General features: G+C 46.6%; 1 protein-coding gene and 1 long non-coding RNA gene across 2 annotated transcripts; one reads left to right on the forward strand and one right to left on the reverse strand.

The window, feature by feature from the left end:
- The first annotated feature begins 12,779 nt into the window (after window positions 1-12,779).
- Window positions 12,780-56,818, forward strand: LOC146187964 (zinc finger BED domain-containing protein 4-like). The gene is made up of 2 exons (XM_084604963.1): window positions 12,780-14,012; window positions 56,762-56,818. Exons 1-2 carry the CDS (start codon window positions 12,780-12,782, stop codon window positions 56,816-56,818), a joined length of 1,290 nt encoding a protein of 429 aa, XP_084461089.1.
- Window positions 56,819-124,932: 68,114 nt separating this feature from the next.
- Window positions 124,933-129,794, reverse strand: LOC146187965 (uncharacterized). The gene is made up of 3 exons (XR_014707166.1): window positions 129,643-129,794; window positions 127,318-127,430; window positions 124,933-125,017 (listed from the first exon to the last, which is right to left on the reverse strand). It is a non-coding gene; the product is annotated as an uncharacterized LOC146187965 (long non-coding RNA).
- Between the last annotated feature and the right edge of the window lie 14,385 nt (window positions 129,795-144,179).

Below are 144,179 nucleotides of genomic sequence, written 5' to 3' on the forward strand. Positions count from 1 at the left end.
GCCGCCCTGCAGTTCGCAAGCTCCGAGCAGAACAACGCTTGCGTGAGCGCACTCAGCAGGCCGAAGAGTCGTTCACGAGCTACATAGAAGACATCGTTGACCTGTGAAAGTGTGTTGACCCCTTAATGTCCGAAGCGGATAAGATAGAAAACATCATGAAAGCCATCTCTGACGACGCGTGCCAGATGCTATGGGTGAAAAATCCTGCCACGGTCAGTGACGTAATCAAACTTTGCCAGAGCTACGATGTGCTTCGTAAAAAGCGCACTTCTACCCGGCAAGGCGGTGTTAGAGACGGCACCATCTCTGCACTAGCTCTGGGCGGTTCTACTCCATCAGAGAACAGCCCTTCGATTCAACAAATCAAAGCCTTCGTTCGAGAAGAGGTCGCCCGCCAGCTAGCACTGGTCCCTCAGTTACAAGATACTGGCCGCCTTGTTCCTGACATGGCTCCGTCTTCGGCCCCTACCATACGGCGTGCCGTGCAAGACCACATCGCTGATGTCCTTCCACCCAGTTCCGTGCTCCCGCCCAGCCCAGTGCTACCGACCAGCCCCGTGCCAGCGCAAGTAACGGCACCAATAACGTACGCCCAAGTTGCGGCCAGGTCGCTAATGCCATTAGGACCGCTTTCCTACCAAGCCGCTCCGTCTAACCTTCCTTTGCCTTTGGCTGGGTCTACATTCAATGTCCCTATTCCAAGGGTACGCCAACGCCCTATGAACCCTTGGCGTACCGCAGACAACCGGCCAATCTGCTACTCTTGTGGGCTGCCGGGTCATGTCGCACGCCTTTGCCGTCAACGCCTTCCACCTTCTCGCCCTAACCTTTGCAACTACTCTTACGATACCGACCAGCCCTCACCGAGAACTCCGCCCAGTTCCGACTTTGTATCTCGCGACAATCAAACATATACCACTCGCCGATCATCTTCCCCTCGTCGCCGTTCGCCATCTCCGCTACGACGTTCTACCGGCACTGTTGAGGGAAACTAGCAGTGGCAGTTCCCGGGGCAAGAACTGCGCTTGGTTCGAACTCTTCAAGTCCTCCGTGTTCTCCCGCTAACGTAATACGAGTGTTTGTCGACGGCATCGCAATACTCGCTCTTGTCGACACAGGCGCTGCCGTATCCGTCATCAGTGAAGCTCTTTGCCGTCGTCTTCGCAAGGTGACCAGCGCGCTTTCCGACTTTTAGCTTCGCACCGCCTCATCACAGCGCATTCATCCCTCAGCGGCGTGCACGGCCCGTGTTCTCATCGAAGACGTCTCGTACACCATCGAGTTTATTGTACTGTCTCACTGCTCACACATCATCCTGGGCTACGATTTCCTTTCCACTCATCGTGCCGTTATTGACTGTGCCCGGGCGTAAGTTTCCTTTTTACCTCTTTGTGATACCGTCTTGTGTGATGTCCCTGCCCAGTCTGCAAAACTCGTTGTCGCCAATGACACAGACATTCCTCCATTTTCTACTGCCCTCGTTCCACTCTCCTGTGAAAGCGGTACTACTTCGACTGTCTTCTTCACACCTTTCGACGCCGCTACACGCCATCCCTGCCTCCTGCTCCCATTTGCTGTTCTGAAGTTCGAAGATGGCCTTAGTGCAATGTACCGTCTGTTGCAGAAGTTTGCGGCCCGACGCGCCGGGCAGAGGACCAGTATCGCTCCCGAGAGGCGGCGCTGCGCCCGCCGGCGCTGCCTGTTGACGCAGCTATAAAGAGGGAGGAGGCTTGTTCTCTTCCCCTCATCCCGCGGCTGAGAGCACAGATGTGCGATATCAACCGCGGGATGAGGAGAAGAGAACAAGCCTCCTCACTCTTTATAGCTACGTCACCAGGCAGCGCCGGCGGGCGCAGTGCCGCCTCTCGGGAGCGATACTGCTCCTCTGCCCGGCGCGTTGGGCCGCAAACTTCTGCAACAGACGGTACGTCTCAAATCCATTTTAGTGCCCGTCCATCCTGCTACGCGGCGAGTGTCTCGGTCGTATTGAAGAACTTGATCCTGCGCTTGTGAATACTCTTCCTGCCACACGTACTTCATTAGAGGTTAATGTTCTTAGCTCTTGCGATATAGCGACCGCTTCGACACCACCCGATGTTCTTCAACAAGCTATTGACGCAGATCTTCCACCCACACAACGCGATCAACTCGCCGCTCTTCTACAGAACTTCACTTCTGCCTTCGACCTTCCTCACACCGCGCTGGGTCGCACGTCTGTCATTACGCACGCAATCGACACTGGTACAAACGCGCCTTTACGACAGCGTCCTTATCGCGTATCGGCCTCTGAGCGCCAAGACATTGCTGATAACTTGGACGACATGCTTCGCCGGGGCGTCATACAGCCATCTAACAGTCCATGGGCTTCTCCGGTTGTTTTGGTCACCAAGAAAGATGGTTCCATCCTGCTTTGCGTCGATTACCGTAGGCTAAACAAAATCACGCGCAAAGATGTCTATCCTCTGCCGCGAATCGACGACGCCTTGAACTGTTTACAGGGAGCCGACTATTTCTCCTCTTTGCATTTGCGCTCCGGCTACTGGCAGGTACCGATGGCTGATGATGACCGCTCGAAAACTGCCTTTATAACACCGGACAGCTTATACGAGTTCAACGTTATGCCCTTTGGCCTTTGCAATGCCCCAGCTACTTTCGAGCGCTTGATGGACACTGTTCTTCGTGGACTCAAGTGACAGATCTGTCTTTGTTATCTAGATCACGTCGTGGTTTTCTCTACCGACTTTTCTTCTCACCTTCTACGCCTAAAGCATGTCATCACGTGTCTCGCCGACGCTGGGCTTCAGTTGAATTTGAAGAAGTGCTACTTTGCCGCTCGAAAACTCGCCATTTTAGGCCACGTAGTCTCTAAGGACGGCGTTCTTCCCGACCCCACCAAACTTCGCGCATTTGCAGAGTTCCCGAAGCCAACCTCCCTGAAGCAGCGTCGGAGCTTTATTGGCCTCTGCTCCTACTTTCGACGCTTCATCTTGAACTTCGCCTCTATCATTGCTCCTCTGACCCGGCTCCTTGCCGGCAGCTCCGACATTTCCGCCTGGACTCCAGCCTGCGATAAAGCCTTCGACACTTTACGCCGCCTTTTGGTTTCGCCTCCCATTCTACGACACTTTGATCCGACTGCGCCTACGGAGATCCACACTGACGCCAGCGGTGTCGGGCTTGGTGCCGTCCTTACACAACGTAAGCCTGGTTACAGCGAGTATGTTCTGGCATACGCCAGCCGAACATTGACGAAAGCAGAGTCCAATTATTCAGTCACGGAAAGGGAATGTTTGGCCATTAATTGGGCCATCGGAAAATTTCTTCCCTATGTGTATGGCCGACTATTTTATTTTGTGACCGATCACCACGCTTTGTGCTGTCTGGTCTCTGAAAGACCCAACCGATCGCCGTGCTCGCTGGGCTCTCCGCCTCCAGGAGTATGACATCCATGTAATTTATCGATCAGGTCTGAAGCATACGGACGCGGATGCTCTTTCCCGCTCGCCATTGCCTAGTGATACCTGGTCGGACCACGTCTGTGCTTACGATTTGTTGACTCTTGCCACTATCGACATGGCTACCGAGCAGCGGAATGACCCCTGGATCAAAGCACTTTTGTATTTTCTCTCAAGTCCTACTCTCGGTCATTCATCCAAAGCACTCGTCCGGCAAGCCCCTCACTTCTCCATTCGTGACGGTCTTCTCTATCGCCGCAATTATTTGCTTGATAGACGGAAGTGGCTTGTAGTCATACCACGTCATCTCCGTGCCGACATTTGTGCTGCGTACCATGATCACCCACAATGTGCTCACGGTGGCATATTGAAAACCTACACGCGCCTACGTCTGCGATTTTACTGGTGTGGAATGTACCGCTTTGTGCGACATTTCGTGCGCGCTTGCGAATCTTGTCAACGGCGAAAGGCTCCTCAGACGTCCCCTGTTTCGTTGCAGCCGTTATCCTGTCCTGCTCGTCCGTTTGACCGCGTTGGCATAGATCTCTATGGCCCTCTTCCTACTACTCCCGCTCTAAACCGGTGGATTATCGTGGCAGTAGACCATCTTACTCGTTACACTGAAACATCACCGTTACCCTCTGCCACTGCAAGAGACGTTGCTTTGTTCCTTCTCAACAACTTGATTCTTCGCCACGGGACTCCGAAGGAACTGCTCAGTGACCGCGGACGCGTTTTCTTGTCCGACGCTCTTGAGGCCCTACTGAAAGAGTGCCGAATCATTCATCGCACCGCTACTTGTTACCACCCTCAGACGAATGGCCTGACAGAACGCTTCAACCGTACTCTGAGTGACATGGTGGGCATGTACGTCAACGACGCTCATTCCAACTGGGACCAAGTTCTTCCCTTCGTAACCTACGCGTACAACACTGCGATACAGATAACCACTGGATTCTCTCCCTTCTTCGTTCTATACGGGCACGAGCCAACCTGCACAATAGACGCACTTTTTCCCTACCGCCCTGATTTTCCTGAATCGACGCCACTATCGGACGCCGCCCAGTACGCAGAAGAATGCCATCAGCTCGCTCGTTCGCTTACAAAGGAAAACCAGTGGCAACAAGAACACCATCGTGACACTGGCAAGGCACCTCCATATGCACCCAACTCCCTAGTGTGGCTCTGGGTTCCTGCCACAACCGCCGGCCTTTCAAAGAAGCTTCTTGCTCGGTATCACGGTCCATACCGAGTCCTTCAAAAAGCATCTGCTGTCAACTACGTAGTTGAGCCTGTTACGCCCTCTGAGGACTTGCGTCGCCGTGGACGCGAAACAGTTCATGTGAACCGAATCAGGCCCTACTACGATCCGTCTGCTCTTGCGGCTCCATAAGTCGCCAGGATGGCTCCTTCTCTACCCGGGAGGGGGGGGGGGATGTAGTGTGGTAATCTTCGTCTTCATAGCCACTGCCATGCACCGCGTGCTGGCACACTCGAGGACGAAGAAGTTGGTCACTGGCTTGCTGATTTGTCACGCCTGAGGCTCCGCAGCGAGTTCCTCCTGAGCGGCTGGATCCATCTGGGTTTACCGAATAGACACACCCCTACAATTATATATATATATATATATATATATATATATATATATATATATATATATATATATATATTACACAATTATTGCGCATTACAGAAGAGAGCATCAGGAAATCAGTGGCAGGTCGTACACTGCTCCATATTAAAACATTGAACAGGTAATATAGGGGAAGAAGCATGACAAGAACCATTGTGTTCAGGGCCATCGTTGAAAGTGTAAAGCAGTGGCGAAGCCCATATGGGTAGAAGAGGGGACAAACGGGGTCATCGATGGTTGGAAGTGCTTGCGAGTGGCTTTGCCTATATTGGGAAGCTAGTGACAACACGGGTCCATTGTAGGGCCTGATTTGCCAATACTTTGCCATCTCTTTCCCAATATTGGGCATTTCACTTGTGCTGCCTGGGTAGTTTCTCGTTTCTTCACGGTCCTTCAAGCGGTTTCTCGTTGTTAAAAGATAAGCGTCTAAAAATCTCAGAAGAGGATGTTGATCGGCATCTACAAGTTAGGCCTTCAAGACTTGCAATGGCTGCTACGTCAAGCTCCTGCCTGGACTGAGGTAAGATAAGTCGAAAGGCTTCGTAACTGCATTTTTGTTAGGCGGGCAAGCACAAAAGCTTATAAGCTTCTGAATGAGCTCAGGATATGGAACCAATCGAGCATATGAGCCCCGACCTTAATACATGCATTGAAGTGCATTCGCTACAAACATGGTTTTTTGCCGTTGAATCACTAAACCACATGCAAAAAAAAAAAAGATAGTCCGGGGAAGTTAGAAACGCTAACGTTCATTTCTCACTAGACACACAAAAAAAGGGATATGCTGCCCACTCAAATATTTTCCAAAAGAAGCATAATGTTCTTCTCTAAATTGCTTTTAACCTTGCAATATTTATCTACGTTGATGGAGTAGTAGTTATGGTAGTTTGCTGCATTTCATTAGAATTCGATATTAGTACTGTTGACAAAATTGTATTTTTGCTCATTTTTTCTTGTTGCACTAATAAATACCTTAGGATCTTGCAATTAACATCTAACGCCCTTTCCGGCGCTGTAGATCCTTCAATTTTGTGTTTTAAAACTGCAGTCCAGTTCTAATTTGAAATTAAATTACCTTCCTCTACAAGCATTAAAATTGTCATTTTTCGTTTCTTTGTGTATGTGTGTGTGTTTGTGTGCGTGTGTGTATGTGTGTGCAAAGAGGGAGGGGAACCTATTAAGTGTGCGACTTGATTACTTTCAGTATAAGTTTTTGAATAGACTCATGCGCATGTTCAGTCATTTCCTTTCGCAGCGCACATGCCCATTATCCCTGATTCCTCTTTTAGTGAACTCATTAAATAAATCTTCACATCTGATGTTGTTTTTGACGACAAAAGAATATATATATTTTTTTTACATTGCTACATAGGGGACTGCGAGAGTTCCGATCCGGAGCTATGTTTCACGGCGTACATCGAAAGTGAGATATTAAGAAAAGCGCTTCTGGTTAGGTGACGACGGAGACCGCTTATCCCTAATCAGTGTTCACTATTCGCCGCGAGATCGACGTAGAGGTGGCGCCACCGCGATCCGATAGTGGGGATCGGAAGCCGGTGGCGCTCCCAGAAACGCACGCGGCGTATGTCTGCTTCCGATTTTAAGGCGGGTTTCTTGGCGATTAAAACATGCCTTCTGCAATGCATTAGCGATGTAATGCTTAGAGTGTTCCAATATTGCAGAAAAAAGTCCGTAAATTTCGCCAGTGCAGCAAAAAAATGAAAGATGCGCGGAATTTAAGAAAACAAGGCACACAACCACCCGTCTTTTATGTGCGTTGTGCAATATTTAGAGTAACAGGTGCTGCGAAGATTTTTTTCTCAAATATTCGAGCATTTCTCTAAAGCGAGATCTGCTCATTACCGGTGCTACTGATGATGCGCAGAATCCTTCAACAGAAAAAAAGAAATGAAATGCATGTATGGGTTTAATGTGCCAAGCCACATCGGCTATATGGGGAATGATGTAGGGGCGGGCCTGGGTGTCGACAACGTGGGATTGTTTAACGTGCAGTCAAATCCCACAGCCCAGGAGCGCCTTTAGCAACAGCCGGGATTGAACCTCCATTTTCAAAATCAGCAGTCGAGCGCCGTGCCGCTGAGACACCACGACAGAGGTTTCACAGCAAAAGAAAAAAAAAAGTACTTGGACAACACTATCGTGGATACAGAAGGCAGAGAGGGGCTTGTTCAAACTGGATTTTGCTATGGAGCAGTCTGCGGTCGCATGTTTCAGTAGCTGCGGTATTCCAAACAGAAACGGGAATATACGATTTGTGAGCGTTTACATTTAGTTGTATTGACGGTTGCATCCTGCTGTGCTTCAATACGGCGCCAAACGACAGCAGCGCTTCGTTTGAGACACCGCTTGTCAAAGAATTTCAAACGCCGAAGACCGCGACTGATGATGTCCTTTCCAGCGTGACATACGCGATATGGAAAAGTAATTTTTTTTCTTTAATGGAGTGTGGTGTAATAGCCTGTAAATATATCGTTTGCAAGAGGCAGATGGTTGAGCAAAAGCGCACAGGAATTGCGGAAAAAACAAAGATCACTCTTTTACACGCCGCACGCGCGCACGTAATTCACTGCGGGCTGGCACGCGACGCGAACACGCATCCACACTGGGTAGGGTTCGCCGCTATGCCGCTAGGTGGCGACTCTCATTGATCTTGAGGCCAATATCTTTTGACAAGAGGAGCTAGAATTCATGCACTGCATAAAGAGGCTAGCAGATTTTTGCATCTAATGAATGGAGGCAACCTGCGCAGCGCAGTAGTGAACGTGACACCGACTGCGTTAGCTTCTAAGGTTAGAGTGCTCATAAGCACTAAACAATTTACTTATTTGTTTGCGTGACAGGATATATGCCCTGAAAGAACATACTACAAAACAGAGGCCAAGGAGTAAAGCAAGAATCAGTGCTTGTGAGCGAGCCGATGGCGCCACACTTGTTGCACAGCATTATCAAGTGAATTTCCCGTAAAACAAACACGTTTTCTAAGGTAATACTTCGCTTCGAAGCCAAAGCTGTCGTAATGTATAATTATACTGCAGCCATATGCACAGTGAAACGACAGCACGCAAAAGCTACTTGTGTGCTGGCCGCTCCATGATTTTGCGCCACGTGTAGCAGACGACGCACCCGGCAAGGAGCAAGAGTAGGGCGCCTCGATGCGCGCGCCCTTCTCCGCCACTCCGCGATTGTCGAGGGCGCACGCATCGAGGCACTCTAAGCAAGGGTTGACTGCAATGGCGCTTGTTCTCGCGACGGCCACTTGGGACAGATTCCTCCGCTGGGCGGTTGGCGAATTCGAGTGGGATAGCAGGTAAACTGAGAGCACTTTGAAAGTGCCCTCAGACAAGCGGGCGCCCTCCAGTGGGAGAGCAGAAGTAGAATCAATGGTTTCCAATGGTAGAGGAGGAAGGCTTTTCCTCCGCTGACAACACCCGAGTGCATTCTCGGCTGTTCTTTCGTCGAAAGCGAGAGTAGAGGAAGCCATATGGCATAAGGTGTCATATCCACGCCATCTTTTTTTTTCTTTTCTCTTGAGTCGAAGACGCTAAAAATGGCGGCTGCAATGCGTCGCGTCGACGCTTGGCGAGCTCTTCAGAATCAAGCGAATTTGCGTCAGCAGCGGAAAGCATTACTCAGATACGGTATGCATGTTTGACAGTCGCTGCTGGCACCGAAAGGTCCAAAGGAGGCAAATCGCCCCGCTGTGAAAACAATGGCACACAAAAGAAGCGGTTTTCACGGAGCGTTGGCCTCTCCTCGGGTTGCAACTGCCGCCGCTGGCAGCAGGTTGAGAACGCTGGGGAGAGAAGTGCTGTCACGGGGTCGTGGTGCGCTACTCTTGACACGCAGCGAGCGTTCCGGTGGGAGGACAGTTGCACCCTCGCTCGGCGTGCTCCTGTAGTTCTCTGCAATGCTCGGCGCCTCTGCATTCGTCCCCCCAATCGAATGCGCCATGAGACTGTTCCCGTGGTCTGTTTAGTAACTTTGGTCGAGCCTTCTCGAGACGACTCGCATCTCCCGGTCTGATGAGTCACCGTCATCGCCGAAGGATGAGAGGGAGGGTGAAGTAGATGCATAGAAGGCCACGCGCTCTCCTCGTGCAGGGGGGGGGGGGAGGGAAACCCTCGAATGATCACTGCCTTATCAATACCACCATCTGTACTATTTGCAAGATCCAACGCACAAGCTCGGCTCCCCGACTAGAATAAGTTCCGGCAAAGCTATATCAATTCTTCCTCTATCCACGAACAAGGATACCACGCGTGGGCACAAGGATTGGTTCGTTCTGCGTAAACACAAATTCAGCTCTCGGAGGCCGCTCCGGAGGTGGACAACCACCTTCCGCACCTCTGGAAGGCGCGACACAGCCTCGCCCGCAGATGGCGCCGCCAAAAACGTAACAAAAGGTTCAAAATTCGTATTGTAGAGCTCACGCAGCGAGCTGCAGAGTACAGCGGCCCAACTCGCCGACTCCAACTTGGTAAACCGCTGCAACGCGGCGGCTAGACAAATGTCGAGCCAGAGCACGTGGCGCCCTAATTGAGCCGACTCAAACCCCCGAGTCGAGACACAAAAACATTGCCAAAGAGCTATTCATAGCTTTGATGGAAACAGATCAAAAGTAGCATGCAAACTGCGTGACCAGTACCTTTGCACTAAGCAGGACTCCGGAGGGCCCACGTACTCGCATGCAGGTTCCGAGAACGCGGATCTGGATCAACTGTTCCAGTTGCACGACCTGAAGGAAGCCCTGGATAAAATGAAATGAGGAACGGCACTGGGTCGGCACAAGATAACTGTGAAAGTGCTTGCCAATCTTCCCAACCCCGCCTTTGAAACCTTCCCCGCTTTTATCAACTCGACCTTGCTTGGTGAGAGACCGCTATTCAATTATTCGAAGACCGCCCTGGTGACTTTCATTCCGAATACCGCCAAAGCCATAAACATAGACAACCTCCGCCTAATCTCCCTCACGTCTTGTGCGGGAAAGCTGATGGGGACCATGGTGCATGACAGGCTGTCTGGGTTTCGACAGTGTAACACACGAAATCATCCTGCAACATCTCTCCCAGACGAACTGTGGACATAACACATTTCAGTATATCAAGCAATTTCTCTCGGATTGACAATCTTTCATCCCAATACAAGACGAAGAACACGGTTCATATAAACTGCGAACGAGAGGAACCACAAAGGGCGGGGTCCTCTCACCATTACTTTTTAATCTGACCATTATGAAACTTTAAGTACAGCTGGCGAAGGTTGGAAACATTAAGGCCAACCTGCAGCAAGCGACGGAGATCGTGGACGCTTACGCCCACCGCTGCGGCCTTCAATGCTCACCGTCCAAATCCTAATTTGTGCACATGCGCCCGCCGCCTAAGTGCACCACCAAAATGGAACTATGCCTTGCCAGCGGCCTGATACTCGAACACGATGAGATTATAGTACTTGGCATCCTTATCCACAAACATCGACGGGCTGATACAATACTAGCAAAACTGCGCAAGTAGGGAATTACGGGGGGGTACGGTGCACAGACGCTTTGCGGCTGGCGCATGCATTCATGACCAGTCGAGTCCTCTACTCGACTCCTGACCTTCGCCTGCGCAGGTTTGACGAAAAGGCCCTGGAAGTGATTCTCAGAAAGATGCACAAGCGTACCCTCGATCCCTGCTCAAAACATCCAACCAGCGTCTCATGGGCCTGGGGATGGTTAACACATTCGCGGAGCTCCGGGATGTGCACTTGACCAATCAATACACAGGGCTTTCAAAAACGCCGTCGGGACGCAGCCATATAGTTTGACTAAACATCCACCACCCAACACTTACGGAAGAGCGCATAGGGGTGTGCGAATATTCGATAATTTCGAATATTCGATCGAATAGCACAGCATTCGATATTCGCTTCGAATCGAATTCTAGGTATTCGAAATTTCGAAGTATTCGTCTCGCGCGAACTGTGTTTCTGGGACGCTCGCCCGCTTGCTTTGTGTGGTTTCGGTTTCGAGTAATGCCGCATAGATGGCTTTTTACGCGAAAGCGTATACAGGTCGTTCGCCCGAAAATTCGTCGGCCCCCCTCCTTTCTTCTTTTTCAAGAGTTGCGGAAAAGATTATCCGACAGGACAGATGCAAAGATAAACAGGCAGCCCTACCACGCTATCGCTTCATTCAGTCAGGTGACGAATCATGCTTACCGAACATGGGCGACCGTTCTCGGAGTGGCGAAAAATTCAGCGGCAGCCCGGAGACTCGATGTCGCCGTCAATGGGAAGGGCGCCTTTAGCGTGTGATAACGCCAAGGTTATTGCGCACCCGTGGAGCGTTATACTGCCATGAACGCTCGGCATAGGGGAGGCTGCGGACTTAAAACGTGACTGCCGAACTTTAGTAGAACGAAATGATCGCATCCATCTGTGACAGGCGTCTTTTCTTGCGATTTTGACTGCTTGCGCGTTGATGGTAATAGAACGCCGTCGTGATCAGGGCATTGAGCCGTCTTCGGTGGTGTGCCGCACTTCGTCGCCGCAACTCAGGCACTCCGGTGCGCTGAAGGCTCAGAGCAATCTTGGAAGCGCGATGCTAAGTGCTGCTCGGAGGTACTATCGGGGATAATTTTGTCAGTATCGTGATCGGTGCGAAAAACGTTTTGCTTGCGGCGCTAGAGTTTCGTACAGCCATTTCATTTCTTGCTCGAGGGGGTAGTATTCTGGGAATGTAACCGGAACGATGTTACAATGCTTCGGCTTAATAAGGGAAGCAACGCTCAGGCAAACAGCAGCCGCGAGCTGCTAGTGAAATGCAAAAAAATGCATCGTGCGACACGCCTTGTTAGAGTGACGGCATAGGCCGGGAAGAGTGCCAGTTTTCCGCACCCAGGAGACGCACAGCAGAGCCGACGTTTCCATACGAGCACCCCTCGGATAGCGAAATACACGCGCCAACCTCTGGCCGCTAGGTGATGGCGATTCATTTGAGCCACGCGCGGCGCGTCCTGAGCACTTCTGTCCCCGATAGTACGGCCAACGTATCGGTGGTGTTGGAGCCTTGGAGACGTGATGGTGCGGTGCTGCTAGGAGGTCTGGTCAACCTATGTGCCATTTTAACTTCTTTGGACGCAGCAGTCTCATCGACGCAACTGAAAAGAAGACGCAACCCAAGCCCAAGAAGCGAGGATCCTAAACTGTAGAAACGCAAGCAACGTATGTGGCAAGTGATTGTCTAGTTCACTGTTGGACATTCTACCCGTTCGACCACTGGTTCGATCGTTGGCACTATGGCCAGTGCGTCTACGAAAGGTAATCCAATATGGAACTACTTCATGAAAGTTGCCCCCGGAAATGAGGCTCGCTGCTTGAAATGCAAGGCCGTTTTGAAGACGCCAATGGGGATGACGACGACATTACAGACGCACTTGAAAAGACACCCCGATTTCTTTAAGGCCTACCAGGACGACTGTCAGGCACGCAAATACGCTGCCACTTTGAAAAAGGCGAGCCAGCCGAGTGCTCAGCAACCGTCAGTTGCTGAATGTTTCGCGCCAAAAATGAAGGCGACAGCACTGAAAGCGCAACAGATGACAAAGATGGTCGGCCGATTCATTGCACGCGGTATGCACCCGTACTCCATCGTTTAGGAGCCTGGCTTTCGTGATATGATGAAACTCGCCATGGCCGATTACGCAGTGCCGTCACGAACGACTTTCTCGAGGGTCATCATTCCCGACCTTTATGCATCGAAAAAAGAAGAGGTGCGAACGAAGCTTGCAGAGGTCTTCGCAAGCGGAGTGGAGTCCTTCTCTATCACAATGGATGGTTGGACATCGCGAGCGAACTACAGCTATGTAAGTTTCATTTGTCATGTGATGGATAAGGCGCTTGTGCAACATGTACATGCACTGGCCTGTACCGAATTGGCGGGTGCTCACACTGCCGAGAACTTGGCGGAGTTCATCGGAACTGTAATAGAGGAGTGGGAACTTCCATCTGAAGGAACGGTGCCGACCTTTGTGGTCACTGACAACGGGAGAAACTTTGTTTCGGCGGTTGCGCGATCGTCGTGGCAGGGCGTGCTGTGTTTCGGCCACACGCTTCAGTTATGCATCAATGATGTCAAAAAAGATGTGGCGGGGCTTGCGCAGCTTTGTGCAAAAGCAAGGTCGATAGTAGGTCGGTATAAGCGAAGTGGCAAGGCTCGAGCACGCCTTAATGAAATTCAGAAAAGCATGCTTTTGGATTGTCTTCAAGTAGTGCAGGACGTACCGACACGTTGGAACAGCGAGCATGCCATGATGGCCAGACTTCTAAGACTGCGTGCCCCTATTACTGTGGAACTTTCAGAATGTGACGTGGTTGAAAATCTCACCGCACAAGAGTGGAAGCTACTAGCAGCATCAGTAAAGGTCCTGCAGCCGCTTGATCAGGCCACAACTGAAGTCTCTGGGGATAGCTGCCGAACTCTCTCACAAGTTATCCCGCTGCTTGAATGCCCAAGGATCGTTCTTGCACAGCATTTGAATGATTATGATGCAGGATCAATTGCATCCAGCCTACTAAAGAGCATCAAGTCTAGATTTCCTGACATCAAGATGTCTCAGCTTCCAGCATTAGCCATGTTGGCTGACCCTAGGTACAAGGATGCATGCTACACTACCGAAGCTGAAAAGAAATGGGCGCTTGATCTCCTTGTGAAGGCAGCAGAAGAGACGGTGCTAGTGCATCAGCATGCTGAGGTTCCAAGCGGAGTCCGCGCATCTCCAAGACCTTCCACTTCGGGGGACTCTGTGTGGTGCGCCTTTGACAAATTTAGTTCCGATAAGAGCCGCCGACCACACCATACAGTGAAGAATGAAGTCGCCGAGTACTTGAAAAGCCCCCTTCTTCCGCAGTCTGAAGACCCTTTGGCATGGTGGAGAACCAACGGCAGCCATCTGTACCTATCCATAGCACCACTTGCACGCAAATATCTTTCAATCCCAGCAACACAGACTACCAGCGAAAGGCTGTTTTCAGCTGCAGGAAATATTGTGCGCTGTCAGAGAGAGAACCTGCTCACCCGTCATGTAGAACAGCTTGTGTTTCTGCACGATAACATTTAGATTGGAGTATGCTGGGCTGTAAATGGCAGCTGTCACCGGAAGTGCAGAATGTCTTTTTTTTCTTTACTGTTCTTAGTGCTCTTGCTGCAGTGTAGTGCAGTTACTACTATAGTTTCAGTTATTGGTTGTACTACTGGCACCGTTCTGTTATACTCTCTTTTTTTTTTAATTTTATCTCGAATTTCTTATTAGAAAGCGAGCAGTATCTTTATGTGTTATAACTTTTTATTACCAAGACAGCAAAAATTGTTCATCACTCACTTTAGGTGCTTTCTTGAAATTTTGAAGTGTGGTTTTAATTAAAGCCTCAGTGCAGTATGTAATGGCATCGTGTATTGGGAAAATAAATGGTTTTGGAAATGCCTACTGTGATTCAGCCTCTTTTTAGTGCCAGAATTACTATTCGAACTATTCGCTTCGAAATTAATCGAAGAAAATTACTATTCGCTTCGAATTCGCTTCGAATCAAAAAACCACTATTCGCACACCCGCCGCATAGGCATTCCTGAAATCTGGAGATATGCCCTGCACGTACTCCCTCTTCCGGGCAGCATGACAAGTGACGAGCACAGTGGCAGGCGCTTTGCTCGGGCGAAGGCACTGGCCCGTCACTATGGGAACAAATACGGAATCTTCTACGTGAACGCCTCCGGCCCTCACCATGGGGGGTGGAGGGGTACACCGCCGCAGTCGTCCACCAAAAAATCGTGGTAAATGGCCTAACGTTCCGAGCTCAAGACATAACACAGGTGGAAATACTCCAAGCTGGGCTTGTCGGTTCATAGTTACTAAAAAGATTTGCAGCGCTAAAAGAGGACACAGAGAAAAAAAGATGCAAAAAAGAAAGTGTAGCGCCGTCCTGTGCATCTTTTTTCTCTGTGTCGTCTTTTAGCGCTGCAAATCGTTTTAGTAACATGTGGAAAAAGTTGCCATTGCGTTAGACCAGGACTCACGAGTCATCGGCACAGACTCGAGAGGGGCCTGTAGAAATATTAAACAGGGATACATTCCTCTCTTTGTACACCGGATCCTTTAAAACAGCGGCTACCTCGGGGTCCCCGCACCTCGAACAATTCCATTAGCTCCAGCTCACATGTTCATCGAAGGCAATGAAACGGCAGATGCTGCCACCCACGCGCTCACTCTGATCAACGCCTTCAGACCCTTTTGATAGGGATCCCGAACCCAATCCGGCACACACTTTTCCAGAAATTGCTGAATTATTTCAATTTGGCCATGCAATTTATCCCAAGCCTTGTAAGGGCCTTGCAAAAGTGAAGGAACGCTCACTCCTCCTTCTTTACACCAAAACGATGCTGTGTGCAACAGTTTTAAAACACTTTGATCTTGAGGCTAACCAAGAGAGTTCTACTTAAGTTGTGGACAACCAAGAGGGCTATGGAATAAAAAATGGTAAGGGTAACATTAAGAGACAGAAAGCGTGCAGAGTGGGTCAGAGAAATAACTCAAGTTACCGACATTCTAGTGGAAATTAAGAAGAAGAAATGGACATGGGCAGGACATGTAGTGCGAAGAGAGGATAACCGATGGTCGCTGACGGTAACAAACTGGATTCCAAGAGAAGGAAAGCGTAGCAGGGGGCGGCAGAAAGTTAGGTGGGCGGATGAGATTAAGAAGTTCGCAGGGGTCAAGTGGATGCAGCTAGCACAGAACCGGGTTAAGTGGAGAAATATGGGAGAGGCCTTCGCCCTGCAGTGGGTATAATGAGGCTGATGATGATGATGATTTTGCCTATGCAGAAAAATGTCCACGCTGTGCAGAGAAGTCTTCGGACATTTATCACATGGTCTGGGCATGCCAGGCAACCCCGAACCTCGCCCCCAAACCCAACCTCAGACGGGAGGACTGGGAGGCAGCCCTGGTCGGCTGCTCTGGCCTGGCAAGCAAGAAGGCCCTGGTCCACAGAGCCCGAGCCGCGGCTGTCATTACTGGGTTCCTGAAATGAGGATTTCACCTAGTGATTGCGAGGAAGTTGCCCCGGCTACTTCAAGCTTCCTCCCTGCAATAAAGTTTTTCACACGCATACGCACAACTGTGCCGGAGTTGCCGGGTTCTATCCCGACCGTCGCCGGCTGCGTTACGTTAGAGGCGAAACGAAGAGGCTTCCGTGTGCTGTCCTCGAGAGGAGGACACAACAAAATTGCAGTGGCCACGGTGGTCGATTTGTCTCTACGCGAAGCGACCAGCGCCTGTATCCGACGCTGCACTGTAGCAGAGGCCGAGGAAGTATCCATTGCTCTAGCGGTGGCGGAGGGCTATAGAGCCGGGCGGTCGCTAACGATACTCACGGACTCTCAAACAGCCTGTCGAAATTTCATGAATGGTAGGATTGGTCGTCATGCACTCCGTATACTCCTCGAAGCGAGCGACAGAATTAAAAACCACGAAGAAAACAAGACCAGACACAAAATTATGTGGGTACCGCGGCACATGGGGGTGGCAGGGAACCAAGAGGCTGCCAGGATAGCTCGAGCATACACTACTTTGCGAGCATCCGACGGGTCCGCGGAACTTTTGCCAGCACCCAAGGCATACTCGGCCATACTAGAAAACTATAGAGGAAGAAGAATGCGATATCCCCCACCGCACAGTTCTCTCACCAGAGAGGAAGCTGTCATATGGAGACAATTACAGACGGGTTCATACCCAAACCTACACATACTAAACAAAATGCACCCTACCATATACGCTGACAGATGTCCGTGGTGCGATGAAAACCAACACTATATCACATCACATGGACCTGTCAAAACATAGATGTGGTCCCCAAAGTTCGAAACCCGAGTGCGGAGCAATGGGAGACTCTGCTGTCCAGCGACCGCTGCGAAGACCAGCAAGGTCTGGTACAGCGAGCCCAGCGGGCGGCAGTAGCCAGCGGAGCCCTGGACTGAGGGCTACCGACCATTGTGCAAAAGCGGACGAAGTCGACGGAAAAGACTTGTGGATTCAACAAGCAGACATCTCTGAAGACGTCCAAAAACCACCAATTAATATAGGGCTGAATGAAGGTTTTCCTCCTCTTCCTCCTCCGTGTGCTGTGTGATTTCAGTGCAGGCTAAAGATCCCCATGTGGTCGAAATTACTCCGAAGCCCTCCACTACTGGTCCTCTTTCTCTCATTGCACTGTCACTCCCACCCGTCTCCTTTCCCCAGCAGCGCGGGTGAGGTGTTCACAGAACAAGTGTGACATGCATACTGCACCTTTCCTTCTCGGTGAAAAAAAGTATACACAAGAGGACAAGTATCAAGCTGATGGCGAAGAGTGGCTGTTCCTGGCCCTACAGGGCTGGGACAATAGGTCAACGCCGCTCGCGGCGGGGGCTAGCCAGCCACCGAATTTTTATCTGTTGTAGGCTGTCATTGTACCCGCTACCGCTTAGGTGGTTTACGACGGCTGTTGCGGCGCAAGTCTTTCTTTCGCGCTTCTTTTTCTTTGTTTTATACTTTCTCTCTTCTGTCCGCACGAGGCAGCCGAGGTGGCTCAGCCACAGAGCCAGTAGCAGACCCGTGCATTTTCTTTTCCTTCTTCCTTCAGCAGCAACAACAACAGTATCAAGCTAACGCAGTATTGCTGGGACGAAGAGCGTCGGAACGCGAACACTCACCTTTATCGCTTACCGTCTATACGCGCACAGTATTGCTTAACAACCTAACCTATTTATTGGTGTGTAATAGTAACGGTGCACTAATGCACTTGTCACTCATTTCCTTGCCTTCTAATATAATAGGAATCCACAAGCTCCCTTTCCTGCCTGTTTTCTCCTTTCCGGCTACTGAAAAAATTATAGGGGGCACTTTGGACCACTGAAGCGATGAGGCGAAAGCCTCCGAAGCTCTCCATTACGGCACATCTTTCTCATGTTACACTACCACCTTTCTCCTTTTGCTCACGGCTCGCTTAAGGTGTCCGTGGAGATTTGTGACAGATACTGCTCCTTTTCTTTCCTGTAAACCAATTTGAAAAGCCGCTGATGCCTGCTATGCTGCGTCTGCTTCTGTATGCTGCGTTGTGCGGCGTTCGAGGAAGCGCCAATTGAAAGGAGCCGCACGGAAGTTTAGTGCTCTAGAATCTTCTAGAGCACTATAACGGACACCTGGATCGGACACCGCGCGGTTCAGCTTCGTGTATGCATGAATCACATGTAGACCTCATGGCCAGCTGTGACGTCACGAAAGGATGACATAGCAATCAATAATCTCTGTCATTATCATCAATACAGTCACTATCCCTTACTATCACTAAATATCATTACTGTTCACTATTTACAACTAACTAGCGGTGGCGGTCTTCATTCCAACCGCGCTGGAAGACAAGAACGAAGATACATTTCTCACGCACCCGGAGTGGTTGTCGGGATGATTGACAGCTATAGGGACCGGGCGCCCGTTGTATGGCGCCACCGTCGCCTCGGTGGAACAGCGCCGCCCGCGGCGGAGTGTCGAAACAGCGGAATGCCGAGGCAGCTGAGCGGCGCAGTCGTTTCCGTTCTGCGAGGCGTTTATGAGCCTGTCCTTACCCGTCGTTTTGCGGTGTGGCTTTGAGAGCTTTGAACTGCTTTGAGTAATCGCAAGGAGTATTTTTTGACCGGGAAATCTTGAAAAAGAAAAGGGCCGTTCTCGGCAGGGCGTGCGTTTTTTTTTTTTTTACTTGAATCGACTTAGAAAGGTCCGACGAGTTTGCGTAGCTGCCAGCCGGGAGCCAACAACGCACCACGTTTTGCCAGCCTTGTTTGGCCAGACTTCATTTCACTGGACATTTTCACACAACTGGCCCAACTTTCTGTCCTCTTGAGGATATATTCACGCACAGCGTCATCTAAAAATTAGGATTCCGCACAAACCAATGACAAACAGTACGCTCCAATGCGCCGAGAGGCGGCGCCACCCGTTCAGCTGTCCGGTCCCTATAGTGCGCCAGGACACTGGTCACCGTGAGTATGATGCATTAAAAGCTTCTTCCTTGATACTGTCAAGGTGAGGAACACAGTTTTGACATTCTCTGCAGCGACGAGGGAGCGTATTTTGGTCTATTCTTCAGCGATTTGACGTGTTCACGTGCACAGTCATTCACGCTTCTGTCATTTTGGCCCGTATACCATACCGCAACAGAGGGTTTTCTTATATTACATAAATCTCATCACCCACCCTTCGCCCTCTAGCCTTCCAGCATGAATGTGTTGATGGAAAATAATCTCAGTAGTTATTCCACAATGGAATTACGGCACTGTTCGCTGGAAACAAGACCGCCTGCAACAGCTTCACTGATTCTTCCGCCTCCTTGACATTTTAGCACTCCAGGATGCTGGCACAGGTGTATCGCTGCAATCTTCGCTCTGATGCCCTCTGATCCCACTCCAAACGCTATGGTATATTTATTTATTTGCAACACTGTAAATCATTACGGGGTACTATAGACCAACACCGATCTGTGACGTAAGTGCGATGCGGTGGCGCTTCTGTCGATCAGGCTGGGCCAGTTTGGGGTGAAAAAGAGGCTTAGCGCCCATATGAATACATGTACCCAAAAATTTTCAAAGCAAATTTCTAATTTCACGATGCACCTATGATCTCGTTATTCGGTACAGAGCAGCCGTGTACATCCTAGATCACATCACGAAAGTATGAAATCTCATTATCGAGGCGAAACATTTTTAAAATACCGCGAAACGTATGCGGAAACCAGTTGGGAGGGCTACCAATAGAAACACATGCAAACACAACTTACCGCAACGTTTTACTCAGTTCAGCAGCGATGAACCCTTCTCAATTTTTGATGAACGTCTTGTATCACGCCACGACATCTTGTTGCATGGCACACTACGTTCCCTTGCAAGTACTGCAAGTTTGACGACTTGCGGAACCATTCAGAAAGATAAAGTGACCGCGCACAGTTGCAGGCGGCAATGCACCGCCGGCGCTGTCGCTAGCAGACGCTCCGGAGCTGGAGGCGGCCGCGGTGGGTGCGGTGGGAGCGGTGGGTATCACCAGCTGCGCTGTCGTCTGCTGCAATGCTCCACTCTCGTTCGGTCTGTACTGTCGTACGGCGTTTGAATACTGCCTCCTAAATGTAATTCTGTCTAGGATGTATCACTTGAGGGACAGTATTGTCAAACTAATTTACTACATGCGGCAGCATATTAGACTGTAAGCAAAACTACGTGATTCGCTACATGAGCATATTGGGGATGTCCGGATTCACAACATAGATTATTCGGGGAGTTTTAAAAGTAGACCGCCTCCGCAATGACGCAGCATACTTCTTCAAATCGCTGGCCAATGTTTAACGACCGGCCACCACTTCTAGCGCTCTGCGAAACGAGAAAAGTGTTGCGGTAAGTTGCGTTTACTTTTGTTTTTATGGGTCGCCTTGCCAACTTGCTCCCCCATACGTTTCGCGGTGTGTTAAAAATATTTCGCCTCGGTCATGAGATTTCATACTTTCACGATCTATTCTAGGATGCTCACGGTTACTCTGCACCGAATAAGGACATCATAGGTGTCTCGTGAAATGAAAAAAAAAAAAATAAACTGCTTAGAAATATTTCGGTTCCATGTATTCCTATGGGCGCTAGCCCTATTTTACACCCCCAGTCGTCTGCGACACCGCGAGCGCCCGCTTTGTTTGTAAACACGGTGTTGGTCTATAGGGCTTGAAAGTAAAGACAAATGTGGAAGTTAAGCACAATACTGGAAGAAACACAATTCTAGATTTTCTTTTTCTCGAAAACCTCAGCTGGTTTGGTGTTATGAAAAAAGTGCCATTCAGATTATTCCAAAAAACATTGCCGAGTGGCAATGATTTTTGGAAGTTACGATTAGTAAAATATGTAAAATATAAGTGTGTACGCGTAATGGCGAATGGAGCATTAGTAAGGGCAGCTAATGTTCTTGGGAGTCGCATATACAGAGTACATCCGAAGTAAAACGTTTTTTTACGGAGCATATAAAGAAATTTGAGGCACGCTATTTTTTACGTGCGGTTAGGTCAGGTTTCCGGGGCTACCGAGCTACAGTTCCAATAGGTTATTTGAAGTATAGGACGATGGTGAGGATGTCGAAGGAAAAAGAGAATCATTTACTTGCCACCTCAATGACTGATGTTTGGGTTATCTTTCCCTCTTGGAGCTTTTAACCATTCGCCACGAAATCATCCAGGGGGTCGATGATTCAAGGTCGCGTCTGACGGTTTAGGTGGGGTCGCGTGCTCGTATCCTTCGGTTCCTTGGTCTTGTCTCGCGCGGCTCTGGTCACTTCGTGTGTTCAACGTCTCTTCAGATCCGGCCAAAACTGCCCAAAACCCATTCTTTCACTTATAATGTATTTTTTGACAGTGATGGTGCGACTCTCTCCGCGGACCCACAAATCTTGTCCACACTCATGAGCCTATAAAGGCTTTCGCCTAAAGACTGCAAGCGCAATAGAAGATGTGATATTAATGATTTTACTGCGAAATGTGAAAAAAAAGAATCGCCGTTGAGGTGACAGGGCCGCGTTGAATGCCTTGGAGGGAACGGAAATTGCACACAAAGGCGCGTCTTATTTCTGCTTCACAACGTTTTCTATATTAAGCCTTTGTTGCCAGCGGCAGCACAGCATGTCGGCCCCATAGCGCTTGAGAATTTCAACACAAAACGGGGTAGTTCATTATACTGTGCTGAAGGACGGGCATGTATTGTGTTATCGAGGATTAACGGAGAAGCGAGAACTAGGGGTAGATTTTCTTGTAAATAAGTGCATAGTGGTAATATAGGTGAACTTTATAGCATTAATTAGAGGGTGGCAGGATTCGTAATTAGGATTATTAAGCAATATAAACAGAATGTTGTACAGGCCTATGCACCTACACGTGGTCATGATGACCAGGCAGTTGAAAACTTCTATGAAGATGTACAATTGGCAATGCGGAACCTAAAGACGCAGTGTACTGCACTAATGGGTGACTTCAATGCCAAGAAAGGGAAAAAGCAGGCAGGAGACTAGGCAATGGGTGACTATGGCATTGGTCTTAGGGATAGATAGCAGGGAGGAGTTACTAGTTGTGTTTGCAGAGCGCGATAACGTAATAACCATGAATACCTTCTTCAGCAAACGGAAGAACCCGGAAGTGGACATGGAAAAGTTCTAACGGGGAGAATAAAAATGAAATTGACTTCATAATGTGTGCTAAGTCCGCCATTATGCAGGCTGTAAAGGTAATCGGGAAGGTGCGACGCAGTGACCACCGGATGGTAAGGTCTCTAATTAGTGTACATCTCAAAAGAAAACGAAATAGATTAGTAAGAAAGAAGTTCATCAACGATTTAGCAGTGAGTGGGAGGGCGGAAGAGTTCAGAATCTCCCTACAGAATAGATATTCAGCTCTAACCGAGGATTGCGATATTAGCTTAGAAGCAATAAACAATAATTTCAGAAATATCATTAATGAGTAGAAGTAGGCGGTAGGGTAGTTAGGGAGGATACCGGTAAGCTTCTAAGGAGACAAAAGATTTCATTAAGAAACGCCAAAGAATGAAAGCTTCCAATCCAACAGACCAGATAAAATTAGCAGAGCGATCAAAAGTAATCAATAGCGGAAAGTGGCCGATATGAGGAAGTATATTATGGAGAAAATTGAGCATGCTGTAAAGAACGGGGAAAGCCTTAAAGCGGTAAAGAAAAAATTGGGCATAGGCAAACAAAACCAGATGTATGCGCTAAGGGACAAAGCGGGCAACGTCATCCCGAATATGGACAAGATAGTCAAAGAAGCCGAGGAGTTCTATACAGATCTCTACAGTAGCCAAAGTAGTCATGAGCGTAATGAGATTGGCGGTAGGGACAAAAATTTAGACGTTCCACCAGTGACGAAGGACGAGGTCAAGAAAGCATTAGAAACTATGAAAAGGGGGAAATCAGCTGGAGAGGATCAGATAACTACAGATTTGTTGAAGGACGGGGGGGGGGATATCGTGCAAGAAAAACTAGCCACCCAGTATACGCAGTGTCTGATGTCATCGACGGTACCGAAACCATGGAAGAATGCAAACATTATTCTCATTCCTAAGAAAGGGGACGCTAAGGAATTGAAAAATTACAGACGAATCAGCTTACTGTTTGTTACATATAAAGTATTTACCAAGATAATCGCTAATAGAATCAGGACAACGTTAGACTGCAAACAAACAAAAGATCAAGCGGGTTTTCGGAAAGGGTACTCTACTATCGATCATATCCATACCATCAATGAGGTGATAGAAAAATGCTCGAAATATAACCATACATGCATTCACTGATTACAAAAAAAGCATTTGACTCAGTGAAAACCTCAGCGGTCATGCAGGCATTGCGAAATCAGGGGGTAGACGAGCCGTACGTGAAAGTGCTGGAAGATATACTTATATAGGGGCTGCACAGCAACCATAGTTCTGAATAAAGAAAGTAACAAAATTCCCATAGAGAAAGGTGTTGGGCAAGGAGACACGATCTCCCCACTACTATGCTCAGCTTGATTAGAAGAAGTATTCAGAGACTTGAATGGAAGCTGTTAGGGATAAGGGTAGATTGAGAGTAACTCAGTAATCTATGATTTCCTGATTACACTGCCTTGCTAAGTTACTCAGAGGAGGAACTGAAAAGAATGATTGATGACCTAGACAGGAAAAATAGAAAGGTAGGTTTGAATATCAACAAGCAGAAGACTAAGGTAATGATCAACACCCTAGAGAAGGAACAGCAGCTTACGTTAGGTAGCGACGCACTGGAAGGATAGTAGGTAAATATGTCTAGTTTGGACAGGTAGTAACCGCAGATCCGGACCACGAAACGGAAATAACAAGGAGAATAATAAGATTGGGATGGGGCGCATTCGGCAAGCACTCCAAGATTATAACTAGCAGCTTACTGGTATCGCTCAAGAGGAAATTATAAAACAGTTGCATCTTACCTGTACTTACCTGTGGGGCTGAAACGTGGAGGCTAACAAAGAGGGTTCTACTTAGGTTGAGGACAACACAGAGGACTGGGAAACAAAAATGGTAGGGATAACGTTATGAGATAGGAAACGTGCCGAGTGGGACAGAGAAATAACTCAAGTCACTGACTATCCAGTGGAAATCAAGAAGAAATGGGCATGGGCATTACATGTAGCGCGAAGAGAGGATAACGGATCGCCGCTTAGGGTAACAAACTGGATTCCAAGGGAAGGAAAGCGTAGCAGGGGGCGGGAGAAAGCTAGGTGTGCCGATGAGGTTAAGAAGTTCGCAGAGGTCAAGTGGATGCAGCTAGGACAGGACCGGGTCATTTGGAGGAATATGGGGGAGGCCTTCGCCCTGTAATGGGTATGGTGAGGATGATGATGATGATGATGATGATGTTGATTGCACCTCCCCAAGCCAGCCTCTGCGCTGGCCCCAGTGTCGAAATTTACTCTGACGCTGCTCGGTAAGTCATTTCCTTTACAGGGCCATTTCGTTATCTAGTGTACAATGTAAAATCATGGAGGTCATTATTTTCTACAATATTATAAAGCACCTCGAGTGCCATAATTTCATTCACCCATCCCAACACGGATTCTGTGAAGGCCTTTCCTGTGAACCACAGTTAGCTGAATATCTCCATGACTTGCACACGTAAACCTATAGATAAGAACCTAGTAGCCGACGCTGTCTTTCTTGACTTCGAAAAAGCTTTTCACAGAGTTCCTCATAGCCAGCTATGGCACAAGTTATCACTCTTCAATCTCAATCGATTTGTGCTTGCATGGATAGAAAATCCTTAACCATAGAAAACAGTTTGAAGTAATTATTAGCACACCGCCTAAACCTGCCCATGTTCTTTCCGGAGATCCCCAGGGATCGGTGCTCGGACTTCTCATCTTTCTTATTTTTATAAATGATCTTCCTCAGTGCGTAAGCAATAGCATTCGACTGTTTGCAGATGACTGCGTTATTTACACTCAAATATCTAATTCTGACTATAGCCATAGCTTACTTGCAACGTGACGTATTAGCTATATAAAATTGGTGTAAAAAAGGGCAAATGTCCCTAAACACTGCTAAATGCAAAGTGATGCACTTTCACAGGTGCTTAAATTTAAATGCACATTGCTACATTCTGTGCGGATCTCAGCTACAGGATACTAAATAATATATATATGTAAAAATACACCTTTCTTGCGATCTTTAAGGGTCAAAACACGGTAAGCATAATACTTCTTCAGCGAGCCGGTCCCTGGGCTACCTTCAACGTTCTATGAAGCTCGCTCCAGCACATGTAAAATTATTATCCTGCACCACATTAATACGCTCTAAATTAGAATATGCCGCCGCCGTTTGGAAGCTATATAAAAAGTACCTTCTGATAGTATTCAAACTATCCAAAATCGCGGTCAGAGTTGTCTATTCAGATGTTTCATCGCACACTAGTGTGACCGAATTAAAGAATCGTGCCAACTTACCGCTACCTAATCACCGCCGATATTTAGCCTGATTAGCCCTTTTCCATTGATACTACTATTCACATTAGTCCCACATCTACAATAATAAACACTCCCCATTTTCAATTCGTCACAAAAGCAGTCAACAGGTTCCCATGCCCTTATCCAAAACCAAAACGTTTGCACAGTCTTTCTTCGTATGGACAACAAAGGATTGGAACGGCCTTCCCGATATCGCTGTATTCATTGAAGATTTGAATTAATTCAGACACGCTGAAATGTACTTACGCGCCTTAGTTTCGGTTATCTACTTTGTATTGTACATTGCTTTTAGTTTCCAATTTTTTCTTGTTTTCCAACGCATGAGAAGATTTATATCCACTCTTCGTCGCCTGTTCATCTTTTTTTCTGTAAATGTTTTCATAATCACTGTAGCTGTGTTATCATACTGTTATTTCATCCCTCTATGTAAGCATTATGTACACTGTAGACCTCGCTTTGTTGTTGGTTTAGTTGTGAATTCCCACCAATCATGTAATGCCCTTTCGGGGGTTTCTGAGGTTACAAAAATAACAAATAAATAAAAAATAAAACATATTTCTTGCACTACCATTAAATAGATGTTTGGGTCATCTGCACTGGCCGCTATGCGCCTAATCTGGAACGTTCCCGACCACTGGCCACCATTCAGTCAAGCAGAATTGATCGGTCGGACATATTGTGGATCATAAAACTCGTTTATGTCATTTCTCGGCAGTCAATCAATGCCGATTTGCGAACATTCTTTGTTCGATCGAGCTCTCTGCGCCATAACATAGCGGGCTGCAAAATGGGCTGGGAACGCGGCCTATCCCTCACACTTCGAGAACTACGGCACGTCTGTCTACATCCAGATTTCCTTGAGTACTACAGCACACAAATGACAGCAAGAGTGACTTCGGCGCGCAGGTACTTTTGATGACTCTCTAGCTTCTGGGCACTGTGGTTGCCGTTCGCCATTTTTCTTGCGAGTCAAACACATGATACCTGGTTCAGCATGAATACCGGTGTTAAGTCGCCAGTACGAAGAACGCCTCGATGGAATTGTTTACAGGATTATTTCTCAAGAGCGACCGATTTTCGTTACATTTTATCAGACTCATCGTTACAGCCTTCTACTTCTGAGTTTGTGTGAATTTTCGCAATGCAAGCAGCTGTTCAATAAAGCCTAGGAACTGTGCCATGGTTTAGGGAAGACATGTTTGCACGCTCGTTGCTCAGATTGTGTAAGTGGTGCGTCGATTTTGCTGTCTGAGAAAGAGATTGCATATCTTTCATCTTTTACTTGTGCAGCCAGATAATTTTTTCCTGTTTGAGTTTTTTTTTTCTTCGCATGCGCACGGGATCTCAAGTGTATATATATTCTGCTTCTCGCATGAAACAAAAATCAGTTGGAAGTAAGCGCTCGTGTGTCTGTCTCTTGCTGTTGTCCGTGTGTTTTTTATGCGCTTTCCAGGTTTAACATGCCTAACCAACTCGCCCAAACGCTGCCATTATTGCTCAGATTGTTACTTGAAGTGTTATTCTAACCTGCATTCATTGTTTTCCTTGTTGACGTTTGTTTTGAAAAACATTGCTGAGCCTAGCCCCATGTAGCCTAGAAATATGTTCCTGTTTAATAGATAAATTCCTTCACGTTGGCCACTCACAGCCTTTTTTGCTGTTTTATTCGAAAAAAAAAAAACATCGCCGCTTTTTGCCGCGGTTTTTTTTTTTTTTTTGGCAATGACAGATTGTATGTGACGCTTAGAACAAGTTGAAACATGTCATTTATTGTCCTTGGCGGAGGCATGAACTGTATTACTTTTGCAGCTGCGCCGCTACGCTGAAGATGAGAAGCATCACATTCGGCGCAAACAACAGGTGCATTTTGACGAAACTGCATGCCTCTCCCGGAGAAATAAGAATGGTATTTCTAATAGTCTTCTCCCTATTACTGGTGGCAGCAATTCTTCCGCTATCACTGTGTTGTCTTTACAAAGGACAGCACGATGCAGAGGAACAGTACTAAACTGCTAATGGAACAACCCGAAGCAACAGCGTGACGCTCCAAGTAAGCCGTACTCTAGGGGTTTTGAAGTAGCTGGCCTCCAATGTTTCGAAATGTGAAACCACGATACTGCCGGGTTGATGCCGCAAAGCATTATGCAGACATGGAACTGTAATAATTAAGCTTTTGAAACATCGGAATTAGGTGAGGCGTGGTATACTTCTTAGTTTATTACTACTATAAAAAGGCAATTTTGCATTCCTTCTTTTTTTTTTCTTAAACAGCGAAGATTGCTTTTTTACGCTTTTTTTGTATATCTGTTTTTTTAGATACTCTACCGAGCTCTGGCTCGCAGCCTACCAACATTAAAGGCTGGAATGTGTTTATTTACAAGTAGCTGATATGGACGCAAACGTTCTACCAGTATTTGTCTATAGGACCTTTCTGTGACCACAAATGGGCATGCATATTGAGATGGTAGTGGGAGGTTGGGTGTACTTAATGCTAAAACTATATAGAGAAATATCGGTCCTTTCAATAAGGCTTCGGACATTAAGGTAAGAACATAAAGTGCGGTTTTCTAGCAACCCTATATTACCAGTCTTTGAACCATGGCGCACTCTGACGAGCGTCTAATGCACGCAAATGTGCTTCCTCGTAAGCTGCAGCTGATACCAATCTTGTTTCATTCCCTTTGTAAACACAGGAGTCTTTGATTCCAACTAGTTACGTCATCAAGGCTATGCACGTTGCTCTGTAAAGAGCCAATCTACACCTTAACCCTTACAATTATGTAAAATATATGTCAAATGTCCTGACATCCCTCAGCAGCCATATCCTTCGCAGCCGCCATAGTATGTATAACTATCAATGCTGGCTGTGTGTTTCAGTACACTGTTATTTAGACATATTTGCACAATATCTATTTTTTCTATTTTGCAAGTACGGCTTTGAAAAGCTCGGAGAACTGTTATCTTTCATGGAGGCGAAAAGATAGGGTTTGTTTCTTTGTTTCATAAAGGAAAAAAAGATCACAAAATAGTAACGGTTCTTTTTTAAACGCTGAATAGCGCTGATTCTGTCCTCTCTGACTAACATCATCAATATGCCCACTAGGAGCCAAGTTCAATTTTAACATGCCTCCAAGATGCAATCAGGATTACTCTGAGGCTTGCGAATATTATAAAAATTAGAATAGGAAACCAAATTTATCTTCTTGTTTAGTTACTCAAATGAATAAAATAGTGTACTGAACATATGAATTTTTTTTTGAATAATTGGCACAAGGTTTGAATAAGAACCACCGTGGTATTTGTTTCCATTACAATTGTTAGAAAAGCAGAGCCCAAACCAACGCTGCGTACTATCCTATGTAGCTCTCAGTATGCGTGGGAAGAACAGCCAGCCACGCTACGCGCCCCATTCGTGAGTCAGCGTTCATATTCCTTGTGCATGGCCACAAACCTGGATGATACGTTCCACAAACTCTGCCTTGATTCTTTACCTCCGGGTTTAAAGCAGTGATGACAGCTGCGGTGGTGGCTGACATCATCAACGTACCTACGTCAGATATGCACTAAGCACTAATCTACCGTATTTTCCTTACAGTGGGTGTTGCTGAACCACCAGGCTATGTCGCACGCTGCTGAAAGTTCCTCCAATGATGAAAGCAACGACTTCACCTCTGTATCGCCTTGCACCCTCTCTCACCTCCAGATATTCCTAGCATAAAACACTTGGCAGTAGCTTAGCTCAGCTATACCAGGATATACGTAGCGAGAGGTACGTTTCCTGGCTGAGTATGTTGCAGTCACTGTATGATTAGAAATGAGAGGCATTGGGCATACACATCTTTTGTTCGTTTTGCTTGGCAGAGATGAAGACTGCCCGATGATCTGTGAAGTAACATGCGAGGGTCTAAAATTTGTCTATACAGCAGTCTCTACGGCATACAAGATCTATAGTAGTTCCCGATTGTGTAGCCTGGACGTCAGGGTCTGAAGCTCAATTAAAGACAACCTTATCTTTCAACTAAGAAAGCCCTCTTTCCTGTTGAAATCACCCAAAGTTACACAACTCTGATTACGTGCCGTAGGAAGGTATACAATTGGCAACCACATCAATTGCATGCACACCTATTTCATATCAGCCGTTTATACTGTGCGGAAAAATCTTAATTAGAAAAGTCGGCAGGTTGCTTTCTGCTTTCTCCTGGCAGCGGTGACGGCTGTATGGAAAGAACGAACCAATATAAAGCGAAAGAGCTCTTACGTTGACCACCACAGACCAAGTATCTTGTCCGACCTCTCTTATTTGTTCTGTCGCTTTACACTAAAAAAAAAGAGTGGATTTGGTCTGCCTGGTTCGAACAAAAAAGGTACTCGGGTTCAGTAGCTCAAGAAATGAGCCACCGCTGAGATGCCTCAGTTGCTTATGTGAAAAAAAACAACAACACATAACGCATTTTTGTTCATTATAACTATGTGTGAGTAGAAATTAACATCCGCCATTTTTTTCAAGCCGCGATGTATCTTTCTTCTTCATTACAGCTTTATTTTTGCGGCCACGCTGCCTAAAGTGTCGCCTTTTTTATGGGATTGCTCCCTACCAAAATAACGAACTTGCTCAAGGGTGTACGGCAGTATCTAGCGGACATGATTTCCTGTTTGGAATGCAAGCTTCGGAGTGAGCATAGAAATCTTACAGAAAGTCTCGAAATCTTTATGAGAATTTGAAGAAACTAGTGCGTCCTGCTTGCAAATTCAGCACGAAATTCAGACATTGAAAAGAGAAAAACTAACGTTTTACATGTGACTGAGAGCAGATGAAAAACCAAGATTTTAGAATAAAAGAACGAGATATCGATCATGAGAAACGCTCACCCCTCGCAAAACAAATTACAGGAAAATAAAGTCTTCACGCTTTGAGCAAGGACAACCTATTAGTTATCCGGAACGAAATCCGACAGCATTTAGAAAAGCTACTGCTGAGGCTGACAGAGTGTGCGTGTCACAGTGCACGTTGAAAAGGAGCGTCAACACAAATCATCATTTTTAAGATGTGAGTTGTGCAGAAATGCTGCTCGGAATGTCCACCGAAAAGGAGAAAGGTAAGGGCCAGTGTTTTGCATGAGAAGGCACAGTAAGATCTTCGCGCACAAAACCGAGGCGTCATATGCGCTACAGTTAACTGATGTTGCTGACTTCGTAAATATAGAATAACCTCCCGATGAAACAATACAGCCATATAAGCAAACAATCATATGTACATGATACGTTATAACGCCTAAAGGAAAGTTAAACAAAAGAAAAAGAAGGTAAAACCTTAAAGGAAAGGAAACTTAAATCTAAAGGAAATATTTTTTTCTGCACCTGAAGACAAAGTTGCCACGAAATGAAACTGATGGAGCATGCTTACATTTGGCCAGCTTGGACTTTAATTTCGAAATTGCGATCATGACAGAAACCTGATATAAAAGAAACAGTGAAACACCGTATCCGGGTATACTCCGATTTTTAAGCCGCCTTGAGAAAAAATGAAGAGAGGTTCATGCGAGATGTCCATTTCCTTTCTGAGGGTAACCTGGGGCCAAACATACCCAACGTTTATCAAACGTAAGAAGCTGTCCCCAGACATACTCAACCAGTGGGCTAGGCAGCAGCATGCCGGATAGGATTCTCAATCCATTCTGCTTTATCGTGCACGCCTTGGTGATCTCTCTTCAAGTTACGTCATCACTTGGTTGTGCTGAAGAAGGATTCAGTACTGCAGTTCCATATCACTTAGACGTCAAGTGTTCCGAAAGTGGCGATAATTATAACCATCATCGAGTTTGCCGAGTCCTTCTTTGCCGCTTCGCTTTCTGCCATGGCTTCGCTGACGTCAAGCCACGTGGACATAGCAGCGGCTATAAGAAGCACTCCCAGGATTTCTCAACCGGGCTAAGCAGCAGCATGCCGGACAGAATGCCTAATCCATTCTGCTTTATCGTGTAGGTCATTGATTATTCAAGAATGAAGTGCTATCGTAGTGATGACCGTTTTCAATAGCTGAAGTCGTGCCCATTTGGTATAAAAAGTGTTCTTTGTAGTTTTTGTATTTCAGAATAAGCCTTTGATTTGTGGAGATATTGAGTCAAGTCCTGGACCACAGACCGGGAAATGGTGGTAAAACTTCTTATGGGACAGAATACCATTACTGTTTCATTCAATAACGTTTAAGCTAGACAGGGAAAGCTTGAAGATGTCGCAAGTTTGCATGAGCCTATGACTGACTTAGAAGCCCAGTTCACTTCATTTGGTGCATCGAAAACAGGAATAAGTGGCCCAAAATCAACTGTTGTTGAACTACAAAATAATGTTTCAAGCCTTCTAAAAAAGGTCGGTGAACTAGAAAACAGGAGCCGAAGAAATAATTTGGTAATTTGTGGCATTTAAGTAGAAAGCACTCAAATGTTTGATAATCTTGTTAAGAATATAAAAGAGTCTGTATTTCATGAAAAGCTTGGCGTAAACGTTAATGGGATTAAGCGGAGCCATCGGCTGGGAAAGAAAAAAGCAGATGGTCATCGACTGCTAATCGTGAAGCTTTTATATTACCGGGAAACAATGTTTATATTGAAACATCTGTTAAACTCTAGGGCTCTAAGATTTCAGTGTCGGAAGACTTTTCTCTAAACACATGTCAAATAAAGCAAAAGCTATGGGAAAGCTCTGTGGATGACAGGGCGAGCGGTGCCAAAATTAAGCTGCTCTTTGACAAATTAAGCGGGAACGGAACCTATTAGCCTCGGATAAAGCTGAAAACAAACGGTACAGAATTAGAAAGAATAAATGACCGAGCAAAGGGAAATGTGGTTGCTTTCGAAGTTCAAGTGTTAAAAGCCTAAGTGTTGTTAACAAACGTTGTTCAGTTGGGAGCTCTCTTACTTACGCACGACTCCGACGTAGTAGTGCTGCCTCAAACGTGGTTAAGTGGAGATGTATTTGACAGTGAATTTGTCCCAAATAACTTCAAGATATATAGAAAAGATCGTGAACAGAAGAGGTGGGGAAGTGGCTCATAAGCTTACCGGACGTCACTGAAGCCGAAGGCATATTTAGTAAAGTGTACGCTAATAATCTCAAGTATATCCTGAGATCTGTTTATAGACCTCCCACCTCTTCTGTCAATAATTGCACCATTTGAAGAAGTATATTCCGGTTACGTAAAGTCAGATGATAGAATAATTATGGCTGGTGATTTAAATTTCCACAATATTGATGGTGCTCATTTTCTACCCAGTCCTGTAATGCTACGTAAAGCGAAATGCTGAACCTTCTGCTTAACTTAGATTTCTTGCATTTGAACCTACAGGCGTACAGTAGGCTTCAAAGTCCATCCTTGATCTTTTTTGTTTTTCTGTGTATCAATGTTGCGGGAAACGTGTATTGCAGTGTGGCCACTGGTATATCAGATCACCAGAGAGTTTTGTTGTCTCATGGAGGACGTCTTCCTAAAATACAAAAATACTTTTCATTGCTTGCCAAATGTTTCAAAGGCAGACAATGAATCAATTGTTGACATGCTTGCTCTTTGTTATGAAGATTTAAAAGACAATCCTTGTGGTATAAATGACCTGTGGCTCACCTTCAAGAACCTTATTCACAATCGTATTCAGCGCTTTGTGCCAAGGATTTAAAAGAAGGCTTGTAGCCGCAATCCTTGGATTAGTAGAGAGACGTTGCATGTTCAGCGTAGGCTAAACCACATGAAGAAAAGAGGAAATTCAGCCATTCCTTTGATAGCCTCAGTTATTGAAGAAGTTTCACAATAATTAAATCAGCAGATTACACTTGACAAAATGTTTTTGGTACACAGCTCTCATCATTTATTAAAATATCAGCTCAAAATTTTTGGAGATTAATTACTCCAAAATCTTGTTCTACTGACAATTTCTTTTAGATGGAATATGTGTGCGGGATGATAATTCGGCCTACGTTGCGTTTAATAACCACTTTAAAACTGTTCTCATGAAGGATAATGGTTATCTCCCAGTATTCAGTCTCTCTTTGCCACCTATTCCTAATGTTGTCATATGTGAAAATTGAGTGTTAAATTTATTGTTAATCTTGACGTCAAAAACCACCGGCTCGGACGAAATCCCAAATGCTTTTCTGATACATTACACGCAGTGGTGTGCCACGTATTTGTGTGTAATATTTAGAAGATTCCTAGTCGAAGGCGCCTTACCTGGTGGCTGGCGAGTAGCGAGAGTTAAACCTTTACATAAAACCGGTGAAAAGAAATATGTACAAAATTATCGCCCCATTTCCATTACTTCTGCGTTACGTAACCTACTCGAGCACATTATTCACAAACTTTATTTGACTTTTCGAAGAAGATAACCTACTATCAAACACTGTTTTAGAAAAGAATACTCGACATCCACACAGCTAATAAAAGTAAGTCATGACTTTTCAGAAACAATAAACGAAAGCAAACAAACTAATGCAATACTTTTGGATTTTGTGAAGGCTTTCGACAGGGTTTCACGCAACAAGTTAATTCATAAATTAAGTTAAGTAAACAACGAAAAGCTAATTGCCTGTATCAAGGCTTATTCGTCAAACAGGCAACAGTTTGTTAGCTTAAAGGATGCTTTCTCGGATATCATACCAGTTGTGTCTGGGGTTCTACAAGGATTTGTGCTTGGCCCGCTTTTGTTTATCAAATTTCTTAACGACATTGTCTGCGACCTTTCTGTTCATGGTAATTTATATACTGATGATTGTGTCCTCTATGAAAAAATCAAATCAGTTGAATATCTAGTCAGACTAAATAATGAATTTCAGAAAGTAATACGTTGGCGTGAAAACTGGCAAATGGCGATACTTTGGTAAGACAATGTTTATGAGAATAACGCTCAAGAAAAATCCTCTACTCTAAGAATATGGAACGGCCAAGAAGAAGCTTTTTGAGGTAACATGTATTAAAAATCTCGGCCTTTGCATCTCCCATAATCTGTCCTAGAAGAAACATATTGATACTGTGTCAGCAAATGCTCTTCGCAAAATATTTATTTTAGTACGGGCACGACGGCTGGCTACACTTGAAATGCGTCTTCTTGCTTATAACACTGTTGTCAGAAAAATCTTAGAATACGCTGTGATATTCTGGGACCCATACACTAAAAACAATATTAAAACATAAGAAAGAGTGCAAAAAAAAAAAACAGTGAGATTTATCTGTAACTCTTCTGGCCGCACCTCCATTACTGATAGGAATCGTATTTGTGGCTTGAAATTCTTTTTGGGGTGGGTTATTGAAATTATAATATTGACACTCTAGTGAATATGCTACACGCATGCGGCACTTCATTTCCATAAAACCGTTGCTAACGAGAACAAACTACTACAAATATTCCTGCTTTTCTAGAGCCATCACCGAATGGAATGCCCTTCCTGATCATGCAGTAACTCAGAATTCCTTATCCCTATTAGAAGCGCAGCTTACATTTTAGGTATCATCTGAGCACTTATCTACTAAGTGATTTGAACTGGTTTCATGCTCCAATAAAATCATTTGTATGTTTGGACGCGATGAGCATATCTGGTATTCTACTGTAATAATGAAGTAGTGGGTTAGCGTGTGTGGTATTGTAATGTAATAATGACGTTCTATGGTGCTGTAATTTGGTCGTTGTCAATGCCTTGCATGCTGTATCTCTTTCCTTTTTGTCTTTTTTCCATTGATATTGTGCAAATGTGTGAAACAACCGGCAATGGTCCTGTATCGAAGACCGCAGTTTTAATAAAGAACCCCAGGTGGTCTAAATTTCCGGAGTCCTCCACTACGGCGTCTCTCATAGCCTGAGTCTCTTTGGGACGTTAAACCCCACAAACCAACCAACGAAATAAAAATAAATTTAATAAAAGCGAGCCCAAGAATTTTGCTGCCTGAGTTGTGTTGTGCCCAGGGAAGAACGATATTCTTAGAATAAAAGAGTAATGCAAGAAGGACGATGAAAAAGATAACAGACCACAAGAAAGACAGCTCTTCTCTCTTTGTCTCTTATCTTCTTTTTCTTATGTTCTCGTCCTTCTTGCACTACCCTTTTATTCTAAGAATGTGACACCAACTAGCCCAGCAACTAGTTTTACAGACCGATATTAATTAATGTTTCAGTATTTTCCTAATCTTTGAATAATTGAAAACGATAAAATATTATCTTACAGATGCGGTGTATATGAGAGACCAGAAGCAAGCCGCTTTGATTAAGAAGACCACTGATAGATGTTCCACGATATGGATTGTACAGAAACCGCATGATTTTCTTTTTGAACTCTCTCGAGAAATTTTAGCAAATGAAGGATACCACATTATTAGGGCATATTGTGATATGAAACGAATAATGATAATATATGAAAGAGAACGTACACTATGGCCTAAGCTTCGAGCCGGTCGGAGAAAAATAGTTTGCGTAGTGCATTAGCTGCGACGCTATCAGTGTGCTATAAGTCCAGGAGAGGATATCGCAGATCACAAGACCAGTGTACATTTCCGTATAAACTTCGGAGAAAAATTTAAATTTCAACTGCATCGTTAAACAGGAGAGGCTTCTCTTTCTGAGTTATGTTCATGAACACTGTTTATCGTAATTAATGCAGTCGTGCCTCGTAATACGACCCCCGTTAATATGAATGACTCGAAGTATGGACAGTTTTTCTGGGAGCCAAAGGTTTTCTATGCATTTACGTCTCGTCAATATGGAACTCGCTGTCCGCACAATGTACTAGGCGAAAATGCACAGATACCATTCGTTTTCATGTATTTTTGTCGCGTAGCGTTAATATGGACAGTCATGAAAACCAAATCGTTACACTGCTTCAAATTTCGTTAACAAGCCCTACATTAACATAGGGCCAATTTGACTGACTGATTGCCCTTTTTGCTTGTGGTTTCATATTTCGCACTGCGATGTCGCTCAGTTGATGCACGTTACGGTTTTTGTATTCATGAATTCACTTTACCAAACATCTGACAGCAGCTTACGCATTGTAGAAAGTTGGACCCAGCAACTTTCAGCCCACTGAATGCTGAATGCCGCTCCTATCGCATCTCTGCCTTCCCCCAATAACCCATCCACTGCCCATACCTTGTCCGACAACTCAAACCCCTGTTTCCTTCCTGATTCGCTTAAATATTGCTGCTGACATGGAACCCCCTACAAACTCAACTCCGTGCATCCCTACCCCTCCCTGCACCGCAAACTCAATAGACAACCGACCAACGATACTTGAGTCGTTTGCTGCTCGCTCTGAATCAAAATTGCTGAAAGTTATAACTCACATCAACCAGGAATGTGCATCTCTCAAAGATGCGGTAATACGTATAACGCAATGCAATGCTATTCGTAACCAAAGATTAGATACCCTAACTCAAGAATTCTCGGAACGCTACATAGGTATTGAGTCTTGGCTCCATTCTCACTCAACCCGCCTCCCAAAGCGCAAGAAGGCAAAAGCAGCAGGAATACTGGACAAGCTTTTTCCTGCTATAACTCATGAATCCCACCTCTCCGTTACGACAGCCCCTCCTATAGGTTCTCATGCTGGCAGATCGAAACAGGAATCGCGCTGCTTGACAGTGGAATTACTGGAAGTAGTCATGTGATCAACCAACTGCTGTCCTGAAATACGGGACCCGATATCCTTGCCTCACAGGAACACTCCAACACACTCACCCTCCGCAGCTATACACCTATTTTGCCCGCATCTCTTGCTCCCTCTCAAGTAACGTTTTTAGTTAGTCGCTCTCTCACCCCCATCTCATATCCCCTAGCGATTCCGGACATTGACTACCTCCTCTTGAACTTGTGCCGCAACAAGCTCGAGCAAAACGTGTTTTCACCTTAAATCTATACAGTCATCCTAAATGCCACAAATACAACTATGAACGGCTGTTTAGACTTGCGAAGCGCGAGCTATGGAGTGTCTCTTACTCGTTGACGGAGATTTTAATGCCCCACACACAGCCTGAGGTTACCCGCACGAACAGCAAAAGGACGTCGGGTGTGGTTAGCCGCAAAACAAGCTGGTCTCTCCTTCCTCACCGAACCTACCTTTCCTACCCGCATGGGAACCAGTTTCTGTAGAAACACTACACCAGACCTTTCTTTCGCACGTCGTCTCCTTCGGCGTCTTGGTGCAATACACAAGAGAATTTAGAGAGTGGTCATTTAATTATAGAAATTCTTCTAAACATTCAGCTGCCCTCCCTTACAAAAATGGGTTTTGAAACTCCATTGTCGGACTATTGACCGCCTTTTGAATTTATTGAATATCGATAGGCTTTCGGCCCCAGTTGAGTATAGTCTTCACACGGCCAACAAAATTTTTTATTGTGTTCTACCCAATAGACTTTCTGTACTATTGTTTCTATATGCTTTGTGGTCAGTTTTCAAAATTCACGAAGAAAATAGCGCATACTGTAGTGCTGACCCATGTTTTTAAGTGGTTTTAGGCGTCAATGTTGAGAACATGCAGCGATTTCGTTATGCTTCTTTGATCTCACTTGAAATTAACGATTGGCCAAATTCTGCAACGTAATATAAGAGCAGCGCCCAATTGCGTGCACGTTCATGTTTATTAAAGTGCATATGGACAGTTTTTAACATTAACGGTGCACACCTAGCTCATGGTTCGCAACAAAGTAGCGAAAATATGGCCCTGAAAACTTTATGATGGCAAAGGCTCCCCTCACTATTAATGCAAACACACCACTGAATGCTATATACTCAAACCTTGTATGTCACACAAGGTAACTGTAATGCTAGGATATACGTACATATTTTATATCAAAAATAAGTTCAGTGAGTCATCGCACTAACGAACACGATCCTATATTTAACCTACTATGTAGGGCAGGGCAGAGTTTCATCAAACCAGTTGCAAAGTTCAGTATATGCTTCAGTGTCTGACATTCTGCAGAAGCCTAGATGTTTTTGCCCATACCTTATTGCCGCAAAATGAGGTGCAGTCTGCATTGGAATCCTCCACCGCTCTGCGTGTGTTTCGAAAGTTTGTTTTTTTTTTTCTTTCCTTTTTTGAAGTGGCCACCACGCTAAAATTAGGTCACTTTCAGTATTGGGGTGTTCTAATAATCACGGTTTGATCACACGGATACCTACTAGTGAACAAGAATAACAAGAACATTCGCTGTATTAAAAAAAGAAGAATAAAGCGCGTTTTCTTCCGGTGACTCTTTTTCAAACACGCATTCCGCCGCCTGCTTCGGCCGGTCTCTTTCTTACGCACACTCCCCGTGCCCCGTGGACGGGCGCCAGCAAGACGGGAGGGTCGGGGTTGCTTCCTGTTGCTCGGAGGGAGCTCCCCGCGGTGTCTCTGCTTTGCCTTCTCGGCCGTTTCTCCTCACCGAGGCGGCCTTGGCATGGCCGGATTCACGCCGTGGCCGCGGCTTCCCCTTTTCCCCGAAGTGAAACCGTTTTTCTGCGTCCCGTTTCTGCATGTGTTTGCTTTGCACGGCGACGCGGGTATGCGTGAGTGCTGCGGTGGGTCAGTTGGCGCTTTCCCGCCACCGTGGTCGTATGTTGCACTATGAGCGAAGCATCGTGTGGAGGTTCTTTGGTTTCGATTATCGCCAAGTTTGTATTGTTCACATCGGAGCGCGAAGTGAAGTGAGAACCGTACGCACTGAACTCTTTGGAGGAGTCCGTTGTTGTGATAGTGCTTCTGCGCGAAGAGAACGTGTTTAAGAAGTTGAACAGTCGCAGGCGTTTTGGATTCAACGCGAAAAGCGGGGCGGACTGAGCGTCTGCGTTTCGGTGAGTGTTTTGCTTTTCCTTTTCGTGTTGATGCCAGTCTTGTACAGTATGTGCTACAAGATAATGAAGCGCGTATGTACATATTTCCGGCAGGCAAGCCAGCCTCGTCGAAAAGAAAAGCGGGCGGGGTGGAAGGGAGAGAGATAAAGAGAACGAGGTTTGTCACTACCGCGGACGCGACATTTTCTTTCTTTTAAATGGTGACCGTTCTTGACGGGTTGTTCTGCACAGTGTCGTACTATTTCGATACGGTACCTGCGCCGTAGGGTAATGCAGGCGAGTTCTGGAAGCAGCGGCGATGCTAACTAAGCAGTGAAAAAGAGTGCCAACTTATTTTAGACAAGAACTGCAATTTCTTGACCTATGACGTGGGCCAGCCTACAGATCGCCTCGCTTTATTTTTTGGTTAGTATATACCACACCTTAATTATGATTTCCATTGTTTATTTCTATTTACGCATGCGAGGAGTTCCCGGATGTATCAGCATCTTACACAAAGAACTGCCTGGCGTCATATCTTGCGCATGAATTGAAATAAAGCGAATAAACAACCCAGCTGATGGTATGGGTTCAGCAACGATGCAATCCTTATTTCGTTTCTTATTAACGCGCACTGTCGTGACGCTGGGACTAAGTTGACCCGGCCTTCACTTGGTAGCGTGCAGAGACTCGGGGTTGATGAAGGATTGAATCTTCGAAGTTGGTAAAATATATACAAGCAGGTTTAATGGCACTTTGAGAAAACTTATTTACATGATTATTTACATGAAAAAGAAGGGTACATTAGCAAAATGGCAAGCGTTAAGAGTTCATAGCGAGAAGCATCTAGACGAGCCGTTTACCCAGGGCTCAGAGCGGCATTTCGTGCTCTGCAACGTCCTTAAAACCCCCTATGTCCAGCCCCTCTCTGAAGATGCTGACCAACCAAATCCAGGGCACGCCCCTCAGATATCGGCATCCAATCGAACACATCACTGCACTGATGGTCTGAAGCACTGACTGGCCCGGCATTGTTTCGTTGGGCCTGGTCACTTGTTGGCGGGAAAAGCTTGGGAACGGCGAGGAGGTACATTTCTATTCTTCAGCAAAGATCCGGTAGGCTGGTTCCGGTAAGTGGATTTCCTTCTCAGAAACCCAAGTGCACGTGCGCGCCGCTTACTGCTCCCAGCATTGTCCCTTTCCGACAATTGCAAATCTTTCCTGCATTCCCGGGAAATCCTCTAATGGCCGTAATCACCTTGCTCCTTTCTTGTCCTGTACGTCAGCGGACGTGTCACTCTGTCGCCTTCTTTGGACAATAGGCATTCCTTATTTGACCATAGCGCTTCTCGACGAGAAGGGTGAACAATTGAACGAAAGCACTTCCAGCTATTTCCCGCAGGGGGACATTTCTTTGTGTTTTTCTAGACGTTCTCTTGACAGGGTCAATTTGGCATTTGCAGGGTTTCCACAAAGCAAAACAGGCTTACAAAACAGGATTCCTGGAAACAGGCTCACTTAGCGCCCTTGTACCAACAGCACATATCCACAGCACTTATCCATGCCCACAGGCGAACAATAGAGCGCGCAAGTGCGGATGATGCACGGTCGTAACAGCCTCCTCCCCCGCCAGAAGAGTCTCGGAGGGCAGCAGGCGCAGCTGCTGCATGAAGAGACGACTTAATGGGCTGCACATAAACGCTTGAAGCTCGCTGTTGCTTGTCGCGTTGTCTTGATTGTCGTAGGCCAAATTGCTCGAGCTGTCTGAAACTCAACCACATGTCCAAGCAAGCACTCGGCTCCCGTCTGAAGAGACCAGGTTAAAAGAAAACTGCCATTGTTGTTCGAGAAAAGCCCACTCTCAAGATGTTCAGGACCCACGTATTCCTAGAAAACCAAACGTGCTGCTTTACATAGTCACACATATACAAGCGCACGAAAAAAAAAAAACCTGATTATCAATTTGGATACATGGTGAGGAACATCTCGGACCGCTTAGAAAGAGCGGCTAAGCGCGTCCGCATTCCCATTTAACTTCCCCTTTTTGTATCTTATTTCAAAATTGTACTGCTGTAAAATCAAGCTCCACCTAAGAAGGCGACTGTTCTTCGATGTCGCAGGTTGCAGCCAAGCCAGGGGACAATGGTCCGTCTCTACGGTGAATTTGGCCCCTCCAAGATAGCACTGCAATTTTTGAATGGCCCATACAATGCAAGCGCACTCTTTCTCTGACCCGCAATAAGCCCTCTCTCCAGAACTCAGTTTTCTGCTCAGGTAGAGCACAGGGTGCTCATTACCGTCGTCATCTCTCTGGCAGAGAACAGCACCTAGCCCTCGATCACTTGCATCACACTGGACCGTGAATTCTCGGTCATAGTCTGGAGCTCGCAATACCGGACGGCTAATCAGCACAGCCTTCAGGTTTACGAAGGAGGCTTCCTTTTGTTCGTCCCAGACTACATTTGTCGGTTCTGTCTTGCGGAGAGCGTCGGTCAGAGGGCTGGCCAAAGCTGAATAGTTAGGGATGTAGTGATTGTAGTACCCAGTCAGACCCAGGAATGCTCGAATTTCCGTCTTCGTGCTCGGCCGCGGGTAGTCTGCTACCGCAGAAACCTTAATCTCGCTGGGTTTCCTGAAACCTTGACCTACATTGTGACCCAAGTAGTCCACGGTCGCCCTTGCCAGGCAACATTTCTCGGCCTTTACGGTTAGTCCAGCTTGACGCAAAAGGCTCAGTACAGCTCTTAGATGTACCATATGGTCCGCCCATGAGTCGGAAAAAACCGCAATGTCATCTAAATAAGGCACCGCGAATGTTTCACACCCCTTTAAAACCCTATCCATGAGTCGGGAAAAACAAAATGGAGCATTTTTGAGCCCGAAACTCATCATTGTTGGCTGGTAGCTGCCCGTCGGAGTGACGAAAGCCGCGTATCTGCTGGCGCTTTCAGTGAGCGGTACTTGCCAGTATCCTCGAGTAAGGTCCAGCGTAGTCACATATGCCGCTCTACTGACCTGTTCTACTCTCTCCTCAATATTCGGAATAGGATACACTTGATCCCTGGTGAGAGAATTTAGCTTTCGGTAGTCTACCACAGGCCGAGGGTCTTTACCTGGAGCTTCTACTAAGATCATATGCGAAGCATAATCGCTTTACGAGGGTTTTATTACTCCCAATTCCAGCATGCGAGTTGCTTCCCAATCCAGAATATCTCTTTGCCTTGGAGAGAATCGGTAGCACCTTGATCGCACTGGCACGTCTGAAGTCAGCTCAATATCGTGCTCAGTCAAATCAGTCCTGCCTGGCCTGTCCACGAAGCAGGCCTCAAACTCTGTTATTATCTCGCCCAAATTGGACAGCTGGGATTTCTTTAGTTCTCCTCTCTGCTCCGTCTTTTTGAGAAGCTCCTGTATCTTAGGATCATTGGCTTGCTCCATAGCTAAGTCCTCTCGGGTTCCACTTAAAAGTCTCGTGAGATTACTAGACACTGGCGGCAAGAGGTTACTCTCAAGAACGTCCTCATTCCGCGTCTCATCAAGCTCACTTTCAAGTTGACTTATCTGAGATGCCTCGCTCTCAAAGTTTTCTGACCTGCTATCTTCCGCATCGACCACTGTTTTAACTGCTGTTTCCTCCGCTGTGGATTTTTCTGGAATGAGCAGTGTAGCTAGTTCTCGCGCCTTTGAACGTGTTAAGGCTTGCACAACTCTGTCTCCGAAAAGGATGCCCCTCTTTCGCAGTAGCATGTCCGATTTGTTGGAGAACAAATACGGATAGCACTTAGGAAGCTTTCCTGAAACGGCAGCCTCGGTTGTTAACTCGCCGAAAGGGCCCTCGATGACCACGTTCGCGATTGGCAAGCACACACTCTGTTCCTCCACTACCTGGCGGATCCATGCACACTGACCTGTATAGTCGGAAGGCGACACATACGCCGGATGGACAACATCCATCGTTGCGGCCGAATCGCGCAGTACCTTGCAAGGCTTCCCTTTGACTACTAGGTCATGCATGTAAGGTTCCAAAAGCTGCATATTTTCATCGCAGTCACTGACATACGAGAAAGCAATCTTTTCCTTCCGGCAGTTGACGGCAATGTGACCCTGCTCATTACACCAAAAGTGTGAGCGGCTTCCTAGCCTCAAGCTTGTTCTTTGTGTTCTGCGCGTTGGTTACTTCCCCGCTTTTCTCACTGCCGTCCTTTCTAGGGCGTTTGCCTGAAGAAGCCTTCCTTTCTTCGTTTGCACATCTAGCAAAGTGCCTTTTCTGACGGTTAATCACACTCAATTTGGGATTGCGGGGCCTATCCACTGCTGAGTTGCTGAATTGTCGGCGCGAAGCATACTCCTCAATGAGTTCGGCAGCTTCAGTTGCCGACCTAATGTCGCCTCGGTCCTGTAACCAATTTCTTTCTTTTTCTGGGAGGCAGTTATAAAACTGCTCCAAAAGAATTCGCTCGACTACAGCGTCCCTATCACTGTAGGAATCAGTGCTCTTTAGCCACTCGCCCAAATTGACTCTTAAATTATACAGGAATTCAGGGTAACTCTCGTCTCTGGACTTAGTAGCGTTCCGAAAACGTTGTCTGAACGCCTCGGCGCTAAGCCTATACTTTCTCAGAAGGCAAGTTTTGACCTTCTCGTAGTTGTCCGCGTCCTCCTTGCTCAGCCGCGCGACAACCTCCGCTGCCTCGCAGGGCAGAACCGTCAATAATCTTTGAGACCAAGTGTCTCGCTGGAAGGACAGTTTTTCGCAGGTTCGCTCAAAGTTAGCCAGATACAGACCGATCTCCCCTGATATCACATATGGCTGCATGTACTTTGACATCTTAAAATCTGCCTCCTTGTTGAGAAGAGGTACCGCTAGCTGGGGACAATTTCCCGACCTCTTGCTCAACTCTACTTCTAATTTCCGGAGCTCAATTTCTAGGTCCAGCCTTTTCGCTTCTCTTTCAATTTCAATTTCACGCTCACGCCTCTTTTCCTCTTTTTCCCGCTCTTTCTGCTGTCTGAGCTGTTCCTTTTTTTTGACCGATGAGGTTCCATGCTTCACTGAGCTCCTCATCATCGGCTCCCAAATCATTGATTGCCTTTAAAATCAAGGGTTTTCGTGCCAAACCACTTGTATCAATTCCCAATTCCTCACACAATAGCAACAATTCCGGTTTCTGCAGCTTTTGTAGGTCCATGATCGCTCCGAGTGTCGGCTACTTCCAAAAAAACTGTGCAAACTACCAAACCTAAAGGCGTTTCAACACTTTTTACCAGTTCTAAAATCTAACCCTGTTCTAGAACCTGGTCCACATCAGAAGAAAAGCCAAGCACTCACCCACACATGCGATCGATGTTCCGAGCTGCTCTCTTGTTGGCCGATTGTTGCTCCTGCTTGTTGCTTGAGATGCCACCTCCGATCACCAGATGTTGTGGCTTGTAGATTCTGATCCACCTCCAATCACCAGATGTTGTAGCTTGTAGATCCAGATCCCAACGCTGGTCACCAGTCGTCGTGGCTTGTAGATTCAGATCCCACCGCTGCCCCCAGTTGTCGTGACGCTGGGACTAAGTTGACCCGGCCTTCACTTGGTAGCGTGCAGAGACTCGGGGTTGATGAAGGGTTAAATCTTCGAAGTTGGTAAAATATATACAAGCAGGTTTATTGGCACTTTGAGAAAACTTATTTACATGATTATTTACATGAAAAAGAAGGGTACATTAGCAAAATGGCAAGCGTTAAGGGTTCATAGCGAGAAGCATCTAGATGAGCCGTTTACCCAGGGCTCAGAGCGGCATTTCGTGCTCTGCAACGTCCTTAAAACCCCCTATGTCCAGCCCCTCTCTGAAGATGCTGACCAACCAAATCCAGGGCACGCCCCTCAGATATCGGCATCCAATCGAACACATCACTGCACTGATGGTCTGAAGCACTGACTGGCCCGGCATTGTTTCGTTGGGCCTGGTCACTTGTTGGCGGGAAAAGCTTGGGAACGGCGAGGAGGTACATTTCTATTCTTCAGCAAAGATCCGGTAGGCTGGTTCCGGTAAGTGGATTTCCTTCTCAGAAACCCAAGTGCACGTGCGCGCCGCTTACTGCTCCCAGCATTGTCCCTTTCCGACAATTGCAAATCTTTCCTGCATTCCCGGGAAATCCTCTAATGGCCGTAATCACCTTGCTCCTTTCTTGTCCTGTACGTCAGCGGACGTGTCAGTCTGTCGCCGTCTTTGGACAATAGGCATTCCTTATTTGACCATAGCGCTTCTCGACGAGAAGGGTGAACAATTGAACGAAAGCACTTCCAGCTATTTCCCGCAGGGGGACATTTCTTTGTGTTTTTCTAGACGTTCTCTTGACAGGGTCAATTTGGCATTTGCAGGGTTTCCACAAAGCAAAACAGGCTTACAAAACAGGATTCCTGGAAACAGGCTCACTTAGCGCCCTTGTACCAACAGCACATATCCACAGCACTTATCCATGCCCACAGGCGAACAATAGAGCGCGCAAGTGCGGATGATGCACGGTCGTAACAGCCTCCTCCCCCGCCAGAAGAGTCTCGGAGGGCAGCAGTCGCAGCTGCTGCATGAAGAGACGACTTAATGGCCTGCACATAAACGCTTGAAGCTCGCTGTTGCTTGTCGCGTTGTCTTGATTGTCGTAGGCCAAATTGCCCGAGCTGTCTGAAACTCAACCACATGTCCAAGCAAGCACTCGGCTCCCGTCTGAAGAGACCAGGTTAAAAGAAAACTGCCATTGTTGTTCGAGAAAAGCCCACTCTCAAGACGTTCAGGACCCACGTATTCCTAGAAAACCAAACGTGCTGCTTTACATAGTCACACATATACAAGCGCACGAAAAAAAAAAAACCTGATTATCAATTTGGATACATGGTGAGGAACATCTCGGACCGCTTAGAAAGAGCGGCTAAGCGCGTCCGCATTCCCATTTAACTTCCCCTTTTTGTATCTTATTTCAAAATTGTACTGCTGTAAAATCAAGCTCCACCTAAGAAGGCGACTGTTCTTCGATGTCGCAGTTTGCAGCCAAGCCAGGGGACAATGGTCCGTCTCTACGGTGAATTTGGCCCCTCCAAGATAGCACTGCAATTTTTGAATGGCCCATACAATGCAAGCGCACTCTTTCTCTGACGCGCATTAAGCCCTCTCTCTAGAACTCAGTTTTCTGCTCAGGTAGAGCACAGGGTGCTCATTACCGTCGTCATCTCTCTGGCAGAGAACAGCACCTAGCCCTCGATCACTTGCATCACACTGGACCGTGAATTCTCGGTCATAGTCTGGAGCTCGCAATACCGGACGGCTAATCAGCACAGCCTTCAGGTTTACGAAGGAGGCTTCCTTTTGTTCGTTCCAGACTACATTTGTCGGTTCTGTCTTGCGGAGAGCGTCGGTCAGAGGGCTGGCCAAAGCTGAATAGTTAGGGATGTAGTGATTGTAGTACCCAATCAGACCCAGGAATGCTCGAATTTCCGTCTTCGTGCTCGGCCGCGGGTAGTCTGCTACCGCAGAAACCTTAATCTCGCTGGGTTTCCTGAAACCTTGACCTACATTGTGACCCAAGTAGTCCACGGTCGCCCTTGCCAGGCAACATTTCTCGGCCTTTACGGTTAGTCCAGCTTGACGCAAAAGGCTCAGTACAGCTCTTAGATGTACCATATGGTCCGCCCATGAGTCGGAAAAAACCGCAATGTCATCTAAATAAGGCACCGCGAATGTTTCACACCCCTTTAAAACCCTATCCATGATTTGGGAAAAACAAAATGGAGCATTTTTGAGCCCGAAACTCATCATTGTTGGCTGGTAGCTGCCCGTCGGAGTGACGAAAGCCGCGTATCTGCTGGCGCTTTCAGTGAGCGGTACTTACCAGTATCCTCGAGTAAGGTCCAGCGTAGTCACATATGCCGCTCTACTGACCTGTTCCACTCTCTCCTCAATATTCGGAATAGGATACACTTGATCCCTGGTGAGAGAATTTAGCTTTCGGTAGTCTACCACAGGCCGAGGGTCTTTACCTGGAGCTTCTACTAAGATCATATGCGAAGCATAATCGCTTTCCGAGGGTTTTATTACTCCCAATTCTAGCATGCGAGTTGCTTCCCTATCCAGAATTTCTCTTTGCCTTGGAGCGAATCGGTAGCACCTTGATCGCACTGGCACGTCTGAAGTCAGCTCAATATCGTGCTCAGTCAAATCAGTCCTGCCTGGCCTGTCCACGAAGCAGGCCTCAAACTCTGTTATTATCTCGCCCAAATTGGACAGCTGGGATTTCTTTAGTTCTCCTCTCTGCTCCGTCTTTTTGAGAAGCTCCTGTATCTTAGGATCATTGGCTTGCTCCATAGCTAAGTCCTCTCGGGTTCCACTTAAAAGTCTCGTGAGATTACTAGACACTGGCGGCAAGAGGTTACTCTCAAGAACGTCCTCATTCCGCGTCTCATCAAGCTCACTTTCAAGTTGACTTATCTGAGATGCCTCGCTCTCAAAGTTTTCTGACCTGCTATCTTCCGCATCGACCACTGTTTTAACTGCTGTTTCCTCCGCTGTGGATTTTTCTGGAATGAGCAGTATAGCTAGTTCTCGCGCCTTTGAACGTGTTAAGGCTTGCACAACTCTGTCTCCGAAAAGGATGCCCCTCTTTCGCAGTAGCATGTCCGATTTGTTGGAGAACAAATACGGATAGCACTTAGGAAGCTTTCCTGAAACGGCAGCCTCGGTTTTTAACTTGCCGAAAGGGCCCTCGATGACCACGTTCGCGATTGGCAAGCACACACTCTGTTCCTCCACTACCTGGCGGATCCATGCACACTGACCTGTATAGTCGGAAGGCGACACATACGCCGGATGGACAACATCCATCGTTGCGGCCGAATCGCGCAGTACCTTGCAAGGCTTCCCTTTGACTACTAGGTCATGCATGTAAGGTTCCAAAAGCTGCATATTTTCATCGCAGTCACTGACATACGAGAAAGCAATCTTTTCCTTCCGGCAGGTGACGGCAATGTGACCCTGTTCATTACACCTAAAGTGTGAGCGGCTTCCTAGCCTCAAGCTTGTTCTTTGTGTTCTGCGCGTTGGTTACTTCCACGCTTTTCTCACTGCCGTCCTTTCTAGGGCGTTTGCCTGAAGAAGCCTTCCTTTCTTCGTTTGCACATCTAGCAAAGTGCCTTTTCTGACGGTTAATCACACTCAACTTGGGATTGCGGGGCCTATCCACTGCTGGGTTGCTGAATTGTCGGCGCGAAGCATACTCCTCAATGAGTTCGGCAGCTTCAGTTGCCGACCTAATGTCGCCTCGGTCCTGTAACCAATTTCTTTCTTTTTCTGGGAGGCAGTTATAAAACTGCTCCAAAAGAATTCGCTCGACTACAGCGTCCCTATCACTGTAGGAATCAGTGCTCTTTAGCCACTCGCCCAAATTGACTCTTAAATTATACAGGAATTCAGGGTAACTCTCGTCTCTGGACTTAGTAGCGTTCCGAAAACGTTGTCTGAACGCCTCGGCGCTAAGCCTATACTTTCTCAGAAGGCAAGTTTTGACCTTCTCGTAGTTGTCCGCGTCCTCCTTGCTCAGCCGCGCGACAACCTCCGCTGCCTCGCAGGGCAGAACCGTCAATAATCTTTGAGACCAAGTGTCTCGCTGGAAGGACAGTTTTTCGCAGGTTCGCTCAAAGTTAGCCAGATACAGACCGATATCCCCTGATATCACATATGGCTGCATGTACTTTGACATCTTAAAATCTGCCTCCTTGTTGAGAAGAGGTACCGCTAGCTGGGGACAATTTCCCGACCTCTTGCTGAACTCTACTTCTAATTTCCGGAGCTCAATTTCTAGCTCCAGCCTTTTCGCTTCTCTTTCAATTTCAATTTCACGCTCACGCCTCTTTTCCTCTTTTTCCCGCTCTTTCTGCTGTCTGAGCTGTTCCTTTTTTTGACCGATGAGGTTCCATGCTTCACTGAGCTCCTCATCATCGGCTCCCAAATCATTGATTGCCTTTAAAATCAAGGGTTTTCGTGCCAAACCACTTGTATCAATTCCCAATTCCTCACACAATAGCAACAATTCCGGTTTCTGCAGCTTTTGTAGGTCCATGATCGCTCCGAGTGTCGGCTACTTCCAAAACAACTGTGCAAACTACCAAACCTAAAGGCGTTTCAACGCTTTTTACCAGTTATAAAATCTAACCCTGTTCTAGAACCTGGTCCACATCAGAAGAAAAGCCAAGCACTCACCCACACATGCGATCGATGTTCCGAGCTGCTCTCTTGTTGGCCGATTGTTGCTCCTGCTTGTTGCTTGAGAAGCCACCTCCGATCACCAGATGTTGTGGCTTGTAGATTCTGATCCACCTCCAATCACCAGATGTTGTAGCTTGTAGATCCAGATCCCAACGCTGGTCACCAGTCGTCGTGGCTTGTAGATTCAGATCCCACCGCTGCCCCCAGTTGTCGTGACGCTGAGACTAAGTTGACCCGGCCTTCACTTGGTAGCGTGCAGAGACTCGGGGTTGATGAAGGATTGAATCTTCGAAGTTGGTAAAATATATACAAGCAGGTTTTATGGCACTTTGAGAAAACTTATTTACATGATTATTTACATGAAAAAGAAGGGTACATTAGCAAAATGGCAAGCGTTAAGAGTTCATAGCGAGAAGCATCTGGATGAGTCGTTTACCCAGGGCTCAGAGCGGCATTTCGTGCTCTGCAACGTCCTTAAAATCCCCTATGTCCAGCCCCTCTCTGAAGATGCTGACCAACCAAATCCAGGGCACGCCCCTCAGATATCGGCATCCAATCGAACACATCACTGCACTGATGGTCTGAAGCACTGACTGGCCCGGCATTGTTTCGTTGGCCTGGTCACTTGTTGGCGGGAAAAGCTTGGGAACGGCGAGGAGGTACATTTCTATTCTTCAGCAAAGATCCGGTAGGCTGGTTCCGGTAAGTGGATTTCCTTCTCAGAAACCCAAGTGCACGTGCGCGCCGCTTACTGCTCCCAGCATTGTCCCTTTCCGACAGTTGCAAATCTTTCCTGCATTCCCGGGAAATCCTCTAATGGCCGTAATCACCTTGCTCCTTTCTTGTCCTGTACGTCAGCGGACGTGTCACTCTGTCGCCTTCTTTGGACAATAGGCATTCCTTATTTGACCATAGCGCTTCTCGACGAGAAGGGTGAACAATTGAACGAAAGCACTTCCAGCTATTTCCCGCAGGGGGACATTTCTTTGTGTTTTTCTAGACGTTCTCTTGACAGGGTCAATTTGGCATTTGCAGGGTGTCCACAACGCAAAACAGGCTTACAAAACAGGATTCCTGGAAACAGGCTCACTTAGCGCCCTTGTACCAACAGCACATATCCACAGCACTTATCCATGCCCACAGGCGAACAATAGAGCGCGCAAGTGCGGATGATGGACGGTCGTAACAGCACTTTAATTCTGTGTTCCCTTTCCACTGCGGAACGACAGAAAATGATGTATGATCAACGGTTAGCCAGGGGCAGACTCGAGCTGGTTTGAATTAATGCAAAAGTAATACAGCACATATCCTTGCTGCGATCAGTCAACACATTCTATGTTCTGCTCGACCAATCAACAATCTAGCCAGGTCAGAGTATACGTTATTAAGTGAGCATGTATGATCGGGCTTAAAATAACAAGATCATTTTTTTGCTCTTTTAAGCCTCACTATACTTATCATTACCAAGCACTGATCTGACAGGATTGTTGATTGGTCGAGCAGAACATATAATGTGGTGAGTTATCGCAGCTAGGAGATGTACTGTACTACTTTTACATTAATGAAAACCACCTCATGTCTGCTCCTGGCAAACCGATGGTCGTGTACTATTTTCTGTTGTTCAGGAGTGGAAAGGTAGCAGAAAATCAAAAAGCGCCACTTGCAGAGTTTCTGAAGCAGTTGAGCCTGAAATCAACAGAATTTCAGTGGTGCGAATTCGAAAAGCGCTCTTAAGAAACACATGGGCCACTATTCCAAAAGAGCTCAACATGGGGTCAACATGGCACCTTCAAAGATGTCGATGATTATCAATAGAGTTTCAACAGCGTATGTTGACACATTTGATCCGAGTTTCTATAGACACCCAACATGCATTTTTATAAGGGCTGTAGGCTTCCTAGAGGTTAAACTTTCCAGATGTGGAATTCTTTCCGATTGCGTAGAGATGTCCACGCCTACGCCCCCATCAGTGACACCACTGAATGTCCAAACAACTAAAAAGCGAAATCCAGACAGTAACCTGTCCTTTACTAGATGACTGCCCAAGCGACACAGTTGACTCCCGCCTCCTACATTTATGGGAGGCTAAAGGTGGCCTAGATTGACGCTGGAAACGGTAGCGTTAGAACCGTATGCTTAGACGCCACCTCACCCGTCTTAACAAAGAGATAGAGAAAAATGCAGAGACTCTTTCACGACATAACTGGGAATCGCTATGCAACAAGTTACATGGAAATGTGAGTCTATTTCAGACTTGAAACCTTTTTAGACCCGCAATAGACTACAATGATTTAGACTACCCAAAAGGACAACCTCACTACATTAATACATACTTGCGATACATCATCACCGAAACTTCTTCAAGAACTACGAAATCAGTACTTCCCAACATACCCTTCTGTAATAAGCCTCGACTAAACGGGACGCCAAAACGACTTCTTCGACCAACCCATCACAGAATCAAAGGTGCAGGCTAAGCTCCAGAGGCTTAACACATCTTCAGCCCTCAGTCCGGATGGGGTACATACTAAGGCACTCCGGAAACTCGATGCACAATCAATTGTCGTCTTTTCCGAACACCTTAACAAGTGCTGGCAAATGGGCACTGTCCCGTGACGCAATGGAAATAGGCCAAAGTTGTCTGTATACTGCAATCTGAGAAACCTCTGCTCATTTCAAGCCTCAGGCCCATCTCCCTAACCTCTTTGGTCGGCAACCTAATGGAACATGTACTCCAGACCAGACTTTGTGAATATCTAAAAGTAAAAAATCTCATGTTAACCTGCATGCTTATATTTCGTTCCGGCCTAGCTAAAACATCACCCCTCCCTCATCTCGAGTTCCAAACTTATTACACCAAAGCTGTCTTAGGTATGGATCTTACTAGGGCATTCGATAATGCTACACATTCGGTAGTCCTTCAGACCCTTAAAACCGTGGGAGATGACGCCAGGTTGTATAACTACATCCGAGGCTTCCTCAGTCAGCGCACAGCCACAGTTACCTTTGGTGACCACTGCCTTCCACGGATCACGCAAGGAGCACGAGTTAAGCACCAGGGAGCAATCTTCTCCCCTATACTATTCAACATAGCATTTCTTCAGTTCAGTTCAGTTCAGGCGTTCAGTCGTGTCCGACTTTTCGTGACCCTATGGACCATGTCACGCCACGCTTTCCGGTCTCTCACTATCTTCTTAACATCACATAGCTTCATCTGCAATGCCTCGAGAATGCCATCTAACCATCGCGTTCGCTGCCTACCCCTTCTCCGGCGACCCTCAACCTTTCCCAACATCAAATCTTTCTCCAGCGACTCCTCTCTTCTCATCAGATGACCAAAGTAGCTGAGCTTTAACTTTAGAATTTGACCCTCCAATGAGCAGTCAGGGTTTATGGTCGACAATATCGACTGATTTGATCTTCTGGCAGTCCAAGGAACTCTTAAGAGTCTTCGCCAGCACCACAATTCAAACGCGTCAATTCTTCGGCGGTCAGCCTTTTTCACAGTCCAACTCTCGCATCCATACATCACAACTGGAAAGACCATAGCACGGGTTATACGGATCTTGGTTGGCAGACTAATGTCTCTGCTCTTTACTAGGCGGTCAAGGCTAACCATTGCTCTCTTTCCCAGAAGCAGGCGTCTCCTAATTTCATGGCTGCAGTCTCCTTCCGAGGTAATCTTGGCGCCCAAGAACAGAAAATCTGTCACAGCTTCCACTTCTTGTCCATTGATGCTCCAGGACTTGATAGGGCAAGACGCCATGATCTTCGTCTTTTTAATGTTCAGTTTAAGCCCAAACTTCTCACTCTCTTCTTGTACGCGCATCAGAAGTCTCTTGAGTTCCACTTCACTTTCTGCCATTAAAGTGGTATCATCCGCATATCTAAGGTTGTTGATACGTTTTCCAGCAATCTTCACTCCAGCTGAAGACTCGTCCAGACCGGCCTTCCTCATGATGCACTCTGCATATAGGTTAAATAGGCAGGGCGACAGTATGCAGCCTTGCCTCACCCCTTTCTCAATCGGAAACCAATCAGTAAGACCATGCCCAGTTCTGACTGTGGCCTCTTGCCCTTCATACAGGTTCCTGAGGAGACAGATGAGGTGAATTGGAACTCCCATCTCTCGGAGAGCTTGCCACAATCTGCTGTGATCTACGCAGTCAAACGCTTTCGCATAATCAATAAAGCAGAAGTAAATGGGTTTCTGGAACTCTCTTGCTTTTTCCATGATCCAGCGAAGGTTGGAAATAGGCCAAAGTTGTCTGTATACTGCAATCTGAGAAACCTCTGCTCATTTCAAGCCTCAGGCCCATCTCCCTAACCTCTTTGGTCGGCAACCTAATGGAACATGTACTCCAGACCAGACTTTGTGAATATCTAAAAGTAAAAAATCTCATGTCAACCTGCATGCTTATATTTCGTTCCGGCCTAGCTAAAACATCACCCCTCCCCCATCTCGAGTTCCAAACTTATTACACCAAAGCTGTCTTAGGTATGGATCTTACTAGGGCATTCGATAATGCTACACATTCGGTAGTCCTTCAGACCCTTAAAACCGTGGGAGAAGCATTTCTTCACATACCCGAAAAACTAGCTCAAGTCCGCAACATCCATTTCAGCCTCTACGTCGACGACATCACTGTCTGGGCTATCCGCCGCACTGATGCCGAAAAAGAACGACACGTACAATTTGCACTAAAAACATCGACACTTATATACCGGCACATGGCCTAACTTTTTCCCCTCAAAATTGGAACTCTTTTTCTAACGCCCCAAGCAATGCGATTCTGGCAGTCCGCCGATTTTCCTCACGTTAGATACCCGTCCTACCCTCCTAGTATCCAAAATCCGAGTACTGGGTCTAGTTCTTCACTCCCATGGCGCACACGCAGAAGTCATACTCTTTCCATACACAAAGTCAACAGACCACCACACTGATTTCCCGCATAGCAAATCACCGGGCTGGCTTACGTGAGCGAAATACACTTCGCCTCACCCATGCTTGCATTATAAGCCTAGCCACATAAGCCCTCTAATACCTGCCCCTCAAACAAATGCTGAAAGAGCGAGTGAATGCGATCCTGCGAAGTTGCACAAAATGTATATTATAACCTTATAGGGATGTGCTGATGTTGAGACTTGCTTGCTTATTACTTATTTACTTATTTATTTCCTTATTTAGCCTGACCAAATGAAGTGAGATTGCCAAACTAACCACGACGTGAGTGCACTCTGTAACTACTTACCCTATAATTCACCATGTGAAACTGCAGGAATGCCACTAATGTCAATGTTATTTGTTCAAAGTGGCACTAAATGTGTACTTGTCACAGGAAAATTACAATGATCCGAATGTCTCCGAAATTGTTTCCTTCCACTTTCTGTTATGAAGCCTCATTTTATAATAATTTTTCAATGAGAGCAGTGCTAGTCATAGCGTGTGCATTTGAAGAAGCCACAGGCTTGCATTGGTTCATTATTGCAATCTTTTTGTAATTTTCAGGTGTCTAGCTCAATGCCCGTCATCACAACATGTGAGGAGGGTCACTGCTGTACTTGGTTGAGTCAGCCAAGGCAAAAAACTTTCCATGCGGAAATGTTGCAATTGCCGCCGCAATTCTGTTTGCAGGGTGCAGTCCTACTCAGGTCCTCCATTTGATAAACCATGCTGGAGTGGCTTGCTTTAGCAGGCGAACGTATGACCGCATACAGAGCCGCCTCTTATTTCCAGAGTGCAGAAGGTGTGTAGATTTTGTGAGCCGAACCTGTGGTGAACTTTTGCATGCATTGCTAAGAAAATGTGTATTTCTGACCAAACAAAAGTCAGGAACCGAAACTTTTCAATTCTATTGCAAGCATGTCACAAAGCATATGGTGTTGTTTTGTTACCCAAGGTGTGGTAAAAGGAGCGGAGCACTGAAAGTGTCTCACTGAAAGTGAGAGACAATGGGTCAAAACTTGTTGGGGACAGCCGAGCAGACTCACCAGGCTATAGTGCAAAATATGGCACGTACTCCTTACTCGAAACATCTAAAACCATTGATGTCCAGCTTGTGCAGGTGAGAGAAAATTCTGCTAAGCACCTAACCATTAGTCATGCCCTTCATTTTTCTTACATGCTAAGATAACTCGTCACCTTTACTGGCGTGTGTTCAGCCTAGCAGGCACGTAAGCAAATAAATGTAGGGAAGTGGGATACACACTAAGGGAGGCAACAGCCACTCATGCTTTCTGGATAATTTGAAGTAAAGTAATTATAGAAAGAATTGATGAAAGTATGAGAAAAAACAGCCAGCAGTATGATCAAAAACCACAACGTGCATTGCATTTATTATTTTAGAAAATATGGTGGTAAGTATGACATATATGTGCTAGTATCTATGGCCTATGTGTCTAGTAACGTCTGGAATCAGGTTAGTAGTATGGAAGGAAAAGTCAGTGCCAAACAAATATGCAGCATACCGTGCTTCAGGACTAAAAGTTTGTTTTTTCATGGTGGCTTTCAAAGCAGACAATGAAAACTTGTCTGCCACGAATTGTTTTTCGAAAAATTTGTTTTCTGATGGGCTAGCTGCCACAGCAGTATGTTTAGTGGAACAGAAAGCATTTTGTACTAGTCTTCACTACAGGTTTCTTTCCGGAAGCCTAGCTCATTATTTAAATATACAATTTCTTACTGTCTACTGAAGTCACTAGCAGTGGCAACATGGAGTTGGAGGGCCTGAAGAGGGCCTTGGCCTCTTTGGATAGCCAGGACATTGCAATCAATGAAATAGTAACAGATCGTGATCTTCAGGTACGGAAGTACCTTAGGACCAATTGGGCGAAGACGACTCATCTCTTTTAAACGTGGCACGTAAGCAAAGGTCCGTTGCAGAAGAATGCACTTATCACAAAGACAACATGCTTCGTCACTTTCAGTGATACCCATGTTCTCCTTCCAGGGCTGAGGAAAAAGCTTCTCACCGCCTCAAATTCCGCAGATTGTGAATTGATTAGACTTTGGACCAAGTCCATAATCAATCACCTTTATTTTGCAGCTAGTGCTGGTGCTGGCAGAGGAGACCTGGCTGCCCATGTGTGGTAGAGTCTCCTGAACCACGTGCAGAATAAGCACCATGGCCACGGTAGCATGTTTGACTGGTGCCAGCATGGTGCCAGCGAACTGCAACCACGAGAGTGGTTTCATCCAGGTGCTCTTTCTAAATATTAACATCATCACGATTGAATTTAGAACGATATTTAACAGATAACTTGCTTGTTATAAATTAAATAGATGCCTAGTTATGAGTTAGAATGGTTCATGGTTCATGAAAGATTTAATCACTAATCCCTGAATTTGTTAGTTATAGGAGATTCAACATTCAAAAAGTTTAACAAGGCCGAGAGAAAAGAAACCTTGAAATATAGACTAATTTCAAGCATTATACTTGTCATGCTGATGAAGTCTTAATATGCTTTGAGCATTTCTTGTATTTGATCCGATCGAAAGTGTACCCTTTACAGTCATAAATGAACCTATCCAGAGGCACACCACTCATTTATGAAAACACACGCTTAGCTTGGTTTTTGTGGTAATGCAAGCTTCCTTGCAGTTTCTTGTACTCAGATCTGTCTTGTTTTTATTGCGCATATTGATGCCATACAAAAAGGAAATATTGAGTGCGAAACGGTTTTTGGAGCTGGGAGACGGCGGGCGTCTCCGGGCTCATTTTCTTTTTAACGCTTTCAGTTGCATTTCTCATTTTAACAATGACTTCGTCTTTTTCGGAGAAATAAGGAAAGAACCACAAAATGCACTACGTTAGCACTCTTGGGTACATTCACTCTTAATTCCCCTTTTAAAGCACCTGGCCTAATTAAAGGTACCCTCCATTTCACTATTTTTTTGTCAGCGCGTAGTGATGAGACTCGCCATTCCACTGAGCAACAGGCATTCCATGCCTTTCGGCGTTTTGAAAGTGTGAGGCAGTTGTGTGACTGGGCTAAGGATCGAGGGAGGTCAGCCATTGTTGGTGTTTGCACTGTCACTTCGTCATACAAGGATGCTATGGGCATAACATACTTTCGCTTCATATTTCTTGTTGTGTCTCGTTGTTCAATTAATTCTGCCAACATAATCAGCTGTACAAAGTCTTGGAGAATAGGGATAGGGGTACATTTTGGTAAAGCCGAGGTTGTGCGCATTGCATTTCTATTTATTATTTTCAATTCCCCCTACTGCCGCCTCGTGAGTCTTTGTAATTGTGCCTGGTATAGTATCCTCGGCTGTAACACCAATTGTACAAAACGTATTGCCATGTCCGCTCGAGCTCCTCCTCCTCTAGACGAAATGCGTTTTATCAAGTTTAAGGAAGTCGCAGCTACCTTTCACCTTATCATGCCATTGTGTTTCTTTGCCGGTTTTGTGAATTTCTAGGCCAAGAACTCTGAACTCTTCAACCTCTTGCAATGCCTGATTTCTAATCTTTATGATGACTGTTCGCGTTGCCAATTGTTTTCTTCCACTCTTGTTTGCAACATGAATGTAGCTGGACTTTTGAGGTGACAATTCCAGACCTGCATCTTGGACGCACTCATCTATGGTATGTAAAGCCTCTCACAGATACAGCTTCTATGTTGTTTATGAGCAAACCAAATCGTGACATCATCTGCGTATACCATGAACCGCACTTTTGATATTTCAGCTAATTTCCACGCCAATGGGATCAGTGCCATATTAAATAGCAAAGGTGATACCACTGACCATTGTGGCACGCCTCTGTTCGAGATGTAATTGCCAATTTGTTTTTCGTTTATCCAGATAGAAAACGTCCTCTCCTTAAACAGATTATGTACTGCTTTTATGACCTGTAAGGGAATGCCCGTACATTCCATGTTGCTAAGAATCTTGGCATATACCACGTTGTCGTATGCCTTCGCCACGTCGGTAGCCACTACAGTGTGTACAAGGTGGCTATAGGGCGACACGTGTATGACCTCTTCAGCCAGCATAGCCAGTCCATTTTCTGTGCCAAGCATGTTATTTTTGATTACTTTCCAACCGCCATGACATGTGGGTGGCTATCATGTTTTCATAAATCTTCCAAATTGTGAATGTTAGCGAGATAGGCCGCAAAGATTCTATACTTGTGGGAGGTTTCCGAGCCTTTGGTATTGGGACCATTACCGAGTGTTTCCAGCCGAGTGGGACCTCTCCTCCTTGCCATACCTCATTTACCACATCCAACAAATTGTCAACTGCGGTTCCTTCTAAATTCTTGAAGACGTCATTAGGAACATCATCATGTCCAGGCGGAGTTTTACCATTCGCTTCTTCTATAGCAGCCAATCACTCCAATTTGGTAAATGGGGATATTATTCCTATTTTATCAATCGCCTCCGCTATACCTTCTGGTGAGTGTGTTCGGGTTCCAGGTAGTGTTGCGACCCCTGGATCATTTAGCCTTGCAAATTCCATTTCTTTGAAAGCAGTGTGAACTTGATCGCCCCCTTTTTGAATCATAATCATATCCCCGTACAGTGTGCGGAGCGTTAAAATCATCATCGATTAGTGTCGCAATTCCAGAGTATGAATGATGAATATGCTTAACCCAGCCAAAGGTTAAGTACTGCGTTTCTTGGACGAGCATACACAGAGACTAAAGATGTCAATCAAAATGCTACTGGCCTGAGATCTTCTGCTGATAGCTTTTTACGTATTAATGTCTGTATTCGCGAGATAACACACAGCCTATATTTTAAAACCGCCTGAGCATGAGCAAACCAAGCAGCATGCTTGCGGCGGTAGTTAAACCTTTGCTAGGGTGGCTATTTTCGACGCTGTAGCATGCTGTACAATATTGTGCGCCCAACTGGCAAAAAAGTACGTAAGCAGACTTTACTGTCTCCTTGACCTACAACATTCACAGTACGTGCTAAAGGAAAACAAATGTGTCGTACTTGATGGCCGCCTATTTCAAAGAAGTAATCAGTACAACATGCCTTACCAGTTGACATTTCCAACATGCCAACCCTCCAACCTTTCGTCGCTGCTGTTGCTTTCTGCGTCGTCGCTTGAGTGACTGGCGAGAGGGTCAAAGTCAAAATGCCTCCCAATGTCGCCGACATTCGCGTCATCACCCGAAATAACTTCGAAATCGGAGTCTGAAGCGTTGCTTGACGACATTTCGGTTCACGTGCGATCACAAGCAGACGACAAACACTACCCGTGGGCGTCAGAAGAATGTATCCTCACGTCGTATCTTTGACGTCATCCCGCGCTCGTGCTCTGAGAGATTAAAAATGAAACTGGTCTCGATAAACGCCCTGATAATTAACTCAGCTCTGCTGGGGTTTTCTGAGCTACAGTCCGTGTGTTTTGGAGCATGGTGGATCGATTAAAGCAATAATCCCGATACCAAAAATGTACTTGTCTATACTCTTTTAAGAGACCCTGTAATTTTTTTCCTTTACGTTATTCATAACATACCTCATTGTTTATGCCCCTAGCTAGTATATGCTGGCTTCAGAAAGATTGGTTGTTGCATATATAACATTCGAATTAATTCAGTTGCCTGCCTCTCCATTACATGCAATAAAGGCACGAATTTATTTTCATTCATGCTTTAAATGTCATCATTATTATCATCATCAACCTAACTATACTCATTACAGGGCGAAGACCTCTCTCATAATCCTCCAAATAACCCGGTCCTGTGCTAGCTGCATCCACTTGACCCCTGCGAACTCCTTAACCTCATCCGCCCTCCTAACTTTCTGCTGACCCCTGCTACACTTTCCTTCCACTGGAATCCAGTTTGTTACCCTAAGCGCCCATCGGTTATCTTTTCTTCGCACTACATGTCCTGTCCATGCCGATTCTTCTTGATTTACACTAGGATGCCAGTAACTTGAGGTATTTCTGTGACCCACTCTGCACGTTTCCTGTCTCTTAATGTCACCCCTGCCACTTTTAACGCGGTAGCGTTAAGGGCCCGTGTCGCAGAAAAGTCGGTGTCGTCGTCGGCGGCCGCCATCCCGCGTCGTCCGGTGTTGGTAGTGAGCGAAAAATCCCAGAAGCATTAATAAATAAAAACGAGTAGGAAAAATCGCCGACCTGAGGAATCGAATGTGGGCCTCCGGGGTGCGAGACGAGCACGCTAACCACACCGCCACGCCAGCTAGATGAATTGAAATGGACAAAGACGCGGCTATTGATTGCGGTGTTGTCTCAGAAATGTCCCTTATAGGAGTGTATTGTGGCGTATAATAATAAATATGAGCATGTAAATTATAGAGTTACAGGACACGCAGTTAAGCGAGTGGCAAATTACTTTTCCGCTGTACTTCTTCTTCGCTTGGAGTGCACGTAGCGCCATCATGCATGTGGCGGACGGAATAAGATAGACAGGGCATGGCCTCCGAGATCTTCATCGCGCCGGCTAGGATCGGCAACGATGTTGCCGACGAACTACGACTGCAACTTGAGGCCCGCGCGTTTCGGCAAGGTGGCTGGCAGCGCTTCTACGTCCCTGAACCACGTTTCAGAACAAGTAATTACCAAACAGTCATGCTTTGGACAAGTTAACGAGTGTCATATCGTGGGAACTACGTCTTTGTGTCACTCAAAAGCGAGACAAGCAAGTGAGTAGACGGTGCGAACTGGGCGCGATAACGCTATCGAGTTCCATTCTTAAAGGCGAAGCTTAAGCGTCCTTCAATTTTTTTTTTCCGTAGTCCTCTGCGTTTTCCTCAACTTAACTAGAACCCTCTTTGTTAGCCTCCACGTTTCAGCCTCATAGGTAAGTACAGGTAAGATGCAACTGTTGTATACTTTCCTCTTGAGCGATACCGGTAAGCGGCAATTGTACATGTAGCACAATACAAAGTTATAACCCTTGTGTTATATTTTCCCGATAGGACAGTGTTTTTGGCAGCTGGCTGTCCTTCATGATAAATATTTTGTTGCAAAAGCAAAACTAGGACAGCAAAAGCTAGACCTCGGGGGGCCACAGCTACCCCGGGAAGAGGTGTAGCTACAGTCTCCTGAAAAAAGAAAAACATTAGCCTGCCATTACATTTGAATTCACGTTACTCCTATTCCACGGGCAGGAAGGAGCTGCCAACTCGGGTTGCTCCTTTAATATGGCCAGGTAATATTAGAATCAGCCTGCCAGAACCGTGTGCATTCTCGTTACCCCCACGACACGTAGGCACGTCCGCAAGGCTTGGTTGAAGCAGTATTTTATATGTGGGCTGGTAGCTTACGCTCTCGCTTCATACCCTTAATGGATGAGCTTAAGTGTCCTCAATAATGTAGCACCTTACACTGACAGGGCGTGATACGGGAATATTCTAGAAGGCAAAATAAGCTTCCGCTGTTGCTTTCGCAATTCAACTAGGTTTAACCAGAGCTCAACCACAACTAATTTTAAGGATCTTGTTTCCTAAAGGATATATAATGAGGGTGACCTTAAGCCCCATGGAATTTGTGTTTCCCTGCCCATTGAAATGGCCTGTGCCCAGGGTAAGGAATTGGTGTTTGAGAAAACTAGAATGTAAAATATTGTTAGTGAAAGCGATTACTTGCAATATATTCATTTGAATGAGTTCTGTAGCAGCCATACCGAATAATGGAAAGTGTAATATGTTGACTCTCGTGAAAACTTCTCGCAAATAAGGCACATTTGCATTTAAAATTAATGTCTCTCTTTGCAAAGCTTGTTATTAATAAAAATTTCTGCGCAGAATCTGAACTAAAAATGTAATTTTTGTTAACGCTAGAATGAAGTTAAGGTACAATATACGTAATCTATTCACAATCACAAACCATTTTTACTACCATTCAAGGGTTTGAGGCTTGAGAACTCCCTGTCTTTACTTAATTGTATTATTTCGATGAAGACTTTGGCAGCCTACTTTGAACACATGGCACAGAGTACTCAATGGTTCTACTGATTTCAAGCAGTCAAGATAAATTTCTGCTTCCTGACAGATTCCTCAATAGGGCATGGACATACAGATGGAACAGAAAACTTAATGCATGCGCGTAATCATCTTGAGGGCAGAGTATGTGGAAGAGCTCATGGAGAGTTTTATTAAAACAAAAAAGTAATCCTACCTTGTGTTCGCCATTGGCACTGAACGTTTTATCTTGTTACGTACCACACGATGGCCTCATGAGTTGCATTCACGATGTTGTGAGCAGACACAATGCTGTAACTCCCCGAAATGAGCGCGACATCTCTATGACCGGTTTCCTTGAAATGCCTTACATTTATCTGACTGAAGATTCACAGAATACAGCAGTCATTTTGTCATCCAAATGGAAGACATTTATCAGTACGAGATCATGCACTGCCTTTGTCTTCAGTGAACTTCTTGCTGCCATGACAAAACACTTCGGGACTGCTCCAAATAATCACACTCTCATAATTATTTGCCCTTCATGGAGGATTTGTCAGGCCGATTAGACCATGAGAGTGAAACCGTTCTACAGAAAGGGGCTCATATTTTGAATAACCTTTAACAAATACGCTACCACTTCTCGATTCAACGCAATTAAAAATAATGCTTCCATGCACTTCCTAAAGCTGGATCTCTTCGCACATATTCAGGAGTGCTTGGCATTCTAGACGAGGGGCAACAAGTCTATTCTGTCATCATGTTCTACGTGTAGGGCCTGCTCACAAATGTGTTGCAGTTGCACCAGCAATTAGCCCGGCAGCTCTTCCTATTTTTGAGGGCGTCTGTCGCACAAACATTTTGACTGCTAAGCTTATTATTTTGAAACAAGATCAAGCGACACATGTATTAAAGAAACCCCTTGTTAGCTAACTACTCTGTTACCTACAGTGCGATACATCACACCGCGATGACTATTCCGCCAAAAGTTAAAAATAGGACCAGCAGAAACAAAGACAATAGCAAGGTTCGGTGCTTCCCCAATCTTACAAAAAACCTACCTGTACTAAACTGCAGAAAAATTGTAGCAAATCTGTGGAGCACATTGTAAGAAAACAGGAGCGAAAACTTGCTTTGTGCATCTCCCTTCCTGCCTTTTTCCCATATCAACTCCATAAAAGCTTTCTTGCCATTTGTGCGTTACTATCAGCTCGTATGTTACCGAATTTCACGGCACTCGCCGCCCAAAGGCTCTATGAACACAAACACACAACAGAATATTGACCGAGCAACACAGACACGATCCAACCAAAAACGTTCCCAGTGATCAGTGGTCATTTAACATACAGATACAGTAAAATGGAGGCAGGTAGAGAGCACAGCCTTCCACTCAAACCGCAGACGAACTCCAATGACCGCAGACGCCTCGTAAACAGGCGTCAGATGCATGTCATCACACGCACAACTTGTTACACAGCACAGACACCTCTTCGTCACAAGATGCGCGCACATGGAGCACAAGAAGCTACAGTGTACAAAAACATATACTTCGAATGCAAGTACATCACAGCACGCACTTTTCGCGCATTTGTAATTGACACGAGGGATACATGAATCTGACAACCCTATGGGCAGTCATGTTGAATTTGCAGCAGCAGTTACACCTTTTTTTTAACAACAATGTTCTTTTCCCGGACGCGTAAGCTCTTGGCCATCCCCGGAGACGCACTTAAGTCCACGAACGTTTTTTTTCATGCATTCAATTTTTTATTCCACTTAGCGCTCACTGATGGCTGCATCCCTCCGCTGCGAATGGCGGCCTAAGTGATTCGTGCTCTTGCAGTGGGGTGTCGAAGCGTAGAACCAGTGACATATCCGCAGGTGCCGTGGTCAGATATCAGTCGATCAAAAGAAGCACTGAAGAAGAACTGAACGAGCACTGACAGATGAAAAAAAACTACTGAGCGCGCAGACCAAATACCAAAGCATCCGACTGCAACCTTTGTTGCTAACTTCGCCTCGACTCGTGCTCACCAGAGTGGCTTTCCTAAGCGACCTCAGCAACCACTTGGGCATTCTACCTCATCACACACGCTTAAGCCGCAAAAAGCAATGGCACAGATATTACACAACGAAAGACTGAAAGAAGGCTTAGATCTCACAGCGGGAACAGAGCTGGCACGTCCCTATATTCCCTTGATTTCCCTGCCAAGGTACAGCCGTCATAAAGTTTAATAACATAGCAGGAACGTCGACCAAACGGCTAGTCAGCGCCTTATAACGGCTATAAGCGTGCAATACGGCGAGAGTGTGCGCACGCACATAAGTAGAACGTCGTCTGTTACGCTGTTACGATCACCAGGACACACACCCCGCGAAAAAAAAAAGCAGAAAAGGACATAGCCCACTAGAGCACACGGACTTTGCCTGGTGCCTCTTTTATCATGTTCTCATCTCAGTGAGGGCTGCTTAAATCAGAAGGTCCATATTCCAGGCAGCGCTTTCCACGTGCTGCTGTCTTAACTCCGCTTCGCCAGCTCGGCCCACCGTAATGGGAAAAAAGAAGCAAATCACTTCTTTTACATCTTATTCATGGGCATGAGCTCTGGTGTCCGTCGGGTTTTCGCGAACAGATACTGTGACAGGACCTGTGACCTCATTATCGGAAGAGCTTAGCAGAGGATGCCATCTCTTCGTGCTCGTGCTCGAACTCTAGCCGTGTGGCACTCTTATCGCCGTTATAATGCGCTGACTTGGTCGGCACCCACGCTAAATTATATGGCTGAACCTAGCGCCCTTTTGTTTTAATTAGGACAGCGCTAAAGTTGTAATCGTGCAAGTGCCTCATTCAAGTCAAGACTGAAGCCCAGTCTTGACTGCAGTATTAAGCGACCATGCTAACGGCTGATCCTAAAGAACACAGTTAAGTCCTGACTTGGCTGACAGTCTTAAGAACATTTCGTGCAAGCGGGCCCAAGCCTAGTTTTGAGTATATAGAGCCCAACAGAGTCTCCTCACCTATGCTGTTCTCCGCATGAGCAGTACCAGAAAGAAGTAATTTTTACCCTTGTTATTCAAACTCTTTATCAGCGTTGTGATTAACATAACAAGATATGCTTATTTTATCGTTTATGGTACTGATGTTTCTCTATGTTTCTCTGAAAATTACCCTGACAAATTGATTGAAGAGTTGAGGGATGCACTCTTACTGCCTGCTGGCTGCAGTCATTTTAATGGGCTTAGTGTTAACGTAAAGAAAATGACAGGTACGATTTTTTATCCAGTATCAAATATGGCTTGAATAATGCTGTTTAAACCTAAATCAAGTGAAATAAGTACTCTTGAAGCGCATAGAGTGCATTTCATCAGCAAGCTACTTTGGTAAGCACATATATATCATGCCGCATGCCGGCGTGGTCGTATCGTTCCCTTACATGGGGCACGTTCACGTCAACTTACCCTAAGCTAGTTCACATCTGCAAACAAAAGCGCTTCGAGTGGCATTCGATGAACCCTGGACTTGTCACACGAAATAACTCTTGCACTGGTCTTATTCCTGTGTCTTCATGTATGCGCTGCATTCGTGCGTTGTAATGAACTATCTAGACCAATAAATCCAAACTGCCGCCAATTGACGTTTTCCATCTGTACAAGATATGCCTAGCTTAGCTCTGAAAATGCAAAGTATAACATTGCTTTCACAACTAAACTGGTGCACCTTTAAAAGTCATTTAAAAGTGCTCTCTGCGTTGGTTTTATACCCGGACCATGATCAAACTATGGGGTTAATATATATGGGTTATCTGCTTCCGTCACTCTTAAATGGCCTATGATAGCGGCCTTGAAATAGGCTCTAGTTCTGAAGCAGATTTGAGGAACTTCTTCTATGTTTAGCATTCGTTTTATCACTTGTTAAACAATAACAGTGGGTTGTACACATGGATTAATTTCTTTGTTTTGTATATTTGCAAGCAAGCATACGTCCCGCGGAAAATACTGACATGTGTTATGTATTTCAGTTTGAAACTCGCATTGCATTGCTCGACTGCTAATATTCGTTCCTCTATGCCGCAGTTTCTGTTTCGTTTTTTGAGTTCCAATGACAAGCTAACGTCGCGCCAATTTTGTTTCTAAAACTGGTTCGCTGTGTCTGTTTATGTTACCTTTTTTTTCTCTGCCTGCAGATTGTGTTTTATTGCCACAAGTAGTACGCATTTTTACACGCTGGTTAGAGAGTTTCGCTTTTGAAACGTCAAGACTTTTTCTCAGTTTACACGTGTGCAGGACACGACTCATTTTCAGTTTTGAACGCCACGAAACACGGTTAATTATCTGAGCCGCTGCTGTTCTGCCTGCCCACGCAGGGCCCAGAACCTAGTGAAGCTTGTTGAAGCGTTTCCTTCTGGTATCCCCCTCTTCATTCTTCTCCATTTAAATAAAGGCGGATATGATTTAACAACCTCGAACTGAATCTCGAACCAGTGTGACTGATAGCATTAGAAACTGATTTCGCCCCGAATGCATATGCTGTGGAGTTGGCGGAGCCTTTTCCTTCAAGAAGTCCGGCGCCGAATGGGAGGCTGTATGCCATCTCATCATTGGGTGTCCAGTGCTGGGTTTCGAACTAACAACCACCAGTATCCAAGGTAAACCCTCAAGCCACTAGACGAGGACATCCATACAAAAAAGGTTACTTAACTACACAGCACCTTCCTTGCCGTTTTGTTAACGCTTTAGGGCGCCCGACTGTGACCACATTATTTCCACAAACCCAATATCTCATCCGCCCACAAATCTCTTTGCGGTGCCCTGCAATATATATCTTTTGTTGCAATTGTTGCTGGAAAGTAGCACCAGCTATCTTTCCTCCGAATGACATGCCAGGCGCATCCTGTTAAAGTTAAATTGGTTCACAGGAAGGGAAAGGCGCAGTAACTGTCACACTTGCTCTGTGGACACCCGAACCGCGCCGTAGGAGAAGGGAGGAGGGTGGGAATGAAAGTGGAAAGAGAGAAAGAGGAGCCGTAGTGGAGGGCTACGGAGTAATTTCGACCACCTGGGGATCTTCAACGTGCGCTGACATCGCACCAGGCGCATCCTGTGATTCCATTTTGATCGATAGGAGGATACAAAGCTCGCGTTCCATTTATTGTCCTACTCTCCTTTCTTCGATTTCCCTCAGTCCTGCAGACCTTTTATTTCAGATACCTTGTGGTGTCGTGGTGATTAAAACATATTTCATAAACATCGCAGGTTCCTGCCTTATAGATGACTTGTCACACCATGCTACTATAACGTACATGAGCCCTGTACTTAACCTAGGTAAACTTTCCAACTGCTCCCAAATCATAGACAAGATAAGATACTGTTTATTTCATGTTTTTCCAAAACATGGAGAGATGAAAGAAAAAGCTGCTGGACAGCAGCTTGACAAGCTTTCACCCCCCGTATTCACACAGGCAGCCGCAGAGCGCACAAACGACGTGTCCATAGTGATCATCCGTACAGAAATCATACAGTGATATATCTATACAGTACTAAAGCAATGAGGATGAACTATTACCTTCATGAAACCCACACGAAAACAGCCTACATCACGCTCAACATGACCCTGTCATTTGAAAGCCTAATACAACAATAAAAAGACAAACGATATCTGAGAATAATAAATTCACTCTTTCCCTGCAAAAATCAGAACGGAAAAGCAAGGGAAAAAAAGAAAACACAAAGTTTATGAAGTATAGTGCAATGAACAGAACAGAACAAACAGACGAACAGAATTAAATGTTTACTGAAGGAATAAATCTCTGAACACTGATTTTGGAACATTTATCAAGTCAAAATCTTTTTGGTATAAATAGTTTAATATACTTGGTACTGTCTGTCGTAGCATTTGGTCGTCGTAGTTAGTTCGGAGTAGTATATATAAATTGTACAGTAAGAAATACTGGTCTCATTCTGGTGGAGAATCCCCTCTTTGTTGTCGCTTAGTCCTGTTCGTGACGCACTCGAGCACTTTGTCAGCGCTAGGGCCAGTCTTGAAGAACTCGACCAGCTCCTTCACGAGCCGCGTGCGTCCGTACGCGCCGCTCGTCGACATGCTGGGGCACTCGTTGCCGTAGTCGCTGTACTCGAGGCCGTACGCAGCCACACCGTATGTGAGGTCGATGTGCGCCTGCTTGCCCACGCAAAGCTGCGAATACGGGACATGATTTATTCTACATAGTTTTCCGTGATTCGCAATAAAGGCCTCGATGAAGTAAATGAAATGTGTGCGTTAGATTCAAAAACGAAATCGGTGATTCACGTGCGAATGAATACGAATTCCAAAACACCACACTAGGTAGAACGAGAGGAAGAAGATGGTTTATACGGTATGAAGGAGCACTGAACAAGGGTTAAGGGGGTTCGCCTCAGTTCGCAGGTCGAGCCAACGTGTCGAAAAGTGGACTTATCTTCGTCTGGGCAAAACGATAATCACTGAAAGGGTTTAAATACGCTTTTGCTTCCGAAGAAGAAAAGCTGGGGAGGGGGAAAATCGGTGAGAAGAAAGTAGGTGAAGAAGTGTGAAGGGGGAGGATGGGTGAGCAGAAAGTAGGTTGTGGAGTAAAAAAAAAACAACGTTTCTTCAGTATGTATTTCTCAGCGTGGAACCAGGGATTCTGTGGCCTGCAAAATAAATAAATGAACACCTCGCTGTGTCCTGTAGCCTTTTTTTAGGCTTCATGTTTACCGCAACAATGCTCAGCCGTTAAAAGCATCATATACGTGCTATGAAATTGGAAGTTCTCATCGCTACAGTCACCTCATTAGTGAAAATATTGGAATGCAGAAAAGCTGATGCAGAAAAGCTGATGCAGTGTAAGCAGACATTTTTGTTGTTTTCTGAATGCGTATCAGGTTACACATTCACTGAGCACAACTACCCTGGCGTGGGCACAGCGTTATGAGTGAAATTGCGTCTAGTTGAATCCCGCTATAACGAAATTCACGGTGCACGAAAAAAAATTCGTTCTCGCGGAACTTCGTTATCGCAAAAATTTGACGTGAAACGCAGAAAGAATTGTCCAAGCAGCAGCAAAGGCGTTTAATGCCAAAAATCTGTAAGCTTGGTTTGCTTACGCTTCACGGCGAGCAACGCCGTCACGCGATTTTCGCACTCGGTCAGCAAACCCATTGCAACATCGTCGTCTCGGACAGCAACGAAATTCCTGATGACATCAAAAGCGTCCATCACCTGTACGGCTGTTGCCGCAGCCGGCGCTTCCTGTACGTCATCGTCTTCTTCATCGGAAGAGTCCTTATCATTCCGGGCAGCTTTTATGATCTGCTCATCACTCACATCTTCGTGAACAACACAAGCGTCAGCGCCGATGTATTCGTCGAGCTCGAGATTAGGCGGCACAGTTCCTATTTCTCCCAGCGTTTTCCAGGCGGCCGCGATCCCCGGAGCCGGTGACGCCTCTTCGTCGTCGTCTGTAACGCCTGGTGTTAGGCCAGCAGAGTGTACGGGTCGACCTTCGGCAAATCCGGCGTGCCTGAAACAGTTCACAATTACTGAGCGCCCCAGTGTGCTCCAGGCAACAGACATAATCTGCAGTGCCACGTACAAGTCCACCTTCGTGTCTCGGCCGGTTTCAGTGTTAAAAAGCAGCCGCTGAATTAACCTCCCGCGGTAAGCGCGCTTCAGGCTAAGAATCACGCCCTGATCGAGAGGCTGTAAGACAGACGTGCAACTGGGAGGGAAAAACCTCAGCTCCGTGTTAGTGAGCTTGACTTCGTCGGAGTGATGCGCTGAACAATTGTCCAAAAGCAAGCAAACTTTACGGCCCTGCCGCTTCATGTCGCGGTCGAATGCCATCATCCACTCGGTGAAAATAGCGCGGGTCATCCATGACTTGTTGTTCGCCTTGTACTGCACAGGTAGGCTACGAGTTCCCTTAAAACAGCGCGGCTTGGCACTTTTGCCTATGACTAACGGCGGACGCTTGTCCGAGCCAACCATGTTTGTGCAAAGCAGCACTGTGATGCGTTTTTTGCTGTGTTTGCCGCCGTGACAGCGCTGCCCCTTGAAGTCGAGCGTCCTAGCCGGCAACATCTCGTAGAATAGCCCGGTCTCGTCGGCGTTGTAAATGTCTGCAGGCGCGAAGTTGCTTAAAATTCCGGCCATGTTACTCGCCTTCCAAGCAGCTGCTCCGTCCACGTCTGCTGACATTGACTCGCCGCACAACACTTTTCCAACGATGTTATGGCGGGCCTTGAAACGGTTTAGCCAGCCAATGCTGGCTTTAAAATCATCAATGCCAAGTAGGCATGCATAGTTCAAGGCTTTCTGCTGGACGATGCTTCCAGACAGGGCGACGTTGCTGGCTCGTGCTTCCACAAACCACGCATGCACTGCTTTGTCCAACTCTTCATGGAGGGGCCGCGTCACCTTTTTGTGCTTCGAGGATGTGCCTGAAGCAAGTGCCATTCTCACGCTGTCCTTATTGCCTAGAATCGTTGACAGCGAACTTGCAGGAATTCCGAAGTCTTCAGCAATTGCCGCTTTCTTCCTTCCGCTTTCTGCTTGGGCGATTATTTGAGCTTTTTGCTCAAGGGAAAGAGTTTTGCGTTTTTTCACTTGCGTTGCCATCGTGTCCTGCGGATGAAAACTCGTCGTTGTCGAAGAGAAAGGCAGCGAGTGAACAACGCGACCACGACACAAAGCCAAAATGGCGGAACTGCAGTCACGTGATTTCATGCTTAATGTGGCATTGGATTTGACTTGGACTTCTCGCCAATAAAACTAGTTTCGGTTTCGATTTTGAACGCGAAAATTTCGTTGAAGCGGAAACGCTCTGCAAAAATGGTTCGTTGTGCAGAGAAATTTAGGCCATTAATTCTTATACGATACTCGTGGGGAATAAAAAATTATTCGTTGTCGCGGAAATTTTGTTGTGGCGGTATTCGTTGTGGCGGGATTCAACTCTCTAACCATCCAGTTGAGCAGTGCATTCAGAGAGCGGTTTTAGGCGTTTATGCTCTTCGGCTTAGCATTTGCAAGAATTTTCCTTGAATCATCTGAAGTTCATACATAGCGGCTGAGAACTTTACCTAATCATTTGGCGCTGCATTGTCCATCTCATAAACAAGAGAGATAAAAAAAAGACGTCCACACCACTGATGCGCACACTTCCAACAGACTTTATTTCTAGTATGAAGAAGAAAACTTTCCAGAAAAAGAAAAGGAAGGGAACAATAAGAACAGGAAGAAAACCTAGAAAAACATTTGAAGATTAAAATATTGTCGGAACGATAAAATGTAAACTATAACTGAACAATAAAAAATACGCTTAATTTCTTCTCTTGTTCAGATGAAGCATTAGTACTTCCTTCCTGCTGAGAGTTACTGACGGCACACTCCCGCACTCTCCCTCCTGACCCCTCAACATTTTCTTCCTCGAATGTTTCTTAGTTTTCTTCCTTTTCTTACTGTTCCCTTCCTTTCCTTTGTCATGGAATATTTTCTTCCTCAAACTACAAATAAATAGCCAGTTGGCTGTGTGCTTATCACTGGTGCGGACATCTTGTTGTCTCTCTCTTACGTATTGTTGTGCTCCTGTGTTCATCACGTGTGTCTTGGCGGTCACTGGCTCCCCTTATATCTCTCGGAAGGAACGGGCGATTACCGGCCTTGTGGCGAACCATCCGCGTGGGAGAACCCTCTATCCGTGCCTCAGATATTCCATTTCACAAGCATCGACTGCACCAACCGAGACGAGGCGAGCAAGTGTATCTGTTGGCAGCGTCGCTGTTTTGGTTTGTGCGTGCTTGCGCGTGATTAGCGATGCCATGGATACTCGCGAAACATCCTGTGCTTCGTGCGGACCGAAGAACTACAGCGAAGCTCAGCGTCTGTAAAGAAGGGCCAGCCTTCCTTCGGGTTTGGACAACGTCTGGCACCTGTGTAAACGAGTGATGCCGTCGGATGTACGAGCGAACTCTACGCTTGAGCTCAAATCTTCCTTTCCGGTCTAGCAATCAAATAACTAAAAGAAAGGAAAAGCGTCCAATCAGGTTAGGCGATGCTACCGCAAAACAGCTCCCAAGAAAGAGCTCGGCTAATTTGAGGAAAAAAGCGGGATCCTCAGAAGAAAACCCTATTATAAATGCGCCGGACTGGGTTGTTTTTGGCTTGGCCCCATGCGTGCCGTCTTTCAGTCGCTCCGTTCTGTAACAATATGAATATATAATTTTGTATTTTTCCCTAAACGCTCATGTCTCCTCGTCCTCTCTCCTGCGAAGAAGCTACCGCTGGGCTCGGGTCGCAACAACTTTGGGAGACAAACAATACTTCATTAGGAGACTTGCCTTTACGGCATCGTAGGCCTCACGTTCTCGACTACAGTGTCTCCCAATTACGTCCTCTAGCTGACACGGCAACAGGGTCAACAGCTGCTGCCGCCATACATTTTTCTGAAGCTTCGCTTTTTGGCAGGCCCTTTCGAAGTTCACAAAAATATAAAATTCCCTTGCCTATTTGGAAGGGTTTTATCCAAACCTTGATTTTGATTGTTTTCCTCCCCTCTGTGGCGGAGGACTCTGGCTGAGCGACACCAGCTTCGGCTTTCTGTGAGTCTGCGCTGAGTCTCTTTAACCCGATTTCCTCTTCTCGGCGTGCTGACTACAGCTCCTGCTTACTAAGCTGAAGCTCGCGATCGCATTATTTTGTTTCAGCAGTCGCCTTTCATTCTCAGCCGTTTTCTGTTTTTTTTTTTTTTTTTTTTTTTTTTTTACTAGCTCCCAGAATTCACTTCCTTCCTCCTCGTTCGATCCGCTAGATTTTATAGCCTTCATTATGTGTGGTTTTTGCATACTCTTGACATTGTCATTTCCAATTCTTGGCAGATCAGAACTAGATCTGGCTTCTGAAAATGTTTGAGATCCATGATGCGCTCAGACGCTCGACCGGTCTGCCGTTGCTTCTCTAAAAATGCGTACAATGATAAGTACTTAGAACATTGATAAAGAAAGTATGCCAGCATTGACTCTAAATTCAAAAGCTGGCAAGTCTCTAAGGAAAAGGGTCAGACACTCACGTGAGGTCATGGAGTCCTCAGGCGTGGCAGCCCTTCCGACTGCCAACCGGTGCTACACGCGGTGATGAGCCGAGTTTCTCAGTGCTGCCATTCAGTTGCGACCCGACAGCAGCGGAAGCTTTTCCGCAGGAGACAGGACGAGGAGACCGGAGCGTTCAACAAAAACCCACAAAAGCTAGAGAGGAATCCTACCTAGAGCTCGGGTATAACATGAAAACAAACGTAGGGGAATGGGCTAAAGAGCGCAGGCGTCTACGGAGACGCAGAAAAGATTGTGGAATATATGTGTCTCGAGCAATTTTATGGCACAATTCCAGATACAATTCACTTGTAGATCCTCGACATGGCTGAGGTAAACACTGTGCAGAAGGCCACTAAACTCGCGGAAGGATATGCATCACGCCGCAAGCTGGAAGCAAATCGCGATTCAATTAACCAAACAGGGGAGAAAAATACCCTTCTAGGCAAACACACAAAAACAAAAAACGGGCGCGAAGCAGTTTTTAAGAATGCCGGGTGTATAAAAGGGAACGACTCCTCAGGAGGGGAAGCGAATCATCCAGAGAAACCCCCGAGTGATTCAAAGGACACTGAAACGTGAACGATAGGAGGCACCAAGGAAGACTGTCGATTCTTTGCTGTCAGTGGTTTGGGCGTAGGGTTTCCATCAGAGGTGCAGAGTGAACAAGGTTCTGTGTTCACCAGCGCGTTGACAACCACCTTCTTGGAGCGGTGCGGAATCACGTTGATTAATGGCTTGATGGGCCACCCAAAATGTAACATTATCAAGAGGAGCCACTCCACTGAGAAGCGGGTGCTTGGGGATATTTTCTATGAATACAAGAAATATTGGGACGCTTGCATTCTAGCTACTCCGTTCGCACTTCGAACAGTGCCTCCCGAATCTACAGGGTTTGCTCTGGCGCAGCTTGTTTATCGCAGGAACCTTAGGTCACCTAAGCTCATGCTGAGGGAAGTATGGGACGGGAAGACTCAACAGTGGTGGAGTACGTCCTGACCCCGTTGGGGAGGACGACTAACGCTAGAAAGCTTGCGGAGAAAGAAATGGAGTCTAGCGGACACGACGCTAATGTCTATTATGACTGAAGTGCGAGAGCGCACTCATTTAGTTCAGGGGACAAGGTCATGTTCCTCAGACCCTGAAAAGGAAACAAACTAATGGGATGTCCCGGCAGGTGTTTTGGGAAACCTATCTGTCACAAATGATGTAGTAAAAATGCCAGGTAAGCGAAAGATGTGCAAAATGTACCACGCAAACCTTGTGAATCCATGCAGGGAACGTGATGCAATCGTAAATATGACTGTGAACTTGCCGGAAGAGGTCACGGAGGACATACCAGAGTTAGAGAGTGCCACTCCACTCGGAATTTTTCAGTTGAGGAAATAGTAAGGATGACTGTAATTCTGAATAATTTTGATCCCAACCAATCGCAAGGCCTACGAGAGGTAATCCAAGAGTTCAAATATCTATGTTCCGAGCGACCAGGTAGAGCAAACTTAGCGACACATGACAATGAGCTAATGATACATCCATTATTAGCTCAACGCCTTACCGAATGTCACCTAAGCAGCCAGACATTCTCGAGAACGAGGTGAGAAAGATTTTGGAGTTGTCATTATTGAAGTGACAGAAGCCCCAAAAAATGTTTCTCGACCCTGTATTTACTACAGAAAGTTAATGCATTCACAAAAGATTAAATTTTTCGATTCCCAGCACTGATAAAAGGATTGAGAAGGCCAGTGCAGCAAAACTCAGTTCGACTTGGAGCTCGTGCGAGGATACTGGCAGGTGCCATCTTCGGAGGCACGCAATAGTTGTTGCTCCTTTCTTAACGTTCTTTCCGGCGGTGCTAAATTTTGGCCTCAGAAACGCGCCATTTTGCTTTTCCAGCCTAATTAGTAAGGTATTGCGAGGTCTGGAAGCCTTTTGTGTGTCTTATCTAGACAATGTAACAGTCTTTTCTGAGGCCTGTGACGAGCACTTATGTTACTTGAGACACGTGCTCACTAGACTACAAAGCACTGGCATGACAGTAAAACCTCCAATGTGTCAACTTTGGGGAACCCAAGTTGCCTACCTCGGCCATGTCATCGGAAGTGGTATTCGTAAGCCCGCGGAGGTAAAGCTGATCGCCATTTCCACAATCTCCCCGCTAAATACAAAAAAAAAAAAGATGAGACGGGCTTTCTGGGACTTGTAAGGTACTACTGGCAATAGATACCGCGATATTCGGAAATTGCTAGCGCTCTTAACGATGCTTTGCGCAAGAGAGAACCTGAACAGGTCGAATGGAACGCCGCGAAAGAAATATCAATTCGAGGAATGAAGGAAGCCGTAATGAATGATCCCGTGTTTAAGTCTCCGGATTATAGCAAGCCCTTCATAATCCAATGCGATGCGAGTAACAGGGGCCTGAGTGCTGTGCTGTGCTAGAGTGATCAGGAAAATTAACATCCCATATTATACGCAAGCAAGCTCACAGCCAGGGAGGAAGCATAGAGCGCTTCTATAAAAATTGCGCGGGCCTGGTGTGGGCGATGCAAACACTAGTCTGGTACGTATCTGGTAAAAAGTTCATTGTGAAAACAGACCACTGTCCATTGACCTGGCTGAAGCGCATGTTGGGCAAAAATGAACGGCTCCTGCGTTGCAGCCTTGCTTTGCAACTATTCAGCTTCGATGTAATGTACAAAAAAGGAAAAGAACATACCAACGCTGACGGCATAAGTCGCTGCTTCTAAGTTTGAAGCAGAGTAAGGGGGAAAATCAAACGAAAATAGCTAGGAAGAAGACAGGATCACAAAAGTTTTCTTTTCCCAAAAACCTTTGCTTCTGTGCTTTTATATCTTAAAGAAACAATGGTCTATGGTGCGCTAGGCGCTCGCGGTTGACCCATCACCTGCTGCCAATTCTCTTGGCAAGCGTTGTTTCACCCATCGCCTTCTGCCAATACTACTAGCAATCATTCATTTTTTTTGCATAAAAGCCTGGCTCATACCTGGGGATAAGGAAGGCATTTGCTGGCTGTTGTCTTTAGGCCAGGCCGACTACGTCCTGCAGGAGCGTGAGACATGTGAGACCGTCAGCCGTACGAGCCCAAATGTTCGTCACGGCGAGAAGCTGCTTCCGACTCCTTCCCTTTGTGCTCGACTTTCCGAGCGGGGAGGCTTTGTAATCCTGTGTTCATCACGTGTGCCTTGGTGGTCACTGCCTTCACTTAGTAGATATCTCGGAGGGAATGGGGGATTCCTGACCTCGAAGCAAATCATCCGCGAGGGAGACCCCTCGATCCATGCCTCGTACATTCTTCTCCACAGACATAAATGGCGCCTACCAAGACGAAGCGATGAAGTGTCTCTGTTGGCAGCGTCACTCTTTTTTGTTGTGTGTGTGCTTTAGCGTGATTTGCGGTGCAATGGATAGTAGCAAAACATGCCGTGCTTGGTGCGGACCGAGGAACTACAGCAAAGCCCAGCATCCGTGAAGAGGGCCCAGCTTCCTTCGGGATCGGATAACATATGGCATATGCGTACATGCGTACATGCCTGATGCCGTCGGATGTAAGAGCGAACTCTGCGATGCAGCTCAAATCTTCCTTTCTGGAAAAACAGTCAATTAAATAAAAGAAAGCCAAATCCCCAGGAACAAGGATTGTCTCCAATCACGTTCAGTGATGCTACCGAAAAACAGCTCCTAATAAAGAGCCCTGCTGATTGGAGGAAAAAGGCGGTACCCTGAGAGGAGAACTCTAAGTTCGCAGGACTGCGCTGTTTTTGGCTTGGCCCCATTCTTTCTGTCTTTCGGTCACTGCATTCTGTAACAATGCGAATATATATCTTCGTGATTTTTCTTGAACGCTCCTGTCTCCTTGTCCTGTCTCCTGCAAAAAAGCTACCGCTGGGCTTGGGTTGCAACAGTATTTGGTGGGAAATGCAGCATCAGAATTCATTAGGTTAGTGTACACTAGCCCGCACGTTCGTTTTACTGAGCATTTTACTCTTCCCAACTAAGTAATTAGAACAGGCCATTTATTGTTTCAGTTACAGGGGAAAACATCGTCCGCACTTCTGCGAATCACCAACTGACATGCTGGATTTTATACGCACAATGTAATATATCACTCTTGATGCCCTTACTTAACACGACGTTTCTGAGACCACGAAACGATTCACACAAACAAGGAGGCACAACAACTCACACCACCTTCTTCTTTGTCCTCATACGCCGAGTTCCTCATCTTCATTATTCATCTGCTCTCTAACATTTGCCCCCCTCCCCCTTCCCCCTCCCCCTTTCGGAAACGAAGCCCTCCAGTCTAGTGTTGTCACGAGAGCTGTGCTTCACGCAAGTGACATGCGTCACTGGCTTTAAGGCGTGCAATCCGGTAGTTCAGTTCGCCGAGTCGAGTGTTGCATGCCTGCATTTTATGGTGTAGGCCTCACTTTCTCATCAGTTTACAAAGCCAGAAAAGGTCACCGGAAGGTAGGTGACCGGGCGACGGTGGTCGTCATAGCTTTTTCGATCGCTGTTGTGATGCCAAAGTCCTCATCGGGGCTATCCGCCGCGCTTCTGCAGCTAAGCAGAGCTTTCGCTAAGGATGGTTCGACGTCAGTAGAAAATGGGAGGATGGTGCCGATAGCGAGTCGAGTTGAGCGGACGTACGTCAAGAAGAACAGACTGTATTCTGTGGTCTCACGCCTGGCAATGTTCAAGGCCCATATGATCAACGAAAGAAAACGTTCCGAGTGTTTATGGTCCGTTGCGACGTACATTGCAAGCATATTGTCACGTCTCGATATAACGCCAAGGAGGGCTGAAAAATAAGACGGTTTGATTAGTAGACTAAAACGAGTCTTGTGCTCAAGCTTCTTCCTTCTTCTTTCAGCTCGCGCTTGTGTTCCCAGTCGTCATCTTTTGCGTCGTCTTCTATGCGGCATTTGCCCCCCTCCTTAGGAAGCATCGTCCCGATGGAAACAAAAGGAAGTAGGAGGTTAAGGTCAGCCCGAGTGGTACGGCTTCATACGCACGACGTGGACGACGTTAGCTTGGTGCTGGCGTCGCTTTGATGTTGACACCCCGTCTGGCATCACCTCATAAGTGACGTCGGTTAAACGTCGCTGTAAAACATAGGGCTCGAAGTATCGCAGCAGTAGTTTTTCGGAGAGTCCACGGCGGCGAATAGGCGTCCAGACCCAGACTTTGTCGCCAGGTTCGTACATTACATGTCGGTGTCTCTGATTGTAGCGTCGTGCATTATGCTCCTGCTGATTTTTGATCCGCACACGCGCTAGTTGGCGAGATTCCTGTGCACGCTGAGTGAATTCCTCGGCGTCCTGATCGAGATCATCGGTGGCGGCATTAGGGAGCAACATTGCATCCAGCATTTGTTACTGGTCGCCCATGAAGGAGGCTGAATGGTGTCATGCGAGTGGTATCTTGGCGTGCCGTATTGTAGGCGAACGTGACGGAGGGAAGTATTTCGTCCCAATTCTTGTGGTTCACGTCAACGTACATGCAAAGAATAGAATTTGTGCAGTCTGTGAAAACTCTCGGCGTTTACTTTGCAGCAGATATGTCGTGGAATGATCATAATTATTACGTAGTTCAGAAACTTTCCAGAACAGTTGGTATCATGCGCCGAAATTGCTTTAATTTTCCTACGTCAGTTAACATGTTACTTTACCACTCTTTGTTCTCTTCCATAGCCAACTACGGATGTATGGTGTGGGCAACAACAACAGCTGAAAATATTAACAAACTCACTGTCTTACAAAAGCGCATTATACGCATTGCATGTAAAGTGCCGTATTTCTTCCACACTGCAAGCCTTTTCCATCAACACAACGTTATACAAATGAAGTCCATGTATCACTATAGGCTGTGCTATAAATATAAACTCGCCATAATGAAAAAGGATGACTTCTTACTTACACTTGCTGGGTTAGAGCAAAGCAGAACTGTGTATGATACCCGCGCAGCAGAACCTTGGCATGGTAAGAAATGCCGCACAAACTATGGCAAACAAATGTTGCAGCATGCCTTACCGACCCTTCTGAACCAGTTGTACTGCTCCGAAAATATAGATTTAATCAATATTTCTTTGAAAGAATTGCCCCAAATGTTCATGTAGTATTTTACTGTACAAGTACAATGCACTGCGTACTAAAAGTACGTCTCTTTCTTTGTGCCGACGATGTTTTTTTTTTTCCTCACATTTTGTTTGATGTATTGTACTCCGCCGCCGTCAATGCTGCTCTGTAAGACGAAGCCAGGACTTCTCAAGCTGTTTATAGAGCTTTTTCCCTGGCTGTCCTCGCAACACCAGTTGCGGAAATAAACCTTCAACCTTCAAAGCATGTCGGCGAGGGTCTTATTGAGGCGTTCCGTCAACCCATTAGTTCGAGGGTGATAGGCTGTAGTTTTACGGGGACTGGTACCACTGAGGTGAAGAACGGTAGTTCGGCCGTAAATGCAGTTCCTCGGTCAGTTATAATAAGTGCCGGAGCGCCATGCCTCAGGACAATGTTCTCAATGTTCCCAGTCGCCATCTTTTGCGTCACCTTCTATGCGGCAATATTTATGAGTGTTCTGTTGGTGCTTTCTGTTAAACCATTGGTCTGAGGCTGGTAAGGTGTCGAATGTCTGAAATCATATGCACATAAACGGAGTCCTTCAATTTCATCGGCAATAAACGGGCAGCCTCTGTCATTTATAACAACTATCGCGTGACTAAGTCGCAAGATGACTGAATGCAGCATAAAAAGAGAAAATTGGTAAGCTGAAGCGGCGGCAAGAGCGGTCGTCTCGTAGTAGTGAGTAAGATGGTCCACATATTCAACAATCTAACGATTCCCTCCTTGCGGCTTTTGGAAGGGACCCAGAAATACGATTCCGCCTATCTCAAAAGGAGCCTTGGGCTGCACCACAGGATGAAGCATTCTAAGGGCAACACCGGTAAGATCCTTGTGACTCTGGCACTGAGAACAGCTGGCCATATACTGGTCGATCGTTTGGCCCATCAGCGGCCAGTAGAATTGCTTCTGATTGCGGTGCAAAGTTCTCGCAGACCCTAAGTGTCCCGGAGCTGGTTCATCACGCATGATGCGTAAAACATAAAAAAGGAGGCTTTTAGGTACTACCAGTAGGAGGTGACGGCCAGTGTTTGAGTAAACTTTTTTGTATAGCAGGCTATCATGTAGGCAAAACTACCTGTTTGAGGTTTGGTCCTGAGCAGCATTTAAGGACGGCTCCATGGGCTGGTCGTTTTTGTATTTTTCTGTTCGGAAGGCGCGAGTATCGGGAAATCTCGTAGATAAAGCAGCAATGCAATGGTCGAAGTTGTCTGCGTCACATTCTGTCCTGGCAAGTGGCAACCCGCAGAGGCAGTCCACCTCTGCGTGCCGTGGGCCAATTTAGTATGAATACCTCTAGTCGTATTCTTGCAAGTGAAGTGCCCAGTGGGTCAGGCAACCAGACGGGTCACGGAGATTGAGCAACCAGCATAGGGAATGGGGATCGGTTACTACAACAAAAAGCCGTCCGTATAGGTAGCAGCGAAACCGCTAGACGAGAAACCAACTACGAGACAATCCTGCTCGGCGATGGTCTAGTTCCACTGAGTCTTGTTGAGAGTCTGACTAGCGTAAGCAATCGCGGTCGTCATAGAGCTTAACAAGGAGAGCTCCGATGGCTATACCACATGCGTCCGTATGCACTTCCGTTGGAGCAGAAGGGTTGAAGTGCCGTAAGATAGAATGCGATGTTAGGAGGAAATTCAGGTGTCGGAAAGATGAGTCACATTCAGACGCCCACTGGAATGCAGCGTCCTTATGTGGTAGGCACGTGATCGGGTAAGCGACGTCTTCAAAACGATGTACAAAGCTTTGGAAATCTGAGCAAAGCGCCAAAAAACTGCTGAGCTCCTTCACATTCCAAGGTTGCTGAAATACAGCAATGGCTGCGGTCTTCCCAGGATCGGGCCGGACGACGTCACCATCGACGAGGTGGGCAAGCATCAAAGCCTGTCTCTCACCAAAACGGCACTTGTTATAATTCAGAACAAGGCCAGCTTGGCGCAAGCAGCCCAGCACGAGCATTAGGCGGTCATTGTGTTCTTTTAATGTCCGGCCAAAGATGCTGTGTCGTCCAGATGTCACATACAGACTTCCTATTTCAATCCACGTAGTATAAAATCCATGAATCTTTAAAATGTTGTGGGCGCACTGCACAAGCAGAAAGGCATAACATTAATTTCAAGCAGTCTATCGTGAGTGATGAAGGCGGTCTTCTTATCAGCAGGGTGCACTGGGATCTGCCCGTATCCTGACCGCAGGTCTCACATGTAAAAAGTATGTTCTAGAGTACAAGCACTCAAAGGCGTCAGCAATGCGGAGTAGCAGGTAGACGTCTATTTAGTGACTGAATTCATTCGGCGGTATTCTACACCATGCTGCAGACCATACTAAAAATGAGGATGAGGAAGTCGGTGTATGAGGACGACGAAAATGGACTGTGAGTTGAAGGGCCGCCTGGTTCATTGCTGAGTACGTTGATCGGTCATACTGAGATGGTGGACGATGGCAGCATTGTCTTGAAACATGTACACGGATACCGCATCAGTAATAGGCGGGAGCAGAGTGTAGAAGCGATTGATGCTGGAAGGACTCGATAACATGGTGTCAATAATAGCCAGGGTCGCGCTGATCTGGAAACCTGTGTGCCCGCTTAGATCTTTGCGGGCCAAGGTCTGTACGCTAATAAGGATGTCTAGAAGAAAAAGACTTGCGAAATGTTGCCGCCACTGTTTATTTAAAGAGGCATGGTATGCTACGGGAACAGAAAAATCAGGCTGCGATTGGGTTCGCATGGAAAATGTGGGGTTGGGACACTGGTGATGTGTGCCAACGGCGGGTATCGAGCCGGAGGAGCTCTTCGCTAATCATCTGCCGGTTAGTCGAGGTAAGGTCTGCGGAGACATTGTTCGTCAACGTTGGCGACGATTGTCACATTGGAAAGCCTTCCAAACTCTGCCGTTATTTAACGGGTGTTTAGTGTTTGAAATGTGTGGAAGTGACGTAGGACAGCGGAGACAGTCTAGATATCTTTGGCGATTAGAAAGTTATAGACATCATCTGCAATGCCCTTGAAACGATGCCGGACTTTGTCCTCATCAGACATACGAGAGTCGAAGGTTTTGCTCAATTTGAGGATTGTAGCGCAGTCTCTCAGGTAATTGGGCACGATCGGCGATGGTCGGCTCGGCCTGTTTCTTGCGCACTGGCGAGTCGCTAAAACACTTTTTAAGTTCAGTGGAAAAGCGCTCCGATGTCGTCAGCGCATCCTCGTGGTTTTCAAACCACGAGGACGCGGAGGTGGTGTCGGTCTGTAAGAAAACGACGTCTTCGAGCTGTGTGGCGGAGTCCCAACGGTTGTAGCTGCTCATCCGTTGGTAGTGAGCTAGGCATCAATGTCATCGCCCGCTGCGCCAGGGAAGGGGCCGGGCTCTCGATATGGTTGATAAAGGACGGAAGTCACCAGAATTGAAGTGGCATGAATCACAGAGCTAGACTCGGTCAGCGGCGGCATGGTAATGATCAGTGGCGGGAGTCCAGCAAGAAGGCGGCTACGACAGGGCTCGAGGGGTGCGTTGATGGGGGAACGCCAAAGGATCGAAACCGAACTCTCTTTCAAAAATGTAACTCTTGATGACTCTACATATACGCTACGTTCCTGAGACCACGGAACGGTGCACACGAACCGGGAGGCACTTCAACTCAAGCCACAATTATCGTCATCCTCCTACACTGAATTCCTTATCTTCATTATTCATCAGATCTGTAACGTATCTCTTATGGACGCATTGCTGCCAGATATTTCCTTCGCACACAATGGTGTCATGCACTTGGACAGCATAGCTGCCTATTAATGCAACTTTTCTTCCTGTATTATATTCTCTCCGTCATGCACTGCTTGCTGCGTGATCAGAACGCACAAGGCTGAGTGGAAAGATATAGTAATATAATAATTTTGATCAAACAATATGTCAGATCTTCAAATAAGTGGTCAGCTCGAAGTGTTTGTTTGGCTTATGGTGTTTAATGTCCCAAACCAACTTACGTTATGACCAATTTCGTAGCGGAGGACTCTGAAAATTTAGATTACCTGGGTACTTTCTTTTCTCGGGCTGTTAGCATTCATCACCATGATCTCGCCATTACGTGCCGGGTGGTTCCACACTTTCGCAACGTTAAAAGGCTCGAAACTGTCAATATTATAATTTATTTCGTTCGGTTGGTTCCAGTCTACAGAAAGAATGAAATATATGGCGGACACCTAAGACTGAGCGTTCAGTAGCCATAAATATTTGGAGAAATAAAAATAATTTACATGCCTCGAGGATGAAGCACTAGTAAAATTTTTCACCAAATTATTGTCTTGAAACCAGAAAGAGAAACACGAATACATGCAAATGAGTCTGCAAAGGTCACCGTATCAGACCAATGACGTTTTTGTGTTTTGTATGCCGCCCTCCTGTTAGAGATGCATAAGCTCCGTTCAGTTAATACTCGCTAGACGTGAGGTTCGTACTTTAAGGAAGAACTGCTTCCGCTGATTACTTTATTTCTTTCCGGGAAAAAAATATCGCGAGCATTTTAAAAGATTCTATTAGTCAGGGAGCTTTTCACTTTGCTTACTTCCCATAGAGACCAAGGTCATGCGTGGCTCTCTCATTCCGTAGTTTCTGCAGGACTATGAAATATAATTAACATGTAGAAAATGGCTACTACGTTCTCAAACAAAAAAGAAACTATGGAGCCCACCTTCTCTGCAAGGCTGCGCTCAGTGTCGTACACAATTGTCCACTCGGCTTCCTTGTCGAAGCTCGACACGCCTTTATCGTAGATATCCGTTTTCAAGTTCACCAAGAAGATCCGCTCGATGCAGAACTGCAAAAATCAACAGAACGATCATTAAACACAAACAGCAATAGAATCGATGGATTCTAGGATTATATTTTCAGTAAAGTAGCCAATTTAGTTCAGCGTCTTCGCTCCTATCTTTATTTCTCAGAGCCTTCAAGCCCCTTAAGTGGAAGGCGCGTTTCACGCTTATGTCTGGCACAACTCTCAAAAAGAAAAGTAATTACGCAAGAAACAGTAAACGTATAAAATCCCAGCAGATAAGTCACAGTACCCCCATCACGACGAAAGCAAAAGCTGGAGCAAGATGGTATTTCGTTCCGTAGGAACAACGTGAACAAAAGCATGACAGTGCGAAACACAGGACAGGGCAGCGCAAGTCCTGTGTCCTCGCTCTCTCCTAGTTTTCTTCGCGCCATCACGTCACGGAAATGATAACACGGTCTAATCAGGAGTCCATCACTGACGCTCCCGAAGAATGTTCTTTATACTTGTGTGAGTTGCGTACGCGGATATTCTCCCCGGTGTACTTATTACGGATTCTATAATATGCGCCTGCTAAAGTTGCCTGGTGGCTTTTTAGTGCACCGATGTATACTACTGGCGCCGGACATTCAGCGTGATTTATAGTGAAGTCTTTGTCTACTAGAGACACCGCCTGGTCAGGCACGCGTAACCGGAACATTGGTTCGACGCCGCATCGGCACGCCATCGAAAGAGAAAATGTGTACTGGTTGAATGGCGGGATTTCGTATATCCTGCCATTTGTGCGGTTTGGTTTTAGTGGTTTAAAGAGTTCAGCACGTCTCTTTCAATAGCACCGAAGACCTTTGTCAGAGCACAAGTAAGTGCAACCAATCTAGTAACAATGAGCGACACCTCTTGTGCATTTCAGTATATAAGACTACAATATTGTTATGCAGTTTGCTTTGCGATCTATCCTATTATTTTGAATATTTGTTCTTGTTTAAAGAAAATTGAAGGGGTGTGGCCTAGATGAACCCCCAGGAATACTTCACTTCAAGGCATTTACAGCCGCATTACTTTAGTTTTCGCAAGCGTCATGCTTGTGCCACAAGGTGTTGATATTTAAACAGTACTTGCAAGTTGGAATCTTTTAGCGGATTTTCATGCTCACGTAACCGTGTGAAGCTGAGGGTCTTGGTTAACCTTTTTAAATAGACATATGTCCTCCTCAATATTTCTTAACTGCACCTTCTGTCATAAGCAGTGATGGCAGTAGGAGGCAACACGGTTTAGTCAGCGGAATTTTATTGAAAAAGCATATCCCGTCTCATAGGTGGTATGGGCAGAGCTTGCCGCCAATCAATATGTCCGCACGTAGTTACACTGTATACGAATAAAATTGTGTCGCCCCCGCAAGAGAACCAACATCCTTCCGCTCCACGGCCGAGCGCGCAGAAAACTACGGCACGCTGAGTGCTTCTTCTTTCATTCATATAAATCAAAGCATTATGTACATAACCAAATAGGGCAATCAATATGCTTAGCACTGTTTTTGCGCCAAAAGATCCGTACATCTTTATAATGCAAAGCACAAAGAGCAAGAGCAGCGCTAACACCAACAAGCACCGTGCTGACGCCATACGGCAAGAGTTGGGTTGCACTGCTTTCGCATCTGTTCTCCAAGCGTGCCTGTATCATTTTAAATTTTTGATAGTTGATCTTCTCTGCAGCAGAGGAGGTAACTAGCGTACACAAACTCATTGTGGAAGTGGGTAGACGCTTATTTCGCCTTTTCTACAGTCGTATCTGTGCGAGACCGCCAGATTGACTTCACTCCAAAAAGCAGCAATATCTCAGCACACTTGTCATTCGGGTAACTGGTAACTGAAATTTCATGTCACTCGTGCAAAACGAAAATACATAGTACAATGACAAGATAGAAGGCGCGCTCTGTTGACCATGAAACGTAAAAATATTTGTTAGTCAGCTACGTTTTGCATGTAGCACGTCCACAAAAAATCTTTGATTGCCGCTTTCACAGGGTATCAGTAATGGAAGGCGCCTGAACATTTCGGAACGCAGGGTTCCAGGCCGGGCCGGTTTCTGTGGAGCCGGACAAAACATGTCAGCAGTGTACCGGTGACAGTTTTTCTATTAACTTTCTTTAAGCATTCGAGAAAGAAACGTTCCTTGAAAAAAGAAGCCTGCTGTTTTACATCCGTGTAAAATATCAGGAATGGTGCTCTTTGCTCCATGCTCCCAATCTCGCAAGTATGAACCTTCTAGTTGTGGAAAAGACTGTTAATAGTAAGAGTTTCTGCCTTTTGAAAAAGGAGTACCTCTGTACTTTTTTTTAGTCGATATTTATTGCCTCAGGGCAGAGTACCTCTGCACTTGAAGTTTCATTTCAGCGTTCACTAAGCGCTTCCTTCTCTTGACTTTGAAACAGCTTACTACGCCTCATCTGTTCAAAGCGGCACTCCAATGTAAATATCGCGCAAAACCGGTTCACTCTCTTCGCGTGAGCTGGCATGAATGGCAACACTTGTACCGAGTACCATACAGTTCGGAAAAAGACCTAGTTGTACAGAAACGCTCTGTTCGCTATTGGGATAGCCCTTCTATGCTACTGATGCACTTTCGCTGCCAGACTGTTGAGAGGAATAGCGCTTTGACTCGCTTGCCCTTATCAAAATAAGGTACCAAGGACGTTGTTGACTTCTGAGTCCATGCTATATTTAAGAAGCTCTATGATTTCGAGTCTCAGACGCCCAGCCATGTGCCGGAGCACTTTCGCACATTCCTTTTTCACGCGACGACTTGCAGAAGCCAGTGACATTTCAAACCCCGGCGAATTTCCTCACGGGATGTGCACACAAGGATGAGGTTGTACGCATAGGATAGCATCTTCAATGCATAATCCGGGAAACGATAACCATTCATATTATTTTCCTTGAGAGGAGCTTGCCACAGGGGCTTCATGTACTGCGCCAACACAGCCGGCGCATAAGGCGCCCTTGCCTGAATGCAATGCTGAATTGTGTTGTAAATATGGCCTCTCCGCTGATTACAAGTAGTGTGGCAACTTGCTTGCAGCAATCTCGATGCATTTCAAAAATTTTTCCCTGACGTTGCAACTCGTGAGGAGTTCGAAAAAAAAAAAAACGAATGCTCTATTTGGTCGAATGTCTTACTGAGGAAAACCTGATGGGCAGCAGTCACCTGACAGAGAACACGCAAAGCGTTCAGGCGCCCAGATATTCGAAGCCCATTGATGCCGTACTTGGTATCTATCTACCACTGAACCATGATCAAGACCTAGCTTCTTAGCAATACCTTTCGCAAGGATTTTGTCGTCAGTATTTACGCAGCTACCGGGACGGGTAGCAGGACTTTGAGGCCTTGCTCAATAGAAGAAGCAAGCAGGCTACGCATCAGTATTTCTTGATATGCGTCACGCAGGACTGAAACTAATTACCAAAAGAATTTACTATATTACGCTATACCAAGCCCATCTTTTCCTTGTGCTCTGGACTTAAGTTTACGTACAGCCCATCCTATCTCACCTTCCGTTATCTTTTCATGTGCTTGCTGTTTAAGTTCGTGGCTTATATTCAGCAGTTTGGCGTACTCCAAGACATTTTCTGCCCTGCTCAATGTTTTTCTTTTTCCAAACAGCTCTTGATATGCCTTCGTTAAAACTTTTACAATACCAGTTTTCTTGGTAAGAAAGCAGTAGCATTGCAACTACTCTACAACGTGGTTTTCTGATCGTTGTCTTTCCTTTTGAATATCTTAAAGGGCTTTTAGTCTCGCTGCTGAATATCTGTCCACACGAAAAATGGTAGGGGTAACATTAAGAGATAGGAAGCGTGCAGAGTGGGTCAGAGAAATAACTCAAGGTACCGACGTTCTAGTGGAAATTAAGAAGAAATGGGCATGGGCAGGACATGTAGTGCGAAGAGAGGATAACCGATAGTCGCTGAGGGTAACAAACTGGATTCCAAGGGAAGGAAAGCGTAGCAGGGGGCGGCAGAAAGTTAGGTGGGCGGATGAGGTTAAGAAGTTCGCAGGGGTCAAGTGGATGCAGCTAGCACAGAACCAGGTTAATTGGAGAAATGTGGGAGAGGCCTTCGCTCTGCAGTGGGTATAGACAGGCTGATGATGATATGAATATATATATATTCCCACATTCCTTGACAAAGAACGGACCCCGGCCGAAACGGCGGATTAAAGTTTGCAGTTTTTCTACCGTGTGTCATCTCCTTTACATTTATGCTTTACCGGAACCATTCGAGCTTCAACCCCCTTCTTATATATATATATATATATATATATATATATATATATATATATATATATATATATATATATATATATATATATAATAGGTTCACAATTAAGACCGTAAAAGATTATGCAAAGGTTTAACACTGTCAAACCTAACTACCCAGAGCGGCAGCGGCAGCGCGTTTAGCTATACCCGCCTCCCTTCGTCTCGTGCGGCAGCCTCAAAGCGAGCTACGTCCACTGGATGATCGTTTTCGGCCTGTCGATTTTGCAACTTCTGAGATGTAGGCATTTCGTGATGTGTCTCTCCTGGACCACCTATGATACTACTGCCGTTAAACTCACACGAACCGTTGCGATCAGTTGGCACCAAGCAGGGGAGGCTATCGACACAGCAAGAGCCACAGTTTTAGCGTAGCTGCGGTTGAGTGATGTCCTAGTGTCACCCGTTAATAATTAGGGGGTATTATTAACGATGCGCCCTTAACGGTGCGCACACTCCCAGACACCCTTAGAGTGAGTGGGGGTAGCTGTTCCGGTCGCGAAGGAGATGCCCTCGACCTGCGTGGCAAGCTCAGCCGGAATTCAACTACCTTGTAGTGACAGAAGGGGGTGGTCGTTTGGTGCCCAGCGGTCGCCGGTTCAAACCAGAGTAAGGATCGGAGTCAGAAGTAACAAACAAAACACAATTTATGTACAGCAAGAGACGATACAGAGGAATACACAAGATCACTTGAAATACACAGACGAGAGGTTCACAGAATACAAACGCTAAGCATGCAATTACACAGGTATCCAATAACATAGAGGCTTTACAACAGATGAAGCTCGAGAGAGTACATAAACAAACACCAAATTGTTCACCGGGCACTGTTGCAGTCCGACGCCTCAAGAGTCACGATGTGGCCGCCATACGAGACGAGCGCCGCTCCCTTGAAAGTCCGTGGGCTTGCCAGCAGCGGGTGATCCCCGGGAGTCCAGCCGAAGCACAGGCGAATTGCGTCGCAAAACACGGACGAACTGACTGACTGACTGACTGACTGACTGACTCAACAAGCGGCGCGGTCGCTTTAAATAGGGCGCGCCGCGTCTGTTTGTTAACATGCGCCAAAGCTAGCGCGCACACACACATAGCTTCGCTGGTTATAGCTCCCTCTTCTCCTCCCGTCGAACCGCGCGTCGTCATTGGCTAGGTCCCATAGAAGATGCTAGAATTTTCTGGCTGATTCCAGTCCGATGAATCACCGTCCTCCCCGGGCAATGGGAAAGAGGGTGACGGCAACGCGTACAAAGCTACGCGCTCTCCCGCGCGGGGAAGGGGGCTTTTCTCTACATGCTTTCCACGCGACGCCGCGCGGGCCTCGCACCGTGCCGGCTTGATGAAAATGGGCGCCGATTTCGTGACACCTAGTTGTCACTTGACTAGGGAGAAGAGAGCGCACGCCGACGGCGGTGGCTTAGCGACATCATAGCTGCCACGTGGTTTCTTCTTATAGTCAAGTGTTTGACGGAAACCAACCTGGCGAGGCAGAAGCATAGTAACAGAAGCTCTGGACACGTTTGATACATCTCCGAAACTCTTCCTCCGGTATGTCCATGGCTGTTTTGGTGATTCGCCGACAGAATGCAAGCCGATTCCTCGACCACGTAAACGCCTTTCAACCGACTATACAATTCAAAATGGAAGAAGAACGTAATGGTAGTATTCCTTTCCTGGATGTGGCTATCCAAAGCATACCCAACGGGACGGCAACTTCCGTGTACCGAGAGCCAAAGCACATGGTCGGTATTTAAGCTTTTGGTCCGTGCACTCTGTCCTGCATAAACGCTGCGTTTCGTAGGCACTTAACAATCTTGCTTTCAGTCTGCTCTCCAGCCTCAACAAACTTGGATTAGAGCCGCAGATTGTGAGGAAGGACCCTTCTAACAATGGGTGCTCGTAACAGATGCTCAAGACAGCCGAACAACTCTGCTCACGTCAAAACTCGAATGAAAAGGTCCCTGATAGAAGCCAGCGGGAAAGCATCCCGTACGCTTCAGGAGTCATTGATGCAATCGCTAGAACAGTTGATTACAGCGTTCATATCGTCCACTTGCCAAAAAAAAAGCTAAAGCAAGAACTGGTGAGAGTGAAGGACCTGGTCGAACTTAAGCGATATCCCAGAATTGTGTACAAGATTCCCTGTAGTGATTGCGGAGCTGCACATATTGGCGAATCCAATAATTTTGTCAGGCGCTTGACGCAGCAACCGAATGACGTCTCTAATGGCCGCACGAAAGGAAATGCCTTGGCTGAACATTGCGAGACTGCGGAACACAGCATAGATTGGGACGACGCCTGAATCATCGCGATGCAGAGGAATCGGTCATCACGACTACTTCTTGAGTCACTGCACATTCAAACGACGGCGCAAGTTTTACACCGGATCATCCTTCATCTCTGTCCTGTCTATTGCACTGTATTTATGGGTCCTTCGTCCAGACATTTCCATTTTGAACAAGGAAGAAATTGGACTTCGGAAGAAACTGGACTAAAGCAGCGGATCAATTACCTGCCTCGGACCCCTATGGGAATAATGTGGGCATTGGTCCCGTTTCATGATGGAAGGAGCTGGCCGAAATCAAAAGAAAACCTTCATCCAGAGCGGCTGCCCGAACCCATTCGAACTAGGGCCACTGATATAAGTCGGCGGGAAATGCCATTTGGCACTGCGCGTGGAATGTGGGCTGCCCTATAGAGGCTGCCAGCATTGGTCCCAATTAGGATTATCGGGACGTTTGTCGGCCGGCCACTTAAGTCCTACGTCGGCCCCGTTGCCGCGCCTGCCTTGAGCCTACCGGTGCTGGCCCGCTTTGCAACATCGGACTCACCTGGGCTTCCCCTTCATAGTCAGTTCTGTTCTGCATTAGTTGTTCGGTACTCAATGACTTTCGAATAGCCAAACGGCATCATCAGCAAGCAGGATATCACTTGCGTGTTCTCTGGTTTTACTTTTTAAAACGGTCGTGTCTAAGCCATGATCTGAAAACGATTTGTGGATCACGGTCTAGCGTACCTCATTAGTTGAGATCTCACCAGATACATAGAATCTATCTAGCCTGTTGGAACCCTGGCTCTCCCACTGATGCGAAGCCAATTACGCCCAGCAAATCATATTCCGTAAGCGCTTGCGTTAGCTTAAATAGGCTATAATGTGGTGGTATAATTCAGAGCTGTATTTCGCCATCATCCCACAGCTAAAATCCTCAGCAAAGATTCTTCGATATGGTGTATCTAGATATTGGCTGAGTTGCAAAGAATTCCTTTCAGTCAATCAAATATTTTGGTCCAAGGATGGAAACTAGCAAAATTGATCGTTGTGAAGGAGCATCTCAACACTACAAAAGCGTCCGCTGCGGTCCTAATGCTACTGCGGAAATACAACTGTACCACTTTTTAACCGAAACGGAGATAACAGCGCTGTGCTGTGCCTGGAAGAGAATTCAATGTAAAAATGCTAGCTGAGAGAGTAGTTGATGTCGTATAACTACACGTTTAAATACAGCTTTGTTTCCTGTAAAAATGCTAAATTTCTGTTTTCCAGTGGCAAAATGTTGAAACGCCGTTGCTTCTTTCTGCTCGTAATCAACCTTATGCAGTTTGCCTTTTTTTTAAGATTTCTGGTAAAGCCATTATTTAAAAAGCGACTCTGACCTTTCAGGTGACTTGTCGTGTTCAAGTGCGTTCAAAGGAAATGTTTCCGTCGCTCATCCTCTAAGCGAAGCCGCGTTAATCCCTGGCCTTCTTTTCACTACTAAATTTTTGTCATGTTGCTCGGAATTTTCGCAGCCATTGCTGCTTCTGGGCGAGGATCTACAACCTCGCGCGACAGCCATACAAACTACATCACAACTTCTAGATTGTCAGTCGCGTCCGAATCTGAACCCGAAGCCGTAGACACTTTTGAAACTTCATCTGAGTGATTTTTTCAAGCTCTTTTTGCTTTCCTGGTGCAAAGCAGGCATAAACGCTTTAGAAGATCCAGGCGCCACTTTGGCAGCTACTCCTAGAGGCGCGCCCTCTCCTCCTGCGCTCAAGTCAGGGAGGTCTCTGGCTCCTGCCGGACAGAACTACCTGGTGTTTTTTTTTTTTCGTTTATTCCGTTCGGTTCACAGCAGCGTTCGACAATCATTTGGCTTCTTTTTAATCCAAAATGAGTGTGACATTATTCTCGCCCACATCTCATCAGAATACAACGAATGCCTTCATGTAGTCTTCTGCTTCATGCCCAAGCTCTGGAGCACCGATCGGTATTGTGCACGGCAGTCTTTGCCTACGTGGCCAGACGTCTTCCACCTTAGACACAGCGCTGAGCTTCCAGATACGATTATAAGAGTGCTACTGCTGTCAATCTGTAGCTGGTGTGGAAGGGATTCGACAGTAACCGTCTTTCACAATCAATACCACTGACCTGGTCGACGTATGTGCGCCGGTAAACTTGCTTGCAGGTCGTCACGTTTTCAACTCTCCTAAATGGCTCCCGCGCTTTACGCACGGCTTAGTCACTGATAAGACAATGAATTCAGTGTAGGTTGATTCGTATTTCACTTTCATTACGGTGTATAACGATGTCTGTTTTACCTTTTATCTGGAGTGTTTTCGGGATGGCCAGCACTTGTTTTGCTGGCTACGCCACATACGCCTACTGTGTGAGAACGCCTTTGTAATTCCCCTTGTGTAGCGTAAAGACACCGAATGACACTGAGGGAAAGTACAACAATAGAGAGTTTTAGTTTCACGTACGTGGGAGCTTCACGTACGTGAAGCGCCTACGTGTGACCAGTGCGCATGCGCAGAACGCGAAGAGTCCGCGGGAGTTTCACGGACGTACGTGAGATTCGGATTTTCACGTTGGCGTCTTCACGTTGCTGGCGTACGTAGAGTTTACAACATGGCGACGCCCTGCCCGCCCGCTTCACAGCAATAACAGCTTCGCCGCTAATTCCTCGGCGCGATATCGTGTTCTAAACTGTTGTATTCGCTTTAAGCTTACCCAATCTTACCCTCGCGTAAAGTTTTAAGTGACAAATCGCCTTTTTTTGTTACACAGAAGGACGATTTTTCAGCTGTTAAGCCTGAAGCAGAAGCGTTTGTCGTCGTCATAGCAACGATCTTGTGAGGTCACGCCAGACCAGAGTTGACCGAGAAGTGGCTAGATGCAAGCCGGCAGCCAACCAGAGCCAATCCGTTGTAGGGGGAAGGTTGTGAAGTTGTAAGCATGAGGTCTGTTGGTTCTGTTGCCCAGTGAATTCGCTTTTCCAAAAGCGACGATCTGGATATGCTTCGCGACGTGAGAGAATGCAATCCATTCGAAGAGTGCATGCGACACGCTGTGCGGTGGACGCATATAGGTATGCGTCTTGCTCATTGTTCACTGTACAGCAACGACGATACAGCAATTTGCAATTCGCCCGACTCTTGGCTACGGCCGCAGCGTGGCTCGGCTCAAGGCAGCTCGACTAAACATAAATAGCTTGGTTCATTTGTACTAGATGGCGCGGCATAACACGTTCGCACAGTTTTTCGAGGCATGCATGAAAGGTCCATACATTTTGCTTCACGTACACCACGTACGTGAAACTAAAAGTAGTCCTGGCGAAATGAGCGCAGCGCACGTAGACTTCTCACGTGTGCGTACGTAACTCTGTACGCACGTGAAACTAAAACTGTCTAATTACGCTAAATATTAAACATGAACGAGAATTCAGCACACCTGCCTCGAAGTATAGGTCGTGGCGGCTAATGAAAACGTTTCTAAATGTGCTCATGTGAGACTCAAAAACACAAAATGAATTTCCCGTGAGGCTGACCACTAGTGCTATCTACCAAGGTTGACACAAAACATCGCAGTACCGCAGTCTCGTGGTGCAGCGATCCTCGACCTTCAAATTAAACGTTATAGCGCAAATCACCTTTTATATTCGGGAAAGTGTAAAGGACCAAATATGCAGTAGCGTATAATCGATATCAGTAATAGAAATGCTTTCGAATTACTGAAAATGCAAAAGCTTAAGTGGAACCCTGGAACTTTTAGTTTTGGTGCGTTTTGCATTTCATAACGATTTCAGCAAATGCGCAGTTTATTTAGGCCATTCGATTTACCTGCAAGTCAACTGTGTTATTGCAATGCTGCCCTTTATTAGTTTAATAAATAAAGAATCCGTGTATTGCTGGTATCAAATAACCAAGCCAGTATTCAAGCCAATTGCCGGTGAAAGTCTCGCGGAAAATTCATTGTCATTGCTTTCAATTTTGCATGTGCAGATTTCGAAACTCACTCAGCAGAAAGCATGGCCAACCTGGTTCCTTTTACGTCACGTGTTATATAAATGCCCCTATTAATCTCGTGTCCGAGCACCAAGCACCACACAAGTGATGACTGCATGCAGTGGTCATATTTTAGACACAGCGCATATTTCAGAGAATCACTGGCCACTACTGGAGACTGAACCGGACGATGTTATACCTAATACCAATTACCGATTCAAGTCACATACACACTGACAATAAACATTTCCCGCATTCGGAAAGTATTGCAGACCATCCACTTTAAATTTATAATGAACCTGAAGGTTACAATTTTCACTGATTTATTTCGCAAGAGAAAACCGCTTGCCTTTTCTAAGCGGTCTTGAACTGCGGCAACGCATTAACGCCAACCGAAATAGCCGCAGCACCTGCGCTTTTTACCTGTCGCACACCTCTTTGATTTTCGCTCCCTTTACTTTACTACTCCATTATTTCTTAAGCCGCAGTTCAAGTGCTTCTGAAGAGTACACAGCAGGTACCGGGGCTCAAAAACATCTTTTTTATTATCGTTTGGAGCGCAGCTCTTTGGAGCCCGTTCCTGGGTTTCGCGTCGTCGTCGTCGTCGCCGTCTCCGTTGTCCCTCGTAACCAGCTCCACTTTCACTCCGACTTTCCTTTCCTGAGAGAGAGATCGAGGTGGTGAAGGATGGCAGTTCCTGTCCCTACGGGACTGTGACGGTGGTCAACCCCGCTTGCAGCGGGAGTTAGCCAGCCACCGAATTTTATCTGTTGGCCGTCATTGCACCCGCCACTGCTTCTGTGGTGGACGTCGGCTATTGTTGCGGCGCGCGTCTTTCTCTTCCTCTTCTTTTATTGCGAAAGCAATACTACTTGCACTTTCTGCCATTGATGGTCGTGGCGCTTCCTCACACAGCAGCGCGCCACGTGATCGTGTGACGTCACGGCAAACCGACAGACGGGGCCTCGGCTCGCGCCATCGATGGCGGAGGTGAGGCTTCATGTTGTTGTTGTTGTTGAAAACTTTTATTTTCCAACAGAGAAGGACCACACCGCCTGGGCAGCTCTGTCTCACCCCCCTGTAAGGGGGAGGGGACTTAGCGGCCCAGCCGCACGGGATGGTCGCATTAGATGCTGGCCAGTTTGGTTTCGCCGGCGGCCTCTGCTGCCAGTTCGACGGCGGTGAGTTGGAGCTCAGGGTCCGAGCTTCGCAATAAGGTTTCCCAGGCTTCCCTACTGCTAACGTTTTGCGCCCTGCCTGGGGAGTAAGCACACTCCCAAATTATATGGTCGAGGGTTCCTCTCGCCCCACACTTTTTACATTTATCGTCCTCGCAGTCCGATCGGATATGTTTATTTAGTACTGGGTTTGGGTATACTCCAGTCAGCAGGCGTCTCCACGCCATTGCCAGACCTCTATTTAACGCCGTGTTTGGTGGGGGGAAACGCCTCTGGCATTGCCTGTAGTGTTCTGTAATGTCTTGATACGAGATTAACCGCCCTTCTCTATTATGTTCTGCCTGAGCCGAGCCATCCTGTACAGCTCGGAGGTAGAGATCTCGAGCTGCACTGTGGGCCGCCTCGTTACCGCTGACAGATTCGTGCGCCGGGGTCCAGATGATGTTGATCGTCCTATCAGTCACTCCTTGTGTTAAAATTTTGGTGGTGAGGGGGTTTACCTTCCCCCTACTGAAATTTTGGATTGCAGTTTTACTGTCGCTAATAATATATCTAGCTTTGGTGCCAACGCAAGCGATCGCTATCGCAGCTTCCTCCACTATCTCGGTTTCTTTCCCTAGCATGGTAGCCACCGTGATGAGGGTGCCTCACCCATCTACCGCCGCTATGGTAGTGTATCGACTGTGTTTGTTTCCTGCCGCGTCTACGTAGGCAACTTCATTTGGGAGTTTGCTCCGATATATTGTTTCTATTGCTCCCGCCCTTTTCTGTCGCCTTTCCCTATTAAACTCAGGGTGCATGTTTTTGGGTAGGGGAGGGATTCTTAGGTGCGCCATGATTTTCCTGTCAATGTCAACCCTTTCCTTTTGCCCCCTGTCTGTGGCTATTCCAAGGTTACTTAGCGTAGCTCTTCCCACTCGCGTCGTGCTGAGTCTTTCAAGTTGTGAGGTTTTAACCGCTTCCGTGATTGCTGAAATCGTATTGTGCAGTCCTGGGGCCAGTGGCTGCTCTGTCGATGTACATGTTGGGAGGCCTAGGGCCTTTTTAACCCATTTTCTGATGAGCGCGTCTATCTTTCTCCTCTCATCTGCCTTTAGGTTCAGATAAGCCGTGGCGTAGCCCACTCTGCTAATGATGAAGGCTTTTGCCAATCTCAGGAGGTTTTTTCCTTGAGGCCGCCTCCGTTACGCGAGACCCTCCTGATGAGGTTTAATGTCTGGGTCGCGTGGTTTTCTAACTTTTTTATGGTGATCGTGTTCCTTCCGTCTGTTTGTAACTGGAGTCCCAATATTCGTATTGTCTCTACTTTTGGAATCTCCCTTCCTTCCACGTACACCTGTGGGTCAAGGGAGGTTTGTTCCTGAGTGCCTTGTCATTATACACGAAGATTTCTGATTTTTCAGGCGAACATTTAAGTCCTCTGTCCGCCGCCTACTTAGAGATGACATGTGCTGCCGCCTGCAGCGTTTCATTGATTTCTGCGTCGCTCCCTATGTTGATCCAGAGAGCGTACAGGCTGTAATTTAAGTTGTAATTCCCAATTTTCCGCAATTCCTTAGGGAGCCCTCTCATGGCCATGTTGAAAAGGGTGGGTGACAGTACCGATCCCTGAGGTGTCCCCCTGTTACCTAGCCTGATCACCCCAGATTGTATTTCCTGGAAAGTTATAACCGTCGTGCGGTCCGTTAAGAAATTTCTGACATAGCGATAAGTTTTTAGCCCTATTCCTGCCTTCTGGAGCCCTTACAAGATGGCTTCGTGCTTGACGTTGTCGAAGGCCCTTTTTAGGTCCAGTCCCATAATGACTTTCGCATCTTTGGTTCTGGAATTATGTCTTGCTGCAGCCGCAGCATGACGTCCTGTGTGCTCAGATGGGGCCTGAAGCCATACATCTCGTCTGGCCATTTCTCTTTTTCCTCCATATAATTTGAAATTCTGGTCTGAATTATGTGTTCCATTAACTTTTCTACACATGACGTGAGCGATATAAGCCGGAGATTTTCCAGTTTCGGTTGCTTCCCGGGTTTTGGGATCAGGATCACGGTAGCCTCTTTCCACAGCGGTAGGATCTCCCCTTTTTCTCAGCATTTCTGCATGTAGCTGGTAAGGGCCTCTATCGAGTTGTCATCTAAATTCCTGAGCATCTTATTCGTGACTCCATCTGGCCCTGGAGCTGACTTGGTTTTGAGTTTCGCTATCTCCGCCCTTACTTCAGCTCTCGTGATGGGCGCATCTAACTTCTCATTTGGAATTCCCTGGTAGTTGGGTAGCTTTCTAATTTCGGTGGCCCCTATTATGTCTCGACGAGTTTCCTCATGAATATGTCATCGTCCTGCTCTTCGCATGCGTGTCTAACCTTAGCCATTTTGACTCGTGCTTGTCTTTTGGACGTTTCAGGGTCTAATAAATGTCTTAGGATATTCCACGTCTGCGGGAGGTTCATATTCATTTCCATGTCGCCACATTTGTTAGTCCAATTTTGTTCACATAGTTTAAAGGCGTAATCTTCTATTTCTTTGTTATGGCGCGCCAGTCTTCTTCGGAGATTTTTGTTGTTTCTGCCTTGCCTTTTAAGTCGACGTTCCTTGCCCTGTTTGGCCTCCCACATGTGTAGGGGTCGGGCATCCGCTATTTCCGGAGCTTTTTCCCCTTCTAGCGGCTTAGTTGCTTTCCTGGTGTCTTTCTTTACCGCTTCGCACCAGTCCTCTATATTTCCTATCTCTGTTAGGTCTCTTTTCCCCCTAATCTCTCTAAATCGTTCCCAGTCTGTGATTTTCGTCTGGAAGAACTTTTTTCCTTTGACTTTACTCCTGATTTCAACCGTGGTTTCCACTATTGAGTGGTCGCTCCCCAGGTTGAGTTCCGTATTTAGCCATTGCGTTGTTTCCACGTTTTTAATCAGGGTCAGGTCCGGTGAGGTATCGGCGGTAACGCTGTTCCCCGCAAGCGTGGGGTGTAGTGGGTCAGTCAGCAATGTTATCCCCAGGTTATGCGTGTCCTCCCACAACTGTCCCCCCTTTGCGTCTTCCTTAGTGTAACCCACTCCGGATGATGGGCGTTAAAGTCCCCCACTATAATTAGCGGCTGGTTCCCTGCTATCTTAAGTGCCTTGTTCATTACCGCCCTGAAGCGGACCTTCCGTTGTCTCGGTGGGCTGTAGATATTGAGTAGGAAAGTGTTTGATTCCTCCTTTTTTCCTGTTAAAAGTTCTACAAAGACGTTTTCTATGACGTTGTCTTCTAATTCGTGTTGGATTGTTGCTATGTTTCTCTGCACCAGTGTTGTAACTCTCGATTTGTCCCCTTTCCCACTGTGGAAGGCGCGATACCCTTGAAATTGGGCCGGGCCGCCAGTCTCCTGCAACGCTATAGCAAGGGCGGCTGATTCGCGGAGCGACAGCATGCTCTGCAATACCGGTCGCTTGCGTCGATACCCGCGACAGTTCCACTGCCAAATTTGGATGTTATTGGGCGGTCTGTCCATTATTCAACTTTGTTTTGTTCTCCTCAAGTATAGTCACTCTCGCATTTAGGTTGGCGGTTTCCCCCTTTAATTGCTGGAGCGCCTCCGTCATGAGGTGAAAGTGATTTTTCATCTGTATCTGCATATGTTGAATCTGCTTGGCTAAGTCCTCAAGTTTACTGTCTCTTTCCTTAGCGAAATTCTTAAGACTTTTGTCAAGTTTCGCATTTGCTTTCTCTAGCTTTTTATCCACTGTTAGGTCTGAGCTGTTATCCTCCCTAACTTTGCGTTTAGATGGGGGTGGAGAGGTATCCTCGACCAGCATATTATTCTCCGCTCCCTTGTTGTCGACTTTAGCTGAAGATGTTGGCCTTCGATTTTGTTGGGCGCCTCTATTTCAGATCCGCCTGCTTTTGTTTGAGATTTAGTCGCCACTGTATTGCGCTCTGTTTTTAAATTTTGTATTCCCTTCTTTAAACTAAGGATCGTTGCATTCATGCTCTTAATAATGCTTGTTAATTTTTCTATTTCCTCGTCTTTTTTGTCCTTCTTAATATTTCGGCCCTGGGTAACCTTGCCTGCGAAGCTCACACCTTTGCTCTCACCATTCTCGGTTGTTGGTTCGTCTCGGTCTCGACTGGGGGTCCTGGCTCTCGAGCTTGACAGTCCCCTGGATTGGCTCCTCCGCCTGAAAGAGCTTCGTCCCCTGGAGGCTGTCCGCTGCTCCTCTCCTAGTCTAGGGAAGGAGCTCATCCTGGGCTTGTACCCTTCCTTCTCCCCTTCTTGTCTGGCTCTTGGGCGGCTCTGGTGTTCTTGGGTTTTTGCGATTTGGTTGGTTGCTCCCCCCGATTCCGCTTCTTTCTTCATCTTCTTTTCCTAGATTCTCTTTTTGACTTCGCACGGTGTACGAAGGGTCAGCTTGCATTTGCTGTCCCCCAGCATGTGCTCTTTCCCGCAGAGTTGGCACCTCAGCTTGCAGGTGTGGTCCTCTGGTGGATTTTCCTGTCCGCAACCACGGCACTTGATGTTTGTCGGGTTTGGACATACGTCGATTCTATGGCCTAGTCTTCCGCATGCCTTGCATACTTCATATTTCTTCTTATACAGGTAGCATCTGTGCGGGGCTCCCCCAAGGATGACGGTCCTCGGTACTTTCTCCTCCTTGAAGAGTATTATTATAGTCGTGGAATCTTTCCCGAGTCTTCTTACCCCGATAGCCTCCGGGTTTTTTCTTGTGCCTTAGCATTTGCATAATGTCCTCTTGGGTGAAAATCCTATCTACCCCGTGCACCACTCCCTTGCCGCACCCGTCTGGAGTGCCCACGTAGGCGAAGAATGCCACCTCTTCTTCTTCCCCTAGCTTAATTCGGTTTATGCTCGCGTATTTCATTTTCCTTTCCCCACTTGTTGTAGCGATGAGAATGGAATGTTGTTTCCTGTTGGGTATCACGATGTCTTCCTCTTCCGTTTCTTCAATATTTACGCCCGCCGACGCCCTGATCATTCTTGTTAAATATGCGGCTCCACGTTTAAGGAGTCTATCTAGTCCTCCTTCGGGTAGGAGAATAATCTTGTCCGCTCCCTCCGGGATTCTGCCTCTTGTCTTTCTACAGAAAATGCTGCCAGTTTTCTTCCGGCCTGCTTAAGCCTGAACTGCTCGGCCTCGATTTCCTTCCTGCTCTTTTCAAGCGCGACAACCTTCTTCCCTCTGCACTGGAACCACTGTCCCGTCACCGCGAACTCCCGCGGGTCCACTTCTTCACCTTCACAAGAGCAGGAGCGGTGACGTCACGCCGTTGAAACTTGACCGCGTGACGTCACGACAGTCCGAGAGACGGGGACCCAGCCAGCGCCATCGATGGCGGAGGTGAGGCTTCACAGGCCGGCTGCGCCACTGCCGAGAGAAAGCGCTCACTAGAGCGGGATAAAACGGGGGGCTGCAAATGCGCTCCTCTCAGTGCGCTATGTCGGATGATGTGTACAAGGCGAGGCTAGAACGATCTGCTGCGCCCAAACGACGGCGCCGTGCCGAAGAAACAGACGAACAGAGGGAAGAACGGCGAGCTAAACAACGTGCGTATGTATCAGCCTGCGAGCACGCCGGTCAAGATCGCTTGAACGGCCAAGTGAAACTTCGGAGACGTTTCATGGACGCTCTTAATGTCGAAGATGGGGGTGAAGAATTTATTAATAGTATGGAGCGACACAATGTGAAGAAAAGAAAACGCCGTACTGAAGAAACACCGGAACAGAGAGAAGAGCAAAGCGTATTCATCGGAATAAATAAAGCAAAATTACAGTAGAGCCATGTAGTGTCCAGAATGAATCCATGCATAAGCTATACGGCGCGAACTACCAGCTGAACCAAGGCGTTGCTTTCAAAATATTCCAGGCTGAACCAAGCTAAGCCACTCCTGATGGGGCTGGGACAGGTAGGTCACCGCCGCTTGCGGAGGTGGCTAGCCAGCCACAGAATTGTTTTGTTGTAGGCCGTCATTGCACCCGCCACCGTTACGGTGGTGGACGGCGACTGTTGCTGCGGCGCGCATCTTTCTTTCCCTCTTCCTTTTGTTCTCTATTTTCTCTTCTGTCTGCACGAGGCAGCGGAGGTGGCTCAGCTACAGAGCCAGTAGCAGGCCCGTGCATTATTTTCCTTCTTCCTAAAGCCACAACAACAACAAGCGAAGCCACAGCCAATTTTTTCCTTTCTTCTGGCCAGTGGTTACGGCGCTCGACTACTGTTCCCAAAGACGTGGGATCGAATCCCGGCCTCGGCGGCCTCTTTTCGGTGGAGGCGAAAAGCAAGGCGCCCGTGTGCTGTGCGATGTCAGTGCACGTTAAAGAACCCCAGGTGGTCGAAATTTCCGGAGTCCTCCACTACGGCGTCTCTCATAGCCTGAGTTGCTTTGGGACGTTAAACCCCACAAACCAACCAACCAACCTATTTTCTCTTCTGTCCGCACGAGGCAGCGAAGGTGGCTTAGCTTACAGAGCCAGTAGGAGGCCCGTGCATTTTCTTTTCCTTTTTCCTACAGCCACAACAATAGCTTCCCTGACGGCGGGGTCTAGGTGTCCACAAAAAAACAAATGTGAACGACACCGCGCCTTTCCGTTGTAACTTTCATTCCCACCTTCCTTCCTTCCCTTACGGTGCGGTTCAGGCATCCACAGAAACAAGTGTCACAAATACTGCGCCTTTTTATTCTGTGAACCTCTTATGAGAGGCACGCTTCAGAGCTCAAGCAGAAGATGTGACCACACATGGTACATACTGCAGAAATGATAAATTCAGGAATGATGCGAGCGCCCACACCGAGGTGCAGGGAACATGTGCAGGTACCGAGAATTCCCACACTCAGAAAAAGCACCATATTTTGATGTAATTTGCGTATATACAGCTAGTCTGATCTTCCACATCTCCAGCCGATCGTCCCTTAATTGGCTTTTGAGGAAGGTCTAGCTCAGATCTAATCCGCATTCATTTTCCTTTAAAACACACTGCTATACATTCGATGAGACGCCTGCAAACTTTGACTACAGCATTTTCAAGTCAGTTTAAGATATTTGTGAAGGTTCTTTCTTCCCGTCTGCAGCTTGTGGCATTAGTCTTTTCGACGCTAAATGTTCCTATGGGTGCACGCGCCCTCCCCCGCAATCTCCTGATCACCTAATTGCTCTCTTTATTTCTCCGACCAAAGCCTCGCCGGGATGGTGCAGTGGTAAGACGCCCGACTACTCTGCCGGAGTACCCGGGTTCGAACCCGACCTCGGCGGCTGCGTTTCGATGGAGGCGAAATGAAGAGGCGTCCGTGTGCTGTGCGATGTCAGCGCATGTTAAAGATAACCAGGTGGTCGAAATTACTCCGTAGCCCTCCACTAAGGCTCCTCTTTCTCTCTTTCCACTTTGACACCGACCTTCATCCCCTCCCTTACGGAGCGGTTGAGGTGTCCACAGAAAACAAGTGAGACAGTTACCGCGCCCTTTTCCTTCCTATAAATTAATCAATCAATCTCCGACCACAAAGCTTCCTTCATGACAGTCAAGAACTGTTTGTGGAGTATTTCTTCAAGGAATATGCGTGAAAAATGAAATAGTCTGTAATTGTACAGGGTGATCCACTTCTAGCTATAACACGGTCACTGCTTTCAAAGTAGCAATACGTCGCATGCAGGAGCTTATCAAAGCAAAGATGGAGCTCTGCCCTGATGGGGCTGGTGCAGGTGGGTCACCGCTGCTTGCGGCGGGGGCTGTCCTGGCACCGAATTTTTATCTGTTGTAGGCCGTCATTGCACACGCCACCGCTGGTGGTGGACGACGGCTGTTGTTGCGGCGCGCGTCTTTCTTTCCTCTTGCTTTTCTTTCTTCTCTATATTCGCTTCTATCTGCACGAGGCAGCGGAGGTGGCTCAGCTACAGAGCCAGTAGCAGGCCCGTGCATTTCCTTTTCCTTCTTCCTACAGCCACAACAACAACAACAAAGCAAAGCGATATATGCACAGTAGGACGCGGCGTTTATGCTTCGCAGGACCTGCCGCCTAGTTGTATAGAATGGCCGGGTCGGACGCAATGATGCTTTGAAAGCAGTGACCATGTTATAGCTAGAAGTGGATCACCTGTACATACATGTCTTGCTCGAAATCTTTGCCTCTATCTACCGAAAAAAACTAAAACAGCTGATGAGCTGGATTCAAATTTCGCATTAGTAAGTAACTTAATCGTCGGCAAATTTTTTGCATGTTTGAATAAATCAATTTACATAAACCTGCATAAGATTGCACTGGAAATATGAGAAAATTAGAGGGTCTCAGATATTTCTTAAGACAATAATGGCGAAAGCCTACCCTTCCGATCCTACCATTTGCCTTTCATCGATTGCCTCTTATCGGCGTTCGTTGTAGCGTTACATATAACTGATTTACATGGAAAGAGAAGGCGACGTGTTTGTCACACTTTCTTCGGCAAGTGTGTTTGTATGGTACACCATCGCTCTTGTCGCGTGGCGTTCCTTGGCGCGCGCTAAAGTGTGGGATTGCAGATGGCAGGAACGCTCGACAAGAGCACGTCTCGTGGAATTTCGCGGAACATAACAGCGCACAAATCTCGCGCACGGGGTTTCGTTCTATGAACTTAGACTTTCGCCTTAAAACAAAACGGGTCTTATTTGCTTTGCGGTACTCGTTAGCCAAAACTTCGTGGCATCGAAATTCAAGAAGTATTTTGCTTTGGGCTAGTTGGTTCATGGTTGAAGTGGATTATGAAGACGGCGCGTCCCTTTCCCTTTCGCGCCGTCTTCATAATCCACTTCAATCATCGAAATTCAGGTTGTTTTCTTTAGCCGAAAACAGATGTCTAGCATGCGTGCTCTGAACTCACACGGAGCCCTCCGCACTGAGATCTTAAAGCTGGTCTCAATTGTGATAGACCAACACCGATCTGCGACGAAGGTAAGGTGCGGTCGCGCTGATATCAGTCATCCAGCTGCGCCGACTGGGAAAGTAAAATAGGCTAGCTAAATAAGAAATATATGAAGGCAAAACTACGCGCAAAGCTGCGTAACTTCGTCTACGCTCTTTGCTGGTAGTGGCGATTAGTATGGACTGTTGCTTTGTATTTGCCGAGAAGTTAAAAGGAACATTGCGGCAGTCGAGCATGAGGTCAACTGGCGTGACATCGAAGCTGTAATAATAGAAATTATCACTGGTCGCAAGGAAGAGCCTAGTCTCTTCATCTTAAACGTGTGCAGTACCCCCCAGCAGAGAAAGGTACGTTTCCGCGCCCTCTTCCGCAAAGCAATCAAAACAGCAGGAAACAATCCCCTTATAATAGTGGGAGACTTCAATGCCACCCACCAAGAATGGGGCTACAATAGACACGACCCCAAGGGTAGGCAACTGTGGGAGGACATACATGAGCTCGGTATCACCCTCCTGACAGGCCCTAGCTGTCCGTACAGGACCGGAAAAGGCGTCTGTGTAGACACCACCCCTGGCCTTACCCTTGGGAAAAACACGGGAGACACGATCTGGAAAAACACCGCTCAAAATTTTGGCAGCGACCACTTTGTTCTGGCTCCCGCCCTCAGCAAGGGCGTCAAAACGCGTCGCTTCAAAGAGCCCAAAATTACCGATTGGGACAGCTGTAGGCAAATAAAGGGAAACAGTGAATCGGGAGACGAAATTCAAAACATAGACAAATTGACGGAGACGCTTAAGAAATAGGTATAGAATTCAACCCCTACCCTACGAGAGGACGATGCGCCAGTGAAGGTTGACATCAATCTCCTTCATATGTGGGAAGCGAAATGCGGCATGGAGAGGCGTCTCCGGTCACAAAGATGGAACAGGAACCTTAGGCGAATGATAGCAAGATACAACAAAGAGATTAAAGATTACGCATTAAAACTTTGCGAACAAAACTGGTCTAGTAGGTGCGACGAGATGGAAGGGAACATGAGCCTTGCCAATACGTGGAGCATACTGAGACACCTACTCGATCCTGACAATTCAAAAACCCAATCGGGCATAAGGCTGACGAAAGACCGACACGCGTTCGAGAGCACGGGCGAGGAACTCATGACGAAACTAATTAACATGTACGTAGGTGACACACAAACCTTCCCCTTGCCGGATTATGAAGAACCCTCAAACGAGACGTACCAATCACGGAGATTCGCGCCGAAATATTAGGCATAAAAAGAAAATCGGCTCCCGGCCCAGACGGAATCACAAACAAGGTTCTCCGAAATTTGGACGATAACTACATCCACACGCTCCCGAAATACATGTGCGTCGTATGGGACAGAGGACACCTCCTACAACAGTGGAAGCCAGGCAAGCGTAATTTTGATACCGAAGCCAGGCAAACTCCCGAAACTAGAGAACTTACGACCAATCTCTCTAACATTATGTATAAGGAAATTGATGGAACGGGTAGTCCAAACACGACTAACGCGTTTTATGGAGCTTAACGACCTGTGGCCGCACGGAATGGTTGGGTTCCTGCTCGGCCTGTGCACACAGGACGTAATGCTCCGCTTGAGACACGACATAACAGAAAGCGAAACCAGGGACGCGAGGGTACTACTAGGTCTAGACCTGACAAAGGCGTTCGATAACGTAAAACACGCGGCGATTCTTTCTGGCTTCCAAGAATTAGGGGTCGGAAAGAAGACGTATGCCTACGTAAAAAACTTCCTGTCGGATAGAACGATAACGATAAAATTTCAAGACATTGAATCCTCCACCGTCAAACTAGGAAGCAGGGGTACGCCGCAAGATTTGGTGCTGTCCCCTTTCCTCTTTAATGTTGCCATGCGAAACCTCCCGGCTGAACTGAGGAAGGTGGAAAACTTAAAATTCAGCATATACGCGGACGACGTCAACCTGTAGGTCACCCAAGGGAGTGACGCGAGCTTCGAGGAGCGCTTGCAGGCGGCGGCGGATACCGCAGTGTCCTACGCGGCCAAAAGGGGCCTCTCGTGCTCTCCCCGAAAATCGGAATTGTTTATATACAACCCCAAGGCACTCAGGCGTAAACGCCAGATAAACATCAACATAACAGTAAACGGCCAAACATTGCCGAAAGTAGAACAAATTAGGATCCTGGGGCTGTTTCTACGAGCAACGATACAACGGTAAAGAAACTGAACGCGTACGCACGCAAGTCACGGGTCTGTTCAGGAGAATCGCACTCAAGGATCGGGGCTTAAGGAACGAAGCCTCCTGAAACTAATGCAGGCTTGCATCACTAGCCGCATATGTTACGCCACACCATTCTTAAACATCAGATCAGACGAAAAGCAGAGAATAGACGCACACATCAGACGATGCGCGAAGTGGGCTCTGGGACTACCTATCTCCACCGCGACTGAACGCCTCCTCGAAATGGGGGAGCACAACAGTTGGACGGAACTAGCGGAGGCTGTGCGCATGGTGCAACTAGAAAGATTGAGCAGAACCACCACGGTCAGATACATCCTGATATTACATCCTGATAATGAAGATATTACCCTTAAAGGCGGAGCTTGAATGTTCTCCCAACTGTTTATTTGAGATTCGAATTTTACCTCTGTCCGCTGGTATAGAGATTGCATAGGTTGTAAGTCCATCTTGCGGTACGCAGGGAATTTTAAATACACGAATATTCGTTTGGTTTGTGGAGTTTAACGTCTTAAAGCGACTCAGGCTATGAGTATATTATGATTTGTAAAGAAGAGGAAGACGTGGCTCCAGCGCGCCGACACGAGACGCGAGCATCACTCGTTCGAGCCAGCGCCTACCTTGCAAGCACCTACCTGCAAGCCTCGACTTAGCCCAAGCAAACGAGCTCGCGTTGCAATAAAGCTCGTTACAATCTTGGGGGAGTCTGCGAGGACAGATACTGGAGCTACGCAGCCGTACCCTCGCTACCTCAATGCCAGTTGAAGCCATCCAACCAACCGCTTTGCCACCCGCCACCTGTCCCGGTGCGCTTCGTCAACGGGTCCCGCCATTTTCAGTGGCACGGACGACCATGATGTGGAAGACTGGCTGTCCTCCAACGAACGGTTGAGCGCTCACAACCTGTGAGGCGACGGCATGAAGCAGACAAACGTAGTTTTCTACTTGACCAATGGGGCGAACCATTGGTTCAAAAACCACGAATCGGACTTCGCCACCAGGTCCGCTTTCAAGATATCTTTTATTCACATCTCCGGACGTCCGGACGTGCGCCAACTTCGCGCTGAACAGCGTCTTACCTCTCGCACCCAACAACTAGGTGAAAGCTTCACCAGTTATATTGAAGACATCCTCAATCTATGCAAGCGCGTCAGTGCATCAATGACAGAGACTGAGAACATCAAGCATGTAGCTCAAGGGCATTGAGCTAGACACCTTTCACTTGCCTGCAGCCAAAGGCCCCACCTCTGTCTGCGAGATCATCAATATCTGCCAGAGTATGACGGACTGCACCGAGGGCGAGTCTCCACTGGGCTGCCCTCAACACAGGCCGCGGCTCCAAATAACATCGACGTAATGAGAGAAGTCAGCAGTTCTCTCCTACTCCAGATCCAACCGTTCGTCTGTGAGGAGGTAGCCCGGCAGCTGCCGCTGCTTCCCTCTGTTCTGAACCCGCCATCAAATCCGGCACCAATACTTGAACATCTGATCCGGGACCAAGTGTCCGAGGCCATGCCGTCAGTTTGTCATCCACCTCCTGTTGCAGTCCCTGCAGTTGTAACGCCTCCCGTTGCAGCACCTCTCGCTGCAGCGCCTCCGGCTGCTGCGCATCCTGTTACAGCGCCGCTTACTTACACTAAAAAAACCCAACAGCCACCGCCAGTGTTTCCTCCTTTTTTCGATCTCCCCCTAGAGTCATCCCAGCTCCTGCTGTTCGCCCGCGCCCCCAACGCTTCCAACCATGACTACGCCTGGGGCATCGCTGGACATGTGATGCGTCACTGCCGCCGCCATGTCATGACCTCGTTTGGCGAAGCCGACCACCGAGAATACGCTTATGACCCGCCTCCACGGCATTTTACCAGAACCCCTACTTCCTAGCCCATCGACCCCGAATGCCATTCATCTGTTCGTCGCCGATCTGCATCTCCGTGTCGCCGCTTGGTGTCTCCCATGCATCGTCGTTCAACCGCGCCGCAGGAAAACTAGTGATCGCAATTCCAGAGGCAAGAACTGCGTTTTGATAACTGTTTCCGCGGAGGGCATCGATGTTCTTGCCCTTGTTGACGCCGATGCTGCTGTGTCAGTGCTAAGCTAAAAATGGTGCCGCCAGATGCGCAAAGTGACGACGCCGCTTATGGTTTTTCGCTTCGTGCCGCCGATTCCTAGCTCATATACCCTGCGGCAGCCTGTACAGTTAGAGTTCGTATTGAGGGCGAGCTGTACGTCATTGAATTCATCGTTCTTTCATCATGCTCTCACGACGTCATCTTAGGCTGGGACGTTTTATCCCAACATCAGGCCGCTAGCGGCTGCACTCGTGCTGAATTAGCGCTGTTTCACCCCTGCATTGCTACGACGACCAACACCGTTCCTACCTGCGACAAAGTCACTGTGGCTGACAACGTTTCAATCCCGCCATGTTCTGCCGTTCTTATGCCTGTTTTATACGACTCTCAATCCGACGGATATGTCATCTTGAAACCGTCCGACGGCTTCACGCGTCGCCACGGTCTGCCCCTGCCGTTTTCTGTGCTTACTGTTAAAGCTTTCCCTAGCGCCATGGCCGTCATCAAATCATTCCAATTATGGCAAAAAGACACGACAGTTTTATATTCCTTACTATTTCAACAAACAACCAGCACATGCGTTGGGTTGCGATTCTATGAAGGCTACTAAATCTGCACTGAAAGCGTGGATTGCAGGTCGCGAAGAAAGCTATTAAGCTTCTTTGTAATTTATGTTCGTTTTTTTTTGCCGATTTCATTACGTTTATTGACTATAGGTTTCAGTGTCATTTAGCTATTGATTGTACTGAGAAAACTATATATGCATTGTACCAGTTTTTGTGTTTTTCTTTTTTTGACTGACTGTGTACTATCAGCGTTTTTATATTGAATGCATACCGCTGTGACTGCCGTTGCCCGCCCACAAGCGCTTGCGCTTCTGCGGGCACCCGCTATTTTTTGCATTTATATTTCTCGCAATAAAGTTCATGTATGTATGTATGTATGTATGTATGTATGTATGTATGTATGTATGTATGTATGTATGTATGTATGTATGTATGTATGTATGTATGTATGTATGTATGTATGTATGTATGTATGTATGTATGTATGTATGTATGTATGTATGTATGTATGTATGTATGTATGTATGTATGTATGTATGTATGTATGTATGTATGTATGTATGTATGTATGTATGTATTCAACTGCCCATTCTCTCTTATTCGTGCTGAGTGTCTGGGACATGTCTAACCTATTGCCTCGATACTCGAATGTGACAACTGCGATGATACCCGTTGTCATATACCGGTTGCTGTGCTTACTGCTACTTCTGCTGATTCATCCCCAGTAGACATCTTCGCCAACTGTATCGACAATAAGCTCAAGCCGACTCAAAAGACTCAGCTTCTTGCCCAGCATGACCAGTTCCGTGCCTCCTTTGATTTGTCGCATCATAATTTAGGCCGCACATCGGTTGTTACAAATCGGATCGACACAAGTACCCATTAGCCTCTGCGCCAACGACCCACCGCGTTTCCGCGACCGAACGTCAAATCATCGACGAACAAGTGGCCGACATGCTTAAGCGTGGCGTCTTTCAACCTTCGCACAGTCCTTGAGCCTCTCCCATCATTCTTGTCACCAAAAAAGACGGCTCCATCCGCTTTTGTGTTGACTATCGGCGCTCGAACAAAATCACCCTTAAGGACGTCTATCCTTTGCAGCGTATCGACGACGCTCTTTTCTATTTACAAGGCACAGATTTTTCTCATTTTTGGACCTTCGTTCTGCATACTGGCAAATCCCGCTTGCCGATGCAGACCGTGCCAAGAAATCTTTTGTGACGCCAGATGGACTGTACGAATTCCACGTCATGCCGTTCGGACTGTGTAATGCACCTGCCACGTTGGAGCGCATGATGGCAAGCATATTGCGCTGCCTCAAGTGGAAGATCTGCGTGTGCTATTTGGATGACGTTGTTTTCTCGTTGGATTTTCCGACGCATCTAGCTCGATTGAGACATGTTTTGGAATGCATTACTGCTGCTCACCTCAACAATAAGAATGTTAGGTATGTGGGTTCAATCGAACCAACGCAGTAGTCACAATTTTACCATGCTCAAAACAACAACGCTACAAGTGACACGCATGATCACCCGCATCACCAACAGGCGGCATGGCATGCGCGAAGAGGACACACTAAAACTAGTTAGAAACCTGGTAGTGAGCCGAATTATGTACAGCCTGTCCTACCAGTGCCTCAACAAGAGTGAAATACAACAAGCGGATGCCCTGCTACGCAAAGCGTATAAGACGGCACTCTGATTACCGCGCAACACGTCTACAGAAAAGCTCATGGCGCTTGGATTGCAAAACACATTCGAAGAACTACGCGAAGCGCAGCTTGAGTCGCAAAAAATCAGGCTGCTGCAGACAACGACTGGAAGAGCGCTATTACAGAGACTCGGATACTGTGAGCAGATTCGAGAAATAGCGAGGACGGAAACGATCCCCGACGAACTTCGCAAGTCCCTCAAGGTAGCTCCAATCCCGAGAAACATGGACCCTAACCTCCACCAAGGTAGAAGAAAAGAAAGTGTCAATTTTATTAAAAAAAAAGCATACGCTCCTCAAGACACGACCGTGTATGCAGACGCGTCCTCGAGAGGAGGACACAACAAAGTTGCAGTGGCCACGGTGGTCGATTCGCCTCTACGTGAAGTGACCAGCGCCTCTATCCGACACCGCACAGTAGCAGAGGCTGAGGAAGTAGCCGTTGCTCTACCGGTGGCGGAGGGCTATAGAACTGGGCGGTCGCTAACGATACTCACAGACTCACAAACAGCCTGTCGAAATTTCATGAATGGTAGGATTGGTCGTCACGCGCTCCGTATACTCCTCGAAGCGAGCGACAGAGTTAAAAACCTCGAAGAAAACAGACCAGGCAAAAAATGAGGCCGCGGAAAGTCAGCGGCACTTCCATCCCGTCTAATTCTCCCACACGAGGGAGAAAGGAGGAAAGAAAAAGCTCGGCGGAGACAGTTCTTCCAGGAAGGAGAGCGTAAATTTTTAATCATGAATTTTGGTTAGGTATAGAACAGTGAAATGTGATTACTGGCATCAAATACCAACCACTAGGAAACTCGAACGCAGGTATTTGCTTCATGTTTCTACATTACATTAATGGTATGGAATGCGTAGAATGATTACGTGCATAATTTATTTGATTTCATATCAACTGTACACATGCGGACAGAAGCAGTGCCGGCAAACTGGGTTCTTTTGTAGTGATAAAGCAAGCATGCAAGATTACAATGTTAGCGCAGAACACAGAACACTACTGTAAACTTTGGCTATGTAAAGTGTGTGTGTCTGTTAGGGATACCTCGTCGCATCTTTTCATTTTCTGTTTCACGTGCAGTTAATAAAAATGGGAAACGATATCTGCTGTTCTCTGTGCTATTTCTTGCTGCGGTCGGGTACGCTTGCTCGCGAGCGCCTGGCCCTCGAGAGCGCTATGCTCGTGGTTTTTCTTTCAATCACACTGTTCCTGCCGCGAGCCGGTCGCGCCGCGGCAGCACGATGATGCGGTAGAACTCCACGGGCAGAGGGTTCTCTTGGGGGCGGGCGCACGTGAGCGCGCGACCCGCGCTGCTTGAAGCAACCTACCGACACCCCCTTCAGCGCACCGTTTTTTTTTTTTTGGACCGCTCTGCTATACGGCTTCCCCCGTCAAGTTCATTTTTTACGCGCACCCTCCCGCTATAATGGGGAGTTTGGCGCTAGCGTCTGTAATTCGTGGCCGCTGGGAGGTATAGGGAGTTTCACACCCCTGACAAAATTATGTGGATTCCGGGGCACATGGGGGTGGCAGGGAACCAAGAGTCCCACAGGATAGTTCAAACATACATTACTTTCCGAGCATCCGACGAGTCCGCGGAACTTTTGCCAGCACCCAAGCATACTCGGCCATGCTAGAAAGCTATAGAGGAAGAAGAATGCGATATCCCCCACTGCACAGTTCTCTCACCAGAGAGGAAGCTGTTATATGGAGACAATTACAGACGGGTTCATACCCAAACCTACACATACTAAATAAAATGCACCCTACCATTTACCGGATAGATGTCCGTGGTGCGATGAAAAACCAGCACTATATCACATCCCATGGGCGTGTCAAAACATAGATGTGGTCCCCAAAATTCGAACCCCGAGTGCGGAGCAATAGAAGACCGCTGTCCAGCGACCGCTGCGAAGACCAGCAAGGTCTGGTACAGCGAGCCCAACGGGCGGCAGTAGCCAGCGGAGCCCTGGACTGAGGGCTACCGACCACTGTGCATAAGTGGACGAGATCGACAGAGAAGACTCTTGTGGATTCAACAAGCAGACATCTCTGAAGACGACCCAAAAACCGCCAAATAATATAGGACTAAATAAAGGTTTTCCTTCCTTCCAACTAAATTTAAAGAAATGCCACTTTGCCGCACGCCAATTGACAATTTTGGGCCATGTTCTTTATAAGGACGGTGTGCTTCCCGATCCAGCTAAACTTTGTGCGGTCACAGCGTTCCCAAAACCATCCACGGTGAAGGACCTCCGAAGTTTGATAGGCCTCTGCCCTTATTTCCGACGGTTCATCCGCAATTTTGCTTCCATCATCGCGCCATCGACAACCCTCCTTCGTGGAAGCAATGACCTCTCCGGCTGGTGTTCTGCCTGTAACAAGGCGTTTAGTACACTGCGCCGATTGCTTACCTCGCCGCTCATATTGCCACATTTTGACCCTGATTCTTCTACTGAGATCCACACTAATGCAAGCGGCACAGGTATCGGTGCTATTCTAGCACAACGCAAACCCGGGTGTGCTGACTATGTCGTCGCCTACGCAAGCCGCACCTTGACGAAACCGGACCTAAACTACTCAGTTACGGAGAAGGAGTGCCTAGTCATAGTTAAGGCGATAGGGAAATTCTGCCCTTACGTGTACGGCCGACCCCTCGAAGTCGTTACGGACCACCATTCTCTATGCTGGCTGTCCTCCCTTAAGGATCCAACTAGCCGCCTCGATCGCTGGGCGTTACGTCTTCAAGATATGATATTCGTGTTTGTTTCAATCTGGAAGGAAGCATAACCACGCCGACGAACTGTCTCGTTCTCCGCTACCCCCTCAAAGTGCTTCCGATTCCTCCATTGGACTGCAGTTCCTTGTCGTTTACCAACATGGCAGTCGAGCAGCCCAGAGATCCACGGATCACCTCCCTTCTCGCTTTCCTTTCGGCCCCTTCGCCCACTTCTACGCCTCGTGCAATTTGCCGCCAAGCTGCTCATTTTACAATACGCGATGGCCTGTTATACCGCCGACATTATCTATCTTACTGCCGCAAATGGCTGCTCGTGATTCCTCGACACTTGCGCTCCGAAATCTGGGCTTCACCTAACACTGACTAGCAAGCCGCTCACGCTAGCGCATTCAAGTCTTAAACTCGGCTTCGCTTGCGTTTTTACTGGCGCGGATTGTACACTTACGTCTGCAAGTTTGTTGGCTCCTGCCTTGATTGCCAACGCCGGAAGGTCGCCCATCGCTATTCCACCGGCCCCATGCAGCCTCTTACTTGCCCATAAAGATATTTCGACCGAGAAGGCATTGACCTATACGGCCTGCTTCTCTACACTGCATCCGCAAACCGCTGGGTCATTTTAGTTATGCCGAAACCGCCGCTCTACCTGCTGTTACGGCATGCGATGTTGCCACCTTCATCTAAAACCACTTCATCTTTCGTCACGACGCGCCACGGGAACTATTGAGCGACCATGGTCGTGTATTCTTATATGAAGTGGTTTCCTGCAGCAATGTATCATTCATCGACACTACTACGGCCTACCACCCGCAGACTAATGGTTCGACTGAAAGATTCAACCGAACCCTAAGCGACATGTTGTCGATGTACGCAACTGTCGACCATTCCAACTGGGACACATTGGTACCTTTCGTCACGTATGCATATAACACCGCTACGCAGACCACTACGGGATTTTCGCCATTTTTCTTATTATTTGGACGTGAGTCATCTTCCCACTCGACATCATACTTCCTTACTGGCCCGATTCTTCTGAAGCCACCACTGTGTCTGAAGCCTTGAGATACGCTGAGGAGTGCTGGAAGCTCGCCCGTTCACTCACGTCTTCCGACCAGGGCCGACAGAAAAATCGTTTTGACTCAGCTAACGCCACCGATAGCTTTTTTCCGCATGCCCGTGTTTGGCTACGTGTGCCTTGTGCATCACCGAGCCTCTCCTCCAAGCTACTGCCGAGATACCAAGGACCCTACCGCAACCTTGAGCGCACCTCACCCGTCAATTACATTGTTAAGCCCGCCACGCCTTCGCCGGACCGTCAACGACGTGGGCGTGCAGACCGCCGATGTTTCTCATCTCAAACCGTACTACGACCCAGATGTGTTGTTGTCCTCTTGAGTCGCCAGGATGGCTCCCTCTTAACCTTGGGGGAGGGGGGGGGGGGTGATTGTAAAGAAGAAGAGGACCTGACGCCAGCGCGCCGGCACAAGACGCGAGCACCAGTCGTTCGAGCCAGAGCCTACCTTGCAAGCGCCTACCTGCAAGCCTCGACCTAGCCCTGGCAAACAAGCTCGCCTTGCAATAAAGCTCGTTACAGATTATTAATATTGTGAGCACTGTGTGGCGCTTCATCTTCCACACTGCTGAACGTGCTGCTTCATCTTCATCCTGCTCCCTCTTGTAGATACCCATCGTCATCGAGGAGTGTGTTTGGCTGCAGTGTGCGACCAAGGCTTCAGGTCTGTAATAAAGCCTGATTCCCCAAGTCCGACCTTCGCGTTGCCTTACACGTGGTGGAGGTGCGCCTTGATTTCCCCGCTGCTTCGTCACCTGCATCCACCTGGAGCTTCGTTCTGGCCGCCGTTTGATCCCGACCACCATCGTCATGACACAAGAGGGCCACTCCGCTATTCCGGCTGCTACCAACTCGACTCCAGCTCCCCTTGCCACTTGGACTGTCAGTAGCCGTCAGCGCGACCCTCAGATGTTCGCCGGTCTCCGCGGCGACGACGCTGATGACTGGCTCGACAGCTACGACCGGGTCAGTGCTTTCAACCGATGGGACGATTCTCTTAAATTAATTAATGTGTCCTTTTATTTGACGGATGTGGCCAAAACGTGGTTTCTAAATCATGAGTCGACGATTCCGGATTGGGCTACCTTTAAACAAAAGTTACGCCAGATTTTCTGCGCTCCTACTGTTCGCACGGAGTCCGCCAAAAAGAAGCTAGAAGCCCGACTTCAGCGGTCCAATGAGACCTATACCTCTTATATCGAAGACGTTCTCGCACTTTGTCGGCGCATAAATGCCACCATGCCAGAGGCCGAGCGGGTTCGGCACGTCCTTAAAGGTATTGGTCCACTCGCCTATAACGCCCTGGCCGTGCAGAACCCAACCACAATTGACGCCATCATATCGACTTGTCAACGCCTTGACGAACTACAGTCAATACGCCTGCAGCCTGATCCCACTTCATTTGGTTTCACTGCCGAAGCTGACCTCCGTGTGCTTATTCGCGAAATAATTCGTGAAGAGCTCTCGGCTCAAGGTAATTCGTGCCGCCCTGCATCTGAGCCACATAATTCAAGTGCCGGCCTGCGTAGCATTGTTAAAGAAGAGCTGGCCTCAATGACCCATTCCCCGCCAACATCGGTCGCTCCTACCATCCGTCAGGTGCCAACGTACGCCCAGATCACGTCCTTGCCGCCCGCAGTTGGAGCACCTACGCCACCGGCGCCTACCACTGCTCATGTCGCTGCATTGGCACCACTTGCCGCGGCGCCGACATACTACCCCAACTGGCGCCCAGCCCGCCCTGTGTGTTATTACTGCGGGTACCGAGGCCATATTTCCCGCTTCTGTCGTCGCAGGCTCCAGAATGAACGCCGCGGCTACGAATCATTTGAAGCAGACTACCCTCCTCGCTTTTCCGGCTCTAACCACCGTTCATTCCCTGATTATCCCCGACGTTCATCACCCCCGCCAGAAAGCCCCGCTCCGCCTGCTGGTTACAGGCCTTCAAGACGCCGTTCTCTTTCGCCTTTTCGCCGCTCCACCTCGCCTCTCCGTCAAGCTTCTCTGACGACCCCCCGCCTGTCGGAAAACTGACCACTGCAGTTTTAGGAGGGAAAACTGCACTCTTCGGCCATCCCAAAAATCCTCCGGAACGTCCCTGGAATATTATTTTAGTGCGGGTTGAAGGATTATCTGTTGAGGCTTTGGTTGACACGGGCGCCGCTGTTTCTGTGATACACACTGACTTGTGCTCCCGCTTGCGAAAAGTGAAAACGCCTTATGATGGACCTGAACTCCGCGGAGCTAATGGTGCAATAATTCGGCCTTCTGCAAAGTGTACTGTGCGAGTTTTTGTTGATGGTGTCCGCCACCATGTACAATTTGCCGTGATGTCACCGTGCGCTCACCCAATTATTTTAGGCTGGGATTTTCTGTCTGCCGCATCAGCCAGCATTTCGTGTCGCGACAGGGTCATTTACATGAACGAGAGCGATCCGTCTTCTGAACCTCCCGAGCCCCGTTATCGCCTGCTTGCCGCTACTAACTCAGTGTCGCCCCCTGGATGCGAACAACTTGTCGCGCTTACTTCTACTGACATTGATAACGGAGATGTGCTAATCGTGCCTTCTGATCGCCATCTGACCCGCGGAATCGCGCTACCACCAAGTCTTGTTCGGTTTGAGCATGGCACAGCGCTTGTCGCTGCTTCGAACACTTCCCCAGAGCCCATTGTGCTGACTAAAGGGACATGTTTTCCTTGTGTCCTGGACATTCACCCGGTGTCCCTCACCACCCTTACCGCCCCCTCTTCCTCACCAGCAGCTTCTTCCGATGCTTCTCTCTGTGTTCTCTTTGGCACCATCAATCCTGACCTTCCTGCGACTCACCGCCAAGCTTTGCAGGAATTACTTCGAAAACACCAAGCCTCCTTTGATGTCACTACTCCGACCTTGGGCCGAACGTCTTCTGCACAGCACCGCATTATTACAGAAGGTACTTCTATTGTTAGCCGCCGCCCTTACCGTGTTTCCTTATCAGAACGTAAAATCATAGAAGATAATGTGAATGATATGCTCCGGCGAGACATTATTCGGCCATCAGCTAGCCCCTGGTCATCTCCGGTCGTCTTGGTCAAAAAAAAGGATGGGTCCGTGCGTTTTTGCGTTGATTACCGCGCACTTAACAAAGTCACTCGAAAAGATGTTTACCCTATGCCACGAATTGACGACTCCCTCGACTGTCTTCAGGGCGCCGAATATTTCTCCACTTTGGATTTGCGTTCCGGTTACTGGCAGATACCGATGCACGAAGCCGACAAAGAAAAAATCGCATTCGCTACTCCCGATGGGCTTTACGAATTCAATGTCATGCCTTTTGGACTTTGTAATGCCCCCGCTACGTTTGAGCGCATGATTGACACTGTTCTTAGAGGACTTAAGTGGAAAACATGCTTGTGTTACCTGGACGACATAGTTATTTTCTCTGCAACTTTTTCTGATCGTTTATGCCGCCTTGATCAAGTACTAACGTGCCTGGCATCCGCCGGTCTCCAGCTGAACACAAAAAAGTGTAATTTCGCCAAGAAAGAAATCAAGATCCTGGGCCACCTCGTCAGCCGCGATGGCATTCGACCCGACCCTGACAAGCTTGCTGCAGTTTTGAACTTTGCACGGCCTCAGCGGACTAAGGAACTACGCAGTTTCCTTGGCCTGTCTTCGTACTTTCGCCGTTTCATTCGAAATTTCGCTACCATTGCTGCACCGCTCCACCGCCTCCTTACAGACCGTACTACTTTCAATTGGTCCGAAGAATGCGAAAAAGCTTTCCAAACCCTAAAGAATGCCCTCACTTCGGACCCTGTTCTCGCTCACTTCGACGACACTGCTGCCACCATTCTTCACACCGATGCCAGCAGCCTCGGTATCGGCGCCGTACTTCTGCAACGTGATACCGCTTCTCGGGAAAAGGTAATTGCGTTTGCCAGTCGAACTCTAACACTAGCGGAACGCAACTACAGCATCACTGAGCAAGAGTGCCTAGCCGTCGTTTGGGCAGTTCAGAAATTCCGCCCCTACCTTTACGGCCGCCATTTCACGATCGTTACCGATCACCACGCTCTGTGCTGGTTATCAACCCTCAAAAATTTGACTGGACGCCTGGGCCGTTGGATTCTGCGTTTGCAGGAGTACCACTTTGATGTCATATTCAAATCGGGACGCAAACATCGAGATGCCGATGCTCTTTCCCGCTGCCCGCTCTCAGAATCACCACCTAGTGCTTCATCGAGCCTTCCTGCGTGCACCCTCGACGTCCCAATGTCGTCCAGAGCCCCAACCTTAACCTGTGCTTCTCTTGCCGCTGCTCCAGATCGCTACGCCATTATTTCAAACCAGCGAGCAGATCCCTACTGTATTTCCCTAATCAACCTTCTCACCGGTGCTTCTCACCCTCCTACCGCTAGGATGCGCAGGCAACTCCAAAAGTTCAAACTTGACAACGGCGTGCTCTCCCGTTATATTTATTGCTCCGAAGGCACCCGTTGGGTCCCCGTTATTCCGAAAGCGCTTCGCACCCGTATCCTGGCGGCTTTCCACGATGATGCTACAGCCGGTCACTTAGGCTTTCATAAAACTTACCACCGCGTGAAAGCCCGTTCCTTCTGGCCAGGCCTCGCCTCAAGTGTGGCAAAATACGTCGCCTCTTGTCTGCCATGTCAGCGCCGCAAACGGCCCACTTCTCCTCCTGCTGGCCTACTACAGCCGCTACCTTGCCCTGCTACTCCCTTTGCCGTTGTTGGCGTAGACTTATACGGGCCACTTCCATTGTCCGCACGAGGTAATCGCTGGATCGTCACCGCCGTCGACCACCTAACACGCTACGCTGAGACCGCTTCCCTGCCTAATGGCTCAGCACATGAGGTCGCGACCTTCTTTTTGGAATCGCTCGTACTGCGCCATGGGGCCCCTCAAGTGCTTCTCAGCGATCGTGGTCGGACATTTCTGTCGAAGATTGTAGCCGAAGTTATTGAGGCCTCAACCACACATCACAAATTGACCTCCAGCTATCACCCGCAGACCAATGGGTTGACTGAGCGGTTCCACCGCACGCTTTCTGACATGTTGTCTATGTATGTCGACCAGGACCACCGAAACTGGGACGTAATACTTCCTTTTGTTACGTTCGCCTACAATACGGCTGTACAGCGGACCACAGGTTACACCCCGTTTTTCCTCGTCTACGGCCGTTCTCCCGCTACCTTTCTTGACGCCTCTTTTCTTTCTACACATGCCAGTTCCTCATCCTCTCTTCCTGACCAGTTCCTTTCCCGAGTGGCCAAATCACGCCGGCTTGCTCGCGTCAACACGGAAGCTAGCCAGGAAGACCGCAAGTACCGCTATGATGCAACCCATCGCCAAGTTTCGTTCCGTCCCGGCGACGAGGTGTTACTTTAGACCCCATTACGCACTCCTGGCCTTTGTGACAAGTTACAGCACCGTTACATTGGTCCTTACACAGTTCTTGCAAAAACCTCCCCAGTCAACTATCGCGTCTCCCCTGTTTACCCTCCTCCGGACTGTCGTTACCGCGGCACTGAAGTTGTCCACGTTTCACGTATGAAACCTTTTATTCGGCGCAATCCTGCGGACTAATTGCGGCCAGGCTGGCCGCTTGAACTGCGCGGGCGAAATAGTGTGAGCACTGTGTGGCGCTTCATCTTCCACACTGCTGAACGTGCTGCTTCATCTTCATCCTGCTCCCTCTTGTAGATACCCATCGTCATCGAGGAGTGTGTTTGGCTGCAGTGTGCGACCAAGGCTTCAGGTCTGTAATAAAGCCTGATTCCCCAAGTCCGACCTTCGCGTTGCTTTACAATATGTCCTTCTCCTTGCCTCCTTTCTCTATTTTTTTTCGCACACCTCAGGAGCATGTCACGAATCTGGTTCCTGGCGCGCGTGGTTTTTCTAATCCTGAAGTTCCTTTCCCCATTGTTTGGTATCCGTATGCAGAAAAGTCGTAAGTTCCCCTGTCTCATTTTTACAGCGCCAGCTCTACTGCATCATTCCTGAAGGTAAATGACGCCCCGAGTTGACATCTAATGATGGAATGCATTCGCTAGTCGCGCATGCTATCGCCGCGGCATGCTTGCCTCCTGGGACGTGTCGCCTTGTGTACAAAATATCACAGTGCAGCATAATTCGACTCTGGCGAACACAAATTTAGCCCTCCCTGGCCATTCCTAAACTTGGTGTGGGCCACAGTGAAATTTGATCTCGGCTGATGTGTACGAAAGTCGATGTCCAACCCTATTCTACTATGGTGAACGCGACGGTAATATCGAAATTTCGGCCGAGCACCCCAAATTTCACCCCGGGCGATTGATATTTAATTCTACTACATTGTGTGTAAACTCATCATTAATAAACAAATTGCTCAAATTTGCAACCAAAGCGTCGTCTATCATTGCTAAGTAACTTAAGCTAACGCTCAATATTCATGTTCCACCGCGTTCAACCACTACAGCTTTTGTAGATAAAGTTACACTAACCTACCCTTGAGCATTTCACCGGTGCCTGGGTACCTGAAAGAGCATCCCGTTATCTAGCAACTTGATTTGCTAACTAGGACCTCTACTTTCATTTGGAAGGGTATCATTAGAATCAGCCTGCCATGATATTTTAATTCACGATACCCCTATGCCACCCAAGTACATTCTAGCAGGCATAAAGTGGGTTATGTATAGAACACCGGTGAACTTTGGTGCTTTCAGCGGAACGCTGGCTGTATTCGATGCAACGCTCTGTCACCCGCGGCCAAACCCTTCGCTCCCCATTCGGTTCAGCAGTATTGAACCCCTCTAATTTTTTCTTTATTTTTAACTTTCAGTTTTTACTCTTAAATATTTCGGTTTTTCTCTGATGCCTTGCGTGCAGCCGTGTCGCTAAAGTCTCAGTAGAGATAAGAATCTCTCACAGTTTTTTCGTTTTCATTAGAGAATCCCGTGTTGGTCCCAACCGTAATGTCAACACCATGCAGGGCGTACTTCTTATTGCCCACCACATTCTGCACTTGATCGAAAATAGGAGCCATTAGATTGTGATCTATATTCAGAACGTTGAAACCACCCTGTCCGACACTTTTTTTCTCGTGTCCTCTCGCTTCAAAAAAATTATTTCCAATGAGAAATATCTCGGAAAACCCCATCAAACGTAGAATAAACGATATCTACAACATAAATTCAACGTTCCTATGCGACTGCAAAACATTTAGGCTCACGTGGGTGAAGTGGACCAGGTAGTCACCGGCAAATGATGTACACGGCTGCCCTGGAAGGAACCCGCCGTAATTGGGTGAACTAATGGGGTCCGGGTTCGCCGGTTTGTAGCGTCGTCCAAACAGTGCCACCGAAATTGCCAGCGCCGCTGTTTCATCTTTCAGCCTTTCCAGCATCTCGAGGGCATTTAGCTGTTGAAAATAAGCGCATTGTATACATGAACCAGATCCCATCAACAACTTAGCTGTTTGCAATTTATTTACGAAAAGAGAACAGAAGGCTGAAGTTACTGGGTTTGCCCCAACGGTTAGCAAACACTTGAAACTTCTTCGAATTAGCATTGCCCCTTTTTTATGCTCTTAGTCATCCAGATATTGATATCTTGAAGGTCGTAAAGACTATCAAGTGCTTTCTAAGGCCTAGTTTGCGCTCAAACATAAAGCGGCGCGAATGATAATGTTTTGGCCTCGTAGATGAAGTCAGTGTGTAGCACTTCGACCATTTGCCTTCTGGTCGACCATCTTGACTGATTCAGGTGTAAAGCTATCGTCATTCAGTTTAGCAGTGCGACCAGTGCACGTTTCGAGTTCTTTTTAAACCTGACTGCTTTTCTTCGAGTGCAATGTCTTTGGTGCTACCGTATTCAATACCTTCTAAAAGAGCACTCTCACAATTTTGAACCCTTTGTTTTACGTTCGTGTCTTCTTACCCGTCGCCATAAAACGGTCTCCTCACAATTATTTCTGTTGATGTTTATAAAATAATTTTTTTCACAGTCTCTATGCCTGTATATTGTGGCTTCGGATCCTGAAAGTGTGAAAATGAAGATCTCGAGGTTCGCTGACAAAAATGTGGATAACATTAGGCTTCAATCTGACTTAGATAGCATTTCTTGGTGCGACACATGGCAAATTAAACTAAATCATACCAAGTACAAGAAATTATGTCTTTCCCGTAAGACTACTGACTACGCATTCTAGCATTATAAGACACCATTCTAACCAAAGCAGCAGCATACAATTATTTCGGGTTGTGTAAACCTTAGATATTATCTTTCTTGGTAAAGCTGCATTGACTACATGACCGGCAGTCTCAATCGCACGCTACGTAATCAACGTCAAATGTTTTCTCGCGGCCCACCTGATTTTAAGGTGGTGATAGTCGCTCCAAAACTTGAATACGCATCAATGTGGGATCCACGCTTTAATACACGCACAAGAATGTAGAAGCCGTCCAAAATTGTTCATCGCGTTTTATACTGTTTGTTTATCAGCGTATAGCCAGTGTCTCAACAAATAAGTGTTACCTCAACCTCCCTCATACACCCCGTCAACGAAAAATATCAAGCCTCTGCTTATTGTATATAATTTAATATTGTAACTCTATTCTTAGCGCTTCCTTGTTTCAGATACTTCCGTATATTTCTTCCCGTGGCGACCACAAGTACGAAGTAGCAATGCCATTCAGCCGAGCTTTGATGAAATTCAATTCTTTTATCCCAAAGACTTGTTCAGAACGGAACCACCTTTCCGCCTTTGTTGCTGCTATTACTGACGCTAGTGTATTCACATTGCTAACATTATATAATGTGCTGCATTGTTAAGATAATATCTATTTCCCTGTCACTCTGTTCTTGTAATTGTTTGTGTTCTTTTTAAACTCACTCCTCTGTAATCCTCTGGTCTCGAGAGTAACTAACGAAATAAATGGTAAGGTTGTGAGATTTTTATTACAAGTATAAAACTGAATGCGTCATGTGATATATTAATCATTCCACGTGATAGGTTGATTGCTAATAGAGCATTTGTACGCCACTTGCATGATGGGTCGAGTGAATGGTTTTCCTAATAAATTCGTGAAATGCGCAGGACAACCCCGGGCTCTAATGGTATGCTGAAGTCGCATCCTGGGTATCACAACTGGCTGTGCGCGCTGAACATAATGTCTGCCTATGTTAGCTGCGATTGAACTCTGACGAAAATCCCAGCCCATGATTCCACCTATTTTTCAACGTTGTTTTTACCTGACTGCTTCTGTATTTCCCAACTGAATTAAGTGGCGTTGGGAGCACTATCTTGCAGTCCATCGCAAACCGTCGATCGTCGAAGCCAATGTGGCCATGAGCGATGATGAGGCTAGGTGTGAAAACAGTCCTGCGCATGAACAAAAATACGGGGAAACATCGGCGGTAATTCGTGATATTACGTATACAATTGTGTCGCAAACCCCCGTCTTTACGGTAAACACAGGCGTGGAATCCCCTTTACGGTTACCCGTCTACCCTCTATGGGGTTTGAGAACACACTTAAACGTTAGGCCGGTCAACCCGTGAAGTACGAGTGTCGGTGTGCGATTGAGGAATGAGTTCAAGAAGGTCACCTTGTTTTACAAAGGATTGAAATATTTATCGATAATAGTCCAAATTACACTGCATAATAATAGAGTACGAAACAAAACGCCACGATACGATAGTTATAAAAACGACTCGGAAAATGACAAGAGAAAAAGCCGACCATCAACAAAACACTGCGGTAAAAAATATACTATAAAGATAATACCGCAAGTGTTCCAGATATAATGAGAAGGGGCGAATGGGTTACATAGAAAGCACAGCGTAAAGATACTAAGTCGGATTAAGGTTTAAACATAGGCGAAAACAATGTTCGATTAAACGGACTGTGGCAAAAAGGAAATTCTCACAGCTTTCTTGTTAGTTGAGGCGTCGAAGGCTGAGTTGATCGGTAACGGCGGCAGTACAGATGAGGAGAACGATGCGCCGATTGCGGGCCCAGTGAAACACAAGACGCTTTGCCAAAGCAGCCGATTCTGAAACTTCCATATTTTGACAAGGAATTCGTCCTGCGAACGGATGCTTCTGATAGAGATGTTGGGGCCGTTCTGCTTCAATCGCATGACAAAATACTGCACACAGTTGGCTATGCAAGCCGCAATTGCTCTCTCGAGAGGTAGTCTATTCAACCATTGAGAAAGAGGCTTGAGCACTCGTTTCGGGAATCGAGAAATTTCAAGTCTTCCTTTACGGGAGAAGGTTTCTCGTTCAGACGGACCACCAGCCTCTGAAGCAACTTCCGTGTCGAGTATAATAAAGGCAGCGAGAACGTGGGAGCAGATTACATGAGCCGGCTGGAATAGTTGTTCAGCTTACTCTACTGCCTAGCTGCCTTGTGTTGATTGTGCAATGAAAATCGTACATGATGTGCCTGTATATTTCTGCTCGCTTGATTGTTATCAGTGATCCGTGACTTCTGACATGTGCTCAAGACATGACTGACGAACTAAAGTGTTGTGAAGGTGTGGGGGCTCTGATCAGTGCGTATATAGTGCGCGTCATGAACCGCAGTGAGGGACGAATGATCTTCAGTGCATCGGACGGACCCAGTCTTCGGCACCCCTCTGCGGGGCGCAATAATGTCGTTCTCGGCACTTGTGGATATCTAGAATATTCCGAGGCAATATCCTTCAGTGGGGGGCAGTGTCACAAGCTGCTTCACCTATACAGCGGAAGTTGCGGAATGTTCTGCCTCAGATATAGAGCGAAACTCACGGGACCTCGTCGCTCCTCTGAGCAGGCTTCGACATGACGTCGGGGCAGCGATCGCGCGTCCTTGACGCGGGCACTACGTAGCCAGCCAAGAGTATAAAAACGCATACCGCAGCACGCCCGCGGCAGTGCGCTCTACATTCAGTCTTTCGGGCCTCTCTCGCGACCGCTCTGGGAAAGCGTCGTTTCATCGGGCCCGCGATGGACGCATCGTTCTCCTCATCTGTACGGCAGCCGCTACCGATCAGATCTGCGACGTCGACACCTAATCTAACAAGAAAGCCGTGAGAAATAATTTTTCCCACAGACTGTTTAATCAAACATTGTTTTCGCCTTTGTTTAAACGTTAATCCAACTTAGTATCTTTACGCTGTAATTTCAATGTAACCCTTGGATTACATGGGTTATTATCTCTATAGCATTTTTTTACCGCAGTGTTTTGTTCATTATCCGGTTTTTCTCTCATCATTTTCGTAGTCGTTTTTTTCATCACATTCGTGTCGTGACCTTTATTGTTTTATTGTACTCTATTATTATGTAGTGTATTTGGACTACTATCTATAAATATTCAATTGTTTGTAAAAGACAGTAACTTTCTTGAACTTATTCCTCAATCCCACATCGACACACAAACTTCCCGGGTTGACCGGCCAAAGCTTTAACTTTGTTCTGGAGAAGCGAACAGAATGCCAGCGCATTCGCAATACATAATACTTAATGCATTCTAGATGACTTGCTAAGTGACGAACAGCACGGGAAGAACTGAAACTACTACTCGTTTCTCACAGTATAGCATGAAACCTCGTACAAGATATTCACTCCCCATTCAAGAGTAAGCCTGTCAGCGACTTTGTAAATGTCTCACTTCTCTGATGAATGAGATAAGCGTACTTGATTGTCGTTATCGCTTCGTTGAGATCTGCACCTTCAGCGTAAAAGCCGACGGCCAAATACGAAGCGTCTTCAGGTGACCTGCGTTGCTCCTGAAGCAGGTTGTCCAGAAACTATGCAGAAAAAGGAAAACATTCATTATTCAACCTAAGTAGTTGTGCAATGACGGGTTAACTTCTGACAAAGATAAATTGCGGTAAAACTCAACCACCCATTGCAGATGTGCACTGCACGCCAAGAGATGACGCATAACACACCTAATAAAATTACATGAGAGGACATTTTACCGCTGCGAAATACTTTAGCATGTGGAGCTACACTGGTTCTGGCGGGAACAATACGAAAATGGTCCTATCTGATGCCTGTTAGATTATATGAATAAGAAATCCTCACAGAAGTGGCGCCGTCATTTTTCCTTTTACGCACTCATCCAATGCACTGGAAAACGTGATATAAAATCGAGCGAGGTACTCATCGTAACGCAATATATTAAAAAAGTAATACTGTGCGCTCCATCCTACCGATGAATTTTGACAAGTAACCACCATCATGATCATCCTGACAGGCCCTGTCTTGGTCATGGGGTATGTCTCATGACCCACTAGGCACAACGTTTAGGCCATTACAATCATTTCCATCACGACTGTAGAGCAAAGGGAAGGCAGAGTAGTTTTGTCTGAAAATGAATACAATGTAACTCGTGTGCCTTTTTTTTCAACTCGCGATAGCAAGTTGCATGAAAACAGAGACAATTACCTTACTAGATGCGATATTGGTGAATATTAGCCATTTGTTGTTTGTTAGAAAGCTCTGTAAATGCTTGTTATATATTGGTGTTCTTTCAGCATTGATAATTGTAATTCTAGTTCAATTTCTGAATATATACATATATTTTTTTTTCGAAACGTACATCTCATTCCTGGTGCATTTTAGTTGCATTCGAAAGATGCCAGAAATCCACGACATTCACATATTATTCGCACACTTTCTGCTAGCATGTAAAAAAGAATGTCATGAGTACATTAGTAACACTACAAAAGTGCACTGTCGCTTGTTGGTGGAATATTTTTCACCCCAGCATAACAAGCCAAATTGAAAAAAGTACGTTGTTTTTACCAAGTTATAAATGTACTAAGCGACAAAATTATGTACATTTAACATGATTTGTTAGGGCAATCAGCCACTGTTAATCACTGTCATTATAACCTGAATTCAATGATTAGTTTGTTTCTGCGCTTGTTTCATTGTTTGCTCAATTGTTTATTGATATTGTACTGTATGATTACCTAACATTTTTTCTTTTCATTTTGACATTTCTTAAAACATGCACACCCCACCCCCCTCCTGCTATAGCTCCAGATGGAGCTGTAGTATGTGCAAATAAAAAAAAAAAGATTTTTGAAGAAGTATACAGTATTGTACTCCTAGCCAGTACATTTGAAATACATTTTTAGCAAAGCCTTTGTTCTCTACGGGTTCCGTCATATCTCTCCGATTAAGCCACTATTGTGCGATCTGCGTCCACTTGATCTGCAAAATTCGTTCCGTCATACAATATGGCGCGTGCTGTCCCGAATGAGTACCGTTAAAACCCAATGGTCGTCTTCCCTTCGCATTACATGTCTTACTCATGCCCATTTCTTCTTAATTTCAGCTAGAATATCATTGACTCTTCTTTCCTCCCCAATCAACAGTGCACGCTCTCTGGCTGTCAACTTCGACTACTGTTGGCCGTTTTATACCATCTGCGCTGTCTAAATGTTATTTAAACTAAGCTTGCAGCCCATAAGCGAGCACCGGCTAGATATAGCTGTTGTAGTTATATTTTCCTCTTCAGGTTTCTGGTAAGGTGACATTAATTATCTGAGATCGTTTGTCAAGCGGGTTGCACACCAAAATAAATAATATTCTAGTTCATTCGCCCTCCTAGTGGCGGCAGCTCTCCTAATAGACGCGTTCCTTATCGCTTCCACCACACGCTACTTATGGTAAACGGCTGTACTGAGTGAGGCCGCTGAACAAACATACCAATTTTAAGACAACAAAACCTTGATCTGGACAAATTCTTAACAGGTTTTAAAAAACATAGCTCAAATAAGTACGCGAACGAAGCCATTGTATATGGGACAGGCGCTAAATTGAAAACTTTAGGAAAACGCGTCCACGTCGAATATTAGGAGCCGATCATACTATTAATCGGTGAACATGCGCAAATAAGAGCACAAACAGGAGAATCACAATGAGTGCGTGGAAAAAAAGAAAAGGATGGTGCCGGGGCGCAAGCCATCGTAATGTTCTTTTTTGTAAAGAAGCGAATGCACTTACTGCTAGAACCTCAATCGCCTCGCGGAAGTCAGGTGCGTTGAATGCGATGGAGTTGATGGAGAGGAAGCCGTAGTGGCGTATGTTCTGCTGCCAGAGGTTCACAATTCTTGATTCACCCACTGCTCGTTCAATGTCACGCGCCACTTCTTGTCTCTTGCTACGAAGAAAAAACAGCGGTCAACACTGCAAACATTCCTTTTCTGCAAAGTAGAAAAATAAAGGGGTCGTAATTTTTCAAGCTTTTATTAGATACTTTTAACAGAGTATAGAAGCACTGAGGTACACGCATTTCGTTTTATCGCATCCCTCTCACGCAATCGCAGGAGACATTCTTGGAACAAGCTTCAGTTAAAAAAATTGCCGATGGTTACGTTATTTCCTAATGGGAAATTTGAGTGCAGCTCATCAGCTGTTTTACCTTTTCGGTAGACTGAGGCAGGGATTTAGAGCAAGACATGTACGTACAAATACAGAGAACTTTTATTTTTCACACACTTACCATCAAGAAACTCTCCATTAACAGTCCTTGACTGTCATGAACGAAGCTTTGTGGTCGGAGAAATAAAGAGAGCAATTAAGTTATCGGGAGGTTGCGGGAGGCAGCGCGTGATCCCATAGAAATGTTGCGCGGCGAAGAGATAGCAGCAGCTGACTGATGCCGCTGTCGCCGCTAGCGAGTCACGTCAACGTGGCTCTCTGTTTCAGCTTGGGATGCAGGCACCATGATCCGCTGATAGCGAGCCGGCGTTTCGGCAACCGGAGAACACCATCGCCGCCACGCAGGAAGAGGGGGGGGTGGGGGGGGGTGCAGGACTGGTGGCTGCAGGAGTTGCGCGGTACGAAGAACACGCGCGGAGGAGAGAGGGGGGGGGGGGGGGGAGCGCGCGCTGTCCTCCTGGCTGCTGAGCTGTGTACGAGGAACTACGCCGACGGCGAAGGCTACGACCACGCGAAACGCAGAAGCTGGCGCCAAAGGGCTGCGCTCTAAAACTCCGAAGCATCGCGTACGTAACTGCTGTTTTGCACGGCGAATGTCGGTGCAGTGGAGCCTAGCTCCTCCGGACATATGATGAATTTAATATTATAATTTCAAATCTTGCTGAGTTAAGTAACAGTTAAGTAATAGGCGGCCTGGTGTGCAGAGTTTCCACTGCACCTAATAACTGCAGCAAGAGGGTAGGAAACGAACCACTTTGTTATCCCTACCCGCGAGTTCAGTTTGAAAGCGTGCGCATGTCCATGTGTAAGCGGAGTCGTTTTCGTGTTTGAAGTTCCCTCTCCGTGAAACTAATGACAGTCAGTCAATGGACGACTACATCGCGCGCTCAAAGGTCCGATCCACGCCGATCTGGTCCGTTCCTTATCGAAAATTCTGAACAATAAAAGGTTTGAGTGATGTGAACAACTTAGCGCGACAACTTTAGAAAAAAAGAAAGCGTACGCAGCTCGCTCGTCTACATCTGACCACGCTTCTATCCCTCTCACTGTTGCCACGCTTTTACAGCAAAATGCAACACCAACTTGCCTGGCAGCATGTGTAGAGCAATTAGTGCAGTGCAATCGTACTCGATACAAGCTCTCCAAAGAAACATGATTTGGTGCTTTAGCATAAACTTTGTATTTAGTCACAATTACCTAATTACGATAATCAATAGAGAGGTGCAGTTATATTAGTAATAAACTGTCCAACGGTACCGTTATATTAAATTTCGAATCACGGATATATAATTAATGACAATTAAATCAGTTCTGCAGTTAGTCTATTGCAGGTATACCTTACATAAACAATCTAACAATATAGATATTTAGCATAAAGTTCAAGACAATCACAATTAACTAATTTACAGTTAACAACAGAGAGATACAATTAGTGCAGTTCAATCATATCGACATAAGCTACACAGCCACTGTGCACGGAGACATTCCGTACACACATTCTGTACACGTCGGGCAAGGAACCAGTAATGCCACGCATTACAATTGCACGTCGATCAGAATGCATGTATGCTCATTTAATTTCAGATTTAGCAATAAGCAACAAATGCAAAGTGCCCCTAATAATTCTGCCAAATTGAACGATCGGCAGTTCCTCTTGCGCTGTAATGATCCTTCAATATTCCAATTGCCAAGTCCGGCGGGTAAATTGTGATTGAATTGCAAAGCCTGCTCTCGCAGCTTTTGAACATGTATGTCCAACTTGCTTTAATTAAAACATATTCATAAAGCCAGTTCCTCAAGATCAGGCGGCTGGCGTTTGACTGTTCGCTCAAATGTTTCAAAATATATGAGAAAATTATCATCTTCTCTGTTGGCGAAAACCACTCAAACATCCCGCGCGCGCTGCTGCTGCATCTTAAGAATGGTTGCTTTCAAGTTTTTGCCTTACTCCCTAACCGTTTCTTGACTACCGAGGACGCGGCTGCTGAAAAATAAAAAATCAACTCTCGCATTATTCCTTCAGACAAATAATACTTCGGAAATGCTGTCTTTCAACCATCGCGCGTCAGGTTTCGCTGCCGCCCCACGACAGAGCCGGGACCCCGTTTCGACCGCCGCGCCACCGATGTAGAGCGGAGAAGGCGAGTTTTCAAACTGAAGCTGGTTCTAGTACCGTTGGGCGCACTGACCATGATGGCCTCCACACCTTTCAATGTACGTGCGCAGGAGGCAAACCGGCATACCTACGCTACCATGTCTCCGGCTATCTAAATCCCTCTCTTATACACACATTTACCAAGCTTTTCACGGCCGTCTTTCTTGCTTGTGGCCCGACATAAATCGTAGACTGATATGCCTAACAAACTCAGTTCAATTAGCATTACAATGTATTTATCATTAAAGAGTAGTACGTCCAAAATTCCCACCTGTCGAATTATCCCTCAGCATTTTGAGGGAATGCGTAGTTCCTCTTTCCATTATCATTCAACATCATCATCATCAGATTATTGTACCCCACAGAGTACCGCTCTATAAAGGAATCCTATGGTGTTTTAAATTTTTCAGAACATTCTTGCGGGCTTGTTGGTGCATGGATTTTGCTGGAGGCTAAGCGCGGGAATACAGGACAACAGAAACACTTAAAACAAGACAGGACACAGCGCTTTACACAGTTTTCATGTCTGTTTTGCTCGTAATAAGACTACTATATAATTGGGCAACAAGTCTCCTACGTGGCTTTCATATTTGTCAACGTCAACCAGGACGATTTCGTAAAGATAGGTTACACGGATGGGCAAGGAGGACCACGTTAATTATAAAAAGAATGAGACAGCCAAATAACATTATAAATATTATTTATATTCTTTCTAATAAAAGCAACTCACGTGACTCTGCCTTACACAGGTTTAATGGTGCTTCAATGTTCAATCGAGAGAACTATTAAATTTCGTTTTTAGAAAATATATTTCGAAATGGGGGGGAGGGGGGGGGGGCTTTCCGTCTAGATTCTCGTTGCCCAAGCACTTTTTCATGATTCCAATCTTAAGCATCTTACTATACCATACAAAAATGTGAAGATATCGAGTGAAAACGAATCTATAGGCAATGTTAACGCTACCTTGCAAGAACGAAATGTATTGGATCAGACCCTAATCTATCAGGTATCCTTCAAGAGAAACCTCATGTCGCGAACAACCTTTTCCCTGATGTTCGTCTCCGTTGTGAGTTTTCCCCGTCCGTAACATTAGCGTCAGTAACTCTGCGATATTGGAGAAGATGAACCATTTTAAGTCATTGCCCCAATTATTTCCAAGTGACTCCTTCATTTATATGGCAAAATATTCATTCAATCGTTAGGGTCAAACAAACAATAACATATTCCGTGTTAATGAGGGTAATGAACAGATACATATCTGTTAAATGTACTTCGTTACGGTGTCTCTGAAAATACATCTGACTTAGCAAAAGTTCTAACTATTCAAGTGGTTGAATTTAGTCTTGCACAATCAAGTGACTTCAAAACACGGTTGGCCGAGAGGCTGCGACGGATGGCGATGAACCAGGGCAATTTGTCCGGGCGGGCATTTTTTTCTACTGAGAAATATGTAGAGTATTTCCTTGTAGTCATTAGGCAGCGCTTGGGTGGATTATAATGTCTACTGTGTGGTATAACAGGAATGTTGAACACTTGCCGCAAATTGCTTTCTTGACATTTGTGAGTGGTAACAGGGGCATATTTAGGCAAGGACTGTCGTGCAGTTCTGATTTCTCTTTTCGTATAATGACAACTTATTTCAATGCGAGAGCATTTATTTGCTCGTGAATTGTGTGGAGAGAGTATGTCATACGAGAGTGTGCTCACAAGTTAACACTTGCGAAAAACAAACTCGTGTCATCACCAGGAATCAAGTTACCATTCAACAGACCAGATTACTTGGCTCAGGAACGAGAGCACAATACTATCGCCGATCTCGGCTGCGGTGGTACAGAAACACATGCCCGAGTTGCGCAGTAATCATCGCCGTCTTTATGAAGTTGCATCGACTAATATGCTGAAGAACTGCCGCGATGCTCTTCGCATTACTGCCCCTAGGCAGACTTATGTGCAACTCTGGAATTTTCCCTAATGTATACAGTCCAAAACGAAATGTGTACACCTGCCTGTAGTCGAAGGATAGTCCATATTTTGTGGCAGAGTGTTTCAGTGCGAATCCCACCACGTGTTCGACTGCCGGCCGGAATTCCTGGCTGGTAAGCGTGTCATCCGGGTAGGTGTAGAGGCTGTCGTAGAAGGTGAAGTCGCACACGCCGTCCGCTGGCATCAACACCGACTCGTTCGTTGCAGAACCCAAAACGCACACCATCGGAAAGCGCTTCATGGGCGGCTCTGCATGTTGGTAGTACAATGTAGAGAATGCAAACTAGTAAACCACGTTTGCCATACTACAGCCGAATTCCTTAGAAATCTCAATTTGCATTTGGGACACTGGCCGCATACACAAGTTGCACGTAATGAACGCTTTATTGTTTTTGCGAATTCAACAGACGTGGCTGGTTTGAAGCGGCTCGTATTATGTTGTATCTCCTCAGAAATATCTGCAGTCATGCAAATCCGTAATAATCGGTCCGGGCACGGTAATCCTGTTCGGTCACTCCATCTGACCGTTTATCCGCATTAGTTTCGAAAACAAAATATATTGACTTTGGTGTTGCGATGTGTTGTCGCACTTCTACAGCGTAACACAAGAAGGTGGAGAATGGATATCTCAAGATCTGTCGATTTTATGTTGGTATGCTCTACATAGCATTGTACATATCAGGGGCTGTTGCTGGCGTAGACTCACATAACCTTACCGTAATGCAAATACGGTAAGACAAAATGCTATGTTCGCACGAAAGGTCGAAAGTTCACAATGAAACCCGGGAAATGAATGGCTGTCTAAAGGATGTCCTCTTTTTTATAAAATTTTTTTTAGGATGAGAGTCAGAAATATTTTCCTTTCTAGTTGCTTAGAGCATGAAACACACATTCCATGTGTATACCTATGCGTGGCGGCCGTAAGACAAAGCTTGTTATGAACAATAAAGAGACTCTCAAAGAAAGAATTACCAAGATTACCGATTCAAAAGTCACAGGTACGAAGTACACTAGAACGCCTTCGTTTCCATTCAAACAAGTAGTATATTTCTTTCTTTTCCTCATAGGTTTCTCGTTTGCTGCCTCCAATGCGTCAATTTTTGTCTCCTGTCAGTAATCCCTCTACTGCTAAGCATAATTCACATAGACTAATAGAAAGAAGAAACATAGATTTGAATTGTCTGAGCTATCTCGAAATTGCAGGTGTTACTATAAAATCAAATGTTGGGGAAACTGGAATACTTTCATGGCGCGCACTATATCGTTATTAGGATGTACAATATTTATTACATACAATGTCATTCGTTTTTTGCAATTGCACGCTACTACATTTTTTAATGAAAATATCTACAGCGCTTAAAGAACTTACTTAAGTGCACCAAACTGTGATGAACTATCATCTTAGAAGAGGAAAAAAAAAGAACGTGACCAGACAAAAGCATCCTTACAAAACAAGTGTTCAGGTACCAGTTAAGCGTATTTTTTAACATTTACTGGATAGGGGGAACGAAAACGTGCTTTCATTTCCAAATTTATTTTCTCTCTTTTAGGTCTATCCACAATTCCAGGCGAAGGAACTGTCAATAGATAAAACACCGCAGCGACTAGAGTTTGAACATATAGACCAGAAGAAACGATCGCTTTAATGGCCCACGCATGAAAGCACTATACTATCGCCGCAGCCGACTACGCCTCGTATAAACCTGCACCATAATCTCGCGTTGTGCCGTGCATTGTCGTCTTTGTCATGTTCCAAATGATGTACTCTCGCTCTGTGGTGCGAACATCGTCGAGTTCATGAAGTTCCATATGTATCGCCCTTTATGCCGTACACATTGTGTCCGCGAGCTTGATGCCGAGTGAATCCAGGCGCCTGACAAAGCTTGCAATGCATAGGCATTTTCCCAAGAAAAATGAACAAAGTGCACCCCAGTAATTTTTTAAGCCCACTTTCTGCCACCTGGTCCAGTTCTAGGAGGGGAGTCCCCGTCGCTTTAATACTCTTGAGTTAAGGGTGCACAGACGACCCCTATGGATTACGTCTCCAACATGACGTATAGAGGTAAAAAGCATTCAGTTGTGATTTTTGGAAATACCTCATATGCACTAAGTTTAGGTGTCAGATTCAGTAACAATAAAGTTGAGCGTAGCATGGACCTGAGAGGTAGTCTCGCTAAAATTTAGCTTTGTTCAGCAGCGCGTAACTACGGCGCTTTAGAAAAGCCTGTTGACTTCTGTACCACGTACGCTTATAATGCATACGCTGCATGTGCGCGTTTCGTGCATTGTGTCTGCCTTACGTGAAATGAATTGCTAATAGAGGATCAAAGAAACAGAGCCCAGTTTATATGCGCGAGCCAATTGCCAGAGATGAGTGTACTGAGTCCATCACATATTTGTCTAGAGTGTTACAGCTGTGCTGTGTGGCGAGAGTAGAGTGAAATTCTCAAGGAAGTACTGATTTCAATGATCAGACTTGTGCTAAAGCGCAGCGGCATAGTCTTAAAAACGGCACAGACCCAAACGACGCGCCCCCAACAAAGCCGCTGCATTATTATTGACGCTATTTTCAACACAGCACACCGCTCAAGTACTATAGAGGAGCGTTATTGACTCTGTACTCATTCAGGTTGCGACAGTTATGCTCCTGTTTTCTTTGACATTCATGCTCTCTCTTATCCGCTGGAAAGCATTAAGACGCTGATGAGACTTTGAGATGATGCAGGCAAAATCGAAACGCAGTTCGCAAGTGCTCGCATCCAACACGCGAGCAACAGCGGCTATGGCAAAACCAAATGACGCAGTTTGAAATCGGTGGTCAGTATGAAGGCGACGCTCGAGTGAAAACCTCACAACACAAATATGAAAAAATCTCCCGGGTTATACTGCATTTAAACGTAGTAGAATTAGTGGACGCTAATATGTACTGATAGACGTTAATGGAGACGACGAGGTGCAGTACACATCGCGAGAGCGTGTTGCATTCAGAAAGCGGGGGCAGGGGGAGGGGGGGGGGGGAGGGTGATCAGCTGTTGCGATTGATGCGACACTCTGCTCGCTTTCCACGAGAAATAAAAAGGTGCGAATCCGGCTAATAGTCTTCTTTTGTTTGTTTTTTTTTTGGCCCGAGATCGCCGAGTGCAAGCGACAGAGTTTTTTTATTTGGTTTGATCGCGTGAATAAGGGCTTCAGCACTACAATTTACAAGCTTTAACCTGGTTATAATGATGATACTACCGCGATCAATTTTAACCTTTGTACCCTGCGTCAGTCAGCATGCGGCATTATCACGTAGCTTATGGTAAGATGAACTATATTTTGCTCACTGTTTGTAGACTATCAGGGCTCCCAAAAGGAGGGTTTATCAATTTCATTATTGCGAAATATGTGGCGAGATCTACCTCAAATTATTGGCGGCAGGCAGGACTGCTTCTACATTGTTTAGGCTTTTCTAAGTTTTTTCGGCCATTTTATCTAGCTTATGCTTCTTTGCGGCCTTTAAATTGAGCAGCCAGCTACCGTTTATCCCGGTTTCTTCTGTTACTTCAGGCGAGTTGCTTAATACCTTTTGTAGGCGCAAGTCCACCCAATAAAGAGCTCATTTCACTGCAAGCCGTCTCTTCTTCTATGGCCTTCAACACTGTCATCATCACTTGACATTAACGTGAGAACTCATGGTTTGAATTACTCGTTCCAGGACATGTGCACTGTGACGCCATGATCTGCCCTGCCCGGCCAGCAAGGAGCCAAGCGCAACGACGGTTGATAAAATTCTTCCTCCACTGTGGTACTCGTACAAGCGTTCTTTCACTAAATAGTACACCAAACACTATCGCAAAGGAGATTACCACAACTGACTGGGATGATGACCAGTATACGGCGTACACTATAACCTTGGCCGCGAAGTCCCCTATTTGTATTTACGCCGATTGTACACCCTTTCATTTTTTTTTATTATCACGCGAAGCTCAACCGTTCACCTGATCTGTGCCCTGTGACGAAGCTAACCGGACAACTGGGCTAGAGGTGCCGCACGCGCACGAAACATAGGCCAGGACGATCGTTGTCTGCCAAGCTGCGCCGGAAGCAACGTGAAGCATCCTCTGATTCTTAAAATCGCTTATCGCGCGACCTGACCCGCTCAAAATGCGCCCAATGTCAGTGCCACTAGACAAGACAATAAATAATTATGTTCCGTGAGCGGGCAACAACTATTATGTTATCTTTTGGCCAGAACAAGAAAGGCAGTATGTCGGTGGCGAGATTAGTTCGTGAAACGTTGCTAGGAGCAGCGTCTCCTGACGACGGACAAGAAAGAACACACAAGGCGCTGACATCATCAACTGAATTTTATTGAGAAAATACATTTTTTTTAAGTTTCGCTCTGTGTATAGTGTAATATATGTCGAATGTGTACATAGACGTTGCTTGCAGCATACCGCTGAAGTGCGGAAGAACGTACTACATAACCCAAACGGTGAGATTACGGGAGCATTTTCGTTTCCTCTCTAATCGGCCCTTCAAAAACCTCGCCGAGCATTATAATTCATACCAAAGATACTCGTCGTTTCTTGACAGGACAGTGGTATCGAGGCGCAGAGACAGAATAACTGGAGAGCTGGTAGAAGCGTATCAGATACAAAATGCCCGGGTCTCAGCAGCCCATTCTGTTCATGAAAACGAATTCAGGTTTATTGAGCGTTTATTTTGGTTTTTGATTGACTGTAACTTGTGACTTGTAGCACAGCAAAACTCTAAAAAGAGATGCATTTTCAAAATGAAATTCACTTGGTGTAGTGTCAACGCCTTCTGTGTCCTTTCTTATCTGTCGTCAGCGTGCGCTGCTTCGTAGCAACGAATCTATAGCCCAACTGCCTATCCTAGCACAATTCGTCAGACGCGTAGAATGAGGTTAAGAGTTGGTGTCATGGTACGGCAAGCAATGAGAAAAGAAATAAACAATATCTCTCACTACGGGCACCTTCTGTAGGAGCCTAGCATGCGGTGGTCGCCTTGCCGCATTATACGAACATGGTAACGGCTGCAAAATTTTCCGATAGCTGAAGTCATGCCGTACTGATAAAACTAAGGGTCGGCGATCGAAAGATATTCATCTAAAACTGACAGGAGCTACAGGGACTTTAGGGCATAGTATTGTTAGTCTTCCAGCCTAAATCAAACACGCATTTATTGTACCTTCAAATCACGAGATTCGTACAGCGAGGTTCTCTTTCCCCCAAATGCACGCTTGCAAGATGGTAAAATTTGCATGTGTTTAACATTTCTTAACCGATGAAGCTTAAGAGAACTTCTTGTTGGGCTAGTTGGTGTCTATTCATTGTACATAGGCGGGTGTGTACAATGTGTGTGTGTGTGTGCGTGTTGTTTTGGCGCCTTTAACTTATAATGAACTTAACCGATGAGTATGAGTATAACCATAATATAACACCTCCCCGTTTGTAGCGTTTTCGGTTTGCTTTAAAATCTTTTCGTTTTACAAAGAAACCATAGAATAGTTTATATTATTCGTCCCTTGAACTGCTTAGGTATCAATTTGTGCGACAACTGGCTACTAATTTTGTTTGCCAATGTTTTTCCTGTATTTTATGTATAAATGCTTCCACGCACATTTGCGTACTTTTAATGCTGTTTCGTTTTATGCCCACGTTTTTGTACACACTCCTGCGATATTCCAATGCCAGTATTTTATATAGAAATGATTTATCGGTGCGAAAGCACTGTGTAAAATAGTTAAAAAAAGTAATGACTTTTCATTTTGTGCATGCCAGAATCCCCTAGCATTTCAGAAGTGTTTGACAGGTCACATTATGAAATAAAAAATGAATTGCCATAGTCAGGTATGAAGCTAAACCATGTAAGGCATACGTTATGGTTGGCATCACAGTTGCTACCGAATCAGGGTGAGTCATAACGACGATTGATAAGGTCTTCCGTCGGCTGGTATCCGCGTTACTGAATTCGCAGTAAAAGCTGGTGTTTCGCTCCGATTGTCTGCCTTGAAAAAGATGCCAAGCAGGCCCTAAAACGTCCGTTGCATTTTATGAGTTCGACTCGGACTATAACATTATTTTCACTCAAATTTGCCTCCCAAGCTAGGGGATCTCTGCGAATATGTCCGCTGAAAACAGTGTTTGAAATTATCGCCACTTTTCTAACGCAACGTATTCTTTCGTTTGCTAGTTATTCGCTAAGTTCTAAGGCATCAAACACCCTAAATTTGCTCTGAATTTATTACAGGCGTAAAGAATAGACATGCAAGGAAGCTTGTGCGTACATTTACAACGGCTTCGAGCGAAGTATGCCAGATAGCCTGAAATACTGCAATTTGGAATCTGCCTGTCAAAACGAGGATGTTTGAACAAACACAACGACTTTGATACGCTACGGTTTCCTCTCCGTGCAATAACCGTCAAACCTGTGCTCAGACACAGCCGCTGCACTTACGAATTGGGAGGGGAACGTGCCGGCTAGGCGCTGTTGGAGGCAGTGTGGGCATTGTCGTTCGGTCAGGAACTACTCTCGGCACTGCAGGCGTATCTGGCGTCGTCACGGTAGCATCGGTGGCTACAGGCACACTTGCAAGCTCTAAAAGGTCAATGGCAAATGAACACGACACAATTAATGAAACCTTCTTTTTCTGATTTCTTCAACAGCCGCTGAGCCGATGGACACAAAGCCAGAACACTAACCGGGTGAGCGCCTGGCTGTAGAAGCAGACGCAGGCACCTGCAGCCTCACGATTGGATGTACAAGAAAGACAGACAACGTCGCATCGGTAGCGTCGGTTGTCGGCGCCTCCTCTGCGGCGAATAAAGGACGAAGAACACATAGCCAAAATTTTGGAACGTCTTCAGGAGAACAGTTTGTTAGGCACTATTTATCAATGTTTTAAAACATCGCGATAGCAGTTTTTAGTTTTGTTAGTGGGTTGCGTCCCAAATCTGTGGTGTTCCAAATCGACTCAGGCTATGAAAGATGCGATAGAAAGCATATCCGCTCATCTTTCTTCAGCAGGCCTCCAGCTTCTTTGGTTTTCACTGCAACCCACACTTATTATTTATGAGCGCAGGACAATCTTCGGGAGCAAACGTTTGCTGCGCATCTGACCATCAGACAGTTTTTATCAATACGTCCATTACCTAATCTTCCATTCGACGCTCTGCAAGCTTACACCACCTGCCAATATTTTAACAGGTCTTAGTATATCTTGCAGTCGCCCCACAATTAAGATGTGTCCCAAATTCGTGGATTTCAATTACCTCAATGCCTCCCTCAGAAGCTTTTTCTAACCTTATCTAAGATTGTTTTCTTTAGTTACCGAAGTACATTGCTCATAGACAAGTCCGACTAACCCATGGCTGGTGGGGTCTAACCTGAGAAGAACTTCAGCCAGGCTCAAAGACTATTCAGTAAGGCTAAAAGAAACGGGTAGAGTGAACCTTCAACTAAAACGGAATGAATTTTAAAAAGTAAGGAACAATTTAATGAGTTGACGGAGTTTTGCAACGCCCCCGTGAAACACCGAAATATCGCTGCTTCGTTAGGAATATGCTTAATATGATATGGGCTCTGACAACTCGTACACCCCGCACGCATACCACATCAGATCCCCAGAGAATACATGCCTTGTGTATTGATAGCTCAGATCTACGAGCGTTGTACGGAGAACAATCATATCTACCCATGATGCACATAGTTGCCGGCCAGAAGACTGTGATAAAACGCTAGCGCAGTGTCTCCAAGGTAAATTCGCTACATTAGCGTCCGCTAAAGGAGCTACTTGCATCTCCAAGTACCGCAGACTTCAGGGCTAGGCAGCAGTAGGTGACTCAGGGGCGTCAGCGTTTTAATGCTTCGGTTCAGGTCAATATAGCGACTTGTAGTTATAAGCTGCCAATATTAGGCACCATCGCAGCACCTTTTGAGAAAGAATGGCCGGAATTTGAAGATCGGTCCCGTTATATACCCAGAACTGCCTTGTCGTCTGTGTAAATGACAACCTTCCGTCCAGCGACATAATGATAGAAGTAGGTCATAGCGTGAGCTATTCCAAGTCCCTCCTTGTCTAGTTGCGATTCATTCCACTGTCACTTGTCCGAAGTTTTGGATGCATGAACTATTGAAATCTCTTTCGCATGAACATCTGACTGCACTATGTCTGCATGGTGGTGCATCAAAGGAGAGGAAAATGTGCTTATTGTCGTCGTAGTGCTCTAGAATCGCAGCAGCGATAAGCACATGTTAAGTTTGTCAAAAGCTAAGTGGTTCTCCGACGTTCACGCTCAACTGACACCTTTATCGAGTAGCCGACGCAGACTCGGCAGCTGTAGCATAGTGCTCAATAAACCGGCAGTAGAACTCGAGCAATCCCTTGAAAGCTCGCAGCTCATTCTTGTTAGTTGGCAAAGATGCTTCAGCCATATCTCGTGCCTTCTCTTCGGTGGTTTCACAACCCTGGCGGATATGCAGAGATACTAATACTCAAGCATAGGTATATACCGAACAAGTACATCCCTTCATTGATTATCAAACCAGTCTGTTGTAGAAGCTTCGGTACGCAGCAAGAAGACGAAAAAGTCCAGTTTCAGACGACGCTGTAATGAGAACATCGTCTAAGTACACAATATGCGCAGAGACCGTTTTTCTCACGAACGACCACCACCGGCGTTGCCCAACAGGTCGCCAGCACTACTTAAAGCATGGCTTGATACTTTTTTCAGCGCCACCAGAATAGATCCTCACAGTAAGACTTCAAAAACTTGGGACGTGCATCCAGCTAGAGTTTCTTTGGACTTCTGTGCCGTCATGACCATCCCGAGTGGACTCGAGGACAGCCGCGTAGATCTGCAGAATTTCCCTCATCAATATTGAATACACACCTCCTGTATGCCACAGATCGCAATACCTAATGGTAAGAGCAAGCCATGTCAAAAGGCTCGACTGGCTCCTTTAAGAAAGCTTAATGCCAGTTTGGCTGTCTTTGCTGCAGTTGCAAACTTTACCAGGATCAACCCCAGAAACAGCAAACTCTGATCCGACCAAGTTGGCAACGTCACCTTTCATTCGGGTGAAGCGGCGGCTTAACACGTCACAAACTGGTACGTTTCATCGGTGAGGAGCGAGAATTCTGCGCTGGTGTCCGCGGTCATCGCATGGGAAACGCCGTTCAAGCCAAGCTGCTAGGCGAATGTCGGTACAAAGTTTATAGACACGTTTTTCAGTGCGTACAGAAGTCAGAAGCCCCTCAGAAGCGGACGGATTGTCGTGAGGCTGCACTTTTCGTTCGTGCGGCTTGAGAGCGTTCCGTTTTGTTATGCAAGCTTCTTTAAATTTTCTCTTCTAGCAGCAAATAGATGCGACGCTCTTCATACGACATGTACGTACAATCGTCATGCTTCTGGGAAAGCCAAAGCTAAGACAATTTGGACGCGGCCTGCTAGCATTGCTTTGATTTCGACAAATTGCATGGCTGGTCGTCTTGGAAACTTGTACGGAGTCTTATGGGGTACAGATTTCAACCTTCTGATGCAGTGCTGCCTAGTCTGCTAGCATAAAGTCAGATGTCATCTGTAACGTAATATCATCATCGCTCAGAAGCCGCTGCTTCATGATCAAGTGTAGAATATCACGCAACAGTTGGTCGCGAAGCACACTTCGAGTGGCAGCGGGATTTAGGTCGAGCTTGAACGACGCGCAGCGGTGGAAGTGGATAAGGATATATAGGCCGCCGCATGAGCAGAGCTCGTGCTTCACACAAAGTTGCATTTCTTGGTGATTCGCTTCAGCTCCGTGATGACATGTGAAATAATATAGGAGTGCAGCCGATCCCGTTTGGTAAATTCGTGGCATCCGAGAACTTCTGACGGCTTGTTGTTAATGTGGGGTTCAGTAGATGAACCAACTCCTCGTAGCTCGCCTCTGCTGGGCGTTTGGGGTGTAG

Source organism: Amblyomma maculatum, chromosome 5 (genome assembly GCF_055883805.1).
Source record: "Amblyomma maculatum isolate TAMU_Amacu chromosome 5, ASM5588380v1, whole genome shotgun sequence".
Lineage (NCBI taxonomy): Eukaryota > Metazoa > Arthropoda > Arachnida > Ixodida > Ixodidae > Amblyomma > Amblyomma maculatum.

Coding starts and splice junctions, on each gene's coding strand:
- LOC146187964 (XM_084604963.1), top strand. CDS start 12,780: ATGGCCGATTACGCAGTGCCGTCACGAACGACTTTCTCGAGGGTCATC. Junction 14,013..56,761: donor CGCAGTCTGAAGACCCTTTG/GCATGGTGGAGA, acceptor TTTATTTTGCAG/CTAGTGCTGGTGCTGGCAGA.